Raw genomic sequence first — 144,179 nt, 5'->3', positions numbered from 1 at the left:
AAAGCAATTACAACACAATTAGATGGGAGACAACTTCAGTGAAATGTTAATTTTCCCCCCCCAAAATACTGATTTCCTTCCTTCCACATCTAAGCAGAGATTTTTTTTTTATTACCTTTTTTTTTCTCCTAGGAAAAGACAGGTCAAAGCAGTGAATTACAGCATTTCCAGACATGTAGTCCCAGAAGGAGCCACATGTTAGGCAGGTACATGCTGTCTCTCTGCCCAGTGCCACTCCTGGGATCACCCCATCTGATGAAACAAATACTTTGGATGGATTATCTTCCATCTGCTAGACTTCTTGTCTGAGTTCCAAGCAGCACTCTTCAGCTTTCATACAAGCGCAGGTGCAATGTGCTCAGCAAGCCACTTCTGCTTGCAGTATCAAATATGGCCCAATAAACTATAAACTGCAGTAACTATAGGATGTAAAGCTGCTGGTTTCTTTTGATTAGTAAAATCAGGAATTTCATAGTAAGTATGTTTCCAGGGAAATGAAGCTGATATGGTTTAAGCCTGGATATGTCTCTGAATATATTTCTCTGCTCATGTTTCTGGGGTGCACTAAGAGTGTGGCCAGCATATTGAGGGAGATTCTCCACCTGCTCTAATCTGCCCTGGTGAGACCACATCTGGAGTACTGTGTCCAGTTCTGGCTCCCCAGGCAGGGGACAGGGATACACTACAGTGAGGGTCCAACAGGGGCTACGAGGATAATGAGGGGACAAACATCTCTAATGAGGAAAAGCTGAGTGACCTGGAGCTGTTTAGCCTGGAGAAGAGAATGTTGAGAGGGAATCTTATCAATATCTATAAATATCTGAAGGTTGGATGTCAAGATGTAGAGTAGAGTAGAGTAGAGTAGAGTAGAGTAGAGTAGAGTAGAGTAGAGTAGAATAGAATAGAATAGAATAGAATGGAATAGAATAGACCAGACCAGGTTGGAAGAGACCTTCAAAATCATTGTGTCCGACCTATCGTCTAACACCACCTAATCCACACTCTTTCTGCGATGTCCTGTGATAGGACAAGGAACAATGAGTACAAGCTGGAATCCAGGAGGTTCCACCTCAAAATGAGGAGCAACTTCCTTGGTGTAAGGGTGTTCCAAATAAAGGGGTAATAAGGCAACAAATTAATAAAAATATAAATTATTTATTAATTTGGCTCCACCTGCTGCATATCTTGGGGGAGGGGCCCATGTGAATACACCAATCCACAGGCCTGGGTGGGTGATATATCTCCTCTGCCTCCCTTCATCCCAGCTTCTCTGTTTCCCCCCATGCCATCTTTGGGGGTGAGGGGTGGTGTATGTGCAGGTTTGGGTGTACTGCCACAGAGGCTGCTGAAGTCCTGGAGCAGGCTACCCAGAGATGTTACAGAGTCTCCTTCTCTGGAGACTTTGAAGGCCCTTCTGGATGCATTCCTGTGTGACCTGCCCTAGATGATCTTCCTTTGGCAGGGAGGGTTAGACTCAATGACCTCTGGAGGTCCCTTCCAACCCCTACCATTCTGTGATTCTATGTTTATAATCTTGCAACTCTATAATTTCCTATGTACGATAGACTAATATTTGTCATCATTTTGTGTGTGCTTTCACTGAAGCTTGTCTGAAATTTGCCTTCTGGGAAGCTGAAAAGCAGTATGAACAAATGATACGTTCCTGATATGTTCTTCTTCCTTTCCTGAATTTGAACACGTCAAACACAATTTATACTGGAGGTGGCTGAAGCCTGTCTCCCTAACTCAGCCACACTATTAATCACCAACTCACCCTGCTCCCCCTAAAAAGTATCTGCAGTAAAGCATGCCAGCTGTGCTCAGGTTTTTTCTGTTTGGTTTGGGTTTGGTGATGCCACCTTTCCCAGGGTTTCCAAATTTTGTTGCCTTCACAGGCTGGGTTTGTAAGGAATTAGAGCAGCTATCATTTTGAGACAGAGTAAAGCCTTCGAATGATTTTGTAGATTACTGTTAATTAGTCTGGCTGGAATCCAATCAATTCCTTAATCTCTGACTGAGTGAGCGAAGTTTGGAGCTCTATCCACAAACTCTGTCTGTGGATGTGTTTGGTAGTATTATCTTCTTTATCTCGTCCAAATTAGAACAAAAATAATCTTAACCTCTGCTAAACAAGACTAATAAATATTCTTTAAAACACAGATTTGATTTCCCCAGCTTATTCAGTGCAGAGCCTGAAGAATTTGAAATATCCATCACTGTTCAGGGCAGGTAATTGGTACAGCAAAGCAAAGATCCCTACAGGCTCATCCTGCTTAATACCTGGATGATGCACATGTGATTCTGGGCTTAGACTCCACAGCCAGCATGTGGCAGAGTGACATGAAAGAGGAGAGAAGAAGGCATTTCCAGTGACAGCTCCTTCCATGCTCATGCAAGATTCTCAGGTTTCAAGCTTTGCACAGAACCAAGCAGCATGTTATTGATCTGTTTACATTTGTTGTACCACATTCAAGTGTTTCAGCAGATGGACTTCCAAATCATGAAATAAACATAATGACCTGTTGCCAAGCTGTTCAGTCTCAGTTACTTAGCACAGGCAAGGCAGGAAGGGTCATGGGTGAGAAATGCTGTCCAAGCACAATCTATATAGAGAAATAAGAACAAAGGGGGAAAAAGGTTTCAGAAATTCGTGGACTGGTTTGGGTTGGATTGGACCTTAAAGATCATCTAGCTCAACCCTTCTGAAGTCAGGAGGGGCAGCATCTACAACTAGAACATATTGCTTGACCTTGGTGATCCTTCACCTTTCTCCTGAAGATGCCATCCATGGGATGCAATCCCTTTTTGGGCAGTTGAGGGTCACCTGTCCTGTCCAATCCTCTCCACAGGTGCCACCTCTGCCTTTCTGCCCCCCAGGGTGGGGTACAAGTTGTGACAGTGCCCTTGGTCTGCAGAAAAGCAAGTCTGAGGCAGAGCCTTTCTGCAACCCAGCCATTGGCAGGAGCTCTCCCCGTCAGCTTCTCCCTGCTAGAAGCAGCCCCTGGCTGTACAAACCTGCCCTGAACTTCAGAATGTGCCTCACTGACCAGAGACTGAGCTGGAAAGTGACAGCACTGAGCAGAATTTGTTCTGGTCTAGCTCACACCAGGACAGGGGGCAAGTTGATGAGACTTAAGTTATTAGCTACATTAATTCAGGGCATAAACAATATCGATGTCATAATTACATATAACAATTGTGGGGTTTTTTGTTTTGTTGGTTTGCCTTTAGATGTTTATATTTATTGCTCCTAGAGAAACCTGTGTATGCTTGTGTATGCTGTGTATGCTTTCTAGAAGAGCCCCATTGGATGATGAAGAAGAAGATATTCTGAGTCTTTGGAGTAAGTAGAGAAATAGCTCAGGCAGAACTCACAAGAGTGGTCTTAATAACAGCAGCAGCCCTAACGAGCGCCGGTACGGCTCCCCAAATAACACATTCATTACTGGGGGTTTCTAGTGGCTGGGGTTTGAAGTGATTGATGGAAGCTGGGATTGAGTGACATGATCTTTTAGAAATGTCACAGTGAACGTTAAGACATCTGGATTTTTGCAGGAGTGTCTGAATCTGTAGGAATAAAAAATGAATGTCTCTCAACTGGAAAATATGACCTGCCTTAGAGCTGTTGGGAGGACTACCAGGGCAGCTGTCTTTCTGAGCATTCCACAGCCAGCTCACTGATGCAAGAAGAGAAGAGACCAGACCAGACCAGGTTGGAAGAGACCTTCAAGATCATGGTGTCCAACCTGTGATCCAACACCATCTAGTAACTAAACCATGGCACCAAACACTCCATCAAGTCTCTTCCTAAACACCTCCAGTGATGGTAACTCCACCACTTTCCTGGGCAGCCCATTCCAATGGGCAATCACTCTTTCTGTGAAGAACTTCTTCCTAACATCCAGTCCGAACCTCCCCTGGTTCAGCATGAGACTGTCCTCTCGTTCTGGTGCTGGTTGCCTGGGAGAAGGGACCAGCCCCTGCCTGTCTACAACCACCCTTCAGGTAGTTGCAGAGAGCAATAAGGTCTCCCCTGAGCCTCCTCTTTTCCAGGCTAAGCAATCCCAGCTCCCTCAGCCTCTCCTCATAGGGCTTGTGTTCCAAACCCCTCACCAACTTTGTTGCCCTTCTCTGGACACGTTCCAGCAAGCAAACATTTTTCCTAAACTGACATAGGACTCAACGTGTGGCCTAACCAGTGTGGCGTACAGGGGCAGAATGACCTCCCTGCTCCTGCTGGCCACACTGTTCCTGATCCAGGCCAGGATGCCATTGGCCTTCTTGGCCACCTGCGTACACTGCAGGCTCATGTTCAGAAGCTGGCTCATTTTCTGGAGATAGAAAACCGAACCAACCTGTTTCTAGTTACATTGGTGAAAGAATATTCCAAATGAGCTTAGCAGACAGAATTACACAATTCTACTTGTTTCAATCACTCAGCTGGCAAAAAGGAGCCTTTCTATACAATTGTAGAGGAGCAAGCCCCCTGTAAGTCTGTGTTTACAGAACGTCCTGGTGAATCAAACTGGAAGTGTGCCCCAGGTCAATACGTAATTGGCAACACCAGAAGGCTGTGCATTTTAATTAACATTCTGCTCTTTCTCTTGTGCCTTTCCCCTCTGTTTCCTATCTGCTCATAATCACTAAAAGACAAAATCCTGCCCCAGTTCCATGCTCAGGAATGCTTCCTGATTTGTTTTCATTAACTTCTGCTGTGCAAACACATTTAATTATTTATCTGTGTATTTTCACAGGAAATCTACAGAGGTGTAAGCCTTGTTTGTAGGGATGACATGTCAGCAGGAGCTGGAAAATCCGGTCATCCATCATTAAGGGAACTGAGGTAATGCATTCCACAATTTTTCTACAGGTAAAGGAAGAATGCTTCAGTTTAGGTTAGAATTGGAGGGTCAGAGACATGCTGACTCAGCTGGTACCTCTTGTACAAGCTTCATGTGTTGCTATTTGAGGAGCTCTCTAAAGATTGTGCGAGAAGGATGTTGCTGTAGCACTATGGAACATAGCTGTCTGTGCTCAAGTTCATACATCATAGATGTGATTCTGTAGTGCAGTCCAGGTCCTAGTGGTTAGCGTGATGGCCTGCTTTATGTAATGACCCATGAAAAGAAATTTTCTCTCCCCAAAACAACTCACATGTTCTGTGAATGATTTTATGCCCATCTCTGCACCATTTCTGGGACAGGGAAAGGTTGTAGGGATGCTGCAGGTGGGAAGCTGTCAACCAGCACAGATGTATGGTTTGCCAACAGAAGAGTGAAGTTAATGTCTTGAGGTTTCTCCCTACCACATGATCCAGTTGAATTGAGTGGGGATTGCTGTAGCTCTGGCTATAGGCCTTAAATTCAGGCCTGAGTTCACAGAGCCACCTGGTGGCTTGGAACAACTTAATCTGTCCATCACACCATAGAATCATGGAATCAATAAGGTTGGAAAAGACCTCAGAGATCATCAAGTCCAACTTATCACCCAACACATCATGACTAACTAAACCATGGCTTCAAGTGCCACTTCCAGTCCCTTTTGAACACCTCCAGGGATGCATGTTCAGCTCTCCTCTGCCTGAGCTTTCCTGCCTAGAGGGCAACTTATCTGCCTCCAGAAAAAATGCAGAAGTCAAACCCTGAGTCTGTGGACAGTCAAGGACCTCAGGTGGGGCTGCAGGACCATGGAAGGCAGTAGTGAATTCTTCTGGCCCTGGGTCAAGCTGCAGAAGGCTGGTTTGTAAGCCTTGGTAAATGTCTCCATTTGATGCTGACAAATCACTTATCCTCTGGTATTGCTTATTATCCACTTTGTTGGGACTGATATTGGTAGAAACCAGTAGGATGCCTGTTGGTTTTGAAGCTCTGCCTGTGCTGTGTTTTTCCTCACACAAGATGTAGGAAGAGTGAGGATGAGGTGTAAATGACCCATCTTATCTTTGTATGCTCCAGAAAGAGATGAGGCAGCTCTAAGAATAATTTATAATTGTTCATGAAAATCCATTCATAAGAATGTTAAATGTCTGGGATTCAAAGCTTTGTGACAGGGACCTTTATCTAATAAATAAGACATGGAAAAAATATAGAAAGCTTCTGGCTTATCATCCCATCCCACCACGTTTCTTCATGTCCTAGTCACTGTCAGAGAAATCCTGGGTGATACCAATGAGTGTTCTGTGCTGCTCTGGCACACACTGAAACACCCTCTTCATTTTCTTTCAACTTCTCTGTATTCCTGATGTCCTGGATAACATTCATCCAAAATACACCAAGCAGGGCATAGGGACCTGGGGGTCCTGGTGGACAGAAGGATGCCCATGAGCCAGCAATGTGCCCTTGTGGACAAGAAGGCCAATGGCATCCTGGGGTGCATTAGAAGAGGTGCAGTAAGTAGGCCAAAGAGGTTCTGCTACACCTCTACTCTGCCCTGCTGAGGCCACATCTGGAATATTGTGGCCAGTTCAGGGACCCTCAGTTCAAAAAGTTCCTCAGGGACTGCTTGAAAGAGTCCAGCACAGAGCTGCAAAGATGGTGAAGGCAGTGGAACATCTCCCTGCTGAGGAAAGGCTAAGGGAGCTGGGGCTCTTTAGCTTGGAGAAAAGGAACCTGAGGGGTGACCTCATTCATGTTTATAAAGATGTGAAGGGCAATGTTGGGAGGATGGAGCAAGGCTCTGCTCAGTGATGTCCAGTGATAGGACAAGGAGCAATGGGTACAAGCTGAAGCAGAGGAGGTTTCACAGGAACATGAGGAAAAACTTTTTCACTTTGGGGGTGACAGAGTCCTGGAGCAGGCTGCCCAGAGTGGTTATGGAGTTTCCTCTGGAGACATTCCCAATCCACCTGGATGTGTTCCTGTGTGACCTGCCCAAGATGACCTTGTTCTGGCAGGGGGGTTGGACTGGATGATCTTTGAGGTCCCTTCCAGCCCCTAACATTCTGTGATTCTGTGTGCAGCACACCTGCTGCTCTTCTTCCTACCTAGACCCCTACTTCTAGTTCTGACCCAAGCCAGGATATTAAAGATGTGGATTATCACAAACAAGTTCAAGAGAGATGCTGGTCGAAGTTTCAGGTAATTATACAGGCAATGCTCTTGAAGTGCTTTATCTTAATCATATCATCAATTGTAATTACAACCTGCAGTAAGCTTTTTAATCAGATGTTGTGTTTGTATGATGAGGCTTAATTGAAGATTGCTTTCACCATTTAGAAACACAGAAAATATGGAGAGGTTCCTCAAAACTTCACTAGAGTATCATCTGTGAATTAGATCTAGGTCAGACAACCAATGCAGACAAAGCCAGTTGCACCAAACAGCCTGGAACTCAAATATTGGCATTTGAAATTAAGTGGGGAACTCACTGAGGTACATTGAAGTAAGCTGTTTAGTGATTATGGATTAGGACACACCCAGGAGGAAACTGAGTTGGTTCTTTGGAAATAAATAAGATGAAAGCAAGAAAATGAGAGTCTCGGACTACAAAGGTAATGGCCATCTATCCTGAGACCAAAATGGAACGAGAGAATGATGAGAGATTAAACTCTGCAATGTGCAGTTCTGACTTTGCATGTGTGTGTGCTGTGAACCTTTGTGAAGGCAACATCTGCTCCCATTTGTATGTTAATTTTTCTTGTCTTTCTTTTTTTTTTCTTTTTGGCATTTACAATTTGGCTTTTAAAAATCACTCCCTCTCTTTTCCCTTAGAGTGAGAAGCTGAGCATATAAAGCAGGTGCTGTACAGAGCTGTGAGAGCATCTGAGTTGAATTAGAAATAAAAACAGCTCAGAGGAATAACTTCAGTCATCACAGAGAGTGTGTCAAATGCCAAGCTAGGGCATGCTAATAAAATTTGCCCCCATGTAGCCAGATTAAGTCTTTGGGTTAATTTTGTTTATATTCTATTTTTGAGATCAGTCTGTCTTTTCCATGCTCCTTATCACATTCTGTACTCCCTCCCAAGGCAGCCATTTCAGAGGCAGAGGAAAGATCTGATTCCTCCATCCATACTGCTGATACTACCAGTACCTGGGACAAAGAGCTGGAGTGTGTAAACAGAAATTATATCAGATGGTGAGGGGTTTGGAGCACAAACCCTATGAGGAGAGGCTGAGGGAGCTGGGGTTGCTTAGCCTGGAGAAGAGGAGGCTCAGGGGAGACCTTCTTGCTGTCTACAACTACCTGAAGGGAGGTTGTATCCAGGTGGGGGCTGGTCTCTTCTCCCAGGCAACCAGCACCAGAACAAGAGGACACAGTCTCATGCTGAGCCAGGGGAAGTTTAGATGGGATGTTAGGAAGAAATTCTTCATAGAGAGACTGGCTGGCCACTGGAATGGCTGCCCAGGGAGGTGGTGGAGTTGCCATCATTGGAGGTGTTTAGGAGGAGACTTGATGGGGTGCTTGGTGCCATGGTTTAGTTGATTAGATGGTGTTGGATGATGGGTTGGACTTCATGATCTTGAAGGTCTCTTCCAACCTGGTTTATTCTATTACTATAGTCTATTAAATTTATTTTCTTGTTTTGCCTTTTTTTTTTTTTTTTTAGCTTTCTTGAAAGGGAATGTGATGCAGGATTTGTTTTCATGAGTTCATGAACTTATAAAATCATTGGAAGGGGACCCAGACAGGCTAAAGAAGTGTGTTGAGGAGAATTTCATGCAGTTCAATAAGGTAAAGCACAAGGACCTGCACCCAGGTCCAGGCAACCCTCAATATCTATCCAGGCTGGGGAATGATGAGATGGAGAGCAGCCCTGCAGAAAGGGACTTGAGGATGCTGGTGGATGAGCCAGCAATGGGCACTTGTCAACGGCAGCCTGGGCTGCATCAAAAGAAGCATGGCCAGCAGTTAGAGAGAGGTGATGCTGCCCCTCTGCTCTGTTCTGGTAAGGTTTAACCTGGAGTGCTGTGTCCAACTGTGGGACCAGTGACACAGGAGAGACATTGGCCTGCTGGAGTGGGTCCAGAGGAGGCCACAGAGATGACCAGAGGGCTGGAACACCTCTGTTATGGGGACAGGATGGGACAGTGGGGCTGTTCAGCCTGGAGAAGAGAAGGCTCTGTGCAGACATTACAGGAACATTTCAGGAATCCTACAGGAAGGCTGGGGAGTGACTGTTCAGAAGGGTCTGTGGTGATAGGATGAGGAGCAATGGTTTGAATTGGATCAGGGTAGATTTAGATTGGACATGAGGACGAAGTTCTTTACAATGAGAGCGGTGACTGTACAGAGATGTGGTTGAGGCCCCAACCCTGGAGACATTCATGGTCAAACTTGATGTGGCCCTGAGCAACCTGATCTAGTTGGAGATGTCCTTGCTCAGTGCAGGGGTGTTTGCCAGGATGACCTACGAGGATCCCTTCCAACCTGATGCATTCTGTAATAAGTGTTAAGGGAATGTTTTGAGGAGTTTGTGTGTTAGTCACAGATGCTTTTACTCCAGTGCTTTGCTGCTCCTACCAAAACCAAAAATAAATTTAAAATTACAAAATTGCAGTGTTGTCCAAAAATATCTAATGAGTGGGAAAGTGCTGAAGTATGTCATCAGCACAGTCCTGCAGAGCCCAGACTGCTGTGCTTCGTCTAGACTGTTGTGGTGCTTTAGGGCTAATGGAAAGCATCCATTAATTGTGAGATTTGCTTTATGGCTTTTTGCTCTCAAAACAGCAACTTATTTCATTTTAATTTACTTCTGCTGTTTGATCTGTTAAGACTTGCATTTTCCAACTTTCATCTGCTGCCCTGAGGGATCTAAGTCCATTTTAACCAAAAATGATGCCTGCATTTCTGACTGCAGACCACGAGGCCAAGTTTCAATTAAAAAGAAAACCATGAAGTAGCTGGAGATTATGAACAAAATCATAGGCAGCTTAGATTGTCACCTGGCAGCCCAGACTGTTACCTGGCAGTGCAGGGAGAATGGTTCCAGGGATGGCCCTGGGGCATCTTTCTCTTGGGTCTGCATGGAAAGGTTCTGGCAGCACAGGGGGCTGCAAGAGTGGCCCACGTGAGAGGAGAGCAGGACTGTCCCATGATGAACACAGCTGTTTCCAGCTGCCACCAATGGATATGGCACTGGCTAAAGCTGTGCCCTTTGGGGACACTGCGGGTATCTCTGTAATAACAGATTTAAGGAAGGATAGAAAATGCCACACAGCAGCTGTAAGAGGGAGAAGGGAGAAAATCTGAGAGAAACAGCTGTGCAGACACCAAGGTCAGTGTCAGGAAGAAGTTGCTCCAGGTGCCAGAGCAGAGATTGCCCTACAGACTATGGTCAACACTGTGGTGAGACTGTTTGTCCGTCTGCAGACTGTGGAGGACCAGAGTGAAGCTGAGATCCATACTGCAGCTTGTGGAAGACTTCATGCCAAAGCAAGAGAATGTGTCCTGAAGGAAGCTGCAGTCCACACAGGAGCAGGCCCTGTCTGGTAACTGAAGACGGCCAAGGGAGATCTGGGGAGGGACTTTTTACAAGGGCTTGTAGTGACAGGACAAGGGACAATGAATTGAAAGTAGAGGAGGGTAGATTTAGTCTGGACATCAGCTTGCCTTGAGCAATCCGGTCTAGTGGAAGGTGACCCTGCCCATGCCAGGGGGTTGGAACTAGATGATCTGTAAGGTCTCTTGCAACCTAAACCATTCTATGAATCTATGGAGAGGAGCCTGTGCAGGAGTAGCTTTAATGGCAGGACCACTGCTTTGTGAAGGACCTACACTAAAGCAGTCTGCTCCTTGAAGGACTGTATCTCATGGAAAGGACTTCATGCTGGCACAGGGAAAGAGCATGTGGAAGAGGTCTCTCTAGTAGCAATTCCTAGGGAATGTTTTTTTTAATTGAGCTAATTAATCACACAGATTTCCTAAGGATGAAAAGGCTGGTACTTACCTTTGGATGAGCCAAATTTGCTTGTTGTGGTTAAACTGACCACTGCAGAGAAGCAGTGCGCCTTCCAAATATCACAGAATCACACAGAATGGTAAGTGTTGGAAGGAACCTCTGGAGATCATCTAGTCCAACATGCCTGCTAAGGTAGGTTCACCTAGATCAGGTTGCCCAGGATCATGCCCAGGGCAAAGATGTCTTTGCCTATCAGCTGGGGGTATAAATTTTTATTTTGCTGTTTGTTTTTCATTTTCTATTTGACTTTTTTTATAAACTGGTTGCAATTCATCATGTTCTGACCTAAATAACCATTTTACTCACTGGTATGTTGCTTGTACTCCACTTTTTCCAGTCATTAGCAGATACTCTTTGAAGCTCTCTCCATCTCCATTCTCAGAGCTCTGAGTGAGACAATGGTTTTACCACCATATTGAGCAGAGTCTTGAAACTGAAGGAGGCTGCTGAGGAATCCATCAGTGGAATAGAATAGAATAGAATAGAATAGAATAGAATAGAATAGAATAGAATAGAATAGAATAGAATAGAATAGAATAGAATAGAATAGAATAGAATAGAATAGAATAAACCAGGTTGGAAGAGACCTTCAAGATCATCACGTCCAACCTATCACCCAACACCACCCAATCAACTAACCCATGTAACCAAGCACCCTGTCAAGTCTCCTCCTGAACACCTCCAGTGACGGCCACTCCACCACCTCCCCGGGCAGCCCATTCCAATGGGCAATCACTCTCTCTGTGTAAAACTTCCTCCTGACCTCCAGCCTGAACTTCCCCTGGCGCAGCCTGAGACTGTGTTCTCTTGTTCTGGTGCTGGCTGCCTGGGAGAAGAGACCAACCTCTGCCTGTTTACAACCCCCCTTCAGGTAGTTGTAGAGAGCAATAAGGTCACCCCTGAGTCTCGTCCTCTCCAGGCTAAGCAGCCCCAGCTCCCTCAGCCTCTCCTCATAGGGCTTGTGTTCCAAGCCCCTCACTAACTTCGTTGCCCTTCTCTGGACTCGTTCCAGCAAGTCAACATCCTTCCTAAACTGAGGGGCCCAGAACTGGACACAGTACTCGAGGTGTGGCCTAACCAGTGCAGTGTACAGGGGCAGAATGACCTCCCTGCTCCTGCTGGCCACACTGTTCTTAATGCAGGCCAGGATGCCATTGGCCCTCTTGGCTGCCTGGGCACACTGCAGGCTCATGTTCAGCCTACCATCAACCAGCACCCCCAGGTCCCTCTCTGCCTGGCTGCTCTCCAGCCACTCTGACCCCAGCCTGTAGCACTGCATGGGGTTGTTGTGGCCAATGTGCAGAACCCGGCGCTTGGATGTGTTAAATCTCATGCCGTTGGACTCTGCCCATCTGTCCAGCCTGTCGAGGTCTCTCTGCAAAGCCTCTCTACCCTCTAGCAGATCAACCCCTGTCCCCAACTTGGTGTCATCAGCAAATTTACTGATAGACTCAATGCCCTCATCCAGATCATCAATAAAGATGTTAAAGAGGATGGGGCCCAGCATTGATCCCTGGGGGACTCCACTACTGACTGGCCGCCAGCTGGATGTGACACCATTCACTACCACTCTCTGGGTTCGGCCATCCAGCCAGTTCCTAACCCAGCTCAGAGTGCTGCTGTCCAAGCCATGGGCTGACAGCTTGGCCAGGAGTTTGCTATGGGGGACGGTGTCAAAGGCCTTGCTGAGGTCCAGGTAGACTACATCCACAGGCCTCCCCACATCCACCAGGCGGGTCACCTGTATGCTGTCTGATGTTTTCTTCTTGCTCTCACTTATCAGCTGGTGCTCCCATTTCTCCTCTAATGTCAGTAAATGACACCATGTAGCATCCTTAACAAGTGATCTATACCTTCATCTCAAGATAGTCAAATTTATTACTTTTAAATACGTTCGCTGCTCACTCAAAAAAGCTTCTTTCTTCCCAAGCTTTTTTCTTTCCAGCAAAACAAAGAAATGAAATAGGAGAAGCAACTTTGCATTTTAATTATGTCAATAACATGCAATTTTCCTTTTTTTTCCCTCCTTCCCTGAAGTTTAATTAATTCTGAGCAAGTAATAAATTGTCATAGCTTTCCGTTCAGTTCCTAGATTCAAAATGAATACTCTGCATTTGATGAAATTAGATTTGAGCTCTGTTAGCATCTCCATGAGCTTCACTTCTTGGCTAGAAATCAAAATGCAAATATTTCAGAAGGAAAGCAGCTCAATACTTTGTGTTAACTGTGAGCAGTGTGACCTGTGAAATAGCTACAGTTGGACACTTCCTACTCCTAATACATTTTATACCATATATTTCTAATTCTGTTCCTATCATGACATTATCTTGAGTATGAGTCCTACATGTTCTTCAAAGGAACAATCCTCTCTGCTTCTTAGAATCATAGTATTGTTAGTGTTGGAATGGACCTCAAGGATCACCTAGTTCCAATTCCCATGCCATGGGCAGGGACACCTCACACTAGATCAGTTTGCTCAGAGCCACAGCCATCCTGGCCTTAAAAACCTCCAGGAATGGGCTTGTACCACTTCCCTGGGCAACCTGTTCCAGAGTCTTACTGCCCTCATTGTGAAGAACATCTTCCTAACATCCAATCTGAATCTACCCACTTGTATTTTTTTTCCGTCCCCCCTAGTCCTATCATTACCTGTCAAGTCCTATCATTACCTGACAGGTTGGACATCAAAGAATTTCACCAAAATAAGTCTTTGCCCTTCATGAATGTCTAAATGAACTAAACCATTGTGACCAGTGCAGAAGTTCTGAGGTAGGGTTGGTTTTCAAGCCAAGGCAGGTTGGTTTTTCGACCTCGGGTAGGTCTGATTTTCCACAAGAGAAGGTCACCCAGGGATAAAACACATCAGCACCAACTGGAATTTTATCTTCTCCTGCTTAAAAGCCATCCTTGTGAGCCACTTCCAGCTGCTGCAAGTGACATTGAGACTTTTCAGTAAGGAGGGACAGGTAAGAAATGACAGTGGAAGTTTCGAATAGAATTTAGAATTTTAGAATAAACCAGGTTGGAAGAGACCTTCAAGATCATCGTGTCCAACCTATCATCCAACACCACCTAATCAACTAAACCACGCAACCAAGCACCCTATCAAGTCTCCTCCTGAACACCTTCAGTGATGGTGACTCCACCACCTCCTCAGGCAGCCCATTCCAATGGGCAATCACTCTCTGTGTAGAACTTCTTCCTAACCTAAGGTATGTATGAAACAATATCCACATTATAATTAATCCTTCAAAGGCTTTTGTTTTGTATACATAACTTTGACAAAGACAGTATCATGAAAGAAATATTATGGTATTTTGAAAAGGACGTGGGTTCATGTCTAGCCAGAAATGGGCTATCAAAATAATTCAGGGTATTCTTAATGCTGCACTTCTGTTAATGTAGTTGTGAGAGGATATTCCCAGAGTCTCCCATACTTGGACAGCTATGTAATGTTGTCTCAAAGGAGTCTCTGTCACTATTTTTCGTGTCAGAAACCACTTTTGCTAGGGTTGCCTGCCACAAGCTGGAATAAGCTTCATGGGTTCAAGGTATTTATATTTCCTTTTTTATTTCTCCCAGCAAAAACTAATGAATTTACAGGATTACTTTGTATGAAATACCTGTTAGTCTTGTTTGTAGTGAAACCCCTTCCCCTCCTGTTTCCCTTCCTCCTGTTTCCATCCATACTTTGGTAATGGTTACCAGTTTCAATGGACTTGCTTTCACAGCAAAGTTTTATCTTGTGTTAGAGAGAGTGGTTGCCCATTGGAATGGGCTGCCCAGGGAGGTGGTGGAGTTGCCATCATTGGAGGTGTTTAGGAGGAGACTTGATAGGGTGCTTGGCTGCATGGTTTAGTTGACTAGGTGGTGTTGGATGATAGGTTGGATGTGATGATCTTGAAGGTCTCTGCCAATCTCGTCTTGTCTCGTCTTGTCTCGTCTCGTCTCTTCTAATAGGATAGCACAAGGAGCAATGGATTGAAGCTTGAGGAGGGCAGATTTAAACTGGAGATTAAGAAGCAATTCTTTACAGTGACACTGGTGAGACACTGGAACAGGGTGCCCAGGGAGGCTGTGGATGTTCAAGGCCAGGTTAGATGAGGCCTTGAGCAACCTGGTCTAGTGGGAGGTGTCCCTGCCCATGTCAAGATGACTGGAACTGCATGACCTTTAAGGTCCCTTCCAACCCAAACCATTTTATGAGTCTTGGAATGTCAGCACATTATTTATGTGAAAATATTAATTCTATTCATAAACTTTGTCAGAAGAAGAGATTCCTGTTGTGCGCCAGGGGAAGAATGAAGTCAGTCTTTGTCCCACAGCAGTAGAGTCACAATTGTAATAATGTGAAATATTATTGTGACCTTTTCAATATTCATCTTGGGGTTTTTTTTGAGTGGCTATACCCTTTTCTGCTAAAAACCTCTAACCATGACTGGTGCATGTGAGTCCTGGCATAGCATGGCAGATTTAATTTGTGGAGGAAATATTAACTATGTTATGAATACTGCATTACTGAGCTGTAATGGCATTGGGCCAGTATTCAGCTGTCACTCACACACAACTGCTGCTGCTTTAATTCTCAGAGCTTTTATTCCAGTTTTGGAGCCTGACCCTGTCAAGGTCTAATGATTTTTGTTCTCATCCAGCAAGAGTCTTTAGAAGGCATTTAAGTCTTTACAGGATGATAGCTGCATATGAGTTTGGCATCCATAATTTGCATTTGGTGGCCTCCTTTAAAAAAAATTTAAAGAAAATAATCTGTCTGATTCTCAAATTATCACAGAATGCCAGCATGGCAGGGGTTGGAAGGGGCCTATGGAGATCATCCAGTCCAACCCCCCTGCTAAAGCAGGGTCACCCACAGCAGCTTGCCCAGGAACACAATGGCCAGGTTGCTTTGCAATCTTTCATGAGAAGGATTCTCCGCAAACTTTTTGAGCAGCCTGCTCCAGGGCTCCAGCACCCTAACACCAAAGAAGGGTCAACTCATGTTGAGGTGGAACCTCCTGTGTTCCAGCTTGTACCCATTGTTCCTTGTCCTATCACTGGGCACCATTGAAAAGACCTTGGCCCCTTCATCTTGACACCCAACCTCAGGTATTTATAGACATTGATAAGATCTCTTCTCAGCCTTCTCTTCTCCAGACTGAGCCCCAGGTCTCTAAGCCTTTCTTTATAGGAGAGAAGTTCAAGTCCCCCAGTCATCCTGGAGAAGCTTGATGCACAGATGTCTCCCCAGCCATGTTGAATGTTGTTTTTTCACCTTACACTGCTAACGCATTTGAGCTTCTTTGGAGAAGAAATGTGCATCCTGGGTCAAACTGACAGAACAGCACACTTTCACAGGCTCAGAGAATCGGAGAATGGCTCAGGCTGGAAGGGACCTTCAAGATCATCTACTCCAGCCTCTCTGTTACAGACAGGGATGCCTCTCCGTTAGACTCAGCTCCTCAAGGCTTCATCCAACTTGGCCTTGAACACCCACAAAGAGGAGCCATCCATAACCTCCCTGGGAAACCTGTTTCAGAGTCTCACCACTCGTACTGAGGAACTTCTTCCTAAGATCCAGGCTAAACCTACTCTCCCTGAGCTTCAAACCATTCTCCCTATTCCTACTGCTAGACAGCCTCAAGAAAAGGCCCTCTCCAGCCCTCCTGTAGGATCCCTTCAGGTATTTGAAGGTAGCTCTAAGGTCCCACTGGAGTATTCTCTAGACTGAACAACCCCAGCTCCTTCAGCCTATCCTCATAATAGAGGTGCTTCAGCACCTGGATCATCTTTGTGGCCCTCCTCTGGACTCACTCCAACAACTCTGTGTCCTTCTTATCCTTGGAACACCAGAACTAGATGCAGTATTTGAGGTGAGGTCTCAGCAAAGGGGCAAAATACCCTCTTCTGCTCTGCTGGCCACACTCTTCTTGATGCAGCCTAGGATATGTGACCAACAGGTCAGGTAATTCACTTCAGCAGGGTTCCAATACTAGTTTCCCATCTTAGGATTTTACCTTCTAACTGATAATGAGGCAACTTTTAAGAACAAAATGAATACCACTGTAACCTGTCCAAGTTCTCAAAGTGGAATCAGAACTCCTTGACTGAGCAGCTGGGGTTTATACTGAAGAAAATAGATTCTGTTCAGAACATGCTGCAAAGGTGTTTTGTTCATGTTTTTGTTCTCTCACAGTAAGATGCAGGCAAACCCCAATTTCTTGCAAATGGAGTTACATGGCACGTAGGGTTTGGGTTTTTTTTTCCTCTCCCTTGCTTCTGTCATTCCTCATTTGCACCAGAAATCTTATTTCCATTTCTTTCCATCCAGCAGAACAGTGTTATTTATTATTTTGCTTCCTGACTATTATTGATTCCACTCTGCAGAATAGATTACAGTTCCAGGCTGAATTATTTCTTTTTCCTCCTGGTACAGAGAAAATCTTTATAAAAAGAAAGTGTTTACTAAGCTTATCTGCTGGGCCTTTCAGCACTGAGATTCAGGCAAGACCTAGCTGGAAATTCCAGGCTTTTCTTGCTGGGCTTTATTTTCAGTGAATGTGCTGACAGCTGAGCCAGGACTGCATCTCATCCATGAATATCTTTATGTAGCTCTCTGAAAGAATTCTGGTTTGGAGTACTTTATCCTCGGCCACAGAAGTTGCTGAGAGACTGGCACTTTCTTTTTTAACAAAGATGTCCTTCAGCATCTTCTTTGGAGCAGAGAAGTACAATTATCTCAACTTTTTGATTTTCAGGTTAAACGGTGAACTGCAGGTAAAAAGCCTTGGAAATTGTAAGTCAGGAGCCAGCTGAGCTATGTGTGTAGAGGTAGAGTATTGAGGGCAGAACTTGTGAAAAGAGGCTTGAGTATCTGAGGTTAATGCAGGATTCAGCTCAGAGTGCAGGGGCAGGTAAAAAGCTGCTATTATCAAAGATCGATATCATATATCCAGTTCTGTTGGAGCTCTCAGCTACCTGGGTGTAATTCAAATCTGGGTTATGACTCTGGTTAGGGTGAAGATTTGAAGGGAAAAAGATGTGAAAGACGCATTTTCTATTAAATTCTCCTTAGCTAACAAATAGATAAGAGGTGATCATAGGAGTCATTGCCTGCAGTTGCATTTTGCTGTAGGTGCTGCCCACGTATCTGTAATTTCAGTTTTGATTTCGTGCCCTAACCATGACTGGATGCCTCAGGGCTCTGAAATGAGTAAAAGATTCATGGAGTCTAAGCCTTGTCACATCTTTCTGTGTATGGCTGCATGATCACTGGCTGAAATAAAGGCCAGGGCTTGAGCTATGGGAAGGCTTAAGTTCCCAGCAGCTAAGGAACCCACTTCTTCCCGGGTTCCTGTGGGCTCTTTCATTAGCAAACTGCCTGATCTCAGTTGATATCCAAGTGGCTTCTTCCATTTATTTTCTTGGTGTTTCTGCTTACTGTATCAATAAAATATTGGTTAGGGTTGCAATGAGGGCAAGATGAGAGCAACTAAATACAGAAGAATTGATTTATCCTGTTGGATGCTGCATCACCATGAGGATTACAAACATATTGGATGGGAGTCAAATCCTATTTTTCACCGTACTGATGAGAATATTTGCTTTCTATTTTTTATGGCAAGGTTGCTGGAGTTTAAAGATTGAGGATCCCATGTTGTTTGTGGATTCTGCAAAATCCTCAGTGTTTGGGTAAGTCCTAACATGGATATAGGAGAAAGATCAAAAAAACTAAAGTTCTGTCTGTATTAGGATATGAGATAGTGATAAGGGTTAGGGATAGAAACTGCTTAGGGCCAGGTGATTTTTATATGCTCCTATATTCCCCAAGGTAGGAAGAGGATTAGTAGAGAAGGTAGTGATGACTCTCATATTTGATCCACATTAAAATTAGATTAAGGAAAATCAAAGACTGAAGGTTTATTTCAGCTTTCTACAAGGGCTTCAGTGTTAACGAATGTCCCGGCCCAGACAGTGATAAAGTCCTCATCCCTGGAGGGGCTTCAAAGCCTTGTAGAGGTGGTGCTTAGGCACATGGTTTAGTAGTGACCTGACAGTGCTGGGTTAACAGCTGAATTCAATTATTTTAAATGTCTTTTCCAATCTAAATGATTCTATGAACTCGAAAAGAGAAACCTCAGGAGCCCAGCTTGCTTTTGGAATCTCTCTGGGACCACAGAGGTAGAAAGCAGGCTAGTTTCTGCAGAGGCTTTATATTCCTTACTTGTTCTGTGGTTACAACATGGATTACGTTGCAGCTGGGCTTAGGAAATTAAAGCTCCAACAGCTCCGTTTATTACTTGATTTCCTACTTCCCACCCACTGACTTAGACGGAGAGCTTATGTTGGGAATGTTGGACTGAAGCCTTTGGGAAATAAGCTAAAAGAAGTGAAATTGTTCAATTTTGTTCGATTCAATTTTGTGTTGTTGCTAGAGACGGGAAGAAGCTTATTAGACCTAGTAGTGACAGAAAGCCTTACGGTGTCTTTAAATGTTACAGCCAACATGATAATTTTAATCAAAGTTAGGGTTGGGGAATTTAAGCCTAACTATTCTACAGGAGCAAAAGAATAAAGAGGGACAATAAGAGCAAGGTCTTTGTATGGTCTGGAACCCTGAAATCAGAGCACCTAGGACTGAGATTTGGGAAGAGATTTAGTCTAGGTTGTTCTTGGATTGTTCTGGTGCGATGATGAAACATAAGGTCACTTGTATTTGACCTTCCTGCAAATATTTTTGCCTTAGCTGTGGTTAGTATTAAGGGGGGGGGGGGGGGTGTTGAGGTTTTAACAACAGTTTGGTGTGAATCACCAATACAAAGCCTTGCTTTTCTTGACTGATGTTTTACATGCAGCTATCCGTCATCCATAGTGCAAGAACTTGTGACATAAGCTTGCCCCTATCATAATTTCAGTTAAAATGTCTTTCCTAGGACTTTCACCACATACAATTAGAATTAAATGAAGAGGCTGTATCTTCAAATGAAATCTTCTGGAATCTGCAACATTTGTTTAAAACCCAGGAGACATAAAAAATTATCAGGAGATTACCCTCATTCATCCACAGTGCAGATTTCCATAATATCAGTTAGCACTGTGAACGGTGTCTAGTTAGGTGGAAAGGAAAGGTCAGAAGAGTTGGGTTTATGACATCATCTATGACTATGCTATACTGAAAGCTCATACAGTAACCTGAAAACCTGATCACAAGAAGGAACCCAGAGGAAGGTCACACTGCTCAACTACTGGTATGACAGATGCCTGAATTAAAACATATATGCTGTCCAGGAGAACAAAAGAGATTATCTGGAAACTTTTTCTATTTAAAGGAGGTAAGAGCCTTGGAGCAGGCTGCCCAAAGAGGTTGTGGAGTTTCCTTCTCTGGAGATGTTCAAAACCTGCCTAGATACATTCTTGTGTGACCTGCCTTAGGTCATCCTGCTCTGGCAGGGGGATTGCACTAGATGATCCCTTCCAACCCCAACCATTCTGTGGTTCAGTGTGCTTTAGGCTTATATAATTATTGTCATAGAATCACAGAATCATTTAAATCAGAAGAGATCTCTTCAGTTCTTGTACTCATGCATCCCCCACTCCACTCAGTAGTGTCACGTAGAGCAGGTTGCCCAAGACTTCATTCAGCCATATTTTGAATATCTGCATATATAAAGACTACCCAACCTCCCTGGGCAACTTTTGAAGTAGATCTAGTTTGTCTGAAGATGGCACAAAATTAGTTTTGATGTTTGGGTGAAGGATCATGTTTGCTGCATTACTACTAATTAATTCATGTCATCTTATTTTCATGAACACAAAAATTATTCAGGATGGTTCTTTTCAAACCAAGTAGCTATGCCTGAAAACCTCCAAAATGGTGGGAGAGTGCTTTGAGGAATGCTAGCCCTATTTTCATGAGCTTCTGTAGGCATCCAGTAATGGACATTTTAAGCAGGAGCTCTGGAACAGGCTGCCCAGAGAGGTTGTGGAGTCTCCTTCTCTGGAGAGATTCCAAACCCACCTGGACATTGTGATCCTGGGCAAGCAGTTGTGAGTGACTCTGCTCTAGCAGGGGGGTTGGACTGGATGATCTCCAGAGGTTCCTTCCATCCCCCACCATGCTGGGATTCTGGGATTTGTGTTTCTGCATTCAATTGCACAGCTTTACAGGGCTTGTTATGTGGTTTACTAAACTATTTATAATGAGTTTAAATGATATAAAAGATTAGAAAACATTTTCTATTTTCAGTACATTTGACTTTTATTTACTTTGTAAGAATTGCAATGAAACAACAAAGCTACTAGAATGCAAAACCAATAATTTGAAGATTTGGTTTTCTTTTTATGCTTTTAACTTTATGACTTTTTTAGGGTATATGTTCAGAATTTCTTGTGGAACTGGGTATCTTCTATCAGACTCTGGTAGACAAGAACTGTTTTCCAAGTGAACACATTTCAATTTAAAAAGGTGTAGGGTTTTAAATCCTGTCTATAAATTGAATGCAACAAACTAGTAAATTACGTTTTCCACTTATACCTCTGGGTTTGCTGCTAACAGCTTTTCAGCTGCTAATTGCTGCTGAGCTGTGCTCAGTATATTTTAACAGTTACTGAAACAATCCCTGTAAGATCCATGTAGGAAGGACTAGTGCAGCATGCAATCACTGGAAATCACAGTGCAGAAGAGAATTAAATGAGATATTTATTGTGTCATTTGGGATGCATGGATTTATTGAATTAAATTGCCCCTTTATTTCTTTTCAAAGACCATACAGCTTTGTTGGTGGAAGGTAGATGTTTCAGAACAAATCAAGAACTTACAGATTTTTTTTCTAGTATTTTGAGCACATAAATACTCTGTCACTAGTTTGTTGTGTTTGTTTTTTTTCCCCTTCTCTGTGAGGTTGACCTGGGTCAAAATTGCCCTGTTATTTGAAAAATCCATCTAAGAAATACTGCTGCAAGAAAAGGAACCTTTTTACCTTCTACAAAGGCTTGTAGTGATAGGATGAGGAGGAATGGATTGAAGCTTGAGGAGGGCAGATTTAGACTGGGGATTAGGAAGAAACTCTTGACAGTGAGGGAGGTGAGACACTGGACAAGGCTGCCCAAGCAGGTTGTGGATGCCCACCCCCCCACCCCCCCGGAGGTGTTCAAGGCCAGGTGGGATAAGGCCTTGGGCAACCTGGTGTAGTGGAAGGTATCCCTGCCTATGGCAGCATGGCTGGAACTGGATTATCTTTAAGATCCCTTCCAACCCAAACCATTTTATGAATCCATGAATCTATAAGTAAGTGTGTTCCTGATTTAGACACAGAGAAACATGTTTCAGTTTGTGGTATTGTGTTTGACAGCTTCCAGCTTCCATGTACCCTGGTAATAAAAATCCACTGTCAAAGGATTTAATAGGGGAAAAAAAAAAAAAAAAGAAGAAGAATAAAAAAAGGGCAGGCAAATAAGTGAGATGCAATTGAGCTAAATCCTTGGGTTTATCTCAGGAATCTTTCTGCAGGATGGTCTGTCAGCTCCTCAGCACATGGAGCAAGAGTATAAGGATATAGATCAGCTCACTGGCAAAGAGCTTCAATTAGATCCTGCCATGGATTGAGGCAAGATGTTGGCCTGTGAAACCTTTTCCAAATGGTAATGGGACAGAGGGGTCAGTAAGAACAAGGATCTGGGTAGGAATGGCTGTTAAAAATGAGGTGAAGCAAGAGGAAATGTTAACGAGGCAGAAAGTGCTACCAATAGAGATGAGAACTCTGTTTTCCCTCTGGCAGAGTAGAAAGGTCCTTTCTGAGGTCCCCGAGTGTAATGAGCATGTGTTGAGGGGAGAATTGTGCTGTGAGAGAAATGAAAGGCAGTTATCCTGTTAAAAATCTTTGTGTAGTCTACAGATAGCCAAGGTTCTCACTCAGGACTGCCTTGTCAACTCAGACTGTAGATCTTTACAATACCCTTCCTGGTGTGCCATTACCTCTCTGATTATCCATTCTGTAATGGGAGGAAAAGTCTCTTCACAGCTGTTGTCTGGGAACAGCACCTGTCTGGCTGCTCTCCTGACAGGCAGGACATGAGGTGTGGCTACAGCCAAGTTCTGCATTTAAAAAGTACAATCTGTTGTGTTTACTTATTACCTCCCTTCCTTCTCAATCACTCTTCCACAGAAAAAAAGGGCAAATGTGTGCTGCAAACAGTGGGGGGACACAAAGCCCACACAAGCTGAGGTACTCTAGCCTGTCCAAAGAAGAGCAACCAAGCTGGTGAAGGGCCTTGAACACAAGTCTTGTGAGGAATGGCTGAGGGAACTGGAATTGTGTAGTCTGGAGAAGAGGAAGCTGAGGGGAGACCTCACTGATCTCCACAACTCCCTGAAAGGAGGCTGGACTCAGGTGGAGGTCAGCCTCTTCTCATGTGCAACAAGTAAAGGGACAAGAGGAAATGGCCCTAAGTTGTGCCAGAGGAGGTTCAGGTTGGATATCAGGAAAAATGTCTTCCCAGAAAGGATTCTCAGGCACTGGAACAGGCTGCACAAGAAGGTGGTGGGGTTACCATCCTTGGAGGTATTCAAAAGACATGTGATGTGATGCTGAGGGTTGTGGTTCAGTGGTAGTGGCTTAGTAATATAGGTGGGATTGTGAGCTCTAGGAGAGTGGTTGGACTTGATTCATAGAATGGTTTAGGTTGAAAGGGACTTTGGAAATCACCTAGTCACAGACAGGGACATCTTCCATTAGACCAGATTGCTTAAAGCCTGGACCTAATGATCTCAAAGGTCTCTTCTAACCTTAATAGTTCTATGGCTCAATGATTTTATGAAGTTGTCAGGCAGGGCTATAGCATAAGTAAAAAAGATTTTTTTATTATTGCAACTCCAGAATCCCCAAAAGGGAGCAGTGTGGTCATCCCTTATTTATCATTCTTCTTTAGGTTACTATATTAAACACTCAAAATTGAGGGTGTGTGCTAAAATGCTCTTTGGATTCCTTACACATCGTGGGCTGGGGAATGGGGGCTACAGAAAGGAGAGACTAAGAGAATTTCAAGAGCAGGTTTCTCTGTTTGGCTATTTGACTGGTGATGCAATTCAGTGATAGGGCTATCAGCAATTTTAAGTTGCACCTGAAGTAGACACATGTCACCCAAAAATGTCCAGAGCAGTAGAAGTGGGACACAATTAAAGCTTCCAATGGAGGCATGAAAGAGATGCTTTCAGTGAATGCTCAGAAAATCATGACTTCTCCGCAAAGATCTTGTACAGTCTGGAAGACATCTTAAAAGGCCAGGAACTCCTTCCCTTCAGCTTTAATTCACCTCCATAAGGCAGTAACAAACATGTTATGTACCTTGAAACGTGTGATTTGGGTTTCTTATCTACAAGTTATACATTTATAATTAAAATACCTATGTTTTCTAGCTTGTGGCATGTGCAGAGGTGATCTACTGCAATGTTCTTTTAAATAAGAGCTAAAGGGTAGGGGGCAACACAGTGGGGCCAGACTCTTTCCACTGGTGCCCAGTGGCAGGACAAGGAGCAATGGGGACAAGCTGGAGCCCATGAGGTTTCACTTGAACTTAAAGAGAAACTTCTTTACTTTGAGGGTGACAGGTAACTGGAGCAAGCTGCCCACAGAGGTTGTGGATCTCTTTCTCTGGAGAAATTCCAAACTCACCTGGACATTGTGATCCTGGGCAAGCTGCTGTGGGCTACTCTGCTTTAGCAGGTGGTTTAGACTGGATGATCGATAGAGGTCCTTTCCAAGGCAAACTGTGCTGGGACCTTGTGATTCTGTAACAGTAAAAGATCATGAGCAGTGCGAGACAGCAGACACGATTTTGTTTGTTTGTTGGTTGGTTTGTTTGTTTAAAAATCATGTTCTTTTAGTCTGCTCAACCCAAGCTGAAGACTGTTCATTTAGGAAAGCAGAGAGACCCTTTTTCCACCGTGTGCTAATTCACAGCAAGCTATTAAGTTGCACCACAGGCACCGTTGTGTGCTTAGACACAGATTGCTGAGAGAAAATGGTTTTAGTGCATTTCATTTCCGTGCCTTCCCTCGCAATATATTTACAATTCTGTGGACTGCGAGGCAGATGTAAATAAGTTTCCCCCTTGTATGTTAGTAAGCACTTTGTGGTGTATTTCCTTGCTGATTGAAAGTAAATGGATAGCAACATTACAGTGCTGTAAATCATGGTTTGTGCCTGGCTTCTTGGATCATCAATTTCAGAATATATCAGAAGATATTGTTACAGAATAAACAGAATGACTCCGTTTGAGGCTCTCGTGCTCCTGTGGGTGCTGAAAGTGCTGCCAAGTGCTCCAGAATTCAGTCAGGTGCTTCCCTTCAGAGGAGCTAATAAACCAAGGATCTTTCTCCCCTGTCTTTGGGATTAGGCTAAATCCAATTGCATCTTTCAAAACAAATACAGCTACTGGTTTAACATCCTTCCTGCTACATGGAGGAAGCAAGAGATGAATTCTTTGTGTCTCATCAAATCCAGTTAAGAGACTGGTGCCTTCAAGGGCTCTAATTTTATACCCTTACACGTACAGAAAACACACATAAAAGCCAGAAACCAATTTCTGACATACAATGTGGGCCTTCCCTCCTCACCTTTTTAAATGGAATCAATGTTAAGGGAAGTTCCTTTCTAGGTCATTTTAATCACTAAAGCAAGAGCAAGGAAAATTGTAATTCCATTGATCTGCCTTTGTCATCTTTTAAGTATTTGCATTACTGACTTGCTTTTCAGCTTAAGCTGAATCAAGATCATCCCTGGTCAATCTTGTTGACATACATCCCTCTGCTAATCAGATTTAATGAAAATTGCAGGGGTATCAAAACCATTTATGGGATATAGAGAAACAAAAAGCCCTTCTCACCAAGGACACAACATGAGATATCCAGGAGGCATTGACTGAGGTGTGTATTCAAAAATCACACATTTTTAAAGCTTATTTTGTCTCTTCAGGGTACATAATGCATTATCAGAATGTAAAGTATATCAGATTCAAAGAAGGACACAGGTCAATTTATTATAGCATAGCAAGTGTGCCCAGGTGGTCCAGAAGGCCAACAGCATCCTGGCTTGGATCAGCAATAGCTTGGACAGCTAGAGTAAGGCAGTGATTTTACCCAAGCACCAGTGAGGCATTACCTTGAGTACTGGGTTCAGTTTTGGGCCTCTCACTCCACAATAGACATTGAGAGGTTGGAGTGTGTCCAGAGAAGGGCAATGAAGCTGGTGAAGGGTCTGGAGAACAGGTCTAGTGAGGAGCAGCTGAGGGAGCTAGGGTTGTTTAGTGTGGGAAAAAAAAGGAGGATGCATTTAACTGAGCTGGAGAGGCGTGGGCTGGATGAGGGCATAAGGTGGGCAGAAAATGGACTGGAAAACTGATCTCAAGGACTGAAGATTTCTGGCACAAAATCCAACGAGTGATGGCTTTCAGAGATTGGTAGTCTAAATGACAGGTCAGAGTGGGCTCTCAGCAAATTTGGAAACAATTTCAAACTGGAATGCCCCCTGATATACTCTAGGCTAAAGCTACTATTCCAAGGGTCCACAGCAGTACTGAGAAATGGGCCAGAAAAAAAATATCATAATCGGGGGCAAATTCGTCCAGGTGGGCATCAAACCACACAAGAATACAAAGACAAAGTGCCAAGTAGCTGGAAAGCAGCTGTGTGGAAAAAGGCTTCAGAGTCCTGGTGCACCACATGTTGAAGCAGCAGTGTCTCCTTGCAGTACCAAAGGCCAGAGATGGTGGGAGGGATGCTCCTTCTCCATTTAATGCTTATAGTTTCATTCATAGTTTCATTCAGGGTTGGAAGGGACCACAAGGATCATCTAGTTCCAACCCCCCTGCCATGGGCAGGGACACCCCACACTAGATCAGGCTGGACAGAGCCTCATCCAGCCTGCTCTTAAACACCCCCAGGGACGGGGCCTCGACCACCTCCCTGGACAACCCATTCCAGGGTTTCACCACTCTCAAAAGACTTGCTTGCAAGTCTGTATTTGAAGTGGTGTGTTCACTTTTGGCAACTCACTGCAAGGCAGACTTAGACATACTGGAGCAAACCCAGCGACGTTTAGGGGGTTGGAAAACATGACATATAAAGACAATCTGAGGTCTTTTCAGCCTGGAGAAAAGCAGTCTTAGGGGAGACCTTAGTGTTATCCACTGTTGCCTAATGGAAGGGTGTAGAGAAAACAGAGGCAGACTCATCTCAGAGCTGCACAGCAGTAAGAAAAGGGGCAATCTGCACAAACAGAACATGGGAAATCCTGATTAGATAGAAGAAAAAATGCTTGCCATGTGGTTGGACAAATCTATTTATGTGGACATGGATTTCTTAAAAACTTTGTGGAATTTCCCTCCTTGGAGACAGCCAAAAACAGATTGGAAAAGACCCTGAACAACCTTCTGTGACTATAACTGTTTTGACTGAGAGATTGGACCAGGTGACCCTTGGAGATCCTTTCCAACCTCTAACATTACTCTCTGTCTCCAAGCTATGGCAGCACACTCCGTAAATGCTATCGTTTTTCTGGATGGAGTAGAAAAGAAAGGAGGATAGGAGAATTTGTTCTAAGCCAGATGTGTCTGGGTTACCAGTTCTTTGACATTACCTCTCAATCATTAGCCAGAGGCCATTATTTCTGCTTGTCTGAGTACCCTTGATGTGTATAGGAAAAAAAAAAAGAGAGAGAAATAAGTGTCTAAAATGTATTTCCAACGAGAAAATTTGATGATAGAATGTCTCCTCAAACTGTCCTTGCCCTGTTTTCTCTTTCCTGTGAAGTTTCTAACTTCTCTGACCTTCTGCTTTAAAATATCTCTGACTTTGTCCAGTGTGCATCTCAATTAGACAGCAGAATAAGCTGTTAATCTGTGCTATGTCAAACTATTGCAAGATCATAAGGGGAAAAAAAGAGGAAAATTGTTGCCTTTTCTCCTTTTTGTAGAATTCAGAGCAATGCAGGAACTCTTGCATAGCAACCACAGTAAGGTCATGCCTTGATGAGAGAGGTCTGAGCCCTTGGAATAGAGACCAAAACCTCAGTAACTATATCTGTATCTGGAGTAAGGGCTGAAAAAGGTATTTGGAGGAGAGGTAAGCTCATAAATATTATGCAAACTTTCTCTAAGCTTGATTGAGAACCTGGAAATGCCTAACTTCATTTAATATCCTGCCAACTTCAATCTGTCTTGGACTCTTCTAAGCAACTGCCTGTCCCAGAATCATATCCTCTGTCCTTGGCGAGTGTGTTTTAACCCTGTTAGCAGGGAAAGGGAAAGGTGCAAACTCTTCTCCCTTGATCTGCACAAACACCTTGAAAGCTGTTGACATGTTTGGATGAGAGCTAAGTCTAGAGCAGGCTAAAACTACACATCCTGCATTTTTAATGAGAGGCTTTCAGGAGACATGATTAACTCTGAATCTGTGCCTAATGGGGAGTTGATGTGCTCCCTTTTGAATGATTGCCCTCTTTAAACCTGACAGAAATGATCAAAACTCGAAGTTAGGAGAAGTTTCTACAGCTACATTTCATTCTGTTCCATGCAGGTTCCAAGGGGTGACCCTGCTTTAGCAGGGAGCTTGAACAAGGACACTTTTCTCAATGCCCCTCCTCACTCTTAATTTCTCTTCCTTCCATGCACACCACTACCTCACAGACAAAATTATTTTAGAGAGTGCATGCATCAATTACTTTGTCCTTTCTAGAAAGTATATCTAGCCATGCTTCATCTTAGGAGGCAGTAGAGAACCCTATTAAAGAGTCACACTAAAATGTAATGTAATTTTGCACAGAATAACATCTCAAAGGAATACTAAGGAAACGTGTTGGGGGGTTTCGCTTTGGTTTCATTGTTTTGTTGTTGGGGTTTTGGGGTTTTTTGGCATTTCTGTGTGAGTAACTCAGAAATTATTTCACCACCACTAACAAAAATAAAAAGAATGATAATAGAAAAGATTCTTTCTATGTTTTTCAAAATGATCAGAGCAAAACTGGAGCTGTAGGAATACAGAGATTAAAATCACAACCCCATGTTTCACAGTTGTTGACATTTTGCAGATGGGTTCTCTTTAGTTTATTTTTTTAATTTTTATTTATTTGTCATTTTTTCATAGAATTTGTATTAAAGGTTTCTCTTTTTAAAGGTTCCTGATGCTTTTCTAACCCAAAAGAATAAAGGATTGGGTCTGACTTTAAGATGTGATGATAAACATAGCAGTTACAGACAAAACCACATGTCCTTACATATCAATCAGCAAATTTTCTCCTTGCCTCCTCTGTGTGCAACCCAATACATCTTTTTTCCCTGGAACCAAGGTTTTTATAGATGCCATAAGGGACATGTGGCAAAATGCTTTGGGAACTGGGGAGAGACACCATCCAGAGGGCAGCAGTTGTCTGTCTCCACTGCAGAAGTGTTTGCAGTGCAGAAGGTAGCAATGTGTAAACACAGCTGAGGGAGCTGTGGGAGATCTCACATTGTGTTTCTGTATGTGTAGGATAAATCTGCCATCATGTGTCTGGCATCTGCAGCCCTGAAATTGAGAGGGAGTGTTAGTCTGCTGCAGGCTAGGAAGGCTCTACACAGGTATCTCAATGGACTAAGATCAGTTCAGTGCAGGTGCAGTGTGCAAGAAGGGCAATTTTGGGATTCACATCACACAGGACCCTCTTCAAAGTCAATGACCTAGCATCCTTAAGCTTGCTCAAAAAACCTCAAGACCTGTCTTAGGTGATTGCTCAGCCCCAACACATCTGTTCAGCAGCACTCTGGTGCAAAACAGAAGACCTCCCAAACACTTTGAATATATTTACCATTTTCCCCTTTCCACCACAAAGATGTGAAGGACTTCTTTTCTGACAAAACATAGCTTTCCTCCAAAGAAATCAGAGGTTCATAGATGGAAAGAAGCCATCAAATCTTGCAAAATCTAATCAAACCTGACAAACTGTTCCCAAAGTAAGAGGTGTGTTAACTGTGGCCTTCCTGTGCTAATGAGGGCTTTACCATTAAGGGCTATTAACAGGCCTTGCATTTAAGCTGTTCCTGTAATCAATTGCTCAGTGGTAGGTGATGACAATCTTATCCAATTAGAACAGCAGCAGCTATATAATTATTGTTTTTTGAAGGGGAAACAAAAAAAAAAAAAAAAAAAAAAAAACCACCACCAAAAACAACAAACCCAACCACCACCAAAAAACACCACCACAAAACAAAACCAAAACCAAAACCAAATCAAACCAAACCAACAACCAAAACACCAAAACCCTACTCTTAGTAACGATATACTAATTCAAACTTCTCAGCCTGGAGAAGAGAAGACTCCAGGGGGACCTTAGAGCTGCCTTTCCAATACCTGAAGGGAACCTACAAGAAGGCTGCAGAGGGAGGTGTTGGAGGTGTTGGAGGTGTTCAGGAGGAGACTTGATGGGGTGCTTGGTGCCATGGTTTAGTTGTTTAGGTGGGTTGGATTGGTTGATGAGTTGGACATGATGATCTTGAAGGTCTCTTCCAACCTGGTTTGGTTTATTCTAAATAAATAAAGGGACTTTTCATAAGGCATCTAGCAATAGGACAAGGAGGAATGATTTTAAGCTGAGGGACAGTAGGGCTAGACTGGATCTTAGGAAGACGGTCTTCACTATGGGTGTGGTGAGAATGAGTTGCCCAGGGTAGTTGTGGATGTCTCCTCCCTGGGGGTGTTCAAGGCCAGATTAGATGAGGCCTAGAACAACCAAGTCTAGGTGAGAGGTGTCCCTGCCATGGCAGGGAGGTTGGAGGTAGATGATCTCTGAGGTCCCATCCAGCCCACGCCATCCTATGATTTATGTATTCAAGGCTATAACTTCAGGTTTTCTTTACAGTTGTAGTATTTTCTAGATCACAGCAACTCTTTCACTCACCCCTCCCTGTTCACTTGTGATTCACTGCAGAGCAGAAAAGACTGACAATATACAGAGGGGATAAAGATCTGCAAAACAACCCAGGCTTCTGACCTATTTTAATGCATTATTCAGCAATCACAATCTTGATGTGAACTCTTTATTTTGGTTTTGTTTCCAAGGAGTTGCTATTACAACATAGAGTTGAGCTCCTTTTGCTGCATGGTGTGGACAAAGAAGTTCATAGTTATATATATCCCAGCCAGCATGGATTTAGGAAGGGCAGGTCCTGCCTGGCCAACCTGATCTCCTTCTATGATCAGGTGACTGCCTGGTGGATGTGGGGCAGACTGTGGATGTAGTCTACCTGGACATCAGCAAAGCCTTTGACACCATCTGCCACAAAAAAACTCCTGGACAAGCTGGCAGCTCTTGGCTTGGACAGATTCATTTTTAAATGGGTCAAGAACTGACTGGAGGGCTGAGCCCTGAGAGTGGTGATGAATGGTGCCACATCCAGCTGGCAGCCAGTCCCTAGTAGTGTCCACCAGGGGTCAGTGCTGGGCCCCATCCTGTTCAATATCTTTATCTGGATGAGGGGATTGAGTCCATCATCAGTAGACTTGCAGATGACATCAAGTTAGGAGCAGGTGTCAATCTGTTGGAGGGTAGGAGGGCCCTGCAGAGTGACTCGACAGGCTGGATGGGTGGACAGAGGCCAGTAGGATGAGATTTAATAAGGCTAAGTGCTGGGTGCTGCATTTTGGTGGCAACAACCCCAATCAGTGCTATAGGCTGGGGTCAGAGTGGCTGGAGGGCAGCCAGGCAGAAAGGGACTTGGGGGTGCTGGTTGATAGTAGGCTGAACATGAGCCAGCAGTGTGCCCAGGTGGCCAAGAAGGCCAAAGGCATCCTGGCCTGTATCAGGAACAGTGTGGGCAGCAGGAGCAGAGAGGTCATTCTGCACCGGTATCCAGCGCTGGTGAGGCCACACCTTGAGTTCTGTGTCCAGTTCTGGGCCACTCAGTTCAGGAAGGATGTTGACTTGCTAGAATGTGTCCAGAGGAGGGCAACAAAGCTGATGAGGGGTTTGGAGCACAAACCCTATGAGGAGAGACTGAGGGAGCTGGGGTTGCTTAGCCTGGAGAAGAGGAGGCTCAAGGGAGACCTTATTGATGTCTACAATAACTTGAAGGGAGGTTGTATCCAGGTGGGTGTCAATCTGTTCTTCCAGGCAACCAGCAATAAAATGAGGAGACGCAGTCTCAAGTTGTACCAGGGAAGGTTCAGGCTGAATATTAGGAAGAAGTTCTTCAGAGAAAGAGTGATTGCCCATTGGAATGGGCAGCCCAGGGAGGTGGTCGAGTTACCATCACTGGAGGGGTTTAGGAAGAGACTGGATGGGGCACTTAGTGCCATGGTCTAGTTGACTGGATAGGACTGGGTGATAGGTTGGACTGGGTGATCTTGGAGGTCCCTTCCAACCTGGCTGATTTGATAATATTAAAGTGCATTTGTAGTGAATTAATTTCTGCCATTGATAGAATTTTTTTTCTGCTGTGAACCCTCAATTAGATATATATTTATTTTATTATCAAGAAACTCAAATGTATTCTTGAGTGATGAAGCATTTGCAGAAATAAACTGTTCACTTGTGGAAAGAGTAATATAAGAAGGTCATTCATGCATGCTGGGGCATGTATGTTGCAAGCCCTTAATGCAGGAGCAATATTCAGTTTCTGGGACTGTTTCTTTGTTATTACTTCTTAATTCTGCTGGGTTTTGGCAGATCTGGGGTGTATCAAGAAGAGCATAGCCAGCAGATGGAGGGAGGTTCTGCTCCCCTTCTACTCTGCCCTGGTGAGGCCACATCTGAAGTACCGTGTCCAGTTCTGGGCTCCCCAGTTCAAGGACAGGGAACTGCTTGAGAGGGTACATCAAAGGGCTACATAGATGATTAGGGGACTGAAACATCTGTCTTATGAAGAATGGCTGAGGGACTTGGGGCTTTTCAGCCTGGAGAAGGAAAGACTGAGGTGGAGTCCTATCAATGCTGATCAATAACTGAAGGACGGATATCAAGAGGATGGGGGCCATCTTTCAGTGGTGCCCAGTGACAGGACAAGCGGTAATGAGCATAGGAGGTTCTGTTGGAAGATAAGGAGGAACTGCTTTGCTGAGAGGGTGCTGGAGCCCTGCAGCAGGCTGCCCGGAGAGGCTGTGGAGTCTCCTTCTCTGGAGAGATTCCAAACCCACCTGGACATTTTGATCCTGGGCAAGCTGCTGTGGGTGACCCTGATTTAGCAGAGAGTTGAACTGGATGATGTCCAGAGGTTCTTCTCAACATCTGTCATTCTGTGATTTGTTGTAAACACTTCTTTCTCTCCTTGCAACTTTCTAATTACTGCTGCTCCTTGCTGCCTTTTCATCAAATGTGATATTTCTGTTGAGACTGATAAAACAAAGGATTTTCTTCCTACCATGGGTTGTTATTTTATTTTAATGAGTGGATCCAGGTAACACAAGGAGAAAAAAAAAAGTCCTTCCTTTATTTGCTAAGTAGTTTATTTTTATTACAGCAGGAAGCCAATGAATGTTTCAAAATTACAAAATGAGCTTCATCTGGGAAGAATTCACCAGGACCTAGGAAAGAAAAAACAAACAACAAAACACTCTTCTGCACTGCATATCAAATGGCAAAGGAATAGATTTAGATGAAGGAATGGAAATAAATTAAAGATCACATCATTAGCTAGTTGTATACAGTCTCAATAATAAAGATTGCAAAGTACTAAGGCACAAAGTCACCCACTGACTCAGGAAGACACCAGTTCTGACACGTCCAGCACCAGAAGTTGCATGATATTAAACTTTTCCCTTGATTTTCTTGTAAGGGAGACAAAGAATATTCTTTTGAGCTTTGTGGTGCATTGCTTACAATCATAGTCTTTGTTGGAGGGATGAATTGCTGGTGTCTAATTTCACCACTAAAAATAAATAATGGTTTTAATTGGGCACCCTCAGAGTCTGCTTCAGAAGCTGCTTTAAGATGATAAAATTCAAAATAATAATAATTAAAAAAAAAAACCAAATAAAAAATTAAAGCTATTAAAATATAGCAATAAATAGAAATAAAAGATAAATAGAAATCTATATAAGTATAAAAAATTGATTAAATGAGACTTTCAGCTCCTGACATTAGATAAAAATCTATTTTCCTTTGCTATGACCCTAAACTAGTTTTCTCCTAAACCTTCACCTTCTGCCTTATAACTTCTGAAACTGAGCCAAAGAGGAACAAGCTCTTTCAGGAGAGCAGGAGAAATACAACATTATGACCTTGCAGTTTCCACACTCTCCTAACCCTTGAAAAATCTTGCTTTGAAGTGGATAGAGAAGATTGTGAAAAACACTGACATCCAGCATAGTACCCAGAGTCAAAATGGCCACTTCACCAGATGGCTGACCCAGATGAGGGTAAAACAAGCTCAAAAAAACCCGACCCAAACCAAATACATCTATTTTCATTTGCAATCCAAGAGCTCTTCCAACAGCTGAAGCTTATCTCATTTTCAATACTGAGTTTCTATAGGATGGAGAGAGGTGATTCTGCCCCTCAGCTCTGCTCTGGTGAGACCTCACCTGGAGTACTGCATCCAGCTCTGGAGCCCTCAATACAGGAAGGACATGGACCTCATATGGAGGGTGCAGAGGAGGGCCACAAAATTGATCAGGGGGCTGGAGCCCTCTGCTATCAGGACAGGCTGAGGGAACTAGGACTATTCAGCCTGGAGAAGAGAAGGCTCCAGGCAGACCTGATAGCCACCTTCTAGTACCTGAATGGGGGCTACAGGAAGGCTGGAGAGGGACTATTTCCAAAGGCCTGCATTGACAAGACAAGGGCAAATGGTTTGAAATAAAAGAAGAGCAGATTTAGACTGGGTGTTAGGAACAAGTTCTGCATCCTTTGGTTGCCCAGGGAGGTAGCTGAGGCTGGGGACATTCAAAGTCAGGCTTGGCAGGTCTCTGGGAAACCTGATGTAGTGGAGGACGTCCCTGCTGACTTCAGGGGGGTTGGACTAGATGACCTTTGGAGGTCACTTCCAACCCAAACCACTCTACAGTTCTAGTAAACCAGTAGTCCACCAGACCTTGAATAAGAGTTTTTACTGCAAGTACACAGATTAAGCCTCTTAGATGTTATTTTCACTGTTTCATGTTGAAGAGCCCCCTCATATATGACATTTATAGATGTGTGTACAGTGTGCCTTCCTTCAAATTAAACCCAGCAGTGAGTAATGCTAAGACACTTCTGTCAAGTGATTTAATTCCTTTCCTCATCTGATTGCTGAGCCTATTATTTAATGTCTCTTGTTTTTCCCTCTATTAATCTGTTTGCTTTACTAAATTGCATTCACTTTTTCAACTTGGAAATCGTACAACCAAGAGGGAAAGCAAAGGCTTTCAACAAAGGTAAGGCTTTTACTTGTAAGGAGTAAAAGATAGCAGAGGAAAGATCCAGATTATGGGGTACCTATAAAAAGTGGCCATCTGTAAATTAGGGAAGGGCTGGAAAAGGTCAGTGGGGTGAGAGGACTATTTATAAGATGAAGACAGACAACCACAGACTGAGCTGCAGTTGTAGCTCCTGTGGGTGTTGGGCACAAATGGCTGTGCAGGACAGCAGCTCTGGCCAGGTTTGAAGCTGATGTGTCCAGCCCAACTGGTGGGCTGGAACTGACAGAGATGAACTGCTAAAGCCAGAAAGACAAAATGCTGCACTTAACATTTTAATTTTCAGTACAGTTGTATCACCAGGCTTTTCATATGCTGTTGTAACTAATGGCACTGCAACAGAGAAAGCTCTGAAAAGCTCCCTCTCACTTTTATCTGCCTGGGTCATCCAGTTTGTGAATCATTGCTGCATTTAATACAGTGGGTTTGTTTTTCTTTTGCTTCCTTTCTCCTTTCACCCAAAGCCAAGAAGCAGAGCAGAGAGGTTATGTGGAATAAAGATGTGGTTCCTGTTCAGTCAGTGTCCTTTTGGTGTAGCTAAGGTGCTGTTGATACCACATTTGTAGAATTGTATAGTCATAGAACCATCTTGGTTGGAAAAGACCTTTAGGATCAAGTCCATCCATTAACCCAGCATTGACAGATCACCACTAAACCATGTCCCTCAGCACCACATCTACACAGCTTTTAAACCCCTCAGGGATGGTGGTTCCACCACTTCCCTGGATAGCCTATTCCAGGGGTTCACAACCCTTTCAGGGAGTAAATTGTTCCAACATAAACCTCCACTGGTGCAACCTGAGGCTGTTTCATCTCATTTTATCTTTAGTTACTTCGGACCCCACCCCACTCCAACCTCCTTTCAGGGAGTTGTAGAGAGCCAGAAGGTCTCCCCCCAGCCTCCTTCTCTCCAGGCTGAATAACCCCAGTTCCCTGAGCTGCTCCTCACCAGACCTGTTCTCCAGACCCTTCACCAGCTTCACTGCGCTTCCTGGGACACACTCTGGCACCCAGTAGTTAAGGTGTGGCCTCACCAGGGAGACAACTGCCCTGCTCCTGCTGGCCACACTATGGCTGATCCAGGCAAGGATGCTGTACACAGAATGCCAGGCTGGAAGGGACCTCAAGGATCATCTGGTCCAATCTGTTGGCATTCTTGGCCACCTGAGCACACTCTGGCTCCTGTTCAGCCAGCTGACAGCCAGCACCCCCAGGTCGCTTTACTCTGTGTGGCTTTCCAGCCACACATTGCATCAACCTGACTCAGAAATGCACCAGAATACTGATGGGGGACTGCAGAGACCTGGATGCCCATCAGACACACAGACAGCAGTTCACAGAATTCATAGAATGGTTGGAAGGTACCAACCCTCTGCCATGGGCAGGGACACTTCCCATTAGACCAGGTTGCTCAAGGTCTCATCCAACCTGGCCTTGAACATCACCACGGAGGAGGCATCCACAACCTCCTTGACCAACCTGTCCCAATGTCTCACCACCCTGACTGTAAAGAATTTCTTCCCAGTCTCCAGTCTCAATCTGCCCTCCTCAAGCTTAAAGCTGTTCCCTCTCATCCCATCACTACAAGCCCTTGTAAAAGAGGGATAAGATACTGTGCCTGGAAGTTGGCCTAGGATATTACATTAAAATCCTGGCCAGTGTGAGGAGACTTGATTGCTATGGAACTGCAGCAGAAAAGGTTTGCTCCTGTATTCCGAATACACACTGGTTTGTAAGCCTTTCCCATGACAATCAGAGTTGTTATAGCAATAAAAAAAAGTAAAATTAAAAAGTAATTTAGCAAAAAACCAACCCATCAATATTTCACAATATCTCAATAAATTAAGCCTTATTTTGCCATAATACCGATGGCTTTAATATGAAAGGGTTCATTCCATCATTCCTTGAAGTCTGTAGACAAGGAACATCCATGTGTTTGAAGTTCAGCTTGTTCCTGGCATGACTAAAATAATCCATGCAATAAGAAGGCAAAGTAATTGTTTCATTTCTGCAGATGAGTTCTGTGTTCTGGAGTGAGCTATGCTGCTGCCGAGAGGCTTGCAATATTTTGTGCATTCACAGCTTCTCTTCATCCTGATAATTGCATAAGGAGCCATTTCCAGAATGCTTTTCCCATCAGCTTAGAAAGCACCTTATGTTGTTCCATGACATAGAACATCAGTCAGCATGGACATACACTGTGAAGGGCAACAGAAATAGCATTGATCCATGCTTGGAATGCCAATAGGTGTTTTAGCAGTGCTTTAGCACTGTCTGGCTTCCTGAGGACAAACCAGCACTGCTCATGGTCTGGGCCAAAATACTGAACGAAATGGCCTGCTGACCTTTCATGTGTTGCTGTCCTGGTCTCAGCTAGGCCAGAACTGACTCTGCTCAGGATTCTATTTCCCAGCTCAGTCTCTGCTCAGTGAGGCACTTTCTGAAGTTCAGGGAAGATTTGCACAGCCAGGGGCTACTTCTAGCAGGGAGAAGCTGATGGGCAGAGCTCTTGCCAGGGGCTGGCAGGCAGAAAGGCTCTGCCTTACTTGTTCCTCTGCACACCAAGGGCACTGCCACTGCTTCTGAGTCCAGTCTGGGACTTGCCCAGTTCCTGTCCCCAGCATCAGTGGTGTCAATAGCACCATCATTGTCATCAGGGATTGGGTTGTCCCTCCTCTGGACTCTCTTCAACAGCTCTGTGTCCTTATGCTGGGGACACCAGAACTGAACCCATGTTCTCGGGAATAATAAATGTTGTTTTCAGGTCAGAAATCCTCTCATGATTAGTTGTGTGCTGTACCAAGAATTGCCTTTTCTCCCTGAGCATCATGCTGCCTGCCCTAAAATATTCATAGAATCACAGAATCAAAGAACCATTTGGTCTGGAAAAGTCCTTTAAGATTATCAAGCCCGAGCATTCTCTAAGCCTGACAAGACTAGGGTTTAACCATATCCCTCAGGCCCACAGTACTGCCTCTTTGATGCACCTTCAGGAATGGGGATTCAGGTGTGGGACAGAGTTTGTGATGTTAAAAAACAAGAAAATACCTGTCTCTGAAACAGGAGCCCTGCAACAGGGAATGGGGACATGGCACAGTCTGTTACTACTTGGGTTCCATCCAAGCAGTCTGATGCTTTCAAAGGTTTCTCTTTGCAGAATTCTCAATAGACCTCAGCTTTGCTTTAAAGACATAACTGGTTGTGTCTTGTTTGAGCTATGATCCTTTCTATATTCTTCAGAGACCATAGTTATACACTAATCTCATGTCCAGAATCAATCTTTTACGAGTAGGAGACTACATTTACATGCAAAAGCTTTTGGTTTAGGATCTTAGAACTTTCCTCAGTAAGGAAATTAAGATCAGTCCTGACTTCTAAACTTTTTTTTTCCCAGACATTTGTTATTCACTTCATGAATTTTCCTCTGGAGCATCCTCTGTTGTCCCTGATAAAATACAAGATAGTTCCTCTGGTGGCCACTAATCTGACAGAGTCATTGTTTCTTAGACATATGTTTTGTTTAGTTCTTTACTTTTTTTTGTTTTGCTCTCCTATACACAGCTTGTAAATCTTTAGCTGGAATCAGTGTGATTACAGAGAAGACAAATCTGATCTGCTGCATGCTGATGTGTGCTTTGCTTGAAAATGAAGAACCTCAGGAAATAAAGTTAGAAACTGGCTGGATGTCTTCGAACTAGAGCTACAGTAGTTTCTTCAAACTCTCTTCAGCAAAAACAAGGCACTGAATGGTTTTATCAGAGTGACAGAGGAGAGCTTATTACTGTTGGCTTCAGCCAGGAGAATGCACAACGAGAGTCTTTACCTTAGTTGAATGTGTTTGGACAGCTAATATCTCCAAAAGTCTATTATCTGTACTGACTACAACACTACAGAATGGTATAAAATTAATTATAGTCTTCATAGCGTACCAGTGGTTGCCTCATTTAGAATATAATTACCTAGCAGTGAGGTGTGCAGCCAGAAGGGCTTTCTTCAGCAGTGTACAATTTGGTTTGTCAGGCGTCATTTAAATCCCTTCCTTACTCCTCTTACAGAAGTGTGGTATGCCTGAATTTGCAACAGGTTTAAGTTGGATGTTAGCAACAATTTCTTTCCAGCAAGTAGTCAGGCAGTGGGACGGAATGCCCCAGTCAGTGGTGGAGTCACCATCCCTGGAGGTGTTCATGGAACATGTGCACATAGCACTTGGGGACATGGTTTAATGGCAATGGTAGTGTTAGGTTGATGGTTGAACTCGATGGTCTTAGAGGGCTTTTCCAACTAAAACAGTTCAATGATTCTATGAATATTTTTTTCTGCCAGGTATTTCAGGTCATTATAAACAAATCACAGATCAACACTAAAATAGCAGCCTGGCTAATGAAAGAAAAAAACACCAAATGACAGCATGTTAGGGGATGCTCTGTAATATGATGGGATAGCATGAGCAGTGTACTCCTCCTTATGATTTGAAAGCAAGATAAACTATTATTAAGAAACAAATGCTGTGATTTATCTCTTCAAAGCCTCATTCAAAAGAAACAAAAACAATAAAATTAAAAGCCTGAATATCTTTTTCATCTTTTTCCAGAGAAAATGGATTAAAGGATTTTTATTCTGGTTTGAAATTGTTGTTGATAAACACAATGCTTGTTCCTACAGACACATCAAAACCAAACCCACCAGCTCTACCCAATAAAACCCAACATTACAATGTATTGGTCAAGAAAATAATGAAGTGGTACTTGTGTTATGTCCACTGGCCAATTATCAACATCAGAGAATGCCAGCATGGTGGGGGTTGGAGGAAACCTCTGGATGTCATCTAGTCCAAAGCCCCTGCTAAAGCAGAGTCACCCACAGCAGCTTGCCCAGGATCACAATTTCTAGGTGGCTTTGGAATCTCTCCAGAAAAGGAGACTTCACAAGCTCTCTAGGCAGCCTGCCCCAGGACTCCAGCACCTTCACACTAAGGAACTTTCCCCTCCTGTTCAGATGGAACCTCCTGGGTTTCAGTTTGTGCCCACTGACCCTTGTCCTGACACAGGGCACCATCCTCTTGCCCCCCCCACCTGTTGGCTCAGTAAGAGTATTGAGATCTGTTCTTCTCCAGGCTAAACAGCCCCAGGTCTATCAGCCTTTCCTCCTCACAGAGATACTCAAGGCCCCTTAGCATCCTTGTAGCTCTCTTGGACTCTCTACAGTAGTTCCCTGTCTCTGAACTGTAGAGTTCAGAATTGGACCCAGTACTTCACATGTGGCCTCACTAGGGCAGAGAAGAAGGGTAGAAAAACCTTCCTCTATCTGCTGGTCACACTCTTCTTAATGTTCTCCAGGATACCACTGGACTTCCTGTCCATAAGAGCACATTGCTGGCCCATGGTGAACTTGTTGTACACTCGGACTCCCAGATCCTTCTCTGCAGAACTGCTTCCTAGCAAGTCAACCCCTAACCTGTGCATTTGGGTTAGTTGTCCCCAGCTGCAGGACTCTACACTTGCCCTTGGGGAACTTGAGGGGCAACACTTCCATTTTGTTCACAGGTTCCTCCCTCCTCATCCAGTGAAAAAAGGAAGTGGTAAATACTGAAGCAAGACATAGAATCCATTTTGTTGTTTTTATTTTTCTTGTAGATGCTGTTCTTTGTCCTTGACGGTATCAGAGATCATCATTCTCCAGAGCTATTAATCTGGCATGTCCATTGACAGCCTGTGATTGTAAAAGATTCCATTTAGTTCCTGCTGCCTTATAGCTCAAATAGAAAATAAATACTGAGATGCCTCAAACCTTAGGAACTAAATAAGAAGAAAGTGATGAAGTGTGATTATTGAAGTGGAAAGAGTTCAGATCCTACCTGGTCCAACCCCTCTGCTAAAGCAGGGTCACCCAGAGCAGCTTGCTCAGGATTCAAGATTCACAGATTGCATAGTGTTGGAAGGGACCCTGAAAGATCATCTTGTCCAAAACCCCTGCAGCCAGCAGGGACACCTCTAACTAGAGCAGTCTGCCCAGGGCCACATCAAGTCTGATCTTGAATGTCTACAGAGATGGGGCCTGAAGCATATACCTGGGCAACCTGTTCCAGTATTTCACCATTCACATTGTGAAGAACTTCCTCCCCATGCCCAGTTCCTCTACCCTGCTCCAGTTACAAACCATTGCTCCTCATACTATCCCCACAGGTCCTTCTAAACAGTCCTTCCCCAGCCTTCCTGTAGATCTCTTCAGGTATTAGAAGACTGGTCTAAGGTCTCTCCAGAGCTTTCTCTTCTCCATACTGAACAGCCCTAACTCTTGTCAACCTGTCCCCATAGCAGAGGTACTCCAGCCCTGCTCCAATAGGGTCCATGTCCCTCCTGTGCTGGTGGTCCCATAGCTGAATACAGTGCTCCAGGTGAGGTCTCACCAGAGCAGAGCAGAGTGGCAGAATCCCCTGTCTGGATCTGCTGATGGACTGACTGATGATGGCCTGATGTGACCGACTGATGGATCTTTAAAACTGTCAATGTGCAAACCAGATTTTGGTTGCCCTTTTTTCACATTGTTGTGGTGCTATAGACTGTCCTTTCAAATACTTTTTGCTGCATATTCAAACACTTCAGGACCTCAGCATATAAAGTCCCAAGCTGGTTATATTCTGGCACAATGTTAAGAACACCAGCCAGTGAAGAAGATACTGGCCCAGGCCAGTAACATGTGCTAAAAGTTCAGTACAGAAAGTCCAGGATCATCTTTGTAAGTAGGCAAAACAAACCATGAACTGCAGTTGTGCATTATGAAAGATTTATGGAAAATAAAGTTAGTTTAAAATCCTCTTCTTTCACCACCACCCCTTTCCCACCATATCTGCTCCATTTCCCCCCATTTCCCTCCATTTTCCCCTCAAATCCTAGAACACCTGGGCTCTGATGGAGTCTCCTCCCACCCCAGGTGTGGCCACTTTGCCCTCCCCACCCACTCCCCTTTTTAAGTGCCCCAGGAAAGACAGAAGCCCTAAGCTGAGCCCATCTGGGCTGAGGGATCCTCCTCTCATTGCTGGTGAGTTCCTATGGAGCACACTGGGTGATGGTGGTGGTGACAACAAAGGCCGGGGGGCCTGGTGGCCCCCCGGTTAGGTAGGAAGAGCATTGATGGATACTCCAATATCACAGAATCACTAAAGCACCAAATCACCAAGGTTGGAAGAGACCTCAAAGATCATCAAGTCAAACCTATCATGCATGGGTGCTGGCTGGGCTTCCTTACAGGGGCTGAGCTCTTCTGTTTGGTATCTTGGCTAGTTGAAGGTCTTGCCCCTGGCTCTGGGATGGGAGCAAAAATGGTGGTGATGGAGCAGGAGCTGTTTAGGCAGGGTGGAGGATGGTGTAGAGGGAGCAGGAGCTGCTTTGGGAAGATGAAGTCTGAGGCTGGGGAAGGTAGAGGGATTAAGCTAGATGACCTTTAGAGGCCACTTCCAACTCTGGTGATTCTATGAGTCTAGGATCTAGTTTTAACCCCCTTGCCATGGTCAGGGACACTTTCCATCAGACCAAGTCAGCATCTTTAAGGGCATATTTTTTTTTTTTCCACTGTACATAGACATCAAAACATCATATGGTAGCTATTAGAATAAACTTTATTAGAATAAACCAAACCAGGTTGGAAGAGACCTTCAAGATCATCGTGTCCAACCCATCAACCAATCCAACCCACCCAAACAGCTAACCCATGGCACCAAGCACCCCGTCAAGTCTCCTTCTGAACACCTTCAATGACGGCGACTCCACCACCTCCCCGGGCAACCCGTTCCATAGCGCAATCACTCTTTCTGTATAGAACTTCTTCCTAACATCCAACCTGAACCTCCCCTGGCGCAGCTTGAGACTGTGTCCTCTTGTTCTGGTACTGGGTGCCTGGGAGAAGAGACCATCATCAGCCTGTCTACAACCTCCCTTCAGGTAGTTGTAGAGAGTGATAAGGTCACCCCTAAGTCTCCTCTTCTCCAGGCTAAGCAGCCCCAGCTCCCTCAGCCTCTCCTCATAGGGCTTGTGTTCCAAACCCCTCACCAACTTTGTTGCTCTTCTCTGGACTCGTTCCAGCAAGTCAACATCCTTCCTAAACTGAGGGGCCCAGAACTGGACACAGTACTCGAGGTGTGGCCTAACCAGTGCAGTGTACAGGGGCAGAATGACCTCCCTGCTCCTGCTGGCCACACTGCTCTTGATGCAGGCCAGGATGCCATTGGCCCTCTTGGCTGCCTGGGCACACTGCAGGCTCATGTTAAGCCTACCATCAACCAGCACCCCCAGATCCCTCTCTGCCTGGCTGCTCTCTAGCCACTCTGACCCCAGCCTGTAGCACTGCATGGGGTTGTTGTGGCCAATGTGCAGAACCCGGCATTTGGATGTGTTAAATCTCATGCCGTTGGATTCTGCCCATCTGTCCAGCCTGTCCAGGTCTCTCTGCAGAGCCTCTCTACCCTCCAGCAGATCAACTCTTGCCCCCAGCTTGGTGTCGTCAGCAAATTTACTGATGATGGACTCAATGCCCTCATCCAGATCATCAATAAAGATGTTAAAGAGCACAGGGCCCAGCACTGATCCTTGGGGCACACCACTAGTGACTGGTTGCCAGCTGGATGTGGCACCATTCACCACCACTCTCTGGGCTCGGCCCTCCAGCCAGTTCCTAACCCATCGCAGTGTGTTCCCGTCCAAGCCATGGGCTGACAGCTTGGCCAGCAGTTTGCTATGGGGGACGGTGTCAAAGGCCTTGCTGAGGTCCAGGTAGACTACATCAACAGGCCTCCCCACATCCACCAGGCGGGTCACCTGATCATAGAAGGAGATCAGGTTGGTCAGGCAGGACCTGCCCTTCCTAAATCCATGCTGGCTAGGCCTGATCCCTTGGCCATCCTGTAAGTGTTGTGTTATTGAACTCAGGATGACCTGTTCCATGATCTTGCCTGGCACTGAGGTCAGGCTGACAGGCCTGTAATTCCCTGGTTCATCCAACCGGCCCTTCTTATGGATGGGCATCACGTTGGCCAGCTTCCAGTCCTCTGGGACCTCGCCAGTGAGCCAGGACTGCTGGAAAATTATGGAGAGTGGCTTGGCCAGCTCATCTGCCAGCTCTCTCAGCACCCTAGGATGAATCCCATCTGGTCCCATGGACTTGTGGGGATCCAAGCTGCTAAGGAGAGTTGCAACTACCGCCTCATGGAACATAGGGAAACTGTGCAGCTCCCTGGCTCCTTCTGCTAGCTCTGCAGACCAGCTGTCAGGAAGACGTTCTGCCCTTCTAGTAAAAATTGAGGCAAAGAAGGTGTTAAGTATCTCTGCCTTTTCCTTATCCTTGGTTACAATGTTCCCCTCCGTATCCACCAAGGAGTGGAGGTTTTCCTTCCCCTTCCTCTTACTATTAATGTATTTATAGAAGGACTTTTTGTTGTCCTTCACAGTAGAGGCCAGTTTAAGTTCCAAGTGTGCTTTTGCCTCCCTAATTCTCTTCCTACAAGACCTAGCAACATCCTTAAACATTCTGTGGGTTGCCTCCCCTCGCTTCCAAAGGTGATACACCCTCTTTTTTTCCCTCAGTTCCATTAAAAGTTCATGAACCATCCAGGCTGGCCGTCTGCCCCGGCGGCTCATCTTCTGGCACATTGGCACAGCCTGTCCCTGAGCCTTCAACAATTCTTCATTGAAGTAGGTCCAGCTCTCCTGGACCCCTTTGTTTTTAAGGACTTTATCCCAAGGAACCCTCTGAATTAGTTCCTTGAGTAACCCAAAGTCTGCCCTCCGGAAGTCCAGAGTGGAGGTCTTCTTGCCGCCCCTCTTGGCTTGACCAAAAACTGAGAATTCAATTATCTCGTGGTCACTGGACCCCAAACACCCTCCAACCACCACATCACCCACCAGTCCTTCCCTGTTGGTGAAGAGGAGGTCAAGCATAGCCTTGCCCCTGGTAGGCTCTCGCAGCACCTGGGATAAGAAGCTGTCCTCCATGCATTCTAAAAACCTTCTAGACTGTCTCCTCTCTGCCGTGTTGAGTTCCCAGCAGATGTCAGGCAGGTTGAAGTCACCCATGAGAACAAGGTCCGGAGATCTTGAGACAGCCCTAAGCTGCCTATAGAATGCTTCGTCAACATCTTCCTCCTGGTTGGGTGGTCTATAACAGACTCCAACCAGGGTGTCTGCCCTGCTGGTCTTCCCTCTAATTCTTATCCACAAGCATTCAACCCGATCATCCCTAATCTCCATCTCAATGGCATCTAGTGTCTTTCTGATGTACAGGGCCACCCCTCCACCCCTTCTTCCTCGCCTGTCTCTCCTGAAGAGCTTGTAACCGTCAATTGCAGCGCTCCAGTCGTGTGAGTCGTCCCACCACGTCTCTGTGATGGCAACTATATCATAATTTTCCTGCTGCATCAAGGCTTCCAGCTCCTCCTGTTTGTTACCCATGCTTCGTGCATTAGTGTACATGCACTTCAGCTGGGCTGCTGGTTTCACCTCCAACTCTAGCTTGTCGCCCCCAGACTCTTGTCTGAGAGGACTCTCTTCAGCCCCTTCCCCCTTCGAAACTAGTTTAAAGCCCTGTCTATGAGACCCGCCAATTCCCTACCCAGGATTTTTTTATCTTTGGGGGACAGTCCGTTCTCATATACAGTGATCTTTCCCCTTCTCTGGGACAGATGTACTCTATCTGTTGCCAGCTGGCCTGGTGCAGTGGAAAGTTTCCCAATATCAAAAAACCCAAAATTCTTTTGACTGCACCAGCCTCTAAGCCACTTGTTAACTATAGCTGCTGACCTGTTCCTTACTGTATTCCCTCCTGCAGTTAAAGGTATTGATGAAAAAATTATTTGTGCCCCTGACCCCTCAACCAGGTCTCCCAGGGCCCTGAAGTCATCTTTGATAGCCCTGGGAGTTCTGGTTGCAACATCATCATTCCCTAACTGCATAACTAGTAAGGGGTAGTAGTCAGAGGGCTGTACCAGTTTAGGCAGCCTACTGGTAACATCATTAACTTGGGCTCCTGGCAGACAACAGAGTTCCCTATGAGATGGGTCAGGCCGACATATAGGGCCCTCCATTCCCCTCAGAAGGGAATCACCAATAACAACTACCCTCCTCTTTTTATTGAGGGAACAGGTCCTGATGCCAGCAGAAGACTGTTTGACCTTAGGCTGCTTTGCCTTAGGCTGTTTAATCTTAGGCTGCTTAGTTTTAGGGAGAACCCCAGATGGTGTGTCCTCCGGCATCAGGACCACCTCACCCTCAATTTCCAGTGCTCCATATCTGTTTTCTAAGAGCAGTGGGGAAGGTGAGGGGAGGCAAGGAGGTTTAACTTTGCGTCTTTTGAGAGTAACCTGCGTCCATTCACCTCTGCTTTTTGAATAACCAGCCTCTGCTGGGGGAGCCTGCAGAGCCTGCTTACTCCCATTCAACTCTTTCCTCTTCTGATTCTGATTCACTTCTTTCCTCTTTTGGTCCATCTCCTTCCTCCTCTGGTTCATCTCTTTCCTCCTCTGGTTCATCTCTTTCCTACATTTCCTTACATTTCTAAGGCTAGCAAACTTATCCCTCAGTCTGGCCACCATATTAAGTAGATAGTCAACCTGCTCACACCTTATACAAGAGTTGCCCCCACTACCCTGCGTCTCAAGGGCCAGGCTCCAGCATTCTCTACAGCCAGATACCTGGACAGCTACCTGCTTCTGTTCTACCTCCGTCTGGGTCGACACTGATTTTTTAAGGGAGATTTTGCTGCGAGTTACAACCATGGCTGTCCCTGGCCACAGCACCTACTGCCAATTTAAAAACAAAAACAAAAACAAAAACAAAAAACAAAAAAAAAAAAAAAAAAAATGGGCGGCGCGTGAGCGTACAGGAGAACACGGGCTGCCCGACGAAGTGAACCCCCCGAGCCGCAGCAGAGCCTTTTAAATTCAGCCGCTCCCGCCGCTGGGACCACGAGTCTGACCACGTGAAAGAGCGGCTGCTCCTTCCCCGCGGCTAAAACTCGGCAGCAATGGCGATTCCCGCAGCCCGAAAAGGAGAGCAGCGGCTGGTCCCCGGCGGTTGCTGGTCTGGGTGCTGTCTCGAGGAAGCTGCCCGACGAAGTGAACCCCCCGAGCCGCAGCAGAGCCTTTTAAATTCAGCCGCTCCCGCCGCTGGGACCACGAGTCTATGAGTGACTATGGATTTGAAGCTACCTTATTTTGAAAATAAGGTCTTCTATATATTGACATAAGAAATGAAATAATTACATGGAATTCAAGAGTGAATAAAATTGATTGACACAAGAACCATTAAAAATCCCACTGAATTTGAGGAAAGGGTTTTGCTATTTCAATATTATTGCTCAGCAAAGTTAGTTTTTATCTGAGGTGTAGGTAGTGGAAACAAGTAGAAGTAAAGAGGTAAATTCATAGCTCAAAGACAAGTTGTCTTACCATATTAAATTATGATGTGAGCTTGCAAAGGATCAAGTTGCCATGTGCCTCTCTTCCTGTCCTTTTCTATTTTTTTGTAAGGGAGGGAAAATTTTCCATTAGGAAACCATTCTCACACAACTCAAACCTCATGAAGTTCAATAAGGGCAACTGCAGGGTCGTGCATCTGGGGAGGAATGACAACATGCACCGGTTCAGCAGGGCAACCCTTAACCTGTAAAGCAGCTCCATGGAGAAAGACCTTGGAGTCCTAGTGGACATCAAGTTCTCCATGGGACAACAATGTGCCCTTGTGGCCAAGAGAGCCAATGGTATCCTGGGGTGCATCAAGAGAAGTGCATCCAGCAGGTCTAGGGAGATTCTTCTTCCCCCTCTACTCTGCCCTGCCCTGGTGAGACCACACCTGGAATACTGTGTCCAGTCTTGGGCTCCCCCAGTTCAAGAGAGACAGACCTGCTGGAGAGAATACAACTGAGAGCCATGAGGATGATTAGAGGACTTTAGCATCTTCTCCTATGAAGAGAGACTGAGAGACCTGAGCCTGTCCTCATAGCAGAGGTGCTCCAGCTCTTGGATCATTCTTGTGGCCTCCTCTGGACTTACTCCAACAGCTTTGTGTCCTTCTTATGCTGGTCACACCAGAAGTGGATGCAGTGCTCCAGGTGGGATCTCAGCAGAACAGAGTAAAGGGGCAGGATCCCCTGCTGGCCACACTCCTCTTGATGCAGCTCAGCCTACACTCATGAATTGTTATGAGGAGATCACTCAAGTGCCTATTGCAGTTCTAAAACCATAGAATGAGAGAGCAGGTGTTAGAAATAATGACGGTATCTGAAGCTTATCACCTCAAGTCCTGGAGGCACCTTGAATGTGTAAGGTTGTCAGAGAAAAGGAGAAAAGATTAAAAAAAAAAAAAAAGGGGGAAATGAACAGAGATAAAAGATCTGGAGATGTGCTGCTGCAGCATTGTTAGTGTCAGGTGAGCTGCTGCATTCAGACTTAATACTTCCTCAGAACTAACAAAAAACCCTTTTAAGAACTCCTCACAATAAAAGGGGGGAAAAAAAAAAGAGTCATTGAATCTGGGATCAATATTTGAAAGTGGTAAGTGGAAATTGCAGCTCAGGAAGGATTTTGGCTCACACAATTTCGTTTTATTTTGTTTTCATGTGGTGCAAGTCTGTGAAAGTATCCCTAACATCGGGTTGTGGAGAGAAAAGAAGTGCTTGCACTACTTACTGTCTGCTTTATTTTAATAGGGTAACATTTATATGTCACATACCATAGTTTCTATGTGATTCATTCTCTGTACTTATAAAATAGATTTATAGTGAGATACCAGACCACTGATTCAGCTGAAATAGAACAGATCACCAGCTCAGTTGGTGCTAAGCCTTGCTTTGCCAGTTAACAAATACTAATTTCATATATGCCTTCACCAGGGCAGAGTAGAGAGGGAGGAGAACCTCTCTTGACCTGACACTTTTCTTCATGCATCCCAGGAGACTATTGGCCATAAGGGCACATTTCTGTCCAGTGGATAACTTGCTGTCCACCAGGACTCCAAGGTCCTTTTCCATGGAGCTACTTTCCATCAGATCAACCCCTATTCTGTAGTAGTGCATGGTGTTCAAGGTTGGAATTGGCATTTAAAGGTTTTCCTCTCCAAATCCCCTGCAGGGATTTTTATAGCAGGTTGCCCAGAGCCCCAACCTGATCAGGCATGGGGACATCTCCCATCTCACTGGGTAACCTGGAATGGGAGCTCATCATCTTCAGTGTAAAGAATTTCTAGTTTGATTTAAACCATCACCCCTTGTCCTATCACAACAGGCTGTGCTCAGAAGTCTGTTCCCAGCTTCCTAATCAGCCTCTTTAAGCATTGAAAGGCCCCCAGAAGGTCTCCCAGGAGCCTTCTCATCTTCAGGCTGAACAACCCCAACTCTCTGTCTGGCCTCTCCACAGAGGGTTTCCAGCACTCCAGTCATTGCTGTGGCCTCTTCTGGCATTGTTCTAACAGGTCCCTGTCTCTACTGTACCGAGGATTCCAGAGAAGGTCCCAGCACTGCATGTAGGCTCTCAGCAGAGCTGAAATGAGGGGCAGAATTGTCTCTCTAGACCTTCTTGGCCACAAATGTTAAGTAAGCAGGAATAAAAACATGGTATGGCTCTGGGGTTTTTGTTTGGTTTGGTTTTGGGGTTGTTTTTACCTCTCACAGGTCTGAAATGAAAATAAATGAAAAGCAGATTAATGGGTAGTTTGCCTCCCTTCAGCCCTGACCTCCTTTGTCCCTCAGCATAGAAATAAATGAAGGCTGTTGGTAGTATATACAACAAAGCCAGCGAGCAACTGGCTGAAGTCCAAGGGTGAAAGCATACTTTGCCCCAGCTAGAACATGTGGAGGTGTCAGAGCTGTGCCAGCACTGGAGAAATTTGCTTAATGAAAATTTTCCCCAGGCATCCAGTAACATCACCTGTGATTTCCACTGCACATTACCCATCAGTTAGCACAAATTTGCTTTTTAATTGGCCTGCTCTGCACCTGCCACATCCTGACTCCCTGCTCTCTAAAGCACTGGCAGAAGAAGGAAGGTGGATATCTGGGGGGATTTAATCTTAATACGTTACAGGAAGGGCATGCACAGCAACAATTAATGTTTAAAAGAATAATATGCACCAGCACGAAGTGATGAGGAAGAGGGAATGGGGCCTGGGGAGTAACTAATGAACAAGATTAATTAGCCATAGCAGAAAGCTCTAAGGCTCCAGTGAATTTGGTGGGAAGCTTTAATTCTGTTGACTTTTGTGAGTCCTGGGAACAACCCAAGGAGTCCAGGAGTAGAAAATCCAGCAGCAAGTCTATGTTTATGCAGGTTGATTTCTAAAAGAATGCCAGGTTTAGTGTGTGTGGAAGGGGAGTTGTAAAGACCTGGGCAAGCTATAGGGTGGCAGCATTCAGGAGGCTGACAAGAACATCACATGGCAGCCCCAAGGAGTAGCAGATGGGTAGGGAGGTAGGAGGACTCCATGTGATGACTGACCATTACTCAACAATTTTTGCTGTTTATGGTGACACTGTTGCTGGTTTGCTTTTGGGTGGAGTAAGGAGGAAGAAAAGAATTAATTTGACAAACAAAAAAACCCCACCACCACACATCTTTAATCTAGACAGGGAACGGTGTAGAGGCTTTGCCTCATGTCAGGCCTGGTGTGCTGCAAGGGTACCCAACATGCAGATACTCAGAGTAGCTGTGCAACAGGTGCATTTGCAGCTTTATCGTTGCAGTGCTGGCCTGTGCTGCAATATCTGTGATGTATTGCTGTTCCCTTTAGGTGATAACAGATTGGCTATTACAGAGGCAACATTTAATAAGGGCATGTCCATTAACGTTATGGCATCATTTCCTGGCTGCCAGACAGGAGGTATTTGGAATGTTAAACTGTGTTTGATATGTTAATGTATGATGTGAGTAGCAAATGGGGCTCTATTAACATCACCCGCTTAAACATCTCCCAAATTTCCTGTTAAATTGGAAGGGGGGTGCAGTTCAAAGTAAAACAAATGAGGAGCTGTTTGATGTGCTTTAATAGCAGCCCAGTTGTTACAGTGAGGAGCTGTCTGTGTGAAAATCAAGCAAGCAGGAGAACACATCTTGGTAATGACACCAGAACTACCACTGATGAGTCCATGCCCAGAGGCTTTCTGCCCAACAGAATAAAATGAAAGATAATCCTGATTGTGCAATCATTCAGCTTTCAGAGTCGTCATTTAGAAGTAGATGGGCTCCAAGAAGCAGCTACTCCACCTTGCCTCTGGAATTTATGCTCCCATGTTATCTGCACATGTCCTTTTTTGTGAAATGTGTACAAGGTTCTGTTTAAAGGAACCACAAACTGTTCAGGAAAACTGAGAAGCACTGCAGCTGTGTAGATCCACAGCCCAGGAGACACTTTCCACCTCTACCAGTGACCTTCATCTTGACTAGGGGCAAATGGCTTCTATTTTTCCAATGTAGTCATAGAATCCTCTCAGTTGGAAAAGACCTTTAAGATTATCAAGACCAATCCTTACCTAACTCTAACAAGTCTCCTACCAAACCACCTTGCTTAGCACCACAGCTCTGCTTCTTTTAAATGCTTCCAGGGAAGGGGATTCAGCCACCTCCCTCCTAGTTCCAGCAGAAAACTATTCAGAGTAGAGGGCAAGAAAGAAAATGCTGACACTTGGGGTGGGCACATGCGTTAAATCTCTCTGTTTAAGCATTGCTGAAATCATTCCTTGCCTTGGTGAAGAAAGGTAAAATGCTTTTGATAAACTGTTGGATATTATATCACTGATTTATTTCACTTTCAGATTGAGGAAACTCACATTAACTTCAGCCAAGTGTTTGATACACTGTCATAGTCTGAAATCATTGTGTCGGTTGAAGGTAATGGAGAATAGTCCATCAGTCACGAGGGAGGTAGAGAAAGAGCTAAGAAGTGCCCTTAATTACTGAGCTGTAAATTGCGAGAGCTCAGGGTGGATTTTGTTTGCTGTGTTCATTAACACACACACAGAATAAGGAGCACAAGCCCATGAAGCACAGTAACCAATTCTACGGCAGGGGGTGATTACTTGAGGAAGGGGTGTGTATGACAATGAATTTTTGGGAGATGACAGATCCCAAGACTTCCACAACAATGTTGGTACATTGAAATCTGTGCTACCAAGAGGTACCCAGTTGATTTGCTCATCTCTCATGCACTGGCTGGATATGTCCAGAGTTGCACAGTGCTGGTGTGAAGAACCTAATGAGGGCATGTCCATGCTCCAGCCATGTCAACCATTGTTCCTTCTGGCCAGGTTGTTGCTGATGAGCTAGCAATGACCATCAGTCCCATAGATGCTGGGTTTGCCTGGTGAGTATGGACTAGCCACTGAGGATAATATCTGGAACACAAGCCCTATGAGGAGTGACTGAAGGAGCTGGGGTGGTTTAGCCTGAAGAAGAGGAGGCTCATGGGAGACCTTATTGCTGTCTACAAATACCTGAAGGGAGATTGTAGCCAGGTAGGAGTTGGTCTTTTCTCCCAGGCAACTAGCAGAAGAACATGAGGACATAGTCTCAAGATGTGCAGGGGGAAGTTTAGGCTTAATCTTAGAATTCTTCACAGAAAGAGTGATTGGTCATTGGAATGGGCTGCCCGGGGAGGTGGTGGAGTCACCATCCCTGGAGGTCTTTAAGAAAAGACTGGATGAGGCACTTAGTGAAATGGTCTAGTTGATTAGATAGAACTGGGTGATCATTTGGACTTGATGATCTTAGAGGTCTCTTCCAGCCTGGTTGATTCTATGACTGCCAAAGGTCACCATGAATGGTTTCATGTTTGTGGACACTTGGTGGAGGTCAGGAGTTTCAGGGGTTTGGTTGTTTTCTTTCTTTTGCCTTTCCATTTTTTCCAGCTTCAGCTGAACCTGTCCACTTCCATCCTCATGGCTGTGATGAATGTTCTGTCCTTTCTCCTCAGGTCTGGTATCATGTCCAAAGAAAACTCAGTGTCTGAAGACCTGCCTTCATTGCTTTTTCTGAGCCTTCTCCCTTATTTATCAGTGTAATAAACCAGCTGCAAGATGCCTCCACAGAGATTTGTTTGTTTGTTGGGTTGAGGTTGGGTTTTTTTATAAACATGCCAGGTGATTTATTTACAAGTTTTCATATCAGGCTCACCTGACAAAACATTGCTGTAGCAATTTGCAATTTGTCTCAGTTTGTGTTCTTTTTAGCACACCCTGACAACAGAAGACCACTAATAAATAGGAGATGAGTTATATTAATCCTTTCTGCCTTTTACAGGTATGTTTATTTCCCCTCTCCACATTTCAGCTTGGTCCCTAGTCAGGTTATTCTTTATTAAGTTATAACAATGTGGAAAAAAATAAAAGAAAAAGATCTTTTTAGCACCAACAGTGGTAGTCTTTTTTTTTTTCCCTCACAGGGACACCAAACAGCTGGCTTCAAAGATAATGGCAATAATAATTATTTGCATCATAGCCCAAGTCAACATGATGGCTGGAAGCTGCTGTAATTATCTCGCAGCCTCCTAACCCTGTCCAGTGAGAGAAGTGCTCTGTGATTTTAAACTTCATGAGAAGTGTGACCTAGCACTGAAGAAAACTGCCTGCAAGGTTGCCTTTGTGCATTTGTTTTGCATGCCAGCAGGCTGGACCTACATAAATAAACCAACCCAAATGTATAGATGCTGTTTCTTAAAAGAGAATCCTAAGGAATTCCACCCCCCCCCCCCCCCCCCCAACAGAGTGTCAGCTGCTCAGAGGCTTTGCCTGCAGAGGGAAATTGCCCCCTCAGAAGAGCAGAGGTAATCATGAGTCAAGTTCTTCTTACTCATTAGCATGAGGAAGGGCTGCAGGGTGAGCAGCTCAGCGATGCAGATTATCCAAGTCATGCTTCTGCTGCTTTTTATTAGCATGATCAAACTCTGAGACATTTACTTGGTGCTAGTGGAAAGCATGCAGCTGCAAGAAGGAGATGCTACCAGCAGTCCTGGTATCCTGCTTACATAGTGGTGACCTTTAGGGCTCCACTGACCCTCTGGAGCAGCTTTCATACAGTCACAGATTCACCAGCACAGTGGGGGCTAGAAGGGACCTCTGAAGGTCATCCAGTCTAGCCCCACTGCCAGAGCAAGTTGCCCAGGACAGTATCCAAGTAGATTTGGAATGACTCCAGAAATAGACTCCATCATCTCTCAGGGTTTTACCACCCTAAATGTATAGAATCCTCAAATTTAGATAGAACTTTTGATGTCCAAGTTTGTGCCCAGTGACTGGCTCCATCCTCCTGATACACACCCTTTAGTTACTGATCAGCACTGATAACATCCCCCCCGCCCCAGCCTTCACTTCTCCAGGCTTAAAAGCCCCAGTCCCTCAGTGATTCTTCATAAGACAGATGTTCTAGTCTCTAATCATCTTTGTAGTCCTTTGCTGTTCCCTCTCTTTCTTGAACTGCAGAGCCCAGTTTTTTCCTCACTAGGGCAGAGTAAAGAGAAAGGATAACCTCTCTTGACTTGATGCATCCCAGGATACCATTAACCTTCTTGGCCACAAAGGCACGTTGCTGGCTCATCCTGTTGTTCATTAGTGTTCCAAGGGCTTTTTCAAGTCAGTCCCCAAATTCTAATGGTACAGGAGGTTATTCATCCCCCAGATGCAGGACCCTGCACATGTCCTTGTCAAACTTCCTGAGGTTCCTTCTGCCCAACTCTCCAGTTTGTCCAGGTCATGTTGAATGGCAGCACAAGCTGATGGGGTGTCAGCTGCCCTTCCAAGTTTTGTGTCTTCAGCAAACTTGCTGAGGGTCCACTCTGTCCCCTCATCAGGTTGCTGGTGAATATACTGATCAGTATTGGTCCCAGTGCTGACACCACATGTTACGGTGGTACACCTCTCCTTGTTGGTTTCTTCACCACCTGAGTCTACTAACTAGAGCAAAGAAGTATTCAGGTATGTACCAAAAAACTGACAGAGCAGGAGCACAGAGCTTAGGAGGGCAAAATGAAAGTGTAGAACTTATTTTTACATGCAAAGAGGGAATTATTGAAGTGCTCCTAATGTCTCTAGAGTGAAATTAAAGTCAGGATTCACCATGATTGCTGAAAGTATGCTAGTCAAGTGGGGAAGAAAGAAGCTCAGGACCTGTACCATACTCAAAATTTGGCCTGCTGACACCTTTGTCATAACTACTGATAAGATCTAAGTCACTCTGTCTTTGTTACACTAGAGGAAATAGGACACACTCTGAATGTTCTTCTTGCTTTGTTTCCTTATTTTGTTCTCCATCCCAGATAAAGAGGAAAAGAAAACAACAATTGGCGGCTAAAGATAGCATTAGACTTTCTGATGGAAAGGAGATCTCTGGGAGTAAGCTTTCAGGTATTTTGATCACCAGCGGTTCCTTCCAACCCTAACCATTCTGTGATTTAGTCAGATATTTCATTTAAAGTGTCTGAGACATGAAACAGACTCGGCAAAAAGAAGTTCTTTGAGGAAACATGAGGATCAGTGTGACAGCTCTGTTGTGTTTTCCACTTCCCAAACAATCTGAGCCTGGGAATGGTTTTCCTAGCCTTTGGCATGCACAGAAATAAGTGTTTCTTCTCAGAAGAAAAGCTGATAGCTGGAGCAGAAGGCTCTCTCCTTTGAGCTTACCAGGACACCTCCCTGAGTTAAACAATTTTTCTGCTGCCTCAAAGGGAGATTTATAGGCACCAGATGCAGGAAAGCAGCAAGCAACCACTTCTTCCCTGCAGGAGCTCCCACAAAGCTGAAGAGCCCAGCCCAAGCCTGGTCTCAGCACACATCAGTGCAGTGCTAGTGAAGCAGAATTCTTGTAGTGAAACTCAGCCAGGAAGATCCAGACACTCACAGCAATGACACTGCACATGCTGCCATCTGCATGAGTGCAGCTTCACAAACAAGTGGGGGGGGAGGGTCAGTTTGTTTTCTAGGTTTTCTTACCCACATCTGAACTCCTGATGGCACTTCACTGGCAGTAATAAAGTGGAGACCTGTGCAGGAGGGCCTCCTGCCAAAGTGACACAGTAAAGCTGCTGCAGAATTGTCTAACAACACTTACTTTCAAATTGCACTTTTCTTTACTGTTCACAAAACCAAGGAGTATGTTCTATTAGTCTCTAGGGCATAAGCAGAAAGATGTCAAGGAGATCCAGAAACCATAACTAGAATTGTGATGATCCACAGGAGGAGGGTAGGAAAGGTCCAAGTAGGAGGAGAGTTTTGAACAATGTTTGTGAATGATCTACAAATAAATGACCAACAAAAGCATTCTATGCTCCACATAATGCAATCAAGTCAAAGAAAAGATTCCAGTCCACGCTCTGACAAGCTGGAGGACAAAATCCTCTCTATCTGCTCAAGCTTGTTTGTGATTCCAATATGAGGGCCACTTGCATATCAAAAGCTTTGTTTTGCTTTCCTTCACTCTGTTATACAGGTTTATTTCTTACACAAGATTTTCAAAATCAAAAGCTCTAGTTGAAGATGTCCCTGCTCAGGTCCCTTCCAACCCAAATCAGGCAAACCCTATTCTATACAAGCCCTTATGAAGTACTGTGAGTTTGCTAATTTTCTTCCCTTCACATTTGAAATAAACATAGAAAGAACACATTTCTCCACAGAGAAAAGAGAAAATGATAAAATCTTTTAATTTAGTCCAAGTTAGAACTCTGATTTTAAATGTTAATAATATCAAAGACTCAAAGCAAAACAGTTTTCACAGGAAAAAGTCACAAACACAAGCCAGATGAAATGCCACTCAACACTCTAAAAAGGGGTTTCTTGTCCTTCATTACTTCTAAAATTAAACTTTGCTAATTGAAATCCCACCAAGACCAAAAGCAATGAGGAGCCAGTCTCACAGTCAGTACTCACAAAGCAGCTGATCTGGAATAATCTGCCTTCCAATACCTGAAAGGATCCTACAGGAAGGCTGCAGAGGGACTTTTCAAAAGAGTGTCTAGAGACAGGACAAGGGGGAATGGTTTGAAGCTGAAGAAGAGTAGGCTTAGACTGGATCTTAGGAAGAATTTTTTCATTATGAGGGTGGTGAGACTCTGGAATAGGCTGCCTGGGGAGGTTGTGGATGCCTTCTCCCTTAGGATGTTCAAGACCAGGCTGGATGAGGCCTTGAGCAGCTGAGTCTAGTCAAGAGGTGTCCTGGCCCATGGCGGGGGAGTTGGAGTAGATGATCTCTGAGGTCCCTTCCAACCTAAGCCATTCCAGGATTCTATGAACCACATTAGTGAACTGACCTAAGTGTGAAAGCTATTTGATTTGGTAACCTCACATGAAAAGGGATCCATAGCAAAACAGTGATGGCTTTTAAGGTATTTTTTCCTTTCCCCCCCTATATTTAGCCTTTGCTTTTCACCTCTGCAAGAGATTTATTTTCTGTTTATTGCACCCTGATACACAAGGATAGGTTGATAACTTTGGTCCATTTATTATTAAAGGAAGGATGTGTCAGGTTGCAGTGTACAGCTAGAAATGACGGCAAGAGGCAGCCTTTTCAGTTTGTTTCTTCACACTGAGGATCCCTTAGGACATTTTAAGTCCCTCTGCATCATGTTTTACTAGCTTTTTATTTTTATTATTTCTTATTGCAGCCATTTGTGCTGTACCTGGTGCTGCACCCTGCTGATTATGTGCCATTTCCCTCTGCCCAAACAGCTCCAGCACTTTGATTTCGGATTGCACCCAGGGCCATGCCCATGGGAAAAATTAATTGCCTGCCCTTTCCAAATTCAATGAGACATCTCTTCCCCAACCTCTGATTTTGTCCTCAGATGGAGGTTAATACCCTACCACAAAAAAATATACCCCCTATCACTAAGGTGGAACAGAAATGAGCAATTAACCCAAGCCATAAACTTTTAGTGCTGGGTTTCTACCATGTGATTCTCCAGATGGGCTTTGACTCGATGACAGACACATCTTTACCCTGTGTGGAGAGGAATTTTAAACTGAGCTGCAACAACTGGGAACAATAGGAGAGCTTTCTGAGAAGGTAAATGGCAGAATAAGCTGCACACCACTACCTGAAAGGCCACTGGTGCCTGTCAGCAAAAGAAAGGTTATTTAATGCCAGAGGAACTGATATTGTACTTAGGCCAGACCCAAATCTTATCCCATTGGTGAGATAACCTTCTCTTCTGTGAATTAATTTATGTATCATCTATGAAGCAGTTAGGGAATGATGATGTTGCAACCAGAACTCCCAGGGCTATCAAAGATGACTTCAGGGCCCTGGGAGACCTGGTTGAGGGGTCAGGGGCACAAATAATTTTTTCATCAATACCTTTAACTGCAGGAGGGAATACAGTAAGGAACAGGTCAGCAGCTATAGTTAACAAGTGGCTTAGAGGCTGGTGCAGTCAAAAGAATTTTGGGTTTTTTGATATTGGGAAACTTTCCACTGCACCAGGCCAGCTGGCAACAGATAGAGTACATCTGTCCCAGAGAAGGGGAAAGATCACTGTATATGAGAACGGACTGTCCCCCAAAGATAAAAAAATCCTGGGTAGGGAATTGGCAGGTCTCATAGACAGGGCTTTAAACTAGTTTCGAAGGGGGAAGGGGCTGAAGAGAGTCCTCTCAGACAAGAGTCTGGGGGCGACAAGCTAGAGTTGGAGGTGAAACCAGCAGCCCAGCTGAAGTGCATGTACACTAATGCACGAAGCATGGGTAACAAACAGGAGGAGCTGGAAGCCTTGATGCAGCAGGAAAATTATGATATAGTTGCCATCACAGAGACGTGGTGGGACGACTCACACGACTGGAGCGCTGCAATTGACGGTTACAAGCTCTTCAGGAGAGACAGGCGAGGAAGAAGGGGTGGAGGGGTGGCCCTTTACATCAGGAAGGCACTAGATGCCATTGAGATGGAGGCTAGGGATGATCGGGTTGAATGCTTGTGGATAAGAATTAGAGGGAAGACCAGCAGGGCAGACACCCTGGTTGGAGTCTGTTATAGACCACCCAACCAGGAGGAAGATGTTGACGAAGCATTCTATAGGCAGCTTAGGGCTGTCTCAAGATCTCTGGACCTTGTTCTCGTGGGTGACTTCAACCTGCCTGACATCTGCTGGGAACTCAACACGGCAGAGAGGAGACAGTCTAGAAGGTTTTTAGAATGCATGGAGGACAGCTTCTTATCCCAGGTGCTGCGAGAGCCTACCAGGGGCAAGGCTATGCTTGACCTCCTCTTCACCAACAGGGAAGGACTGGTGGGTGATGTGGTGGTTGGAGGGTGTTTGGGGTCCAGTGACCACGAGATAATTGAATTCTCAGTTTTTGGTCAAGCCAAGAGGGGCGGCAAGAAGACCTCCACTCTGGACTTCCGGAGGGCAGACTTTGGGTTACTCAAGGAACTAATTCAGAGGGTTCCTTGGGATAAAGTCCTTAAAAACAAAGGGGTCCAGGAGAGCTGGACCTACTTCAATGAAGAATTGTTGAAGGCTCAGGGACAGGCTGTGCCAATGTGCCAGAAGATGAGCCGCCGGGGCAGACGGCCAGCCTGGATGGTTCATGAACTTTTAATGGAACTGAGGGAAAAAAAGAGGGTGTATCACCTTTGGAAGCGAGGGGAGGCAACCCACAGAATGTTTAAGGATGTTGCTAGGTCTTGTAGGAAGAGAATTAGGGAGGCAAAAGCACACTTGGAACTTAAACTGGCCTCTACTGTGAAGGACAACAAAAAGTCCTTCTATAAATACATTAATAGTAAGAGGAAGGGGAAGGAAAACCTCCACTCCTTGGTGGATACGGAGGGGAACATTGTAACCAAGGATAAGGAAAAGGCAGAGATACTTAACACCTTCTTTGCCTCAATTTTTACTAGAAGGGCAGAACGTCTTCCTGACAGCTGGCCTGCAGAGCTAGCAGAAGGAGCCAGGGAGCTGCACAGTTTCCCTATGTTCCATGAGGCGGTAGTTGCAACTCTCCTTAGCAGCTTGGATCCCCACAAGTCCATGGGACCAGATGGGATTCATCCTAGGGTGCTGAGAGAGCTGGCAGATGAGCTGGCCAAGCCACTCTCCATAATTTTCCAGCAGTCCTGGCTCACTGGCGAGGTCCCAGAGGACTGGAAGCTGGCCAACGTGGTGCCCATCCATAAGAAGGGCCGGTTGGATGAGCCAGGGAATTACAGGCCTGTCAGCCTGACCTCAGTGCCAGGCAAGATCATGGAACAGGTCATCCTGAGTTCAATAACACAACACTTACAGGATGGCCAAGGGATCAGGCCTAGCCAGCATGGATTTAGGAAGGGCAGGTCCTGCCTGACCAACCTGATCTCCTTCTATGATCAGGTGACCCCCCTGGTGGATGTGGGGAGGCCTGTTGATGTAGTCTACCTGGACCTCAGCAAGGCCTTTGACACCGTCCCCCATAGCAAACTGCTGGCCAAGCTGTCAGCCCATGGCTTGGACGGGAGCACACTGCGATGGGTTAGGAACTGGCTGGATGGCTGAGCCCAGAGAGTGGTGGTGAATGGTGCCACATCCAGCTGGCAGCCAGTCACTAGTGGTGTGCCCCAAGGATCAGTGCTGGGCCCTGTGCTCTTTAACATCTTTATTGATGATCTGGATGAGGGCATTGAGTCCATCATCAGTAAATTTGCTGACGACACCAAGCTGGGGGCAAGAGTTGATCTGCTGGAGGGTAGAGAGGCTCTGCAGAGAGACCTGGACAGGCTGGACAGATGGGCAGAATCCAACGGCATGAGATTTAACACATCCAAATGCCGGGTTCTGCACATTGGCCACAACAACCCCATGCAGTGCTACAGGCTGGGGTCAGAGTGGCTAGAGAGCAGCCAGGCAGAGAGGGACCTGGGGGTGCTGGTTGATGGTAGGCTTAACATGAGCCTGCAGTGTGCCCAGGCAGCCAAGAGGGCCAATGGCATCCTGGCCTGCATCAAGAACAGTGTGGCCAGCAGGAGCAGGGAGGTCATTCTGCCCCTGTACACTGCACTGGTTAGGCCACACCTCGAGTACTGTGTCCAGTTCTGGGCCCCTCAGTTTAGGAAGGATGTTGACTTGCTGGAACGAGTCCAGAGAAGAGCAACAAAGTTGGTGAGGGGTTTGGAACACAAGCCCTATGAGGAGAGGCTGAGGGAGCTGGGGCTGCTTAGCCTGGAGAAGAGGAGACTTAGGGGTGACCTTATCACTCTCTACAACTACCTGAAGGGAGGTTGTAGACAGGCTGATGATGGTCTCTTCTCCCAGGCACCCAGTACCAGAACAAGAGGACACAGTCTCAAGCTGCGCCAGGGGAGGTTCAGGTTGGATGTTAGGAAGAAGTTCTATACAGAAAGAGTGATTGTGCTATGGAATGGGTTGCCCGGGGAGGTGGTGGAGTCGCCGTCATTGAAGGTGTTCAGAAGGAGACTTGACGGGGTGCTTGGTGCCATGGGTTAGCTGTTTGGGTGGGTTGGATTGGTTGATGGGTTGGACACGATGATCTTCAAGGTCTCTTCCAACCTGGTTTGGTTTATTCTAATAAAGGTTTATTCTAATAAAGATCCACTCTTAGGCCAGACCCAAATCTTATCCCATTGGTGAGATAACCTTCTCTTCTGTGAATTAATTTATGTATCATCTATGAAGCTGTAAAACATCTCCAATTATTTTTTAGTCAGGCATTAGCAAAAAGTTTTGCCCATAAGACGTGTCCTAGGAAGAGGAACATAGGATGATCCAGGTTACTGTTGACTTTAACTTCTGATTTTCTTATATTCAGTATGAAAGCAGATTTTAATGTATTTTGCCTCTCCAGTGCTTTCTGAGGTATCATAGGCACCACTAAGCATACATCTCAATGCATATCCTGCAGATATTACATCCAATGCTCAGATCCCTGCTGTGAACATTTTGATCCTGTCATTATCAAGGTGCTGATAAGTCAGCACCAGCCTCTAGTCTAATTTTCACTGCTAGGTGTGCCCAAGCACGATGCAAAATTATAAATGAAGATTACACTTGAAGACAAGGCTGTTAAACAAGCAGCTGTGATTGGCAGTGACAGCCTGTTCCAGAGCTGCAAAGTGCTCCTGTGGTGGGCTCAGCAATAACAATAAAACTTCATTAGTAGCTGTAGAGAACATCAATACTTCAAGAGTGACATGTGCTGCCTCAGGCTGCTGGAACTGCAGTTCACAGAATCCCAGAATCTCAGCATAGTTGGGCTGAAGAGGACCTCTGGAGATCATCCAGGCCAACACCCCTTCTAAAGCAGGGGCACCCACAGCAGCTTGGCCAGGATCACAATGTCCAGCCAGATCTGGAATCCCTCCAGAGAAGGAGAATCCACAACCTGTCTGGGTAGCCTACTCCAGGGCTCCATCACCTTCACAGCAGAGAAGTTTCTCCTCATGTTCAGATAGAGCCTCATAGGTGCCAGTTTGTGTCTATTGGGTACCACTGACAAGGATCTGGCCCCATTCTCTTGCCCCCCACCCTGTAGCTCTTTCTGAGCATTGATCAGATCCTCTCTCAGGCTGCTCTTCTCCAAGCTCAACAGCCCCAGGACTCTCAGCCTTTTCCCCTCACAGAGATGCTCCAGGCTCCTTAGCATCTTTATAGCCTCTGCTGGGCTCTCCTGTAGTTCCCTGTCTCTCTTGAACTGGGGAGATGAGAACTAGACACAATGCTGCAGATGTGACCTCACTAGGGCAGAGTAGAGGGAGAAGACAAACTCCTTCACCCTGCTGGCCACGCTTCTTTATGCACTCCAGAACACCATTGGTCTTCTTGGCCACAAGAGCACATGGCTGACTCATAGAGAACTTGTGTGCCAGCATTCCCAGGTCCTTCTCTGGGGAACAGTTTTCCAGCAGATCAACATGTACTGCTGTAGCAGGTTGTTCCTACACTTGCCCTTGCTGAACTTCACAAGGTTCCCTCTGTCCAGCACTTCAGCGTGACCAGCTCTGGCTGAATGGTAGCACAGCCTGATGGGGTGCTGAGGGCACACTCCATCCATTCATCCTGGTGAAGAGGCTGAACAACACCAGGTTCTAGTTCTTGCCCAACCTGAGCTGAAGCCCTCCTCAACCCAGCAGTGTCCAGACATCACAGCTCCTTCCACCTCTGACTGACTGAAGCTATGCCAGAGAAACATCACACTGCAGCTGCTTGCTCAAAGTGTTGAATTTGTTGGCAAGTTATGAGGAATAAAATGCACAGGGAGTAGTCAAGAGATAGAACAAGGAAGGCGGAACAAAGAGTCAACAGAAACATTCAAAAGCTCTCCACAGAAATGTTCTCCATATTTAAACCCTTTTCCAAAAGCTGCTGGAGGCAGCAAGGGTTTGCCCCCAGCATAACCTGAATGTATCAATACAAATCATAGTTGGCTGCAATTGCTTCTATCAGGCTTTAATGTGCTGGAGGAAATGATTACATCTGCGATGCTGTCTTTCCCTTCCTTTCCATGCCCACCTGGGAAATACAGAGGATGTAAAAACTCTGCTAAGATCAACTTTCCTTGGCAGAAATACTTTTATTATCCCTCTGTTCCTTAATACCCAGCACAAACATTGAGGGAAACTCATTCCACATAAAGAACCTAATTTGCCTCCTCATGGTGATGTTCACAGGGATGCATTTCAGCAGCCAGAACGAAGGAAGGGGAATATTAACATCTTTGGATAACTGTGGGCAATTATGTGAGTCTGGAATTATTGGCTGTAAAGGGAGGAGGTCTCTCCTGATGCATTGTTTGTGACTGTCCAAACACCAGTAGGCAGCTGCAATCCTTCATCAGGGCACATCACCATCAACATTCAGCACAAAGCCACTGTAGCATCTTAGATACCACTAGTCTCAATTAAGGACAATTAGCAGTGCCACTGTGGGTACGAGTGAGACAGATTATTGTGGCACCAGAGAATACACAGATCCAGAACAGGAAGCAGGATATGGCTTTAACATCCTTAAGTGTTGTTTATGGCAATCCATAAATGTTGTGCACTGTGTTTATCTGAAATTAATGATGTTCTGCAGGAAAAACGTGAAATGTGACAACATGAAAAAATGAAGCACTAAGAGAGAACAGGAGAAGCCTAGCAGCACACTGCCACTGATCCTTCTGCTTAATCAGGTTATTACAACATCTACCTGCCCAGAGAACAGATGAGACCTGATTGCAGTTATGAAAGCCAAAACACATCTGCCTTTCTCCTACTCATTAGGTACACAACAGAATCACAAAATCCCAGCATGCTGAGGGTTGGAAGGGGCCTCTGGAGATCATCTAGTGCAACACCCCTGCTAAAGCAGGGTCACTCACAACAGGTTACCCAGGATCAAAATGTCCAGGTGGGTTTGGAATCTCACCAGAGAAGGAGACTCCACAACCTCTCTGGGCAGCCTGCTCCAGGATCCCAGCACATCCACAGCAAAGAAGTTTCTCCTCATGTTTAGGTGGAACCTCCTAGGTTCCAGATTTTGCCTGTTGCCCCTTTTCCTGTCACTGGGTACCACTAACAAGAGTCTGACCCCAACCTCTTATCCCCCACCTTTTAGCTCTTGCTAAGCAGTAATCAGATTCCTTCTCAGGCTGCTCTTCTCCAGGCTCAACAGCCTCAGATCTCTCAGCCTTTACTCCTCACAGACGTGCCCCAGGCCTTTCAGCGTCTTTGTAGCCTCCACTGGCCACTCTCCTGCCTCTCTTGAACTGGAGAGCCCAGAAAAGGACACGCAATTCCTCATGTGTCCTCGCTAGGGCAGAGAGAGTGACGAGAATCTCCTTCCACTGGTTGGTCACCCTCTTCTTAATGCAAATCGAGAGACCATTGGCCTTCCTTACTGTGAGGAGACATTGGTGCCTCATGGTGAACTTATCCAGCAGCACTCCTGGATCCTTCTCCCCAGCGCTGCTCTCCAGCAGGTCCCACCTCACCTATACTGGTGCAGAGGGTTATTCTTCCCCAAAGGCAGGATCATACACATGCCCTTGTTGAACTTCATGAGGGTCCCTCTCCCCCAGCTCTCCAGCCTGTCCAGGTCTCACTGGATGGCAGCACAGCCTGATGAGGTGTCAGCCACCTCTGCCAGTTTGGTATCATCAAGAAAGCCATGTAAAAATGGCATTGAAAGCGATTTCAGACATTATGCCCTTTGAACACACCTTCCTTTAGTGGTGAGATCTTTAAAATCAGTAGTTCTGCAGAGTCAGGTTCAGATGAGGGTTCAGATTTTGGAGAAAAAAAAAGAAAAGGATTCAAGATTAATATTTCTTGCTATGTATCTTGGGGGTTACTATTTCAAAAGCATTTTTCTGTTGCTTGGACACTGTGGAGGGCCTCCTGATTTAGGGGCAAGAAAATTAAAGGCTCCAAGGCTGAGTTTCCTTCAGTATGTGGACAGTTGGAGGGCTGAGGAAAAGAGATTGGATGTTAGCTTTACATGAAGCTGAGTAGCTGATAGAAGGAGCTGTCTCCCCTAGCAACTACTTCAAGTCTGGGTTGTGTATGCTGTTGATGACAAAAAAGGAAAGGCTCTACAAAGGATCTCTGTGTTTTGTGTCAGGAGAGCTGTGATGATCTGGAAGAGAGCTGATGTTGGTTAAGCACAAAGAACGTCTTAGAGAATCCTTGACGCACTGAGTCAGAGATGGATGAAAGTCAATTTCAGAGGTCAGATAGTAAACCCAATATTATGTGTTCCTGGACCTGAGGAAGCAAAAGATGTTATTTGGTCCCAAATGCAATAATGGTATCAGTGGGAAATGTTCATCCCTAAAGGGATGAGTCTTGGATTAAGGCTGGGCTTAGCTTTAGGAAATATGACGGTGAAGAAACTGTTTGGATCAGTCTGTGTAATGTCTGGTACAGACTGGTACAGACCCTCCTCATGCCCACAGACAGATGATGGTCAGATGTCAAAGAAATACTTCATCTTGTGAGAATTCTCAGTTTGAGTAAACTCCATAGCTACTTGGGACTGCTCATCTTAGAAAAGAGTCAGCACCTGCTTCAAGTTGTTGGGGTTTATTCCTGAAGAGGGAATTAGGAACAAGGCTTTTAGCTAGGCCAAGCAGAAAGGAGCTGGGCCTGGAAAGACATCAGCTTGGGGATGGGTTTGAGGTCAGTTATGTTTGGTAATCTAACAAGAAGTTCAAGAGGTGAAACCACAGCAGTAAATTCAAAGGACTGAAGCTTTTAGGTTCGCCAGTGGTTCTACCACTGAGGATGGACACAAATTAACGCAGAGATGACACCCCTGGATCAGATTTTCTTAAGGAAATTCAGATGGAGTTGAAAATGCAGGAAAAGCTTTGCAAGAGTGTGATGCTGTGAAATAGGAGCTTGACATATGTCACTTTGATGACACCAAGCTAAGTGTTGCAGTTGACATGCCTGAGAGACAAGAGGTCATCCAGAAAGGACCTGGGCAAACTAGACAAGTGGTCCCACGTGACCCCCATGAGCTTCAACATGACCTAGTGCAATGTCCTGAACCTGGGTTGTGACAATCCTCAGTGTCAATCCAGGCTGGAGGATGAAGGGATTGAGACAAGTCCTAAGGACTTAGGGGTCTGGTGGATAAAAAACTGGACACAAACTACCAAACTGTGCTTCCAGCCCAGAGCCAACTGTGTTCTGGGCTGATCCCAGAGGGCTGCTAGAGGGAGGATATTCTGCCCTGCTCACTGCAGTGGTATTGGACTAGATGACTTTTAAGGTCTTTTTATGTGCAAAACATTCCATGACTCTGTGAGTTTGTTCAGAAGTTTCATTTTCATTTGTGGAAAGAAAGTAAGGTGCCCCAAGTAATCTTCTCTTCACATTTCCAGGTCTGAGAATGGGGTTAAAACATCATCATGGCCCTAAAGTTCCTTACTGTTTTGAGGGGCAGAGGAATGTTCCAGTTTTATGCTTCTTCATGGCTTGGAGAACAGGCTTAAGGTTAAGCAAACAATGTGTGATCAAGACAGATTTACTGCTGAATGTCTGTGGAGAAGTAAGGAGAAGGCTTCCAGGGGCAGCTTCTTTACTGGCTGTCAGTTGTCTTCTGAAACCAACTTTGGCTCAGGATCAGGCCCAGAGTCAACCATTTTGTCAAGGGGAAGGACAACTGTCACAGTTTAATGCATGTCACTGAGTATTTCACCATGGTGTCATCATGTCCTTCATGGTTTAGAGTGGAAAGCTGAAGGCTCACAAAGGGAATGTACCTCTGTTTACTACTGCCTGGGCTTACAAGGTCACAGAGACAGATGGTGTCACTTGTTCCCTGAGGACAGGAGCTTACTTTGGGTTAAAGCAGTGTCCTTGGGCATGTTTTAGGTGGGTTTTTGTGGGTCTGGTTGGCTGGTTGGTTGTTTTTTTGGGGGCTTTGTGTTGGGTTTTTGGTTGGTTGGTTTTAATATTTCCTAAACAACAATCTCTGTAATACAGAAATTATACAGCATTAAAAGCTATGCGACCAGCGGGACGAGGGAGGTGGTTTTCCCTTTGTACTCGGCTCTGGTAAGACTCCACCTGGAGCACTGCTTCCAGCTCTGCTGCCCCCTGCATACAAAGGAGCTGCTGGAATGGGTCGAGAGGAGGCCAGAAAAAAATGATCAGAAGGTTGAAGAACCTCTCCAGTGTGGACAAGCTAGGTAAGTTAGAGCTGTTCAGCCTGGAGAAGACAAGGTTCCAGGAAACCTTGGAGCAGCTTTCCAGTAGCTGGAGGGGGTTACAAGAAAGCTGGGAAGGGGCGTTTGACAAGGGCTTGTAGTGACAGGATGAGGGGAAATGGATTGAAGCTTGAGGAGGAGAGATTTAGACTGGAGATTAGGAAGAAATTCTTGAAAATTGACAGTGGTGAGACACTGGAATGGGTTGCCCAGGGCATGGGTTGCCCCCTTCCTGGAGGTGTTCAAAGCCAGGTTGGATGAGGCCTGGAGCATCCAGGTCTAGTGGAAGATGTCCCTGCTGATGGCAGGGGAGTTAACTAGATCATGGTATCACAGTATCACCAAGGTTGGAAGAGACCTCAAAGATCATCAGGTCCAACCTGTCACCACAGACCTCATGATTAAACCATGCCACCAAGTGTCACGTCCAGTCCCCCCTTGAACACCTCCAGGTATGGTGACTCCACCACCTCCCTGGGCAGCACATTCCAATGACGAATGATTCTCTCAGTGAAGAACTTTCTCCTCTCCTCAAGCCTAAACTTCCCCTGGCACAGCTTGAGACTGTGTCCTCTTGTTCTGGTGCTGGTTGCCTGGGAGAAGAGACCAACCCCCACCTGGCTACAACCACCCTTCAGGTAGTTGTAGAGAGCAATGAAGTCTCCCCTTAGCTTCCTCCTCTCCAGGCTAAAGAATCCCAGCTCCCTCAGCCTCTCCTCATAGGGCTTGTGCTCAAGGCCTCTCACCAGCCTCATTGCCCTTCTCTGGACATGTTCAAGTGTCTCAATGTCCTTCCTAAACTGAGGGGCCCAGAACTGGACACAGTACTCAAGGTGTGGCCTAACCAATGCAGAGTCCAGGGGCACAATGACTTCCCTGCTCCTGCTGGCCAGACTATTCCTAATGCAGGCCAGGATGCCATTTGCCTTCTTAGCCACCTGGGCACACTGCTGGATCTTCAAGGTCCCTTCCAACCTAAACTGGTCTATGAAATAGACTTCTGGAGCAACAATGAAGCAATCAGGATTAATTAATATTTATTGCCCCCTTGCTAAATGGGTCAGGGCACTCTGGCGTTTAAAAGGAGCTTATAATGACCTTACTATGGTGATTCCAGAATTCGGAATTCATTACGCAGCTCAGACACAAGCTCCAAGACACAATGTCCTTTGTTCCTTTTTTCTTAACAGACCTTCCAGAATTATACATTTCTTTACAAAACAGGAGTAAAACACACTCTGGATCAGAATCTGTTTTCTCTAATGCCCACATTTAGCACTGAACATCTTCCATGGACTTTGAATTCCACAGAGGTGTGACTGGGAGCACTGCAAGTAGAAATAATGATCCTCTGTAAACACATTCACTTGGAAGCAGAGCTGAAGCCTTCAGAAAAGCAATGCTCTTGTCACGTGGCAGACCAGACCCTCCATCATAGCAGTTGCTATTTCCACAGCTGTAGCTTTTATTCTGCTTTAACTGAAATACCTGCTAACTCCAACCATGAGCTGTCCTTTGTGTAATTAATGGAGAGAGAGCCAAGGGGAGTCTCAAAGGGACTCACAGAGGGTCACAGAGGGTCCTCACATGTAGAGAGTCTCAGGCAGAAGATTAGAGAGCACAGTTGTCTATCTGACAGCCCAGAGGATTACTTGTCACAACTCTGCCTTGTCTGTGTGGACAAAGTCTGGTAATTATTGCCAGACCACGATGCCTCTCTGACAGCTCATTGTTCTCAGAGCAGTTCTTTATCTGATGGCCTTTTCAGAGAGAGAGAGAGAAGTAGATTCTCCACCTGCAGCCTTTCCTGCTCCTGGCATTTTTCACTGCTGTTGACTTTGTGTAATACGTGATTCACCTCAGCCAGCATCACTGCTGGCTCTTCTAAAGCATGGCATTAAACCCTGTAAGTTACAAGTGACTTGGCATGGACGTGAGTGGGGCATCAACATGCCCAGTTAGAGGAGAGTTTGCTTTGGCTGTGCACACACACATATGTACACCATGGCATGGGGTTGTGTCCAGCACATCCAGCATGACTCAGTCTGTCCCTTTCAATGGCAGAAAAAATGAGAAGTGTCTTGTCATTGTCTGCATGACACTTTTGACAATTTTCCACAAAGACACAAGATCATAGCTTCATGGAATGGTTTGGGTTGGAAGGGAACTTGAAGATCATCCAGTTCCAACCCTCTGCCATGGGCCTCCCACCAGACCAGGTTGTTCAAGGCCTCATCCAACCTGGTCTTGAACACCTCCAGGGAGGAAGTATTCACAAACTCCATGGGCAACCTGTTCCAGTGCCTCACCACCCTCACTGTAAAGAATTTCTTCCTGGTCTCCAGTCTAAATCTGCCCTCCTTGAGCTTCAATCCATTACCCCTTTTCCTATCACTACAAGCCCTTGTAAATAGTCCCTTCCCAGCTTTCTTCTTCAGGAATTGGAAGGCTACTCTATGAGTTCCCTGGAGCCTTCTCTTCTCCAGGCCGAACTGCCCCAACTCTCTCAGCTTGTCCCTGTAGGGGAGGTTCTTCAGCCCCCTAATCATCTTTGTGACCTGCTCTGGACCCACTTCCCACATCTTCATGTTCCTCTTCTGCTGGGGACAGCAGAACTGGACACAGTGCTCCAGGTGGGGTCTTACCAAAGCAGAGCAGAGGGGGGAGTCCCCTTCCTCATCCTGATGGTCACACTGCTTTGGATGCTGTGAGATCACATCTCACCCAGCAGATATTACCACTCACTGCTTTTATTTTCTTCCTTAAAACTCTACTTTTGCTTTATTCTTCTTGGTGACTACATTCTCCATGGCACATATATTTTTATATGTATTTGAAGTGTCACCTTGGTTTCAGTAACAACATGATACATCATTTCTTCACTTCTTGCTAAAGGCCACTGTAAATCAGTAAGGCCAATTTAACTTTTCAGCTTGTCCCTTTGGGGCATTCTCATTTCATTCTGTAGATGGTTCAGGTTTTCTGCATCATCAGCTGAAGAGGGTATAGCACTTCCCAGTTCACCATTTCATACCTGAAGATCTTTCCCCATCAGAATCACAAGCATGACAGCCTTGTTGAAAGGTCTTATTCAGCATTTCTGTTTGACAGGCTTGGAGCTTTCCTACAAGCCCTCACACACAGCTCATTTGTAGTAGTTCTGTCTGAGGGGTAGATGGTAGAGAAAGCAGTCCTGAGTCTTCTCTCACATCCCTCTACTCTACATGATGATACCATATGTGTCACAATGGCACGGTACTCAGAGTTTAATGAATGGAATGATGAAGTCATGCATCATCCATTCCATGCTCTTCTCATATGCCTGAAAGGCAAAGTAAGGGTCCTATCCTAGTTCATTCCTCATTTGCACTAAGATCTGAAGAATACATAATGCCCAGACTGACCTCCAGATGAATGTCAGGGCTCAGTCACTGTCAAAGCCCAGAAAGCTAGTGACAATTTCATCCACCAGATAGGATAATTAGGCCATAGAAGCCATAATTAGTCTTCCTAGGTGCTCTCTACTACCAGTGGTAAGACATGGGCTCATGGCACTGTGTCAAGCACCCATCCATGACAACTGGTGCTTCCCTGGTGCAACTCTGGCCCAGGACAGAGAGCACCTTAGCAGATGCTGGGCAGGCTTTGTTCAATGGCAAGAGCATGGCAGCAGTTTGGTGACGGTCACTATGGTTTGAAGAGGAGGAGGAGGTTTAGGGTAGTGCAAATGGTCAGGGCTAGGCTGGCCACCAGATGAGTGCCAGAGGCTCTCTGTGAAGCCCTCTGCCTTTCAAAGAGGAGAGAAAGAGAAGAAGGGAGAGAGTCTGATGGGGGGGAAAGAAACTAAACCAGCTGGGATGGAAAGAAGAACAATCCAATGGGAGAGAGACAGAGAGACACAAACCAAGAGCAAACCCAACCCATGATGGCAATGATGGCACCATTAGCAGCACTGATTCTGGGGGCAGGCACTGGGCAAGTCCCGCACTGGGCAAGTCCCACACTGGAGAAGTCCCAGGCTGGGCTCAGCAACAGATGGGAACCAGATTCTGGAGCTGGATTCTGAAACTAGAGTCAGAAACACATGGATCAGGATCAAAAGCAGAAGAGACAGAGTCCTGCTTGGACACCAGCCAGTGAAGAAGGTGCTGGACCCTGGTGATCCCTACGATTCATCCTGACAGTACTGAACAGAACTGGTTCTGCTTTAGCTCAGGCCAGGACAGATAGGCAGTACTCAGCAGACCTGTTCTGCCTCATGACATTTCACTGGGTACATTTAGTTACATGTTGGGATGGACTAGCACCCAGGTGGCATATGCCCCTGCCTTGAACAGGAGAGGACACCTAACCTTGCAGGACTAAAATTAGCTGTTGCAAATAATGCCACTAGTATTTAATCTGAACACCAGGCAGTGACTGATCTTTTCATGTAGAGCTGCTGTGATGATGCACCACAGGAAGCAAGAATTAAAAAGAATACAGTAGAAATCCTTTTTTTTGCTAAGCTCTTCCATGTGACAAGTGTCTATTTCTGTTGCACTGCAGTGCTGGGTGAATGTATTGAGCGCCCCAGCAAGATTTCTGCATCATTGTCATCCCTTTGTCTCCTAGCTATATGTTCAGGAATTTGTCTTTCTGTTTGCTGGCAGCTCGTCGTGTCTGACACAACTGCTTTTATTGAGAGCCTTGTTATGTGTTCCCCGAACTACTGCTACTGGGCAACAACAATCCTCACTGACCATCTACATTTTACAGCTGATCTGTCTGCCTCTTGCCTGCCTGCTCACCCAGCCCCTCCTTCATCTATTACCAAACACTACATCTCTGTCTCCTTTTGCCTTATTAACTGCATGAGGCCCTGTTTTCTTATTGATTGCTGACACGTCTGAGGGGCACAGTTTTCTGCAAATCCATCTCAATCTCTCATTAACTACAAAGTCACTTTCTGTTCTATCCACCTACCTCACTCTGACGAATTGATGCTTATGCAGGAAGGAAGTTGCCAAGTCCAGTGAGTTGTGGGATTGGAAGGATCCAACCTATCATGGAATCATAGAATCATTTCATCTGGAAAAGCCCTCATTGAGTCCAACCATCCAGCCAACACAACCACGGCCACTAAACCATGTCCCAAAGTGCCACATCCAAACATTTTTTTAATACCTCCAGGGACAGTGACTCCACCACCTCCCTGGGCAGCCAGCTTCAACACCTGGCCACTCTTGCAGCAAAGAAATGTTTCCTAATCTTCAATCTATATCTCCCCTGTCACAATTTCAGGCCATTTCCTCTTGTTCTGTCACCTGATACTAGGGAAAAGAGACCAACACCCACCAGGTTCTAACCTCCTTTCAGAGAGTTGTAGAGAGCAATGAGTTCTCCCCTCAGCCTCCTCTTCTGTAAAGTAAGTAATCCCAGTTCCCTCAGTCCCGTCTCACCAGACATGCCTGGCAAGGACACCCTCACACCCAAGAGTGGGATCAACCAATGCAGTTCCTACAGAAGTAAGTCTGATAAATTGCTTCAAATTGTCTTCTCTTGCTACTTGCAGGCACACACTTTGGAAAGAAATGTAGCAGCACCTCAGGAAAAATATATGGCAACAATACCTAGGTAGATGCATATTTATATATGGAAGAGGAAATGTGGCCATACATAGAGATGCCACAGCTGTTTATAGAAGGATCTACACAGGCAGAACATTCATCTTAATCACAACCTAATGAGAGGGCAGCTCCTTTCACATCTATGAACCACTATATTCGTGGCTCTGAACCTGTGACTTGTAACAAGGAACTGGTTGGCTGCTGGCATTCAAAGGGTAGTGGTTCGGGAGAAGGGTGACAAGTGGTGTCCCTTAAGGGTCTGTAGTGACACCAGTGATAGGATGAGGAGCAGTGGTTTGAAATAAGACAAGAGGATATAGATTGGATGTTAAGAACAAGTTCTGCACCATCAGGATGCTGGAATGCTGGAACACTGAAATAAGCTGCCCAGGGAGGTAGTTGAGCCCTCATCCCTGGAGACATTCAAAGTGAGGCTGGACAAGGCTCTGAGCACCCTGATCCAGTGGAGAATGTCCCTGCTGATTGTGGGGGGTTTTGGACTAGGTAACTTTTGGAGATTCCTTCCAACCCAAACCATTTTATGATTCTATGATTACTTGATAGTGATCAAGGAATGGTTCTTGCAGATGAACTAAATGACACCTATACAGAAGCTCACACAGATGGTACTCAGACATGTCCACATGCCCACTGCACAGTAGAAGGAAACAAGTTTTTTCCATCTGAAGCGAATACCGCTCTGTTCAATACCAAAACAGACACCAGGATCTGTTGTGGGATCTGACTTCACGTCTCTTAGACACTGCATTACTCTGGTGGATCTATGCTCTGTGGCTCACAAACATAGGGTGTGTGTCTCAAAGCATGGCCTCTGCCACTCTTCTGCTCACAGCTTTATCTCCCCTATTAGTCTGGATTCTTTCAATACAGTGACATATGCCCAAATTCCAAAGAAAGAAAAAATGACATCCAACAGGCATATCTGTCTTTGCTTTTTGCCTCTGTCCTACATACCTCAGCTACTCTTATCATCCCTAGCTTTTGTCCTCTCCAAAGCTTTTCATCATATAAGCTTCCTCCAGCAAATTTCAACAGTTATTGTTCTGTCTCTAGCCTTCATCACAAACCCTGTCAGAAATGTGTGACAAGTTCTTTCCCTACCACACTTCCCCTGCAGCCCTGGATAATCTCTGTGCAAGTAACAGTTTATTTATCCTCCTTTTTTTCAGTCTGCTAGGCCCACTTAGCATAACTGGACCTCATAGAACTGCACTGCCACAAAATCTACACATATCTTTTTGTGTGTTCCCCCAACACATCTTATTGAACTCATCATGAAAGCAATAGGGGAGAAAACAGAATGCTACAGCCCAAAGTGAATTTTTAGAGATTCACAGGTTCAAAGAATGGTTTAGGGTGGAAGGGACCTCAAAGATCATCTAGTTCCAACACCTCTGCTATAGATAGGGATACCTTCTGCTAGAGCAGATTGCTCAAAGCCTTATCTAACCTGGTCTTAAATACCTACCAGGAGGTGGCATCCACAATCTGCCTGGGCAACCTGTTCCAGTGCCTCCCCACCCTAACTGTAAAGAATTCCATCTTAATATTTGTTTTAAATCTGCCCTCCTCAAGTTTCAATCCATTCCCTTTCATCTTATCACAAAAACCCCTTGTAAATCGTCCCTGCCCAGTTCTCCTTAGCTCCTTCAAGTACTGGAAAGCTGCTCTAAGGTCACCTCTCCAGAGCCTTCTCTTCTCCAGGCTGGATAGACCCAGCTCTCTCAGCCTGTCCCCATAAGGGATGTTCTCCAGCCCTCTAATGATCTTTGTGGCCTCCTCTGGACCCACTCCAGCAGCGCCATGTCCTTCTTGTGCTGTGGGCACTAGAACTGGACACACTGCTCCAGGTGGGGTCATCAGTTAAGGTGGGGTGAATAGTTCAAGTGGATATTCAACCTGATTATCTTAATGACACTTAAGAGCCTGCATTTTCCCCTAACCACCACATTACAGATCCTGTTTGTGTGCTTGCTACAGCTGTTAATGCTCCAAAACTGATACAATTCATACCCAAGCACTAGCTGTGGATTATCAGATACTAGCTGTAGCCATTAGCTATTAGCCATAGTTATTTTCTATTAGCCATAACTGTCCTTTTGCTCACTGTTGCATCCCATCTAAACAGTTAAGGCCTAAAGGCAGGTTTAATCCCAAAGTGTGTGCCATAGTGGTCGTCCTTCTAAAGTATTTTAATATGAAAAATGGAAGTCAGCCTGCCTGTATTTTATTTTTGAGAAACTGAGCAGAGTTGGCCTTGCCTAACATAAATCTGAGTGCCACTGTGGGCTATGGGAAAGGATTATTTGAGCTCTAATCTTTTTAGTAGGTTGGTGGATTTTCTTGATGTGGAGACTATGCAAGAAAGAAATAACTGATTTTGCTGCAGAAGTGTTAAAGCTTGTTTTGATCATATGCTTCATTCACTGGCTGCCTGAATGTGATGAGAAACCATCAACCAACCAGTAGCTATCTCAAGCCTTCACATCTCCTCTTTGTGGAAGAAAGACAGCAGCAGACATCTATGTCAAAACCAGCTGTGAAGAAATGCAGAAATATAGAACTAAGAGGAGCTAAGAACCCCCATGCTGAAGATCAGTAACAAATCTGAGACCTTGAGAGACCTGGTCTAGTGGAAGTTGTCCCTGCCCATGGCAGAGATTGGAACAAGATGATCGTCGAGGTCGCTTCCAACCCAAACCATTCTCTGAATCTGTGAATCAGTGAACTTTCTTAGTTTTAGGAAATGTATTATTTGCCAGAACTTCTTCAGATTCCACAATGAACTCTGAGGAGCAGCAGCTGAATTTTGCCTATTCAGAAATAATTGGAGACCAATCCTTTGTGATATCAATGTGTCTTTAATTATCCTTTTGTTCACAGTTTCCCTGTTGCTAAATAGTTAAGTCCTAAAGGGAGGTCTCTTCCCAAGCGATGTGCCATAGTGATTGTCCTTCTAAAAGTACTTCAACATAAACCATGGAAGTCAAGCTGCCTACCCTTTGCTCGGTGCCTGAATTCAGACTATCACTTTTATTTTTTAAGAAAACTATTCCAAAAGCAAATAAATCTGATTTCTGTTTTTGTCTCATGGCCTGATAATGATTTACTTTATCTTCCTTGCTTGACACTTCTTTTATCACCGTTTAGGGAATCGTGTACCATTACAGGACAGAAAAGCCCAAAGTTGTGCAAACCACCCCTGAAATGATCCAGTAACAGAAGATAGGAAATAATCTGTGATACCAGGCACTGTGAGCCAGGAGAATGTCAAAAGCATGGAAACAAGATCAGAGATATTTTTGACAAAAATCACAGGAATGAAAACAGAGCCCCCAGGTAACCTTCAGCCAAACTGATATTGATGTAAGATAGATTGAAAATGGCTCTTCAGAACAACAAAGGAAAGGAGTAAAGAAGAAGGAAGAAATGTATTATGTGTCTCTTGTCAGTGGCTACAACAACTGACTGAGATACAAATGCAACCACCATAATTACATGCAGGTATGGTGGACACGCTGGAGGGAAGGGATCCATCCAGAGGGATGTGGACAGCCTTGAGAGGTGAGCCCATGCCCAAATAGGCCAAGTGCAAGGTCCTGCACCTGGGTCAGGGCTATACCAAGCACAAATTCAGGTTGGGTGACAAGTGCCTCAAGAGCAGTCTGGAGAGGGACTTGGGGGTGTCAGTTGATCACAAACTCACCATTAGCCAGCAAAGGTCACTGGCAGCCCAGACAGCAGCTGTGTGCTGGCTGCATCCAAAGCAGTGAGAGCAGCAGGGCAGGGAGGTGATTCTGCCCCTCTGCTCTGCTGCACACTTATATCACTTATATATTTGACCTTTTGTTTTGTTTTGTTTTGTTGTCATTCTTAATTTCCCTCTGACACCTCCAGAAGAAGACAGGTAATAAAAGTGATGTAGTCCAACACAGGCATTTGCTGTGGTGTTGAGCACGTTCTTCAGAACAGTTCAGCTACAACTAAGTCACCCATGCAGAATGCTCCTGCTCCTCCATTAACTCCTCACTGTGATGCTACCAGAAGCTTTTCAGTTGTACTGAAGGAAATTGAGGCTAATGAGTTGAAAGGGTAGCAATGATTGATTCAGAATGCCTGCCCTTCTGGAGGGCAATCTTCAGTAAAGGTATTGACAACAATTGGTAAGGCTATAGGAAGAAAGGTGAAGCTTGCAGTGTGCAGCGATTCAGAGGCAGGCAGATGTGTTCTGCAAAGGGGTTTTTTCTAAGTGGCAGTGGTGGGTTGAAATTACCAGGCAAGGCCATGGAAGAAAGAGAGAGAGAGAAGTTGCAAGCAGAAACAACAGAAGAAGAGAAGAGAGAAAGAACTGTTTATGCCACCACTCTATAGCCCCATTACCAAGCCAATGAATTGTACAAACCTTATCATTATTTTTCTTTTGTGTCCAACGGTAATTACTTTCAGTCTTTGCAGTCAGGGACTAACCTAAAGTTTCCCCTTCAAACTGTAACAATGGTTAACACACACCACAGTGTCTCTTGATTTGGAAGGGGCTGGTTTGAAGAAAGAACCCACTACAGAGAAAGCTCCTTTGTATTTCTGAAAGAAAGTATTCCAGAAAGAGTCCTTTAATGAGTATTTTTAAGATCTGAAGGTTACAAGGGTGTGCCGTGCAACACATACACAAAGATGTTCTTTGGTGGCTTAGGCTTCCTTTTGCTTGTAGCAGCAACTCAAATCCATTTTCACAATCAGCTTTTCAGTAATGCAACTAGAACACCTCAGTAGCAACCATCCTGACATCTCATTGCAGAAAAATTTCTTCCCCAAAAGGGTTGTCAAACCCTGGCCCAGGCTACCCAGGGCAGTGGTGGAGTCCCCCCCATGCCTGGTAGGATTTCAAAGATGTGGTGCTGAGGGAAATAGACTAGACTAGACTAGACTAGACTAGAATAGAAAGAATAGAATTAACCAGGTTGGAAAATACCTTCGAGATCAAGTCCAACCTATCACCCAACACCATCTAATCAACTAAACGGTGACACTAAGTGCCTCATTCAGTCTCTTTTTAAACACTTCCAGTGATGGTGACTCCACCACCTCCCTGGGCAGCCCATTCTAATGTCCAATCACTCTTTCTGTGAAGAACTTCTTCCTAGCATCCAGCCTAAACCTCCCCTGGCACAGCTTGAGGCTGTGTCATCTTGTTCTGCTTATGGTTGCCTGGGAGAAGAGACCAACCCCCACCTGGCCACAACCTCCCTTCAGGTAGTTGTAGACAGCAATAAGGTCTCCCCTGAGCCTCGTCTTCTCCAGGCTAAGCAACCCCAGCTCCCTCAGCCTTTCCTCATAGGGCTTGTGCTCCAAACCCCTCACCAGCTTTGTTACTCTTCTCTGGACATGTTCAAGCAACTCAACATCTTTCCTAAACTGAGGGGCCCAGAACTGGACACAGTACTCAAGGTGTACTCAACTAGTGTTGAGTACAGGGGCACAATGACTCCCCTTCTCCTGCTGGCCACACTATTCCTAATGCAGGCCATCATGCCATTGGCCTTCCTGGCCACCTGGGTACAGTGCTGCCTCATGTTCAGCCTACTATCAACCAGCACCCCCAGGTCCCTTTCTGCCTGGCTGCTCTCCATCCACTCTGACCCCAGCCTGTAGCACTGCATGGGGTTGTTGTGGCCAATGTGTAGAACCCAGCACTTAGATGGGTTAAATCTCATGGTGTTGGACTCTGCCCATCTGTCCAGCCTGTTAAGGTCCCTCTGCAGAGAGGTTTAGTGGTGACCTGTCATTACTGAGTTAATGGTTGGACTTGATGATCTTAAAGGTCTTTTCCAACCAAAACAACTCTGTGATGTGATGCATTTGTTCATTGCTAAGAACAATGAGACGAAAGCAATCTAATCTGAGGAATATCAAGTGTCATACCACAGAAGGGATGTTAATCTCTAGACAAGGTTAATTTGCTTTCTTCATACTTCTTTAAATACCTATTAGTGCAACATCTGTTGGAGATTGCTGCTATATTACCTTCACCAGAGATGTCATTAGAAATAGGAACCTGCTAGACAAAGAGAGGCTGGGCTTGGAGGGACTCCCACAGGCTGATTCAACCCTAAATGACTGCAGCTATTACAAAGAGCATGAAGGTGTCTACTCTCCTAGAAATGTAAGTAGGGAGGATGTCAAGCAAGCCATCTCTGAGTGTAAGACAAAGAGAGGGCTAGAGCAGGGATGAATTAGGTAATTTCAATGCATATCATGGCTGAAGAATAGAAGTTCTAGTAAGAATAACAGAGTTTTTTAAAGTCAAAGACTCTCATTGCAGAGATTACTAAAAAAAAGAAAAAAAAAAAGAAAGCAGATTTTTTTTATCTTCTCTGCCTTGTACCCTCTGGAAGACAGACCATTGCTGATTTCCTTTTTGACCAGCATCTCAAAGAATGTAAAGGAAAATAAAATCAAAAAGAGTGCTCCTAATTAGTTTTTTATTCCAAAACAACAGCATATAAAATGTTCTGAGCTACAAAGTTCCTCAAACTAAATGAAACCTAGAATTCTAAAGCAGTAAAACCAGATAGTGTTTTTCAAGAGGAGGCTCAGGGGAGACCTTATTGCTGTCTACAGCTACATGAAGGGTGGTTGTAGCCAGGAGGGGATTGGTCTCCTCTCCCAGGCAACCAGCACCAGAACAAGATGACACAGTCTCAAGCTGCACCGGGGAAGTTTAGGCTTGAGGTGAGGAGAAAGTTCTTCACTGAGAGAGTTGTTAGCCATTGGAATGTGCTGCCCAGGGAGGTGGTGGAGTCACCATCCCTGGAGGTATTCAAGAGGGGATCGGACGTGGCACTCGGTGCCATGGTTTAGTCATGAGGTCTGTGGTGACAGGTTGGACTTGATGATCTTTGAGGTCTCTTCCAACCTTGGTGATTCTGTGATTCAAGTCTTAAAATATTTGTTTTATTGCAGCTGGAAGCTCAGGACCAATTCAAACAGTCAGATACCACTGCCCCATCTTCTCATCATTGCCATGAATTTAAAAAGAAGCTAATCTGGGGTGATTAGATGAAAAAAAAATCTATTTTCCTGGAAACTTCATTTTTTTTATATTGGCATGCAGTACTTTCAATCATCACCAGCATATTAAAGTACCTTCAGCTTAGTTCTGACAGCAATACCTTTTTTTATGACCTGATGTTAATTTACAGAAAGGTAAATGCAGGAAAGGTTGAGTTGACCTCCTAAATGATTGACTGTCATGGCTGGGAAATGTGTCATGAGGCTGATGATCTTTAATGGACAGCCAGTTCAGTTACTGAGAGAGGAGCAGCAGCTGAGCTGTCCATACGGTGCCTGCCCTCAGTCTGAAGTTGAACAGAAATGTTCCCAAGATTATCTCCCTGAATTGTAAGAGACAAAAGCAAATAAGAAAGAAATATGGGAGGGATCAACGAATGTGCAGACAGAACCCAACACTTCAATTCTAAACTCAGTATGCTGTGCTGCATGCTCCATTGTATGATGCATAGGATGGAAATCCATTTTTTACGAAATTCTGGTTAAAATTCTTCATGCAACTGTTATCTAAATATCAGCCAAAAGGAATACTCTGAGTCAGTAGCATAGAACCATGGAATCATTGAATGGTATGGGTTGGAAGGGACCTCCAAAGGCCACTTAGTCCAACCTCCTCTGCAGTAAGCGGGGGCATCCTGAGTTGCCCAGAGCCCTGTTGAGCTTCACCTTGACTATCTCCAGGGATGGAGCTTAGCACCTTTGCTTGATAGCATTCCTTTCCTCCTTCTAGTCCTTTTTCGGGGGGGGGGGGGGGGGAATAATCATTTTGGAACAAATAAGTTAAACCTCCAAGAAGCAACAATGACAGGTGACCACAAAACCCCCCAAACCCAAATAAGAAATCAATGTTCCCATTGCTGAGGGCCATTGTAGGTATTCCCAATTTGTTGTGTTGTGAATCTGCAGGTTTTCAGTTTCCCCAGCAATCACAAGACATCACAATACTTAGATCTAACTTTGCTATCAACAGAGTAACCCTGAATTTTATCTGACAACTTTTCATCATGCCCATACACAGTGGTCAGGGCAAGGGTGGATTTGACACCATAGTGGGGAAGATGGTCTAATTACTTACATCCTCTCTTTTTTTGGTTTTCAAGGGAGACCACTTGAAGTTCATGTCAGGCTTCTCTGACTGGACAGCATCTTATATTGTTAGAGAAAAGTAATACCACCCTTGGACAGAGCATCTGTGTATGTTATCTGCTATGTTATCTACATTATCCACTCCACTCTGCTCAGACCCCACGTGCAGTGCTGGGGTCACTCCTGGAGTCCTCAGCACAGCAGTGATAGGGATCTGTTTGAGTAGGGTCAGAGGAGGCCACAGCAGTGATTGGAGGGCTGGAAGTCCTCTTCTTCAAGGCCAGGCTGAGAGAGTTGGGCTTGTTCTGCCTGTAGAAGGCTCCAAGGAGACCTTCTGGTGGCCATTCAATGCTTTAAAAGGCTGACCAGAAATCTGGGAACAGACTTTTGAGCAGAGCCTGTTGTGACAGGACAAGCAGTGATGGTTTTAAACTAAAAGATGGAGGCTCATGCTGGATAAGAAAGAACTGTTTTACAGTGAGGATGGTAAGAGCCTGGCCCAGGTTGCCCAGAGAGGCAGCAGATGCCCCATCCCTGGAACCATTCCAGGTCAGGTTATTTGCAATTTTGAGCAACCTGCTCTAGTTGAATACATCCTTGGTTACTGCAGGGGGGTTGGACTAGGTGACCTTAAATGTCTTGTTCATCCCAACCCATTCTATGATTCTATGTCCAGAATTTGTATCCATCCTTATCATGTTTTCTGGGGCTTACAAAAGAGAAACGATGGTTTTAAACCACATGAATCTACAGTTTGCAACCCAAAAACTACAAGGAGGGTCAAAAACCAAGTTAGATTTCTTTTGTTTCTCCTTTCCTCTTGTTTTCTCTGTATTTCTTGATTTCTACCTGGACTAGATGCAAATATATGAGGTTGTGTAAGAATTTGCCCTTTGTCCTCATGGCAGCAAAACCCAACAAAATTCCAAAGGAATGTTGTGTTGTTTTTTTTAAAAACTAATTTCCCTTTCTATTTTTAATGTGCTATAAATAAAGTTTAGGAAGATTGGATGAAATTTGTACATTTGTTGGTCTCAAATCATGGGATCCACGCTGTGAACAATCAAATGATGTCAAGCAACCTTACAGCTTTTCAGTGGTCAGCTGGACTGATCTGAAACCAAAGATTTTTCCAGTTCTGAGTTTGTTTTGAGGGAGATTTTAGGATAACTAATGTTGCAAAAAAACCCATGGAGTTTGGTGCTGTTAGGAAAATAATTGTGTTTTGGGGAAAGTAAATCATCTAAGTAAAAATGGAAGCATATTTTCCATTGCTTCTCCCACTCTCCAATTTTCCAGTAAATTGTCTGTTAAGACAGTGGTTTATGGCTTTTTTTATGTGGCTTTGGTAGCATTTTCTACACTTAACTTCATCACATCTACTAATTTTATGGCAGCAACATGAAAATGTAATGAACTTATTGCCATAAAGGAAAGTATTGTCATAAATACATCATCTCACAGTCTGAAAATGTTGAAGTAGGGTGAGTAGGCCAACAGAAGAAATTTTCTTGGTACTCAGAGGCAAGGCTCAAACACAACCCAGAGGAAAAGCTAAGAGCTTATGCATGAATGACAGAAAAAATGTCAAAACTTCAAAGGACTTAACTTTATTTTTTTTCCTCTGTTCTTTTATGTACTTCCCCATTTTCCTAGAGATCCAGGACATCTATGCTTTCATCATCCCAGAATCCCAGAATCCCAGCATGATGGTGGTTGGAAGGGTCCTCTGGACATCACCCAGTCCAACCACCCTAATAAAAAAGGGGCACCCACAATGTCCAACCATGGCTGTGGAATGTCTACAGAGAAGGAGACACACAACCTCTCTAAGCAACCTGCTCCAGAGCAACAGCACCCTCACACCAAAATGTTTCTTTTCCTGTTCAGATGGAACCTCCTGGATTCAAGTTTGTGCCTGTTGCACCTTGTCCTGTCACTGGGCACCACTGACATGAGTTGGGTCCTACCCTCTTGCCCCCCACCCTTTAACTCCTGCTGAGCATTGAGATCTCCTTTTATTACTGTAACTCTCCTGTACCTTGCTAAAATCACCAACCTCGGAGTCAAAGGGACACCAGAAAGAGGAGAATGACATCAGCAAAAGAGATAAAGAAGAAATCAGATTTAACCATACAGGGATGTGAGGTTTCAGTGTTAGCTGCACTGCCACAGCACTACTAAGAACTCCCTGACAGGACTGCTAAGACTTTAATTCTTAGCTTTGCATCTGAGGTGTATTCCTTTGGGCCACATAAACTGCAACAAGCTGATGGAGAACTCCAGCAATGTGGTCTGTTAACTGGGTATAACACACTGGTAACAGACTGGCAGCAAATGTACCATTAACACAGACTGTTCAAACTGAGCACAAACTGGTAGCAGCCATAACAGACGAACTTCCAGGGTATAAATCACCTTCTCTGCAGGTTCACCACTGAAATACTTACAGCAAGAGAAATCCTGCTTCCTTCTCCACTCCAGGTAGGGAAGCAACTCCCAGGGGCAGGTTTTCTTCTTGTGAGGCCCCCTCATTGGTAAGACACTGTCCCTATCTTGTTCGGCAATAGAAAAGGTTCAGTGCAATGGTGAATTTTCCATCCATCCAATGTGGAATCTTGATGTGAGGAACCTCGTCAGTGAGACAGAGTCACCTTTGCCTCTGTGAGGACCAGTAATGAGATGATAATAATATTCTGGGCATGTTCCATTGCAACCTGCTCCAGACATACCTGGGCTAGCAGAGGAGTTGGACTGGATGGTCTCCAGAGGTCCCTTACAACTCCCACCATAGTGGGGCATTCTGTGATTCACGTCATCAGGTTATTCTCAGGTTTTTAACGTCTGTCTTTCTGTCTCTCTGACTTCACTGTCATGTATATTTGTGCCACGTTCTCTTTCATTTATCATTCGTGCCACTCTTATCAAGCAAAGGTTCTTGATCTTTTCAGTCTTGCTTCACACAAGAACTCCATATGCTCCTAATCAGTTTGAAAGATCTGAGTGACAAACAGAGAAGTTACAGGTCAGCAGAGCTAATGGTTTACTCTAAGCTGCTGCTGTGTTGTGACACAGCTGCTTTGTGAGTACCCAAGCCGTCTGCACACCAGCCCTGTGCTGAGGACACATAGGGATGATAACTTTGTCAGTCAGCCCATGTTATTCCATCTCTGTGTGTCAAGTAGGGCTCTGATTCATATCTCTAAATGTCTCTCACATCTCTTGTGTAGTTTAGAGCTAGAGAGGCCTTGACAGAATGTAGCTATCCTAGGGCAGGCATATTTTTATAGAGTTATTACAACAGTATCATCTATACCATTTCTCATCCCATGCATTAAGAAGCTGAGCATTGTATCAGACTTTTAATCACAGCTGAAAAATGAGTAGATACCTTCAGAGAAGTCTCCACAAATGACTGTCTTGATTGCTTCCTGAATATGGTCTCAGAACACATGCTTAATGTCCCGAGCTTCATATCAGAGACAATTCATCTCAGAGTAACGAGGAAATTTAGAAGATGGGAGTTACATTTTTCCTCTTCCAGGCACACCAAGGCAGCTTTGGGTGAAGACTTGAGCCATTTGATAAGGATCTCAATTACTTAAGAAGGTCTGTAGCTGATCAGTAAATACTGTTTTCTGCTGTCTGGCAATAAGTTAATTTTCCAGAAAGAAAATTCAGCTCTTCATAGAATGAAGTGTCACTAATTGGTACACACCAGAAGGGCTACACAAACTCCTGAGGGTAATTACAGCTCTCTGGTACTGACTCCAGCAGTGACCCCTGAAAAGGCAGCAGTGTTGCTCACCTGGCCTTTCTGAACTGTATATCCCTGCTGTAAAACCTGTGTGTAACAAGTGAACAGCCTGAGCAGACTCACAGAACTGCTGTGTTCTAAGGGTTAAAAATGAGCATTTTAATAAACATCACTAAATCCAGGAAGTAGCAGACTGTCATTCTTGGGCAAAGTCCAGCTCTGTTAATTTCCACCACTCCGAAAAATATTGGATTAAAATCATAGAATAATAGAATCATAGATTGGTTTGGGTTGGAAGGGATTCCAAAGGTCATGCAGTCCAAGCCCCCTGCAGTCAGCAGGGACATCCTCCACTTGTTAAGCCTCCAGCATGAGACCTCAACTACCTCCCTGGGCAACCTCTTCCAGTGCCTGAGAACCCTTTCTGGGACTAAATTCTTCCTAATATCCAACCTGAACCTCCCTTGCCACAACTGGAAGCCACTTCCTCTTGTCTTGTCACTTGTTCCATGTGAGAAGAGACAAACCCCACCTCTCTGCAACCTCCTTTCAGGAAGTTGTGGAGAGCAATGAGGTCTCACTTCAGCCTTGTCTTCTCCAGACTGAACAACCCCAGTTCCCTCACAAGCCTTTCAAGGCCCTTCCCCAGGTTGGTTGCTCTTCTTTGGACCTGCTTCAGCCCCTCAATGTCCTTCTTGGAGTGAGGGGCCCAGTATTTGAGGTGTAGCCCCCCCCCCCCCCCCCCCCCCGCAGTGCCAAACAGGGAGAACCCTTTGTTGTGAAGCCCTTGCAGAGCAATACATTCTTTCAGTAGCTTTACAATTCCATTTTAATTTGCTTTTTAAGTAGCATCCTTGCTACAATGCATCTTGAATAGTGTGATGGCAAGGTAAAAGTAATGAGAACACTTTTCAGAGTTGCACACCACTACTTCCATTTCAGAGCAGTGAGGTAAAATGATCTATGGACATAAGCTAGAAGTAAAAAGAAAATGAGTGTATATTTTAAATCAGAAAAAAACCTAGCAGTGTTCAACTACTATTCCATTAGCTTTCATCTTTCCTTCATTAAATGGCTTTGGAAAGGCACCTTAAAAAGAATGGCACTCAGAAATGCTTGCACTGCTCAGAAAAAAGGAGGACACTTCATATTTCATGATGCTAATTATTTTGTCCCTGGTTCCATTTTGTGCAGAAGGGAGCACAGGAAGCCTGTAGATGAAGTTTCAATCACTAACTTTGCCATATCTCAGGCAAGGATGTCAGAACATTATTTTTCCATGGGCTAGAAACTTCATAGCTTTGTAACTTGGATGGGGATGCAATTATCCATATTCTGTGGCATGATAATGACCGTTGTTAAAGCAACCCAGGTCATGAAGTCCTGCCAAGCATCCAACAGGCATTGTGTTTTAAGCCTTTTGAGACCTGCAGGAGGCTGCGAGTAGAAACTCACAGCAAGGTACAGACATGCAGAAAGTGCAGGGAGAGGATGAAACAAGCCATTGGAGATTACACTTAACACTGCTCCACCAGCCTGGGCCACTGTGTCTAAAGACCACTTGGAAAGTGGAAGGGAGGAAATTCAAAGAAATGAATCCATTGTTCACGGGAAGCACAGTTTTGTTTGAACAAAACCTAGGGGATGAAAACCATCCTTGTGTGGATAGGTTTAAAACTTTCCTTAGTACCTAACTCCACTCACTTTCAACAGGATAAGAAATCAGGAAAATACCTAAAGTGTTGGCTGTCATCCACAAAGTGTCACAACCCAATAAAGATATCAACCTCCTGTTCTTCTTTCTGCTGTGCCTCGTTGTCAGCATGAGGGAGGAACAGAAGAAACTTTTCCGGATTAACAGCAGCAAAGTTATTGAATTTAGTCCAACACCACAAGAAAAGCTCTCCAAGGTGCTGTGCGTGCAGGGGCCCAACACACTGAGTTTGAGCAATCATGTGCCAGGAACCTGTCTGTGGAACAAAAGTGATTAATGGAAGAACTTAACTGATTTGACTATTGGAAGATGATCAGAGTGATTCCATACAGGGCAGCAGTGCTGGTTTGCTAGCAGAGCTCCTTTGCGGAGCTGCATCAATTCATTGTCTTCGAATTCACAGCTAAGAGTTGTAATCCACTCAGGAGTGCATAACAGACTGAAACCTTCCCAAGCTATGTAATTAATATTATTGCTAATGCACCACCACATTTGATGGAGTTAGCTTCCCCTGATTTAGCCCAAAGAAAACGTGTTTTGACATAAGATTCATGAAAACCTGAACACTCAGAGCAGAGTTTGACATGTGAAAAGCAATTAGTGTGTGATTCATTAATCTTGTGCTGAGCAGTGGACGGCTCACGGCTGGGTGGAATTAAAAATAGAGAGAAGAAATTAACATGTTTATGGGTTAGCAGCATGTGCCGTGCCGCTGCTGCCCTCCTGCTTTTCCAGATGATTTGAATGTTCATATCAAGGAAACTGGGAACACTTCGGGTCTTGCAGCAGCAGCAGAAAAAAATCAGTCCAGGAAAAATCCCGATTACAAAATGTTCCCTTTCTTGCTCTTATTCTCACTTTCTATGTTAATTTGTTATATGGATTGGTGTGCTCAGGTAGCCAAGAAGGCCAGTGGCACCCTGGCTTGTGTTAGAAACACAGTGGCCAGCAGGCACAGGGAGGTGATCATCCCCCTGTGCTCAGCACTGGTCAGCCCACACCTAGCTGTGTTCAGTTCTAGATCCCTCACTACAGAAAGGACATTGAGGGGCTGGAGCATGTCCAGAGAAGAACGACAGGGCTGGTGAAGGGCCTGGAGCACATGGCCTATGAGGAGCATTTGAGGCAGCTGGGGTTCTTCAGTCGGGAGAAGAGGAGGCTGGGGGGAGACCTCGTTGCTCTTTACAGGTACCTGAAGGGAAGTTGGAGCGAGGAGGGGGCAGCCTCTTCTTAGTGACAGAAGAAGAGGAAATGGGTACAAGATGCACCAGGGGAGGTTCAGGCTGGATATTAGGAAATATTTCTTCACTGAAAGGGTTCTCAAACATTGGAACAGGCTGCCCAGGGCAGTGGTGGAGTCACCATCCCTGGAGATGTTTAAGCAGCATGTGGACCTAGTGCTTAGGGACATGGTTTAGTGCTGACCCTTCATTTCTGAGTCAGAGGTTAAAAATTGGATAATCTTGAAGGTCTTTTCCAACCAGATAGATGCTGTGATTCTGTGACTCTCAAGAGAAACAAACAAACAAATAAACAAACAAAACAATAAAATAAATGATGTGTAAAAAAACAAAATGCCTTCAGAAACTCAGATTAGCTGGAGTATTAATTTGCTTCCTCCCTCTTTCTAGAGGGTATGTGTCAGAAGAAATCAGTAGGCCAAAGTAAGTAATGAAATATTCAGGAGGATGGAGTCATATTTCACTAATGTTGATGAAAGGTGTGGACTAATGATCCTTCAGCTCAAGGAAAGGAAGCATTCTTGTCAAGTTTTTGTGTGTTTGTTTTGCTAATGTTGCTTAATTTCAGTATTCTAACAATGTCTGTTTTGCTTTTCAAACAAACTGCTGTGATGCATCCTCCATTTAGTCAGACAAAACCAAAACTTCAGACTGATGCCACCATTCTTTGTCATCAGTATAATCAAAATAAACTATCAGTTGGAAAATAAACATGGACTGAAGGCTAACATTTAGAAACAGAATGGTTCAAGGTATCAAAGTTCTCTGCCAGTGTAAATGCTCTGAGAATTTTTCACCAGTTTGCTCTGACTGAGCCCAAATTGGCCAAGAGTGAGCAAAGTATTATTGTGAATAGACTCCCCAGTGTCTTGACAGATATGAACTGAGAAGTTGCACAGCTGTCCTGATTTCAGCTAGAACGAAACTGATTCTTCTCACTGCTGTAAATTCCCAGCTCAGTCTCTGTTCACTGAGGCACTTTCTGAAGTTCAGGGCAGGTCTGCAAAGCCAGGGGCTGCTTCTAGCACAGAGAAGCTGATGAAGAGAGAACCTGCGGAGGGCTGGGCTGCAGAAAAGCTCTGCCTTAGATTTGCTCCTGGGCACACCAAAGACACTGTCACAGCTTATGCCCCACATTGGGGGACAGGAAGGAAGAGGTAGCACCTGTGGGGAGAAGCAGACAGGACAGGTAAGCCTCAACTGCCCAACAAGGGATTGCAGTCCATGGATGGCATCTTCAAGAGCAATCTAAGGGATCACCAGGGTCAAGCCTCTTCTTTACTGGCTGGTGTTCCAGCAGAACTCTGTCCCTTCTGCCTTCCATCCTGGGCAAACACTGACTAACAGTTATTAATCTTGTAGGGAATTTCTCAAACCTCAACAGAGAACAACCTGCTCTCACTGTGATCGCTGATGTATTTTGTATGCCAGTGAGATCAAGGCACAGTTCTTGTAGCCCTGAGAACCAAACTAATTGGTAAAAATGCTCATGTCTGAATTTGTACATGGCTGGGTAAGTTAAAAAATGACTCTTTGAAATCAAGAGTTAAAGAAGAGTTAAAGAAAATAAGAGAGATGAATACAGCACATCCCCCAAGGATGTGTTCAGACAAGCAGGAATATTTTTGGGTTATGTTTGCACACCACAGTCACCCTTCAGTCAAGGTCACACAAAGTCTCCTAGGTAAAACCAGCTCAGAATAATAACAATAATGTTCAGAACATCCAGAATGTATTTTAAAATAAAATAAAACAAACCCCAAAGAACAAAAAACAAGATTCCAAAATATCAAGAAAGCCTGAAGGTTAATGGGATTAGAGATGGGAGTGATAGGATTAGTGCCTGTGCCTGCTGAACAGTGTCACTCTATCAGCACAGATCATGTTCTGAAACAGAGACTCAGACACAGCCTATTCCCAAGCACCCATTCTGAGCCAAACTCTGCTCTAATTGCAGGCAGTGGGAATTCTCAGGCAGTGAGAGAGCCAAAAAGAATAGAATAATTACAACCCAGATGTAAGGTATTGGGGAAAATAGCTGCTGATTAGATAGCCAGCTTTTAGGAAGGGTCACAATATTGTTCTTGGCAGAAGAGACAACAAAGCTTTGTGTCTTGTTAGGGTTTTCACTTCCGTTCCTGACCACCTATAGTTCCTCTGGGGTTAGTGATTGGAGCTCAGAAGCACATCCCAGTAGGCACGTCAGCTCCAAAAGCAAAGGAAAGGCTGAGAGACCTAGGGCTGTTGAGTCTGGAGAAGAGAGGGAAGGCTGAGACAGGATCTTATCGATGTCTATAAATATCTGAGGGGTGGATGTCACCTCAGCATGAGGAGAAACTTTGTTGTGAGGATGCTGGAGCACTGGAACAGACTGCTCAGAGAGGTTGTAGAGTCTCCTTCACTGGGCACTGTCAAGACCCATCTGGATGTGTTCCTACGTGACCTGCTCTAGGTGATTATGCTTTGGCAGGCTGGTTGGACTAGATGATCTCCAGAGGTCCCTTCCAACCCCTAACATTCTGTGATACTATCATTCTATGAATAGCAATACAAGGAATATGCAAACCAGAAGAGGTGTGAAACCACTGCCACGATCTGGATCTGAGCTGGCACAGGTATCTATCTGCAGAAGGATGTCTTGTGTGAGCACAAAATATGGTTAAGGAAAGAAACAGATGCTCTGACCTTGCAGAAACAAAAAAAAACCAACCTTATGGTAGTACAAATTAAATACCCATACTAAAGTCTTCAGTCTAATCAATTCCTTCTGAGTGGTTGGAAGGGACTTCTGGAGATCACCCAGTCCAACCCCTCCTACTAAAGCAGGGGAATCCACAGCAGCCTGTCCAGGACCTCAATGTCCAGGTATGGGTTTGGAATCTCTCCAGAGAAAGAGACTCCACAACTTCGCTGGGTAACCTGCTCCAGGGCTCCAGCACCCTCACACCAAAGAATTTTCTCCTTCACTTCAGACGGAATTTCTTGGGTTCCAGTTTGTGCCCATTGCCCTTTGTCCTATCACTGGAAACCACTGAAAAGAGTCTGGCCTCACTTTCTTACTTCCTTTAGCTCCTGCCAAGAATTCAGATGATGCCCTGTGGGCTGAAAAGCCCCAGGGCTCTCAGTCTTTCCTCCTCACAGAGATGCTCCAGACCTCTCAGCATCTTCCCAGCCTCCACTGGACTCTCTCCAGCAGATCCCTGCCTTTCTTGAAGGGAGTAGCCCAGAAATGGACATAGTACTCTAGACGTGGCCTCACCAGGACAGAGTAGAGAGGGAGGAGAACTTCCCTTGACCTGATGATCACACCCTTTTAAATGCACCCCAGTAGACCACTGGCCTTCTCGGCCATGAGGACACACTGCTGGCTCATGGTGAGCTTGCTGTCCACCAGCCCTCCTAGGTCCTTCTCCCCAGAGCTGCTTTCCAGCATGCCACCCCTTCACCTGCAGTGTTTCAAGGGGGTTACTCCACCCCACAGCTATTGTTCGTGCCTTTTACATTCCCTAACTGCTCATGGGACAGAGCCACAGGCTTTGCTAGTAGGAAATATGAAGCCAATAAGTTGGAGGTGGTTTCCAAATCCTTTTGCAGTTCTGTAGATGTGACCACAGAGCACAGCCATGTTCTGGTGGCTGTGCTGTGTTTCAGAGGGAAGTGCTTTCCAAGTTATATAAATGGAAAGTGATGGCTACTTTGTGGTGTATCCATTATCTTCATTTGACCAGAGGGCTCTGGAAAGGGAATTGCACTGCCTACTCACTGACTACTCAGCAAGAATTCATCCTTTTTTTTTCTTTCTATTTTTTTTTTTTCCTAGAGCCTAGGATCAGATGAATCCCTTAAAAAGCATGTAATAAATGCAGCTCAGGCCTCCAGAGACTCATTCCTGCCCAGGAGTTCGAAAATAACTATCTTCAACTGAATTAAAAATGGCTCAAAATACATCATGATGTTCCAAAATATTGAGCTGGATCAGATACGCTCCTAGATTTCCTTGGCCCTGAATAACTCTTGCTGACTAAAAGGTTTCCTAAGTTTCTGGTAGGCTAATAAGCCCAACCCAGGAGTCACAGCAGCATGGATTCCCAGCATGGTGGGAATTGGAAGAGACCTGTGGAGATCATCCAGGCCAACCTCCCTGTAAAGCTGGGTCACCCACAGCAAAACATGTCAAGGTGAGTTTTGAAAGTCCTCAGAGACTCCAGAATAGAATAGAATAGAATAGAATAGAATAGAATAGAATAGAATAGAATAGAATAGAATAGAATAGAATAGACCAGATCAGACCAGACCAGACCAGACCAGGTTGGAAGAGACCTTCAAGATCATCACATCCAACCTATCATCCAACACCACCTAATCAACTAAACCATGGCACCAAGCACCCCATCAAGTCTCCTCCTAAACACCTCCAATGATGGTGACTCCACCACCTCCCCGGGCAGCCCATTCCAATGGGCAATCACTCTCTCTGTGTAGAATTTCTTCCTAACCTCCAGCCTAAACCTCCCCTGGAGCAGCTTGAGACTGTGTCCTCTTGTTCTGGTTCTGTTCTCATTAAAATATTCAAAGTATTTTTCTTATGGGAAGGGAAATGCAGAAGAGTGTCCCACTGGATGAACATGTCACCAGCATTTTGACTTTGGGAAGGGCCATGGCTAGCAAGCAGACACTGGCTGCTGTGTTGTGACAGGCACATTTTTATCAGCTGAAACCAGATACAGAGGAGGGACACAGCAGCAGCCTGATGGAGCCTTCAGAAGTAGGAGTCCATCACTGCTGTCACCCAGCTCCATGTTGTCCACCTTTCACAGAACTTCATGTAATCAAACTGCATTGAAAATGCTCCCTCATTTCTTTAGAAACCTAGAGCTTGTGCTTTACAGGATGCAGTAGAGGAGCACATGAGCATTTTTTGTGGTGCCTGAAGTACTTCAGTTCACACAGGGAAATGTGTTGGCTGAGCTCAGGCTGCCAAATTTTCCTCTATTTGGACTTCTAAGAGCAGTCTTCCAAGTGAGAGGGTTAGCTGCTAGGATCTGCAGGGAACAACCTTAGCACATCGATGTGCAGCCTCACATCACTTTTCTCCTTCTCCTACAGAGTACAAGAAGGGGCTGTCAGAAGGTAAATCTCCAGTCTGGCACTGCACTGAGCAGTGGTTTAGATTTCATTTAGTCCACAGAGTAGCACCATTCCATGGTGGGGAGCAGTCATGTGGTTAGAAGTGAGACTGTTCTGTGCCTGGCACATGGTTGCCTCATGACACCTTGATCAGAGTGACTGCTGCCAGCCATCATAACAGTGTAGGTGACAGGGTGAGATGTGTGACTTTGGGGGCTTTGGAGGCTGCTTACAAGGGTAGGATGTTTCCTGTCACCTCCTATCTTGCCTGTTAGGGGTAACCACACTGCTAATGCATCATCAGCTGCATATGCTATTGTCTTCTCTGAGATACTCAAGTGCTGGAGCATGCCCAAAGAAGAACAACGAAGCTGCCATCCCTGGAACCATTCCAGGTGAGGTTGTTTGGGGCTCTCAGCAACCTGCTCTAGTTGTAGACATCCCTGCTGACTACAGGGGAGTTGGACAAGATGAGCTTTAAAGGTCCTTTACAACCCAAGACATTCTGTTATTCTATGATTCTGTGCCACCCTCGCAATGACTAAGATATTGTCCCCAAAGCTTAGAATATACTTAAGTATGGAGATTTCCAGGGTGCAAGTCTGAAAGCTGCAATTCAGATACTCTGAGCTCATTTGAGGGGATGATGTCTGCAGGAATCAAATCATGACTTGTGTGGTGAGGTCAACATCACCCAAAGGGCTAACACAGTCTGCCAGAGGTGAGTTATGGAAAGGACATGAGAACAGTGGAAGTAGTTACTGGTGTGCTAGGAAGCCTTGCTGCTGTCAAAATGATCCTACCCCATTCTCACCACAACTTTTCAGATGCTGCCAGCAGTGAAGTGGCTAACTCATTCCCAGTTTTCTATTTAGCAGTCTCTGGGGAAGGAAGCCTGGCCACTAATAATGCCCAGACAGTGTTTGTCACACAGTGATGCTAGGTATTAAGGGTGATTCTGTGTTTATTACCCATCAACTGTAATATGAATAGGAAATTATTTGTATGGAGCACATTCAGAAGCTGAAAGAATAAAATCCTATTCTGGATGCTGTTTGGCATTGGACGCAGCAAGGCCTTCTTCGGAATGGCAGTGGGTCTGAAACCTGTCAGGAAACCATTTTGCTGATCCACTAAATTCACAAATCTGGATGCTGCCTGCTAACTTTGAAGAAAACAGTCTGTGACGTCTCTCAAGATGCTGTACAATTTTCTGGAGCACATGGAGTGACCACAGCAGTCACTGAGGTCATCACACCATGACATTGAGCCTTGCACCGCACCACAGAAACATACTGCAGATTCATAAAGAGTCAAACCATGTTTCTGTATCTGTGTGACATATTTCTCAGCAAAAATGATGCCCCCTCATGGCAACTACCCTTGGGATCACTATGTAGAAGACAACATACATTGGAATGAAGCAAGGGCTGTAAGGTTCAATAATCACCAAAAATATGAAACATATTATAAACAAAGTTCATTAGATCAATAAAGCTGAAATTAATGGATTCATCTTCCTCTGTGGCTTTTGATGCCCGGTTGCACAGACACAACAGTGAAGACTGATGATGTGAGGGGCAATCAGACCTCTTTTCTTCAATTCTTAATGAGGATTCCTAATTATAACAACTTGCTGTGAGATCCCTCTACTTGCTTTCCCCTTATTATCAGCATTCAGAAACAACATTCAACCAAATCTGATGCACTACATATATATCACAGAACCACAGGGGTTTGGAAGGGACCTCTGTAGACCATCCAGTCCTCTGCTAAAGCAGGGGCACCCACAGCAGCTTGCCTAGGATCACAATGCCCATGCAGGTTTGGAATCTCCACAACTTCTCTGGACAGCCTGTCCCAGGGCTCCATGACCATCACACCAAAGAATTTTCCTCTCCTGTTCAGATGAAACTTCCTGGATTCCAGTTTGTGCCCATTGCCCCTTGTCCTGTCACTGGACACCACTGACAAGAGTCCGGCCTAGCTTGTTGTCTCCCACACTTTAGCCCTCTCATGCTGCTCTTCTCCATGCTGAACAGCCCCAGGGCTCTCAGCCTTTCCTCCTCACAGAGATGCTCCTGGTCCTTCAGCATCTTTGCAGCCTCTGCTGGACTCTCTTCAGTAGTTCCATGTCTCTCTTGAAATGGAGAAAAATATATCTATGTCATAGATACAACCCATGTGTGCAAAGTGTATATATAACACATATACCCATCAGGGTGGATCTGTGAGCTACAGCCTGAAAACCAGTGGACTTAAATATCAATATTCAAAGACTGCTGTTGTTCCAGGAGCAGAAGATTTAAGGGTCTAACTCATACTGATATTTATTAGCAATTCTACAAATCATAATTAGGTCTTTTTTTAAAAGCCCACGCTGGAGGTTTCATTGCCCTTTATTTACAGCAGCCCTTTATAAATCATTCATCTGGAGATTTCTCTCCCATGTGTCATGAAAACATTTCTGTAAAATCCCCTTAATGGAGTCTATGAATCAGTGTGTAGGGAGTGTCACGGGGGGATCGATGGCTGCAGAACCAAGGAGGCTTTTTATAGGCAGGTGTCAAAAGCACTGACTGAATTAGAAACTTTAATCTACAGCAGTCACTGAAATTGATGCTACAAACAGGTGTTTGGAAGTCCTTTTTTTCCACTGCTGTGGATATGAAGCTCTGTCATGATCTAGGAGCAGGGCCATAGGAATGAGAATATATCCAAGCACAAGTCCAGGCTGGGTGAGGAGTGGCTAGAGAGCAGTCTGGAGGAGAAGGACTTGGGGATGTCAGTTGATGACAAACTCACCATGAGTCAACAATGGGCACTGGCAGCCCAGAAGGCAGCCGTGTGCTGGGCTGCATCAAAATTAGTGAGAGCAACAGGACTTGGAGGGGATTCTACTCCTCTGGTCTGCTGAGACTTCACCAGCAGCACTGCATCCAGTTCTGGTGCACCCAGCACAAGAACCTACTGAAGCAGGTCCAGAGAAGGCCACAAAGATGATCAGAGGGCTGCAGAACCTCCCTTTTGGGGACAGGCTGAGAAAGTTGGGACTGTTCAGCCTGGAGAAGAGAAGGCTCTCTGGAGACCTTAGGGCAGCTTTCCAGCTCCTGAAGGGGGCTACAGGAGAGCTGGGGAGGGAATTTTTACGAGGGATTGTTGTGGATTAGAGGGAATGGATTAAAGCGGGAAGAGGTGAGATTTAGACTGGAGATGAGGGGAAAATCTTAGTTAGGGTGGTGAGATGCTGGAACCAGTTGCCCAGGGAGGCCATAGATATTCAAAGACAGTTTGGATGAGGCCTTGAGCAACCTGATCTAGTGGAAGGAGTCCCTGCACATGACAGGGAGGTAGGAACTAGATGATCTTCAAGTTCCTTTCCAACCTAAACCATTCTGTGAATTCTATGAATCTATGAGAATTCTTTAGTCTAGAAATGAGAAGGCTGACAAAGTGCCAGATAAAATTATATTGGTCCTCAAATCCATAAAATACAATGGAGGAAAGAAATTTAAGAAAAGGAGGAATTCACAGTATATGGAGCTTAAAATGTGGAAAGAAATGCAGAGGTTGGTTCATTAGGAATGCTTTCTGTTAGTGAAGACTGAAATACTGGAACAGGAGATGTGAGAGTCTGTGAAACAGTCACTGCTGGGCTTTCAATCCAGTCAAATAGGGTAAAGTGAGTGTAAAATGACAAAATATAAGAGAGTAAAATGACAAAATAAAGGAACTAACCTTAAATGTGGGACAAAATATGTACTCTTTATCTAGAAGAATTTGGCATAATGGGCTGAGTGGAGAATTAAGAGCTCAGACAATGGAAATGGAAAGTGCTAGATGGGCTTAATTTGGTTGGAAGGGACCTTGAAGATCATCTACTCCAACATCCCTGCTACAGGAATCTTAGGAAGATGTAACATCACACATTTTAGGATTATTCCATGATGTCAGTTGCCTTTTTATTTTATTATTTTTCAAAGTGTCAGATGTCTTCAAATGATACCTTGTTGTTGGTCATCCTTAGCAGTATGTTATTGCCATATTCGGGATGAATGTTTGGATCCATGAGATCTTGGAAATAAGACAAATGTGAAGGTGAAGGGAAAAGAACTTCATAAGCAACCAGAAATGTGAGTGTATTTTTACTGCAGCTTTTCAGAAAAAGCACAGTATCCTCTTGTTACTCTTTTTAACTCATTAATTAAAACTAACACTTCCAACACCAGAGTTAAGTTTAACTGTGATTTAAGGGCTTATCTGTTAAGCTCATCTGTGTTAAGTTAAAGTGACTAGACACCAAACCAGCTGCTGATTTCAAGGGAAAATGAAGTTTGCACCCACCTGTCCCATGCAAAATCTCATCCTGATGCAGAAATGTTCAGATTTGTTGGTGGATAAACCCTTTACCCTCAAAACAACAATTCTGAATCAAATAGAAAGGAGTATTTTATTGGCTTCAGGGGTTTTGGTTTCTAAATTTTGTGGGGTTTGGTTTGGGGTTTTTTTCAGGTGTTGTTGGGCACTGTTTTTCACTTAAAAAAAATATTCTTTTTTACAAGGACACAAAAGATGTCCAGATGAAAAATTAAATACTATTTAGACTTAGATTACATCATAGTATAAAAACAATTACAGGATGCCTATGAGCCAGCAACGTGTCCTGGTGGCCAAGAAGGCCAATGTCATCCTGTGGTGCATTAGAAGGTGTGTGGTGAGTAGGTCACGAGAGGTTCTCCTCCCCCTCTCCGCTGCCTTGGTTAGTCCATGTTTGAAATATTGTGCCCAGGTTTGTACCCACAGTTCAAGAAGGATCTTAGGGAACTGCTTGAAAGAATCCAGCACAGAGCCACAAAGATGCCAAAGGCAGGGGAACATCTCCCTGCTGAGGAAAGGCTGAGGGAGCTGGGGCTCTTTAGCCTAGAGAAGAGGAGCCTGAGGGTGACCTCATTCATGTTTATAAAGATGTGAAGAGCAGTGTCAGGAGGATGGTGCCAGGCTCTGCTCGGTGATGTCCAGTGACAGGATAAGGGGCAATGGGTGCAAACTGGAGCAGAGGAAGTTCCACATGAACGTAAGAAAAAGGTTTTTCACTGTGAGGGTGCCAAAGCCCTGGAACAGGCTGCCCAGAGATATTATAGAGTCTCCTTCTCTGGAGACATTCAAAACCCTCTTGGATGTATCCCTATGTGACCTGCCCTAGGTGATCCTGCTCTGGCAGGGAGATTGAACTGGATGATCAGGTGACCCGCCTGGTGGATGTGGGGAGGCCTGTTGATGTAGTCTACCTGGACCTCAGCAAGGCCTTTGACACCGTCCCCCATAGCAAACTGCTGGCCAAGCTGTCAGCCCATGGCTTGGACGGGAGCACACTGCGATGGGTTAGGAACTGGCTGGAGGGCCGAGCCCAGAGAGTGGTGGTGAATGGTGCCACATCCAGCTGGCAACCAGTCACTAGTGGTGTGCCCCAAGGATCAGTGCTGGGCCCTGTGCTCTTTAACATCTTTATTGATGATCTGGATGAGGGCATTGAGTCCATCATCAGTAAATTTGCTGACGACACCAAGCTGGGGGTAAGAGTTGATCTGCTGGAGGGTAGAGAGGCTCTGCAGAGAGACCTGGACAGGCTGGACAGATGGGCAGAATCCAACGGCATGAGATTTAACACATCCAAATGCCGGGTTCTGCACATTGGCCACAACAACCCCATGCAGTGCTACAGGCTGGGGTCAGAGTGGCTAGAGAGCAGCCAGGCAGAGAGGGATCTGGGGGTGCTGGTTGATGGTAGGCTTAACATGAGCCTGCAGTGTGCCCAGGCAGCCAAGAGGGCCAATGGCATGCTGGCCTGCATCAAGAACAGTGTGGCCAGCAGGAGCAGGGAGGTCATTCTGCCCCTGTACACTGCACTGGTTAGGCCACACCTCGAGTACTGTGTCCAGTTCTGGGCCCCTCAGTTTAGGAAGGATGTTGACTTGCTGGAACGAGTCCAGAGAAGAGCAACAAAGTTGGTGAGGGGTTTGGAACACAAGCCCTATGAGGAGAGGCTGAGGGAGCTGGGGCTGCTTAGCCTGGAGAAGAGGAGACTTAGGGGTGACCTTATCACTCTCTACAGCTACCTGAAGGGAGGTTGTAGACAGGCTGATGATGGTCTCTTCTCCCAGGCACCCAGTACCAGAACAAGAGGACATAGTCTCAAGCTGCGCCAGGGGAGGTTCAGGTTGGATGTTAGGAAGAAGTTCTATACAGAAAGAGTGATTGCGCTATGGAATGGGTTGCCCGGGGAGGTGGTGGAGTCGCCGTCATTGAAGGTGTTCAGAAGGAGACTTGATGGGGTGCTTGGTGCCATGGGTTAGCTGTTTGGGTGGGTTGGATTGGTTGATGGGTTGGACACGATGATCTTGAAGGTCTCTTCCAACCTGGTTTGGTTTATTCTAATAAAGGTAAAGGTTATCTTTCAAGGTTCCTTCCAGCCCCTTAACATTCTTTGATTCTGTGCAGCAATCTAAAGATGCAGGTTACAAAACAGGTATGGGATGGGGTTTTGGTTTGTGTGGCTGTTTTTTCCCCTTCCATTAACAGATTTGAAGAAGAGTGGAAAGAGAAAAGGTTTTGAGGTTTCATTTGGGTTTTTGTATTGTTCTGTTATTTTTGTGTGTTCCACCACCTGAGAAGCAACTCCAAAAAGACACTGGGATTGTTTTCCAGGTTGATAACCCTTGTGAGCTGCACAGAAGTCTAACCCATGGCAATGAAATTGATATTTGCAGTGGTGTTTATTTTTAGGTATGCTATAACTTCTCCAAAGTGTCTTAGGAAATGAATCGTGTTGCAGTGCAGGTCTAATTTTAGCAACTGAGCAAAAGAAAAAAATAAAAAGAGTCCTTTTGCTTCAGAATCCTGCTGGGGGAGAGCAAGAAGTCATTTATGTTGAAATTGTTATATAAGTGGTTTTATGGTGGGGAAAAAAACTATGTTGAATAAAAAAGCATAACAAAACCTCTCACTACATAAAAACTGAATCATTTTTTAAATCAATCTCATTTCATATGTGTATGTTGGGACACATGATATATGCATCTCAGGCAGGGAAGGAAGAGAGAGGCATGCAAAAGGCAGAGAGACTTCTTACTAATGAAGTTTACAGTCAGCACAGCAATCAGCACAAGCATAGAGGTACTGTCAGCAGAGCTCTGACTGTCCACAGCCCTACAACAGCAGCTGCCATCAGAGGGCCCCGGCTGGAAGCCTTACAGTAAGACACTCCTACACCCCAGTGGTAAGGAAGGGACATGTCTCCAGGCAAGCCTCATTCCATCAGAGCAAGCAATACAGGCTGCTGAGCAGATTGAGGCTTGGGAATTTCCCTGAACACTGTCATTAAAGCAAAGGGATGTTTGCAAATGCATCAGTATTGCATTGCAGTATCAGGATGCTAATCAGCACTGAGGTCTTTGCAGTGAAATGGGAAAGCCTTCATTACAAAGTCAGTGTTGATATCAAAAAGGGCAAGTGCTCCATGTCTGACAGGGTGATAACACTTCAGTTGCTGTCATAATTAATGAGAGTGTCGTGGCTAAAGGCCGTCGCACCATTTGAGATGTCCTCAGGCCTAATTCGGTTCCCACTGATAACACCAGGGATCAGATCATTCAATTAACTTCAGTGGCCTTTGGATTAGACTTGAGGCTCTGCTTGGAATGAGATTAAGTTCTCCATTGAGAGACTGAGCACTTCCAGCTCCTGCTGAGTTTGGCACCTCCTTACTAAAGATGCACCAGCACAGATTAGGGACTGACCTGCTGGAAAGCAGCTTCATGAAGAAAGACCTTGCAGTCCTGGTGGACAGCAAGTTATCCATGGGACAGTAATGTGCTGTTGTGGCCAAAAAGGCCAGTAGTCTTCTGGGGTACATTGAGTATGGCCAGCAGGTCAAGGGAGGGTCTTCTCCCCCTCTAATCTGCTCTGGGGAGGCCACATCTGGAGTTCTTTTTCCAGTTCTGGGGTCCCCAGTCCAAGAGGGATATACTAGACATCCTGCTTTGGCAGGGGACTGGACTTGATGATTTCCAGAGATCCCTTCCAATCCCTACTACTCTATGATTCTATGAGTATTCAAGGAGAGGAGGAAAACCTATTTTTTCTACACATAAAATCTAATTGGGAACTTTGAAAAGATCTTAGGAGATTTTGTCACCTAGCTGAATTTGCTTTGACATTTGAAAGAACTTGAAAGAATTGAAAGGAATTGAAAATAATTTCTTTTGATACTCTTGAGTACATTATTAAGGTGAAAAAAAATAAGAAAAATAAAATCACTTCCTTTCTTCAGGTGTAAAATATTAAAGCTTATTATAGAAAGAACTGGTTTTGCATCCAGATTTTGCCTTTTTTAGCTATCACCCTGGGAAGGTTTAACTGAATGGGTTGGTTTTTTCTATGGTTACAACATTATGCAGGACAACAATACAACTACTTCACTGTTACAGCTCCAGTAAGATTTCTCAGCAGATGCAGGACAATAATACTGTCACTTAGATGTCACAATCCAAGTGCCATTGCTCAGAGGAATTACATTTTCCTGCACATTTAATGCTCATTTATAGTTATGTAGTTAGCCCTAAAAAGGGCACAACTCTGCTGTCATCTTCAGAGTACCAGAAAACACATCCACAACACTCACATCCAAAAGTCAGCAGGACAGTAACTGACAGACAGGATTATTGTGCCCTCCAGAAACATTCAGAATGAGGGATGGTGATGATGATTTCCTCATAAATCATGTCTTAAACATTAAAAAAATGAAGTGGAACTTCATTTTATGAACGTGATCTCACCAGCACTAGCAGGGGAGATTCAGTCTGGGTTGGCAATGTTGATCTGACTGACTGTCATGGCAGAATTTGCCAAAATGTGTGCAGAGGAAAAAAAAAAAAATCCAATTGAAAATGAGCAGCACAATGTATTTTACCTCTCCTGTGTTGCTGTATTACTTGTCCTGATCCTCAGTGATTGACAGAATAGCAGAGCTGCTGCCTACTATTCTTGAACAACTTACCAAGAGAGCAGTGGAGGGTTTTTGTTCATGAGGACTAGAGGATTAAAAGAAAAAGGAGAACATTTTAGGCTCTGAGAATCCAAAGTCACAATTCTGCATTTTCTCCATGCTTTCAAGAAGAAATATTTTCATTGTTTTTAATGTAAAGGAAATTTTGTATATATATTTTTGACTGAATACAGTGGAGGAGAACAAGACTTGCCTCCCCCATACTTCATCTTTTTTTTACCACTGGAAATTGGAGTTCCAATAAATTGGAGTTACAATAATTTTATATTTTTAAACATTATTATCTCCTTTATTGTACCCACATCTTCTAAAATGTTTTATTTGTTACGGAATGTGGTGTCAAGCTGACCCTACAGGTCAGAAGTGTTTGGTTTTCAGGTAACAGTTCAGGATATCTTAGCGAATAAGGCTAGAAAAGCACGTTGATGTGGCACTTTGGGACATGGTTTAATGGCCATGGTGATGTTGGGTTGACAGGAGGGGTTGATGCTCTTAGAGGTCTTTTCCAGCCTAAGTGATTTTATGATTCTGAGTTGGAACCTTGAACAGATCTCTGTGTTTGGTAGCACTAGGGTCCAAGCGGTTTCTTCAGGACCATATTTGCCTGCCACACAGCAGATTTTGTACCCTAGGTTGACTTTGGTAATGATCCTTTCAGAAGGACCACATCAAAACATAGTTTGCACTTCCATATATTCCTCCAAGACTTTTTACATTCTTTCAACGCAATGCAGCCAGAGACCTGGAGAATTTGTACAGACAGTAACAGTGGTAGATGCTAACTAACTCTTTCTGGATGGTTTTGTGGCTGAGGAGCTTGGCTGTGGTGCAGGACCATATAAGCTTCATCACCAGAGACAACATGAAAAACTTTCTCAAGATAAAGGTTACTGTGAATTTGCTGCTTTCATTAAGTAGCTGGTAAATTTGCAGCCCAGAAGGCAGCCATGTGTTGGACTGCATTCAAAGCAGTGAGAACAGCAGGACAGAGTGAGGATTCTGACCCTCTACTCTGCTCTGCTGAGACCCCACCTGCAGCACTGCATCCAGTTCTGGGACCCCCAGCACAAGAGAGACATGAAGCTGCTGGAGCAGTTCCTGAGGAGGACACAAAACTGATCAGAGAGCTGGAGAACCTCCCATACAGGGACAGCCTGGGAGACCTGAGGCTGTTCAGCCTGGAGAAGAGAAGGCTTCAGGGAGACCATAGGGAGAGCTGGAGAGGGACTTTTGACAAGGGCTTGGAGTGACAGGATGAGAGACAATGGCTTTGAGCTTGAGGAGGGGAGATTTAGACTGGAGATCAGGAAGAAATCCTGTAATTTACTGTGGGAATGGTGAGTTTGACTGTGAGACACAAGAAATTAAACCAGTACTTTCCCCACCCCCACCTCCCATCAGTCACAGAATCACAGATTGTTAGGGGTTGGAAGGGACCACAAAAGATCATCAAGTCCAAGCCCCCTGCCAAAGCAAGTTTACCTAGGGCAGGTCACACAGGAGCACATCCAGATGGGTCTTAAAAGTCTCTAGAGAATGAGACTCCACAATCTCTCTGGGCAGCCTGCTGCGGAGTTCCAGAATTCTCATAGCAAAGAAGTTTTCCTTCATGTTGAGGTAGAACTTCCAGCATTCCATTTTTTTATCCAAGGCTCTGGGCAATGTGTGACATCCCCACTAAATCATTTTCATCCTTGAGGCTCCACTGCTGGTGACCACTAGCAACGCCTCCCTCTGTCAGCATTCTCAGTGCTGAGTACCCTATTTCCCTCCAAGCCAGGGCACTGGAGAAAGTGAAGCAAAACACTTCAATGTGAGCTGCAATTTTCTTCATTGTTCTGGAAAACTCAGGTTTGATGATCTTTAGACATGCTGTGAGGAAAAGCTGTCTGTGAGGGCTTCTACACACACCACAAGATTTACAGTCTCTTGTAGGAAGAAAACTGATCTTTCTCTCAGATACTTCATCAGCATGGCAGCTCCCTGTACACTCTGACCTCAACAGAAGTGTCAGCATCTTTATGCATGCTTAGAGCTTTTATAATGTGCTCCAGCCTGTAGCTATCGCTTGTGCAATGCAATGTTTCCTGCACAATCACAGAGTAGAGCCCTGAGTAAATTGCCACTTAGTCAAATTGTAAGCAAATACTTGATGCAAAAGTAGGCAAAACACCAGTTAAATCTGTTGCGGCCTTCTTCAAATCTAATAAAACAACAGACATCAGGGCACAGAATCACAGAATTGCCTACACTGGAAAAGACATTTAAGATCATCAAATCTAGTTATTAACCTAACACAGACAAGTCCTTGATTAAACCATATCCCTCAGCACCCCATCTGCACTATCCTTAAATACCTTTAAGGACAGTGACTCCACCACTTCCCTGTTCCGGTCTCAGACAACCCTTTCAGTAAAACAATTCTTCCTAATATCCAACATAAACTTCCCTTGGAGCAACTTTGAGGGCATTTCCTCCTGTCCTATCACTTGTTACTTGGAGAAACAGACCAACTCCGCCTCCCTCCAACCTCCTTTCAGGAAGCTGTAGAGAGCAATGAGGTCTTTTCTCCAGGATGAACAACCCCAGTTCCTTCAGCTGCTCCCCACCAGACCTGTTCTGCAGACCCTTCAACATCTTTGTTGCCATTCTCTGGACCTGCTCCAGCCCCTCAGTTTCCTTCTTGTAGTGAGGGGCCCAAAACCGAACCCAATATTTGAGGGCCAGTGACAAGTGTAAGGGAAAAAGTTGCAAGTAACTGGGCTATAGAGCAACTTTTTTTTTTTCCTTTTTTAATGTGTGTATAAAAATTTCCACCAACCTAAGCAGCAGAATACAAGCCCCTTTCAGAACTGCTCTGGAAGTAAAAATTAGTTTTGCAACCCTCCAAGACAGTGTAATTTTATCTTTGAATTTAAAAGGACATCATTTCTATCTGTGATAAACTTAGCTTCTATATTTGGATTCTCCATGAATTACTTTTTCATCTTTAAGAAATCTATTAGATTCCTACAGGTATTGAACTTAATTCCAACAGATGTGTTATATAGCTTCAAAGGCTGAAATTCTGTTCATATTTCACTTTTTGAATACTTTCTCCATTTTTACTTCATTTTCCTAGAAAAGTCCATCTTTGCTGAAGCAGCTCTAGGATTCTATGATAAGTTTACTGACCAAGAAAAAGCATTAAAGTTGTCTATATTAATGCAAAAAAAAAAAAAAACTAATTCAGGGTTGGAGAATGTATAGAAGTCAACAAAATCAAAGCAGGCCAAAAGTGGACTTTGTAAGACACCATCACAGAATCACAGAATCATGGAACAGTTTGGGCTGGATGAGACCTCAATGGTCACCTAGTCCAACCTCCTGTAATCAGCAGGGACATCCTCCACAAGATCAAGTTGCTCAGAGCCTTGTCCAGCCTCACCTTGAATATCTCCAGGGATGGGGCCTCAACTACCTCCCTGGACAACCTGTTGCAGTGTTCTAGTACCTTCGTGGTGCAGAACTTGCTCCTAACATCCAATCTAAATCTGCTCCTCTCTGATTTCTAACCACTGCCCCCCATCCTATCCCTTCCAGCCTTTGGAAACAGTCCCTCTGCAGCCTTCTTGTAGGCCACTTCAGGTACTGGAAGGCTGCTATTAGGTCTGCCTGAGACTGAGCTGGGAAGTGGTGGTACTGACCTGAATCAGTTCTCCTCTAGCACACACCAGGACATTAATAAAACACTAATTTCAAGAATGCTATTCTGGTCATCACTTCTGAAACTTCTTTCTTTTCTTCCCTGATAGCCAGCAGAAAAATTTTTGCAATATTCAGAAAAAAAGTTTGGTGGGACAAAAGCCGAGGAAGAAATTCTTCACCTATATTTTCTCTCATTCCCAAATTTAAACAGGAACCTTTAACGTTCCTTTAATGTTGTTTGCGTGTGTTAATCACATCATTAATGTTATGACTGACAGAAATTAGTTCAGTGGAGAGTTCAGGGTTCTTAAATCAAGCCAGGCCTTTGGGTTCTCATGATTAATAGACCAATACCCAAGACACATATGCTCTAACTGAAAAGCAGGATGGATAATGAGTTCATGAAGGAATTTTTAAATCCATGGTGGGGTACATCAGTGATAGCACATTACACTGGGACTGATCATTCATCTGTCATGGTCTATGTTCAAAGAAAAAGTGCAAAGGCAAAGCAGGGGTAGTCACAAGTTAGACTGGAGGATATCAAATGAGGTGTACAATGAATAGAGGGGGAACAAAAGGAGAAAGGATCATAGGTTTACTTTAGAGATTCACAGAAAATTCCAGATGGGTGTTTTATGTTATGCATGAGTCCTGTGGCTTGTGCAGTGTGCACCTAACCAATAGCTGTGCAATGACACAAATGTATTTATAAGTTTTCTGCTCCTTATTTCTTCGCAATTTCTTACTCTGCCCTCATACCTGTGATGAGGACCTTTCATAGACTCGTAGAGTAGTTTAGGTTGGAAGGGACCTTAAAGATCCTCTGGTTCTAATCACCATGCTATGGACAGGGACACCTTCCACTAGACCAGGTTTCTCAAGGGCTCATTCTACGTGGCTTTGAACACCTCCAGGAAGGGGGCATCCACAATCTTCCTGGGAAACTTGTTTCAGTGTCTCATTGGAAAGAATTTCCTCCTCATCTCCAGTCTAAATATCACCTCCTTAAACTCAAAGCCATTGTCCCTTGTTCTGTCACTCCAAGCCCTTGTCAAACATCCCTCCCCATCTCTCCTGCAGCCCCTTCAGGTACTGGAAGGCTGGTCTAAGACCTCCCTGGGGCTTTCTCTTCTCCAGGCTGAACAGCCCCAACTCTTGCAGTCTGTACCACAGGACTTAATAGTAAGGATTAAGTAAAACCTGAGTAATTTAAATATATGTTTGCATGTCTAAAGCCAAAGGTAAGAACAAATTCCAGTACTTAAGAATCAAGGGAAACAAGTCAGGATAGTGCAAAGCTAGAGTCGGACTCAGAGTGAAATAGTAATAGGAAAGTATTGCCTGAATAATCTACAGACCATAATGAGTTTGGAGTTTCTCTCATTAGCAAATTACCATCCCCAGAGATGAAATTTTAATATCTAATTTTATAATTGGCATTTTATCACTGTACTCACGCAGCCCAAAAAGTAGATTTTTATTAATCTCACATGTTTTGTCAATCTGGTACATTTTGTTCCAATCCCCCCTCCCTCTCACCCCAAATAAAGGGGAGAAAATTTAAATACAAATTTGGACAGAATTTGTCTTAATTTTAGAAGCAAATATCAATGTCTAAAATATATGCCACTTTTATCTTCTTTCTTTTTCTTCTTCTCTGTTCTATTTTATTTTATTTTTTCCTTTCCCTTTCCTTTTCCTTTTCTTCTTTCTTCTGTTTCTTCTTCCTTTTTCTTATGCCTTTTTCTTTTTCTTCTTTTTCCCTTTCCCTTTCCCTTTTCTTATTATTACATTACCTGTTGACATCCTGTCCACCATTTGTTTCTTACTGGTTTCACAGTTATATAAGATAGAGCAAGATAATAATTTCAGTTTGAACTTGTGTCTTATGAATTACAGCATTCTGCTTTCTGTCTGAATGGAGTGAAAGTGTATAGAAAAAGAATAGACTAGAATAGACCAGACCAGGTTGGAAGAGACCTTCAAGATCATTGCATCCAACCCATCATCCAACACCACCTAATCAACTAAACCCTGCAATAATAATTTCCAAATAGGGTGAGTTACACTTGAGGTGTGCTTAAGTGTTTATCTGAAATCACAGAATACCAGAATGGTGAAATATCTGAAGACCATACAATCCAAGCCCCCTGTAAACGCAGGCTCACTCACAGCATCTTGCCTAGGATCGCAATGGCTAGGTGGCTTTGGAATCTCTCCAGAGGAGACTCCACAACCTCTCTGGGCAGCCTGCTTCAGCACTCCAGCACTCTCATAAGAAAGAATTTTTCTTCCTGTTCAGATGAAAGCTCCTGAGTTCCAGAATGTTCCCATTGCCCCTTGTGCTGTCACTGGGCACCACTGTCAAGGGTCTCACCTCTTCCTCTTGCCCCCCACCCTTTAGCTCTTGCTGAGCACTCAGAAGATTCTCTCTCAGACTACTTTTCTTCAGGCTCAACAACTCCAGGGCTCTCAGCCTTTCCTCCTCACAGAAATGCTCCAGGCACCTCAGCATCTTTGGAGCCTCTGCTGGACTTGCTCCAAGACTGAATTAAAGATTCAGAGATTTTAAATGTTTCCAAATGCTTAGATTGAAAACAGTGGCAGAACCAATGAGAGAGCACCTTTGATCTCCCCCCATCCCACCAGTCAGAGTCACACAGAGGGTGGTAGCAGATTGAAAGGGAAGGAAACATCGCACTTCCATATCTGCCCTTCTGTGCTGTTAGTGATCTTAAGATCCCAGAATCCCAGCATGGTGAGTATTAGAGGGGACCACTGGAAATCATCCTCCAGTCCAACTCCTCTTCTAGAGCAAGATCACTTGGACTAAATCAGCCAGGAACATATGCAGGCAGGTTTTGAATGAATTAAGAGATGAAGACTCCACTAACAAAAAATGAAAACAAGCCCAGGAGGAGCAGACACAAATGACATATTCCTATCAGTAAAAAATAAATGCCACATATATTGAAGTGGTTTTCCCCAAAAAGATGATTCACATTGCCAGGAAATATCTAGAAAACTTCAAACTTGTATCTTTGCAACACACATGGAGAACAATTACTCTTTGTACAAGGCTAGCAAAGTGTATAAACTAATTTACTGCCTCAGTGCCTATAATTAATGTTTGCCACCTCATCTCAGATCACACAGGCTACATTACACCTGTAATGTTCTCAGGGCATTGGTAAGACATCACTGCAGTGCTACTGAAAATCCGTTCACATGCTGCTTTCTTTCCGTAGAGCATAGATTACTTCTCCTGCTGGATTAAAACCCATTGCCCTGGAGTATTTCAATATCACCAGACCCATAAATTCTTTAAAGTCTGAACAGATCTGATAAACAAGCAAACTGCAGTAGAAATGGGAGAAGCAGTGGTAGAAGGAAAATAATCCATAATTTTCCTCTGTTTATATATTCATCTTCTGAATGGATCATGACAGGGAGGCTGCTTATAATCACCTAAAAGCCTGAATGAGGCCAAACATCCCTTTGACATGATCAGGGACAGACCAGAGCCAAGAATGTTCATTATCATATCATAGCATCATAGAATGGCTTAAGTAGGAAGGGACCTCAGAGCTCATCTACCCCAACCTCCCCTGTCATGGCAGGAGTTTGGAGTAGGTGATCTCTAAAGTCCCCTACAACCTCAGCCGTTTTGTGACTCTATGATTCTGAGATTTCAGTAACAATGAAACACGCCAGGAGTTGTTAGCCCCAAAGTGATGAATCTGGCTCACAAGTGATGAAACCTGTGGTACAATGACCATCACATTTGGTGATCTTCTCATGTAATGGGAAAGAAGATTCTGATGTACCTAACAAACCACTTCTACCCTCCTCATTTGACTACCATTAAATCAGGCTCGTTTGAGAAGTTGAGTCAACATGGTGACAAAGTGACAATGAAGCTGCTAAACTTGCCTGTAGTCATGATTCAAGCATGGGGCAAAGGGTCATTACTCTCAAAAAGTCAGCTCTGGGCAATACTCCAGAAGAAATTTTGGCTTGAAAGTTCTTCTGCTACCATTTGAAATCCTCTCTGCAAAAGACAGGATTTTCTTGAGCATTCTGCTCTCGACCAGTTGCCTCAACTAAATTCAATATCTGAGGTGGCTCAGGGGAAGCTTCATGATCTCTTTCATGGAACTCAGAAGAATCAGCAGGTTATTGGAACTGCTGTTGGGTTTCCAATGAAAAAGAAAAAATATTTCTCAGAAGGCTTCTTCTCTCTGACAAGTTTTAGTAACCAAAAATTCCACCTTGTTAACAGTTTTGATGGGAAGGGGGGGAAGTCATAGATGATTGCAATAAGGTGTTATTGGATAACTCACCTTCAGGGGAAGGGTTTTTGTAGCTTCTAATTGGTGATTTAGTTAAGATGGGAATCAGGAGGGTTTATATTCCTCCTGTATATTATATTTTAATTGCTTTTTCCAGGCTGGCTGAAAGTGCCACAAGGTACAGAGTTATAATTTGAAGATAGTGCAAATTGTCCTGTGGGAGGTGTGAAAAGGCAGCAGCAGTGGGGAGCACAGAGAAGGCAGTACTCCAAGGGAATCACCTCCATCCAGCCAAATGCCTCAGGGAATTGAGTGCATTGCTTCCTTCACCAGTTTTAAACTCATCCCTCTGCATCATTTGAGGTGCATTTTTACTTCTTCCTTTTTTTCCCCTTCTCTCATTTATGTTTTACACGATCAGCTGAGAGTACCTTAAGAACTGTTAAGGGCACAAATGTACCTTGGGCTTCATGTAAATGTGAATCAGGCTCTGCAAATGTGTATCAGGCTCTGCACTTTAATGACAAATGTCTGTAAGTTTTCTGCTCACTCAGGAGCAGATGTGCCAAGTCACAGAAGTGGTATGAATACCAACAGTGAATGGGCTTCAGGGACTTTGGGTCTGCATCTCCCATTCCCTAACTTTTTAGTTACTCTTTGCAGGCTCTGATATGATACAGCAGTGATGCTACCAGCTGGGGTTTGCAGAAATTACTGCAAAAGCTATAAAATTATATAGAATCACAAGTTCTTACTACAGCTAGTAAGCATCCCCTTAGTACTTCCACAGCCTGTAATAAAAATAATCATAGAATAACAGAATGTTGGGGGTTGGAAGTGACTTCAAAAGATCATCCAGTCCAATCTCCATGCCAGAGCAGGATCACCTAGGGCAGGTCACAAAGGAACACATCCAGGCAGATTTTGAAAGTCTTTGGAGAAGGAGACTCTATAATCATTCTGGGCAGCCTGCTCCAGGGCTCTGGCACCCTCACAGTGAAAAACTTATTCCTTCAGTTCATGTGGAACCTCCTCTGCTCCAGCTTGCACCCATTGCCCCTTGTCCTATCATTGGACATCACTGAGCACAGCCTGCCTCCATCCTCCCAACATTGCCTTTCACATCTTTATAAACATGAATGACATCACCCTTCAGTCTCCTCTTCTCCAAGAAGGTAAAGAGACACAAGGGAGATGTTCCACTGCCTTTAGCATCTTTGTGGCTCTCTGCAGTATTCTATTCAGCAGTTCCCTGAAGTCCTTCTTGAACTGAAGGACCCAAAACTGGACACAATATTCCACCTGTGGCCTCACTACGTCAGAGCCTACTCACCACGCCACTTCTCTAAAGCCCAGGACACCACTGGCCTTCTTGACCACAAGGGCACATTGCTAGCTCATGGTCATTCTGATGTCCACCAAGAATCTCGGTTCCATTTCCCCCATAACTGCTCTCCAACAGATCAGCCCCCAACCTGTACTGCTCCATGGGGTTGTTCTTTCCCAGATCAAAAATAAACTCTGCATGAAGTTATTCTCTGTCAAATTGTGAGACAACTTTTTATTAAAACAGCCTAGGAGCTTCCTGGAAACCCTGAACTGAAATAGTGAGATCAGCTTTAATAGCAGCCTGGCCCTGGGTAAGGTCACAGCTGTGCAGGATAACCTGGTTTACAGGCAGATGCTTTGCTGAGACAAGGAGCCTGTAATAGTGTTAGCAGCCTGTCATGTCTTCTAAGAGAGTTTGGTGTGTCTCAGCAAAAATTCATTCCAGAAGAATTCAATCAGTTCTTGGGAGAACTTTCTGATGTGAAAAAATAATTGAGTGCTTGACATCTAGCTTTATAGGTCAAGCAGTGAAAAGGCAATATCTCGGCAATAAATTGGGATGAAATTGTGGAATTTTAGTTGCGAGGGAAGTCTGTGGTTTCATGGAATAGATGGTTTGGATGAGGTGGGTTTTGGAGCGTGCTTTCCATTAGGGCAAGAGCAAACCAAAAGCAATGCATTATTGGGGAGGTTTTCCTGACCTGATACATTTTAAATTAACCACTTTCCACCAAGATGGGCACTTCAGAAGCTCGAGCTTAACTCAAGACAGGACACATCTGCTCTGGAATCAGCCCTCCTGGTCCACAGCTTTGTGTGCTTTTTCTACAGGATAAAAGAGCTATTTCTAATAAAAGAGATGATCTCCTTCTCACAGTATGGTCTATTACATACCCATGAATTACTCAAGCTAGAGCACACAGACATTTAATTGCAAGTGTTATCTGCATTCTAATTTTGCTGACACACGTCTTGATTGATGGGTTGGTAAAAAATATCTTAATAATTAGGTATTGTCCAGGATCACACTAGTGACTTTTAGACATCTGATGCTAGCATAAAAGACTTTTTCACACAAGTAAGAGGTTTAACATCTTCCTTTGACAGGTGTTTATGCTTTGCTTTACTTACTTCCTTCTTAGAAAAGAGAGCAAATCAAAGATTTATTAGTTTTTATTTACAAGCTTAAATGGGATTTCTGCCTCTACTGGCACTACCTATTTGCAAATCTAGGGAAAAAGGGGAAAAATCAAGAGGATGGAGTTGCATGGCTCTGAACGACACCTTGCATTTGTTCTTCCTCAGGGTTTGCAACACTGATAAGAAAAAATAAATAATAATCTTAAACCACATCTGTGCTTAGGAAGTATCTGAAAAAGGTTTTTTGGGTTAAAAAGCCAAATTGAACTGGAATACCTCAGGATTGATGATGACTGGGAAAATCAGTGACCTACAGCAAACCAACCTTCTCTAGTCTTTGCTCCTCCCTGTTCAAAATCCTGTCAAGGGTCAGGGCTGCAGTGGCCACCAGACAAGTGCTCTCCATGCCATCTGTCTTCCCAAAGGGAAGAGAATGGGAAGAAGGGAGAGAGACTGATGGGGTGGGAAAGAAATTACACCAGCTGGGATGGAAAGAAAAACCCAATGGAACAGAGAGGAAGAGACATAAACCAAGAGTCATACCAGCCCCTGATGACAGATGCTGGAAGCAGGCACACAACAAGTCCCAGACTGAACTTAGCAGCAGATGGTAACCAGATTCACTAGCTGGATTCTAGAATTGAATTCAGGAACACACAGATAAGGATAGAAGGCAGAAGGGACAGAGTTCTGGGTCACCAGCCACTGAAGAGGAGGCTTGACCTTGGCAGTCCCTCAGCTTGCTCCTGAAGATGCCATCCATGGGATACCTCCTACTGCTTTCACTGTGCTTGCTATGAAGCTATCATTGATCTTCACAGATGTGTAACTGTGAATTTTGACCAGACATTCACCTCATTACCTGTGTGGCGGGGGGTTTGTTTCTATTCTGCTACTTAAAGCAATGACTTTTCCTTCCTTTGAACAGCATTTGAAACAATGAAAAATAAATGTCATTTTCTTAACCTCAAGCAGAGGAGGCTGTTTATTCTCCTCTGAGAATTCAGAGTTCACACTCTGACTTTTTTTCTTGCAATTCCTATTGCAAACAGTCTAGCAGAACAATATGGAACCTTTCAATTTTATTCTTTAAGAATGCTCAGTTATTCTCCATGGCATTTCAAGAATCCTGTCATTCACCTTTCACAGATTGTTGTGTAGTGCAACCCCCAAATCTATCAGTGCAAATACTAGATCTAATTTTCCTATCACATTCAACTCAGGGAAGAAAATCAATTTATCAGAAAGTGCAAGAGTTGAAACCAGATGGCAGTGATAATCTAATAAAACCATCAATAAACAGAGGAAAATACCCTTTATCAGTGCAGCATTCAGAGTTGCCCAGTAGAGAATCATTGATTCATAAATTGTTTTGGGTTGGAAGGGACCTTTAAAGCTCATCTAGACCAACCCTCTTGCAGTCAGCAGGGACATCTGCAACAGGAGCAGGTTGCTTGACCTTGGTGATCCCTCAGCTTGCTCCTGAAGATGCCATCCATGGGATGCAATCCCTTGTTGGGCAGTTGAGGGTCACCTGTCCTGTCCAATCCTCCTCACAGGTGTCAGCACTGTCTTCCTGCGCCCCAAGGTGGGGTGCAAAGCTGTGGCAGTGCCCCTGGTGTGTGGAGAAGCAAGTCTGAGGCAGAGCCTTTCTGCAGCCAAGCCCTTGGAAGGAACTCTGCCCATTAGCTTCTCCCTGCTAGAGGTAACCCCTGGCTGTGTAAACCTGCCCTGAACTTCAGCAAGTGCCTCAGTGAGCAGAGACTGAGCTGGAAGTGACAGCACTGAACAGAATTGGTTCTGCTGTAGCCCAAACCAGGACAAATAGTTTGCCCAAAGATTTTTGGATAGCATATATGCTGGGGGCTTGCTTTGTCTGTCTCTCCAGAAGAGTCCTCAAAGGATTCAAAATTGCAAACAGTTTCTGCTCCAAGTACTTGCAGCAATTGTTGGCATCTCTTAAGAGTGTCTGGATGGAATTTATTAACATCTATAGCCAGAGCCCCATCCTCCATTGAAAAGCAATATAACACACGGTCCCTGGCAGATTAAAGCAGGCTGCGCTATAAATTGTGCAGATTGAGCCCTCTTACATGGCTTATCCTAATCATAGCTCTGCCATTTGATTCTCATGACAGGATAAAAATAAAAGTACCATAAAACTAAACTAAAATAGACAGTCTGCCATTCCTCCCTTAGAAAACATTTGTCAGATTCTCTTCAGAAATAATTGGGAAGAAAATGTGCTGAATTCCACAATCTATTGAGTCATTTTTAAAGCCCATCCAGGCATGTTAAAAGGCAGCATTCTTTATGCTCATCTCGCTTGGGAGAGGATGGATTTCACAATGTCAGAAGCCTTTCAGACTTCGGGGTTTTTTCACCCTTAAAATAAGTTTCCCCTGACTTTAAACTTAAATATTTATCCAGTGAGCAAGAAACAGTGAAACGTTTAGGTTCACTTGCTGCTCCAGTCTTCCCTGATCTAAATCATGCTTTTCTTCCTGGCTTTTTCTTACAGCTTCAACATTTATATTTTTGCCCTCTCTGCAGAACCTGCTTTAGAACTACAGCTGCTTAACAGGCACAGTGTGGAAGTCTTTTGCTGTACATGAAAAAAACCCAAACAGCTCATGGTGCATTCTTCATCCCTGTTCAAATACAACCCTTGAATGGAAGCTGGACTCAGGCTGCTGCACACTGTGTTGGCATCTTAGGGAAGGACAGTGGTTTAACCTTCTTGGTAAAGAAGTGGCCTCTGCTAAGATGGGCAAGGTCTCCACAGGACCACAGAAACACTCAAAGACTCACAGAGTGCAATAGGGTGGAAGGGACCCTCAAAGGTCATCTTGGCCAACCTCCCTACTGTCAGCAGGGACACCTCCAATTAGAGCAGGCCACATTGAGTCTGATCTTGAATGTCTCCAGTGATGGGGCCTTAACTATATCCCTGGGCAACCTGCTCATGTATTTCACTCATTGTGCATAATTTTCTTCTGACGTCCAGCCTCAATCTACCCTGCTGCAGCTTCGAACCATTGCCCCTCATCCTGTCACCACAGGCCTTTCTAAAGAGTCTCTCCTTAGTCTTCCTGTAGGCCCCCTTCAGATATTGAAATGCAGCTCTAAGATCTCCCCAGAGCCTTCTCTCCAGGTTGAACAGCCCAAGTTCTTTCAGCCTGTCCTCACAACAGAGGTGCTCCAGCCCTCTGATCAACTTTGTGGCCTCCTCTGGACCTACTCCTGCAGGTCCATGTGCCTTTTGCCTAGGGATGTTTTTGAGGCCCTATCCCTGGTGAGATTCAAGATCAGACTTGATGTGTCCCTGGGCAGCCTCATCTAGTTGGAGATGTCCCTGCTGACTGCAGGGTGGTTGGACAAGATGACCTTTGAGGGTCCCTTCCAACCTGATGCTATCTGTGAATCTGTGAATGTCTACTGGCAGCCTCCCTTAGACAGGAATATTGTGACATTGCCTTTTGCAGATGGGCCACACTGACTGATCCAGAGAAACTGAGCAGAACAGCTGATCCAAATCAGGGTCCAGATTAGTTAGAATACAGCAATTATACAAAATCAGCAAAAATAATTGAGGCAGAGAGTAATAAAGTCAGCCTTAATAGTGCTTGGCTTCACTACCATGTGTCATATCCAGTTGGATTAATGTCTCAGTCAATAGCTACAGGCAAGTCAGGTAGTTTAAAATGTGTATCAGCTGTAAGATTAAAAAGGATGCTGACTGATATGCAGGAAATATGCTGACACCCAGGAGATTCAGATCATAAATACATGGGGTCTTGTCAGCCATTAGAAATTGTGCACATTGGCCAAGGGGGAAAGCCACAGGCATGAAGGATTGCAGATTGAAGCATTTAAGACTGGGGATCTTCTCAATGTTTATCAGGACCTAAGGGTTGGAGCCTCAGGGCATAGGGCCAGACCTTTTCCAGTGGTGCAGTGGGTGCAAACTGGAACCCAGGAAGTTCTACCTGAAGACGAGGAGAAACTTCTTTGCTGTGAGGGTGCTGGAGCCCTGGAGCAAGCTATCCTAAGAGTTTGTGAAATTTCCTTCTCTGGAGAGATTCCAAAGCCATCTGGCTATTGCACTCCTGGGCAAGCTGCTGTGGGTGACCCTGCTTTAGCAGGGGGTTTGAACTGGATGGTCTCCAGAGGTCCCTTCCAACTGCAACCATGCTGAGATTCTGTGATTGGTACAAGTAAGTGCAGAGCATCTGCCACAGAGGATTGAATTTTCCCTTTGCCCTATTTCATGAGGAGCTGAGGATTTGATCTTTTCTTTTTCCATACTCTTGACAACACCAAGTCTTTCAGCCCACACATGAATACCAAAAGCAGCAAAGCTACAGCACCATAAAGCTGGTTTGCCACTCCATGTACTCCAGCTCCTCTGAGTGCCTAGCATCTGCTCACTGGTTAGGGAGCCCATCCAGCTGTGCACAGATTACATTTTAATTTCTAATTCTTGGAGGAAGCATGCACCCGAGACAGAAAAGATAAACCAAGCATATGCTTTCCTGTGAAAACAATCACAGGCAGTGTCCACTGTGGCACGCTGCTGTAGCACAGAACTTTGACCTGAACAACACACACTGTAAAGCGTGCCCATGAGTAGTCATCTCAAGCCTGTTGTCCCAGGGGAGTCTCACTGAGGCAGAAAGAGCTCAATGTGCAAGTGGATTTTAGTGCCTCCTGAGGTACCTGACACACTGAGTGGAATCCAATCTCCTGGAGTGAACATCTGAGCTGGAAAACTGCTCTGCACCTGTAGCAGAGGAGAATTACTTGGAGTTGGATTAGAAATAGCCAGCTGCCAAGGGCTGCTTGGGAATAAATGGTGTTTGTGCCCAGCTGCCAGGGGGTGTCTGGGAACGCTTAGTGGGAGCCCAGGAGCTCCTAGGTGCATGATAAGGGTAACAGATACCATGTATCTGTAGGCCCCTTTATTTATGAAACTGGGGGGGGGATAGGAATGTGCTGACATCCTGAGATGACCATGACAGACCTTAAAAAAAAAAAAAGGGATATTGCATTAAAAAGAAATAACTTGTTGCAAAGTGGACAAAGGTGTGTAAGTAGTGCATAGAGCTGTCAAGCAGCTCTTCACAATAAGCAAGTGCAGTCACTGGTGTGAATGTGCTACACCTTTAAAGAAGAAGTATGCTTTTATGTCATGCACATAATCATAGAATCATAGAATTCTTTTGGTTGGAAAATGTCTCTAAATTTATCAAGTCCAACCATCAACACAACACTGCCACAGCCACTAAACCATGTCCCCAAGTGCCATGTCCACACACTTCTTGAACACCTCCAGAGATGGTGTCTCCACCACCTCCCTGGGCAGCCTATTTCAGTGTCTGACCACTCTTGCAGCAAAGAAATTGTTCCTCATCTCCAAACTAAACCTCCCTTTGCACAATTTCAGGCCATTTCCTCTTGCTCTATCACCTGATAGTAGGGAGAAGAGACCAACCTCCACCGGGTTCCAACCTCCTTTCAGGGAGCTGTGGACGAGGTCCCCCCTCATTGAGAAATAGCACTGCTGCAAGCTAAAATATATCCATAAACAATTACAAATTGTAAATTAAAAATAATTGTGGAAAAGGTTCCAAAACGTTTGAAGATGATAATTTCATTGGTGTCTGTAACTGCAATAACTGGATTGCATTCATGGATGTTCTTAAATCACAAGGCTGTTACCACAAAGCTTGCTGGTCACAAGAAGCCCATAAAGGCTGCAGGCTTGGGGAAGAGTGAGTGGAAAGCAGACCACTGTTGACCAACACTATGGGTGTTGGTATAAAACCAGTTGAATATGAGCCAGGATGTGCTCAGTTGGCCAAAAATGTCATCAGCACCCTGACCTGGATCAGCAATAGCATGGCCAGCATGACCAGGGCAGTGGTTGTCCCCATGTACTCAGCACTGGTGAGGCTGCACCTTAAGTACTGTATTCAGTTTTGGGCCCTTGCCCCAATAAGGGCATTGAGGTGTGGGAGCACGTCCAAGGAGGCTGAGCAGAGACCTTCTGGCTCTCCACAACTCTCTGATAGGAGGTTGGAGTCAGATGGGGGTTGTTGTCTTCTCCCAAGTAACAAGAAACGGCATAAGAGGAAATGGCCTCAAGTTGTTCCAGGGGAGGTTTAGATTGGACTTAGAAGAATGCTTAAGCCCTGGAACAGACTTCCCATGGAAGTGGTGGAAGTGATCACTGAAAGTGTTCAAAAAACACAATGATGTGGTGCTGAGGGACATGGTTTAGTGGTGACTTGCAGTGTTAGGTTAATAGTTGGACTTGATCTAGGAGGTCTTTTCTAACCTAAATGGTTCTATAGCTGTATGATCCTATGCTGAGGAGCAAGCTTACCTCTACTCTTCCTGCTTTTGTTCCCTTCTAAACATCTGCTTGGTTTCCAGCAGAGGGGCAGTGCTAGATCAGTTCTTCAAGAAAATATTTCCACAGAGTTTAGGGGAAAGGGAGGACAGAGGACAGGACTGGACAAGCAATTAGTTTTGAGATACAGGTAAATAAAAGCAAATTGAGTTGCAGGTAAGAAGTAAATGAGGATGTCATGAAGACCATCTGTTGGTCACTGATCATAACAGTTTCCAGTTCTGAAGATAGGCTTGGGGGGGAAAAATTTGAAAGCCTTCCCAGGAATGACAGAGCTCAGGATTAGGGAACAATATATAAATAGAAGACAAGTGATAATAGAGAGGAGGTGAAGATAAGGCATTAAAAATGAGATAGCTGTTGTGATACAAAAACTCAGCGCTGTGTTGTTTAGACACTCAGTTTGACAGTGAAAATAAACAGTTCTTTCATCCCACCAACCTTAAAAACCCAGCCAGAGGCTGTACTGCTACTTTTCCTGCTAGTCACCCAGAGTTTTCCATCCCTGCTGCAGTTTGGTTTTGTTCCATTCCCTCTTCCCTTGGGAAGAATCAGATGCAGATACTCTTCTGTTCCACTGAGTCTACTTCAGAATTTACCACCTCACTTTGGAATTTAACATCTCTCCTTAGGAGCAGTTCTCCAATCACTTAGAAATGAGCTCAGAATCAAATATTGATCACTCCACACTTTATCCCATCATCTTCCATAGGGTTGGGAAGTTTCCAGGAATTGAGTTTTCTGCTGTGACTTCCACCATTTTCCAGCTTCAGCTGGGCTGTAGGAAAGCAAAACAACCACAATATAGGAAATACTTTCTGCAAATGTCTAGATAAAATCCAGGCTCAATCTCTTTAAGGTTTGATTGGGTGATAAATCATCCCCAAATCTCTCAGTGTTCACGGATTGTTGTGGTTTCACCCCAGGAGACAACCTCAGCCGCACACAGCTGCTCCCTCACTCTCCCCCGGTGGGATGGGGGAGAGAATCTGAAAAGTAGGAGAGAGAAAACTCATGATGTGAGCTAAAGACAGTTTAACATGGAATGCAAAACAAGGAATTCTTTCCCACTTCCCATTGCAGGAGCTGTTCAGTGTTCAGCCAGCTCCAGGAGAACAGGGCTCCTTCATACTCCATCACTTCCTCTCTCTCTCTCACCTTTACATGCTGAGCATGACATCCCATGGTCTGGAATATCCCTTTGGTCAGTTGGATTCAGCTGCCCCACCTGTGTCCCCTCACAAACGTTTGTGCACCCCCCAGCCTGCTCACTGGTGGGGTGAGGAGCAGAAAAGTTCTGGAATCTGCATCCTGGGAAAATGATGGAGTGGCTCATTCTGAAGGTCATCTCTAAGCATGTAGAAGAGAAGAAGATGATCAGGAGCAGTCAGCATGGATTTACCAAGGGGAAATCATGCTTGACTAATCTGATATCATTCTATAATGTCATAACTAAATGGGTACATGCAGGGAGACCAGTGGATGTGGTCTACCTTCACCTTAGTCAGGCTTTTGACACTGTCTGCCATAACATCCTTCTGAGTAAGCTCAGGAAGTGTGGGATAGAAGAACAGACAGCGAGATGGATTAAGAATTGGTTACAAAACAGAGTTCAAAGAGTGGTGGCAGAGAGGAACCTAATGAGGTTCAAAAAGGATAAGTGCAGAGTCCTTCATATGTTAGGAAGAAGTTCTACACAGAGAGAGTGATTGCCCATTGGAATGTGCTGCCCGGGGAGGTGGTGGAGTCACCATCATTGGAGGTGTTTAGGAGGATACTTGATAGGGTGCTTGGTGCCATGGTTTGGTTGATTAGGTAGTCTTGGATGATAGGTTGGACGCGATGATCTTGAAGGTTTCTTCCAAACTGGTCTGGTCAATTCTATTCTATTCTAGTCTAGTCTAGTCTATTTGGGAAGGAGTAATAAACTGCACCAGTACAGGTTATGAGGCAATCTGCTAGGGAGCAGCCCTGTGGAGAAGGACTTGGGAGTCCTGGTGGATAACAAGCTATGCATGAGTCAGCAATGTGTCCTTGTGGCCAAGAGGGCAAAGGGGATCCTGGGGTGCATTAAGAGGAGTGTGTCCAGCAGATCGAGGAAAGTTCTACAGTGAGTCCAGAGGGGGACTTCTTGCAATTTGGAATGGAAAACAAGAAGTCAGAGTCAGCTCCTTAAAAGACTACATGTAATTATATTTTATAATTCTCAAATTATTAACACATCAAAATAGGAGAAACTGAAGCAAATTACTAAGAACAGAGAAACACTATCTAAAATTAGAAGAAAAAGCCAAGGTACATTGAAGCCTTTTGATATTTCCCTGGGGGAGCCAGGGAGATCAGCTGCACACCATGTTTTTAATGCATCAGGCACAGTGTGCTAACTGTTAATGATTACATCTGAGGGGTTTAATGGCTTCCTATATTTTTAATGTAAGAAATAGCCATTCTAATGGGAATGTACAGAGCCTTTCCTGGGCTGGGAGCTCCCCAGTCACAGTTATAAAAAAAAGATTCAGTGCTCCTGAGGGGGACCCACAGGGTTGTAAAGGTATCAGGGTTAATTGTCTGAATTATTGGGACACATTTTTTCATGAGCTAAAGTTATTAAAATGGGATGCTTTGTGCAGTGAACTTTAGAAGCATACCTTTAGCTAAAAATACAAGCTGATTTTGGGCTAAAAGAATAGTTTTTAACATGTCTCTGATCACAGAGTTTTATAAGAGAAAAAGCATGAAAGATTAAATTTGGGATTCCTTAAGAATTCCCCACTGTAATGAAAACCTTCCAACAGGAAAGAATCCTCTGAGTGGTATCTTAAGGTATTTCTTCATTCTTGATTATTTTCCTTGTGCACACTCAATAGATTTGAGGGAAACAGAGGGAGTTGGAGAGAAAGAGGAGGAAAGGACTTGGGGGTGCTGGTGGATGAGAAGCTGGACATGAGCCATCAGTGTGTATCTGCAGTCCAGAAGACCAACTGCATCCTGGGCTGCATCAAAAGAAGTGCAGCCAGTAGACGGACAGAGGGGATTTTGCCCCTCTGCTCTGCCCTGATGAGACCTCACCTGCAGTGCTGTGTCCAGCTCTGGAGCCCTCAACATAGAAGGACATGAACCTGATGGAACAGGTCCAGAAGAGGGCCACAAAAATAATCAGAGGGCTGGAATACCTCTGCTGTGAGGACAGGCCGAGGGAGCTGGGGTTGTTCAGCCTGGAGAAGACTCCAGGGAGACCTTAGAGCAACCTTCCAGTACCTGAAGGGGCTCTGTTAAACTGAATTTTATCTGTCAGTCATAACATTAATGATGTGATTAACACATGCAAACAACATTAAAGGAATGTTAAAGGTTCTCATTTAAACTTGGGAATGAGAGATAATATAGTTGAAGGATTTCTTTGTTGGTTTTTGTCCCACCAAATTTTTTTCAGAGTATTGCAAAGATTTTACTTCTGGCTATCAGGGAGAAGAGAAAGACATTTCAGAAGTGATGAGCAGAATGGCATTCTTGAAACAAATGCTTTATTAATGTCCTGGTGTGAGCTAGAGAAGAACTGATTCTGGTCAATGCCGTCTCTTCCCAGCTCAGTCTCAGGGAGACCTAATAGCAGCCTTCCAGTGCCTGAAGTGGCCTACAAGAAGGCTGCAGAGGGACTGTTTCCAAAGGCTGGAAGGGATATCACAAGGGGCAATGGTTAGAAATTAGAGAAGAGCAAATTTAGATTGGATGTTAGGAACAAGTTCTGCTCCATGAGGGTACTAGAACACTGCAAGAGGTTGTCCAGGGAGGTAGTTGAGGCTCCATCCCTGGAGATATTCAACGTGAGGCTGGACAAGGCTCTGAGCAACCTGATCTTGTGGAGGATGTCCCTGCTGACTGCAGGGGGGCGGATGGACTAGGTCACCTTTGGAGTTCCCTTCCAGATAAAACCATTCTATGATTCTATGAAAAGAGAAGAAAATTAACTGGGGTGGGGGAGGGATTGAAGCACAAAAGTTTTAGAATATCTTCCCCACTCACAAAATAATTCCAAAGAAACACAATGTTGAACTTGGAATTTCTGATTTGGAAATGAAAATTATGGAATTCTATGGATTTTAGGATTATCTTTCATGTTCCATGGGTGACGACTTGTGTGTTTGTGCACGCATGAGAAGCCTTTAGCGTGAAATGAAAGCACTGAACTGGAAAGGGATTTCTCTACCTGTGCTCCTGGAAGATCTAGGGAAAAGAGGGAAAAAAAAAAAAAGAGGGAAAAAAAACCAGTCAAAAGCACAGCTGAATTCCTACAGGAGCCATGTGAGGAGGCACTGAGAAAAAAAACCAAACCAAGTCTGCAGAGAATACTTGTGGTGTCTCATACAGATGTAGGTAGCACTCATCCATCATCTTAAAAGAGATCTCTGTCTGCTACACAAAATTGGGAGATTTGGGGTTCGTTATTTAGAGCCAGCTAATGCATTAAGTGACTTTTGTTCTTTGCTACTCACTTATTTAAAGCTTTTCCAAACCTGTCAGGAAATATCATCCTACTCAAAGGTACAATTAGGAGGCTCTCAGAAGTAAAAAGCAAAGGTTGTAACAAGCAGAAAGGATACAGCCACCTATTATTCATTCACACACACACATTAAAAGGACATTACAGCTGTGAAGTCAAGCTCTGTAACATTAGGAAATGCTGAGGTTAAGACTGGATCACAGTCAAGCAAAAAGGTTAAACTCAGTTCAGTTGTGACAGCCCTTACCTGCTTCTCCCACTGTACACACACACTGCAGAACTCCTTACTGAAACTGTCCTCTCCAGCCTGAAAACACTGATCACCTGGGGTCCACCTTAGCTGTGCAGCTCAGACTCCTGGATGGCTTTGTCACAAGTGTGTGGTCAGCAGGATGCAGTGAGCAATGGCCATCCACATGTAGATGAAGCACCTGTACCACCCACAAAGGTGTGCAAAGAAGAGAAACCCACACAGCCAAGAGAAAGTATGGGTGCTGGTGACACACACAGTGTATTGTGTTTACACTCCCTGCCCAGCCTTCCTGTAGGTCCCTTCCAGATACTGAAATGTAATTAGAAGGTCTCCTAGGACTCTCCTCTTTTCCAGGCTGAACAGGCCCAATTGTTTCATCCTGTCCTTATAGAAGATATGCTCCAGCCCCCTCAACATCTTGGTGGCCCTCCTCAGGACCTACTCCAGTAGGTCCATGTCCTTCCTTTGTTGGGCATCCCATAGCTGGACACAGTACTCCAGGTGAGGTCTCACCAGAGCTAGTCTCTGCCCTAGTCCTTTTCTGCAGGGCTGCTCTCACTCTTATCATCACCTAGCCTGCACAGTATCAAGGGTTGCCACAACCTAGATGCAGGACCTTGCACTTTGAGTTGTTGAACTTCATGAGGTTCTCCTCAGCCCACCACTCCAGACTACCCAGGTCCCTTTGGGTGGCACCTATCTCATCCTTCAGACTTATCAGCTGCACCACACAGCTTGGTATCATATGCAAACTTGATGAGGGTGTCTCAGCCTCACTGTGTGTATCATTGATGAATATATTGAACAGCACTGGTCCCAGTAAAGCCCCTTGCAGTGACTTGCTGAAGCTTTCCACTCCTGTTCATGCCCCAAAGAAGCTTCAGTGGGACAAACAAAAGGTTACATTAGAAATTCTTCTAAGCCGCTGACTTCTGAAAGGACTGTGGTTTGTAGGTTCAGCTCAAGTTCCCTCTTTTCCATACTATACAGTCAACAGGGATGATCTGACTGAAGTCTCCTCCAGCTCTGCAGAGACCTGTGCTAGCTACATGGGAGCAAACAGCGCTGAGAGGAGCTGCTGTCCCAGGAGTTACTCTGGATGTAGCAAAAGCCCTTTGCAATCAAAGCTGCAGTTTGTGAAGAGTACAAGTTAGAACACATAGAAGTTAAAACACATAGAAGGTCTCTCAGCCTCTGGAATGACTCTGACAGATTTCAGTGGGCTTTGGGCCAGGATCACAAAGGCTTTTTGGAATGAATGAAAAAGGAGAGAAAAAAAAAACAAACACGAAAGGAACATTTGCATTGCTTTTAGGCTCTAAAGGCAGCCTGTTGGCAGAGAAAAACACACTGAGAATTCTCAGATTGCTGCTCTAACTCTCAATCCTGAAGCCTTCTTGTTTATCCTGCACTTTTGTTTACTCTGTAGGTCTATTTGATTATTGTACATTAAAATTGAGAAACTCAGGTGAATAGGGAGTTTTAAAAAAATGAAGAAAAACGTTATGGGAAAAGAGCTTCTGAGAATTCCTAGAAACAAAAGCAATTCTGGTGTAAGAGATGGGATGAATTTCTTGCTTCATGCAGAAAAATTAAAATGGAGTGGAGGATGTTCAGTTCTGGGCTCCCCAGTTTCAGACAAGGAATTACTGGAGAGAGTCCAGTGGAGGCTGGGAAGATGCTGAGGGGCCTGGGGCAACTCTGTGAGAAGGAAAGGCTGAGAGCCCTGGGGCTGTTAAGCCTGGAGAAGAGCAGCCTGATCAATGCTCAGCAAGAGCTAGGGGCAAGGGACACAAGGCTGGGGCCAGACTCTTATCAATGGTGCCCAGCGACAGGAGAAGGGGCAACAGGCACAAACCAGAGCCCATAAGAACAGGACAGAAAACTTCTTTGGTATGAGGGTGCAGGAGCCCTGGAGCAGGCTGCCCAGAGAGGTTGTGGAATCTTTGTGTTCTTCTGAGATTCTCTGGCATCCAGATTCCACAGTGAAAATCCCCATAACCAGTTCTCTGACAGAATCTTTAAATCTTGATCCTGGACAATTGCTCCAGTGATTACAATGAGTAAAGACAACATAGTCCTATTGACTGGGTGTCTCATCCCATCCAAAGGGTCCACCCAGAAGACAGGACAGAATAGATGCGGACTGGCATCCTGTTATATCATTGCAGCAAGACCAAGGGCCCTACACTGGCTGAAATGGGCCAGGAGGAGGGTCAGGAGCACAGGTAAGATTGGTCAGGGTCACAAAGGCCTACTAGTTCCGCAGAGTATTTTCAGGCCTCATTAGGAACTAATTATCCGGACATGACACCCAGATCAGTACAGGCAGGCAGAGCATCACCATTTCTGAGCTGCTACACAGATTGCCTTTCCCTGGGGGCAAATGTTTCTCTGCCTTCTTAGAGTAATTGCCATTTGCAGCATCATGAAAGACAGTAAATGAGGGGGGAGTGGTTCCAGTCTGGTTTCCCCCTCCCTCTCCTGGTAATTTGCATCTTAACAGACTGTTCCCTAGTTCCTGCCTTTGCTCTGTGTGCCACACACTGACCTGAAGCCCTGAACTCCTGTAGGCAGCCCAGCAGCAGCCTCACTGTCAGTTCATCTCTCTCCAGAGCAGACAAGAATATGCAAACCTTGTCTGGCCTGAGTTTCTGCTTCCAGCTCTAAGTCACTACCAATTAGACTCAAGCCAAGTAGAAAAGAGAGGAGGTGGCCCAATAGGTTGACTGAAAGCTTACTCAGAAGCCATGGACACAGTGAAATCACTAAACTCCACTGGTTTCGATTTGTTCACCTCTTTGAGGGGTAGAAAAGAAGAAAGGGGGGCCCCTCTCCCTTAAAATCATCAAGTCCAGCTGTTAGCCTAAAACTGCCAAGTCCACCACATTTCTAAGTGCCATAGCTACACATTTTTTTAACACTTCCATGGATGATGATTCCACCCCTTCCCTGGGCAGACTGTTCCAGAGCTTAAGCACACGTTCAGTGAAGAAATAGCTCCCAATATCCACCCTAAACCTCCCCTGGCACAACTTGAGGCCATGTCTTCTCATCCCATTTCTTGTTACTTAGGAGAGGACATCAGCCCCCATCTTGCTCTGACCCCTTTTCAGGAAGTTGTAGACAGTGAGGAGTTTTCCCCTAAAGCCTCCTTTTCTCCAGGATGAGCAAATCCAGCTTCCTCATCTGCTCCTCAGAAGACTTGTGCCACAGAGCAGCTTTGTTGTCATTCTTTGGCATCAAAGAGATGTGAATGAAATTAGTCACAAAAAAATAAACCTGGGGTAAAAATGCTACCCTTTCTCTTTTTCAAATGGAACTGACATTAGAAAACTGTTAGAATGTCTTCCAAATCTGCAACTGTTCATTCAGACATAGGAAAATTATGTATGCAATTCACATCCTAGCGAAGCCATGTATTAGCATGAAGTAATGGATGGTAAAATGGATTCTGTAGGGTATGACTGTATAATATCCAGAGGAAGTGTAAAATATTGCTTTTAAAAAATCATTTTTAAAGTGTTAAGTAGGCTTGCATATTTATGGGAAGCTATTCTTTAGCCCCCTGTCTTGTAACACATTAAATGGGCATCTCTCACAAATTTCCAACTCGACAAAAACTGTGTGTCTCCAGTACAGCACCAGCCACCACGCTCCTTCTCCTGGGCACTGTATTAATCAAACTTCAGACAGAAACAGTTCTGGTGCTTCCATTTATGCCCTTGAGAAACCAGGTTTTTGTGAGGCTTACACTTTCATTAGTCTCTGACACTCCCCTGCCACCTTGTGTCACCTTAGCTGTTCTTTACCATCCTGCTTTCTTGAGCCAGTAGACACACAGTAGTCTACAGTTTCAAGATCTAATCTCACCTGCCTCTGTTGGGCTGGTCAGGATCTGCCAGCCACCTTCCTTGCCTCATGAAATGAACATTACAAGCCCTAAAACACTTGAAGGAAGCTTTTAGCTGCACCTGAGACTAAAAGCCTGATGCAAGAACAACTTTATTACTGGCAGTTTATAGTGTGTAAATTGCTTCAGCAAGTGATGTAAACCTGAAATTATTCAACTGCTTGCAATCAACCACCTTTTTTAGTGCCACTGAGCACCTGGTTCAAACACTGGAGCAAGAGTGGTTCCTACTGGTAGAATAAGGGGCAATAGGCACAAACTAGAACCCAGAAGGTTCTATCTGACCTTAAGGAAAAACTTCTTCACTTTGAGGCTGAGAAAGCTCTGAAGCAGGCTACACTAAGAGGTTGTGGAGTCTCCTTCTCTGGAAAGATTCCAAACCTACCTGGACATTGTGATCCTGGGCAACCTGCTGTGGTTGACCCTGCTCAAGCAGGGGGTTTGGACTGGATGAACTCCTGAGGTCCCTTCCAGCGTTCACTTGTGATTCCATGATTGCTCTTCTGAAGCACTGAGAATAGCAAGGGACACAATACAAAGCCCTGACTAGCCTGCAAAAATGTGATATTTCAATCAAGCAGCAGATGTATCTTTTTGCCACTTGTCTCTCTCTCTTCTGAGAATTGAAATATGACTGGAGCTAACTTAAATTTGCAACTGTGAGAGGATGAGAGTTACTATTAGGTTGATTAATAATTGCTAAGCTATTTGTAAGGGAAGAATATGGCCATACTTATGCAGCCTTCATATTCAAAGTTCTACCTTATAGCAATGCTAGAAATGAAAAAAACTTACAATAAAAGCATGGAAACTGGAAACATCAGGAAGTAAATACACAGATGGCTCCTGGAAGGCCTGAAATCCCAGCATACATCTCTGAGGAAAGTCTCCCTAAGCTGTCTGTATGTGTAGTAACAGCCAACTTATGGAAAAGGAAGAAGAATCTCTACTCTGCTCTCATCAGGCCCTACCTGGACCACTGCACCCAGTTCTGGTACTTCCAACACAAGAAGGACATCAAACTGCAGAAGCCAGTCCAGAGGAGGCCACAAAACTCATCAGAGGGCTGGAGAACTTCCCTTTTGGGAGTCTGGAGATCTGAGGCTGCTCAGCCTGGAGAAGAGAAGGCTTCAGGGACACCTTAGAGCAGACTTCCTGTACCTGAAGGGGGCTACAGGAGAGCTGTGGAGGGACTTTTTGCAGGGGCTTGAAGGATGAGAGGAAATGGATCGAAGCTTGAGGTGGGGAGATTTAGAGTGGAGATGAGGAAGAAATTCTTTAGAGTTAGGGTGGTGAGACACTGGAACAGGGTGCCCAGGGAGGTGGTAGATGCCTTGAGCAACCTGGTCCAGTAGAAAGTGTCCCTGCCTATGACAGGGAGGTTGGAATTAGATGATCTATAAAGTCCCTTCCAACCCAAACCATTCTATGAATTTGTGGATGTGAAGGATAAATGAATAGAACTTCCTTGTCTTAGGAAAAGCTACTTTTGTTTAAAAGGAGAATAAGATCAATAGAGCAAAACTCCTTTGATCTTTACCTGGTTCTTAGAGCATTTTCATTTCTTTTTCAGATATATTTGATATTTATGCTCCTTGTGTTAATAAGGTCTTCACAGCAGGGCCTGCCTGCCTACATTTGTACAATAGCTGGCGCAGCAGAGTCACCCGAGTTCATGACTGGGGTTTGTGAGAGCAGTGGGAATACACCTCAATAAGTATTTCTAATTGATTTTATTTCAGCAGTGCCCCAGCAGCCATCACCCTGCAGACCTCAGATAAACAATGGGAACATTTTCAGTGTAACATATTGAGAAGAAAAAAAGCAGGGGAAAATATCCACACGTGCACCAATTACGGTGGCACCAAGAGAAATGAGGCGTCAGCTCAAGGACCCGCTCAGCCCATTCAGAGCTGAGATCTGCACTCAGGTTCTCCATATCCTAGCAAATGCTCATCACACCTCTGCTGTGTTGGGAAGACTGCCAGCCATTTCCACTGACACTTTCCTGCTTTCAACAGCTAATACACTCATCAGGGCTGAAAGCACACAGGGAGGCAATTTCTGGTTTTCATCAGGTGGAAGAAAGACTGAGCGAGCTCCCTGCAGGAGTGCCAATGATCACTGCAGCCATGAGCGTGGCACCAAAGTGCAGGGGACATTTATAGACTGACACCACTACTGAATATCTAAGCAAGCCTAGCCTAGAATGTGGAATCAATATGCAGTGAGAGCAGAAGCCTGATCTAAAAATTGTAAATGCACTAATCAGGAAAGAATTACTAATATTAGCTTGCATTAAATCCAAATAGAAGCCTTTTTTAATAATGTAAAGAACAACAGCATAATCAGAGGGCTGGCAGCCTTGCTGTGTGAAGAAAGGCTGAGAGAGCTGGGTTTGTTCACCTCAAGAAGAGAAGTCTTAGGAGAGACCTTGTCACCATACACCAGTACATAAAGGGTGGCTAACAGGAAGATGGAGATTCCCTTTTTACAAGGAGTCCCCTGGAAAAGATAAGGGGTGATGGGGACAAGTTATTGCTGGGAAGATTCACACTGGACTCCAGAAGAAAATGTTTCCCCATGAGAATAGTTGGACATTGGAATCAGCTCCCAAGGGAAGCAGTGGATTTCCCTACACTGGACAGTTTGAAGACTCAACTTGACAGGATGCTGGGCCAGCTCATTTCAACTACATTCTGTATTCTGTACATCATCACCTGCAAAGGTTGGAGCAGATGATCCTTGGCAGCCCTTCCAGACTGGCATTCTGTGATTCTGTGATCAAGTATCTGGTAACACTGTGACAGCACAGACAGAAACAATGCACAAGGACTTTACATAAGTGTCTGATCAACAGGACAACCAAACTGTGAATGGGCAGGGCAACACAAATGATAGACAAAAATGAATGTCAAAGTCAAACCCCAAGAAACTGACATGGGCAGAAGATGAAAACAACCTTACGGGAGGGGGAAAGCAGCACAGGATGAGTGTGGCTGGCAGGTCAGGGGAGGTTCTCTTCCTCCTCTACTATGTCTTAGTGAGAGCACATCTGGAGTGCTGGGTCCAGTTCTGGGCTTCCCAGTTCAAGGGAGACAAAAAACTACAGGAGAGAGTCCAGAAGAGGTTACAAAGATGTTGAGGGGCTTGGAGCATTTCTGTGAGGAGAAAAGGCTGAGAGACCTGGAGCTGTTGGCCATGGAAAAGAGCAGACGGGATTTTCTCAATGCTCAGCAAGAGCTAAAGGGTGAGGGGAAAGAGGAATGGGGACAGTGGTGCCCAGCAACAAGACAAGAGGCAGTGGGCACATACTGGAACACAGGAGGTTCCATCTGAACAGGAGGAGAAACTTCTTTACTATGAGGGTGTCAGAGCCCTGAGTAGGATTCCTAGAGAGACTTTGGAGTCTCCTTCTCTGGAGATATTCCAAACCAAACTGGACATTTTGATCCTGGGCAAGATGCCGTGGGTGCCCCTGTTTTAGTAGGGGAGTTGGACTGGATGATCTCCAATGCTGCCTTCCAACCCCACCATGCTGGGATTCTGTGAACACTTTACAATCCTGCCAAAAATGTTAATGAGGCTGAGAATGGCCACTAAACCATCAGAAAACCCAGGAGGTACACACATTGGTAAGAACTGAAAGGAAAGGGGAAGGAAATGTCTTTCATCTGCCATCAGGAAATCACAGACAGCAGAAGGCTTCCCTTCTAAAACACTTTATTTGCCAATCTTTACCTTCTGTTGAGTCAACTTGCATGCTTAGAGAAACCCTTCCCAAGGTGGAAATGTCTGAGAAAGGTCTATTTCAAACATAAAGGTGGCCCCTTCTTCTCTCTGTGTCCCTGCAGAGCTTTCAGCTTCCCAGACTGGCAGTGATCTGAGACTGTGAACACCTTGGTGGTCAATGTGTAACGAAAGCTCCTGGTGCAAGAGTGACTGCAGAGCTCAGATCTCATAAATTTCCCATTCTCCTCTCAGTTCACTTTAAAGACTCAAAATGCCTACATATTTACACTGACAATCTGAAGTCTGGCAGGAGGGTGGGCCATGAATATCTCTTCTGATTTGAGAAATGCAAACATTTCTAAATGTTTCTGTTTCTCATTTATTTTTTTTTCCCAGCACAGCTTGTCCCTGGCTCACAGCCCAACATACATACTGCAAAACCACCATGCCAATCACTCAGCTCCCCATACCACTCAGAAGTACTTTCAATTCAATCCAAACAATATAAAAAAGTGAAAATGAAAGCTGGTGCTACTCTTATAGTGCTGAATGAAAAAAACAAAACCAACAACAACAACAAAACCACAACCCAACAAACCCCACACCTGTGAGAGAGAAAATGTGTCAGTGTGGAACAGCTGAGGACTGCAATATGTGCTGTCAGAGAGAGAGGCTTAAACTTGCAGAGGAAACGTTCACTGAACTCACCTTGGAGTCATAAATACATCTTTCCAGACAATGTATTCTACCCTGGTGAAGCCACATTTGGAGTCCCATGTCCAGTTCTCAGAACTCCAGTTCAAAAGAGACCAGCAAATGCTGGAGAGAGAGTGCAGCAAAGGCTACAAAGATACTAAGGAACCTGGAGCATCTCTGTGAGGAGGAAAGGCTGAGTGTCCTGGGGCTGTTGAGCCTGGAGAAGAGCAGCTTGAGATGGGATCTGATCAGCACTCGGCAAGATCTAAAGGATGAGGGGCAAGAGGATGCAGCCAGATCTTTGTGGTGCCCCGTAACAGCACAAGGGGAAAAAGGCACAAACTGGAACCTAGGAGGTCTCATCTGAACTGGAGGAGAAACTTCTTTGGTGTGAGAATGCTGGAGTCCTGGAGCAGGCTGCTTGGAGAGGTTGTGGAGTCTCCTTCTCTGGAGAGATTCCAAACGCATCTGAACATTGTGATCCTGGGCAAGCTGCTGTGGGTGACCCTGCCTGAGCAGAGTTTTGGACTGGATGATCTCCAGAGGTCCCTTACAACCTTCACCATACTGGGATGCTGGGATTTTAAGGGATCTAGGATGTAGTTAGAGCAAGGAGAGTAATTCTTGAAGGAAAAAACAGATCAAACAAATTGATGTTTTGTGCTAAGTGAATATTCTTTGTCCTAATTGACACATTAGCATATCCACTTCCAGCCAAACCCACCAAGCCCACTTTCTATTTTATAAAGAAGCACTTACAATTAGAAGACTCAACACCAGTATTCTCTTTTATTAACATTAAGAATGTGACAAGTCACTTCCTTTTTTTCTCCAGAATTTAATGGTAATATGAGGCATTTGTCCTCTCATTGACTGCTGCAATGGTTTTAACTCTAACAGAATTAGCCTGCTCCAGAAGAACTCAGCAGCTGTTAATAAGAATATCTGCAAACATTGTAGAGCACACTTTAAGGGAAAGCTTTCTCCTACCTGCACTGCTGGTGATTTGCAGGGCTTATTAAAAGGAAAAGTCAGGTTCTAAGGCTGACCTTGGTACACATGCTTTCCACCACAACCCACAGGGAAGGGATTGCATTACAAAATGGCAGTTCCCCATTCCCAAACCCTGCACTGTGCATTTACCTTTCTGCCTAGGTTGAAATTCACCTCTATATAAACCACCAGCTGGTGATGAGGAACCAAGGCCCACAACAAATGCATTTCAGACAGTTTTGTCTTGAAGCAGCTTTGCTCTCATCTTGTGGGCTGAGTTAGAGATGGAATATTTCAGACTGTCTTTTCCAGTTTAGTTTGATCCAAAAGCAGTAAAATTCATCACTAAGTGATCTTCACTAAAGTACAATAAGATAAAAAAACCAAACAAAAAACAAAGTCATAAAAGAATTACTAAAATAAGTTAGAGCTCTCATAGATTCATGGAATGGTTTGGGTTGGAAGTGACCTAGGAGGTAACTCAATTACTCCCCTGCCATAAGCAGGGATGCCTCACACTAGACCAGGTAGCTCAAGGCCTCATCCAATCTGACCTTCAACAGCTTCAGGGAGGGAACATCCACAGCCTCCTTGGGCAACCTGTTCCAGTGTCTCACCACCTTCACTGTAAAGAATTTCTTCCTGGTCTCCAGTCTAAATCTGCCCTCCTTCAGCTTCAATCCATTGCCCCTCATCCTACCAATACAAGCCCTTGTAAAAAGTCCCTCCCCAGCTTTTTTGTAGTCCCTTTCAGGCACTGGAAGGTACTTTCCTTTCCAAAGTGACTGTGACTAAAACACTGACAACATTTTTAAGTGGGCTTTCTTTCTGTTCTATCTTTTACCTAAGAATATCAGATTTGGTTCATCTCATGAGAGAGATGGCTACTGAAGATGCTGTTAATTGCAGAGAAGTCAATTTTTGAAGTGGCTCTGGTCGGCATCCCTTCATGGTCAGCTATGAATTTATATTAACTGATGTTAAATGCTTCATTTCAACAGAGCAATGCCAGCCACAGTAGCTAAAGGAGTCAGTGTTTAAATGTTTGGTAATATTTTGACTCATCCTGCCCACTGCATTGATAGGCAGAGGTGTAGTTACAGGTGCTTGTGAGGGAAACCATAATGGGCAAATTTCTGTTCCCATTAATACCTTGCTTGCAGAACCCTGCAATAGATGTTTGTACACAGTCTCAAGCTGCGCCAGGGGAGGTTCAGACTCGAGGTGAGGAGGAAGTTCTTCACCGAGCGAGTCATTCGGCATTGGAACGGGTTACCCAGGGAGGTGGTTGAGTCATCGACCCTGGAGGCGTTCAAGGGGAGATTGGACGTGGCACTTGGTGCCATGGTCTAGTCATGGGGTCTGCGGTGTCAGGTTGGACTCGATGATCCTCGAGGTCCTTTCCAACCTGGGTGATACTGTGATACTGTGATACTGTGATACTGTATCTGTCATAAAGTGGTTTGCACAGGCTGGACTCCCCAAGCTTTGATTACGATAAGACAAAATCATTCCAACTGTTCAGAGTAGAAGCATTTGCTGAAATGGTGTGTAATCAGTTCACTAGAAGTGTGTTTGATTGGGTAATAAGGAGGGGAACAGCCAAGATCATGACAAATGCCCAGTCATCTCCCCTGACCTCAGTGCTGAACTTTACACATGCACACATGCACAGAGCTTTGCTGCTTGAACTGAAATTGGTGATGCTTACTCACCCAGACAGAAATGAGACCACTGATGAATACACAGCATCACACAGTACCTTCACAGAATCACAGGATCGCTTTTGTTGCAGATCATCAGGTCCAACCATTAACCCAGCACTGCCAGGTCCCCACTAAACCACGTCCCTCAGCTACACATCTGCATGGCTTTGAAATCCCTTCAGGGGTGGGCACTCCACCACTGCCCTGAGCAGCCTGTTGCAAGGCTTGACAACACTCTCACAAAAGCCATTTTTCCTAATATCCAAACTAAATCTCCCCTGGAACAACCTGAGGCTGTTTCTTCTCATCCTTCCTTGAGCTGTTGGACACCCTCTTCTTAATGCACCCCAAATAATATTTCCCTTCTTGGCATTGAGGGCACATTGCTGGCTCCCAGGAAACTTCTTGTCCACCAGGACTCCCAAGTCCTTCTCCGTGCAGCTGCTACCCAGCACGTCACCCCTCACCTGTACTGATGCAGGGAGTTGTTATTCCCCAGATGCAGGACCCCAGACTTGCTCTAATTAAACTTCATGAGGTTCAACCCTGCCCAACTCTCCAGCCTGGCTGTATGTATAGGATAATGGGAGGTAATGTGTCTCTCACATCAGGCATGTTTATCTCATCTGGATGAGCTCCCATACACAAGGGAAATATATCTAAGGGTGGTACTTCAAAGTTGTTAAAGGCTTGGGCCGCAGCACTTCTTCCTTGCCTTGCCTGAGATGAAACCAACTGCTTTCAGAACCCAAAAGTAATGCCATCAAAAATCAGAAAACAAATTTGGGAGCAGAGTTGGCTCTACAGATGAAAATCTGCAGAGTATTTGCCAGCTATAATTGCCTGTACTCAGTCATCTAAACACAAGATAGAGAGTTGCCTAAAGCTCGTCAAGGAGTTGATGGAATTTTTCCTGCACTAAGAAAGGATGGATGGCTGCTCTGCTCAGATTTATTAGAGGAATCTGCTTTGAAAATTGTGTGCAGAGATATTTTGGCTGTCCAAAAAATGTAGCTTGGGCTGCCTTCCATTTTTGGAGGAGTTTAACATAGGTTACCTTAAGGAACAGTCAAGAATCTCTTCCTGATTTCTATTCTGGATCTACCCTCTTTCCATTTAAACCATTGCCCCTTGTCCTGTTACTATACTCCCTGATCAAGAGTCACTCCTCCTCTTTCCTGTTGGTCCTCAATAAGTTCTGGAAGGCTTCTGTAAGGTCTCCCCAGAGTCTTCTCTTCTGTAGGCTGAAACACCCCAGCTCTCTCAGCCTGTCCCCACAGCAGAGGGATTCCATTCTCTCATCATTTCTGTGGCCTTCTCTGGCCCAGCTTTTACATTTCACTCCTGATCTCTATCTCTGCTGTGCTGAAGGATCCAGAGCTGGCCCCAGCTCTGCAGGGGAGTTCTCAGCAGAGCAGGGCACAATGGCAGAATCCCCTCCCTGCCCCTGATGCCCACACTGCTGGCGATCAGCCCAGGACACAGCTGGCTCTGAGCTGGGAGCACATGTTACTGCCTCATATTCAGCTTTTCACCCAACAGCCACCCAAAGTCCCCCTCCACAGGGTTTCTCTCCACTCTTTCATTCCCCAGACTGCACTGATAGCAGGGATTGCTCTGACACATGTCCAGGACTTTGCACTTGGCCACTTGCCCTTGTTTTACTTCATGAGGTTTCCATGGGCCCACCCCTGAAACTTGAGCTATAAAGTCACATAAATATCAAATCATAACAATAAATCTCAGGTCTTTTAATACCCTGATCTGTTTTCCATCTCCTGGAGAAATGGTTCCCAAGTTGCAGTCCTCTAGAACTGTGCATAGTAGGCAGCCAGTAGGAAGCTCACAGTGACATATTACAGCACTGCTTTCATCAACTCCTTGTGACTTCCACTGATGTGCTTTGGAATAAATCACAGCATCACTGAATCACAGAATCACTGCTTGGAAAAGGTCTACAAGAACATCAAGTCTAATTATTATCTAACTCTGCCAGGGCCATTACTATACCATATCCTTGAGCACCATATCTAGACAGATTTAAATACATACAGGGATGAGGATTCAACTATTATGAAAAGTTCCTCTCCATCCTTCCTGTAGGATCCTCTCAGGTATTTGAAAGCAGCTCTAAGGTCCCCTCAAAGTCTTCTGCAGGCTGAACAACTCCAGTTCCCTCAGCCTGTCCTCATAGCAGAGGTGCTCCAGCCTTGAATTATCTTTGTGGCAATTGAAACAGACTGACAAGCTGAAGGATTTGAGAAGGGTTGCACTGACCAGCAACTCCACATCTTTGCTGAGCAGACTGGGGGTGGTGTGGTGACTTTTCAGGTTGAAATTCTGGCTGCTGCTCCTTTTCAGAGAGTTCTAACATTCATTAGGGGACAATGTGCTCATTCAAGATGCTTCAGGAAGCTAAGATATATGATTCCAAAGCTCTACATTACCCAATTATATGGTACTGAAATGAAGATGTTACAAAAGAGAAAAATGTGCATTTTATAGTTTCTCTGTCATGTAAATTAGCCTGATATTCCTCCCCATTTGTATCATTCATATGCAGAGACCCTGTGCATGCTGATGTGTCATGTCCCATTTTGTATCAGTTTCATAATGAGAATAAAGGCAGAAAGTCTATATCTGTAGGGCTGCTTTTCAATCTGGGGACTAAATTGCCCACAACCCATTCATCTGTAACAGACTTAGGCATCTGCCCACTGCTCATGCCTTAGAAAATCTCTCCACATATCTTGTGGAATTGGCTTTCATAGAATCATTAAGGTTGGAAAAGACCTTGAAGATTGAGTCCAACCAGCAACCCAACACCCCCATGACCACTAAACCATGTCCCAAAGTGCCATGTCCATACATTTCTTGAACACTTCCAGGGATAGTGACTCCACCACCTCCCTGGGCAGCCTGTTCCAATCCCTGACACACTTGCAGCAAAGAAATTTTTCCTAATTTCCAACCTAAATCTCCCCTGCAACTTGAGGTTATTACCTCTTTTCCTGTCATCAGTTACTTGGGAGAAGAGGCAAACAATGGTCTCTCTCCCATCTCCTGAGGTCCTCCCATTTCCTCTCAGCCTCCTCTTCTCAGTGCTAAACAGTCCCAGCTCCCCCAAAGTTGGAAGATCAGTTTCTCTTCTTTCTTCATTTCTTTAGAAGGGTCATTCATTACTTTTTGCTGCTGCCAGGTGTATGTGAAAACACAACAGAATTACACCTCTGCCCATGATTTGTTGGCATGTCTCCTATGGCATTCCTACTGACCTAGGAGGACCTTTTCATCAGGACATCTTGCATTTAGTTATGCATTACAGTAAATCTGTCATCACTCCCTAACTAGATGTTATTTGTCGTCCTTAGCTCATCTGCTGGATAACTGAATTGCCTGAGCACCAAAGACTCAAAATGCAGTGACTTGAAACATTACCAGGTTACATCACCCCCATTAAGCAAAAGGAAATGGTATCTTCTCCAAAGCCTGAGTGTAGGCTGATGATGCATTTATCCACAAAATCTTCATGCCTACTGAATCTGTAAGAACAGCTTGAGCCAGGAATGTTTCCCTCAGCTTAAGAACAAGGGAGACTCCTGGTTTACGGTAACCCAAAAATTTCGTGCAGCAAAGTAAAGAAACTTTCCGGGAGCTCAAAATGCATTCCCTGTTTCTCCCTTGTTTCCCCAAATGCACTGAAAAGTCCAAAAGTGTCCCTTTTTCTTCCTTCTTGTCATGAGACTCTGCCTGCTTTTCTAGTTCCAGCTGAGCAAATCTTCCAGCAAGAGTCACTGCAGAAGCTTCATAGTTACTGAGGCAGGCTGGTGATAAGTGGGTTCTTCCCCTCCAACTCGTTACCATGGAGCAGTACCCTTCTACCAGTTGTCTCCTCAGGTGTCTGCAGCATCTCTCACACTCTTACGCTCTGCATATTTCTCTCTCTGTTTTCCTGACTCTCTTTCTTCATTTCTGACAGCTCCAGACATATCCTCTTGTGATTCTGGGCACCCACCTCTATTTTGCATCTAAAGTAGTTATACCTTGGGCTCAGTCAGCATGAGATTGTGAAAGGCATGTGCTGCCTGAATACCTTCATCTCCTTCTGTGTGCAGGTTTGTGTGCCTCAGTACAGGAAGGACATCAAACCAGAGAATGGTGTCCAAAATGTTGAAAGGTCTTGAGGGCAAGACTTATGAGGTATGGCTAAGGTCACTTGGCTTGTTCAGACTGGAGAAGACAAGGCTAAGGCATGACCTCATTGAAATCTACAGCTTCCTTAAAGGAGGCAGCAGAGGGGGAGGCGATGCTCTCCTCTCTCTTGTGGCAAGGGATAGGACATAAGAAATGGAACTAAGCTTTATCAGGTGAAGTTCAGATTAGGAAAGAGTTCTTCATTGAGATGGTGCTTGTTCACTGGAACAGGCTCACAGGGTAGTGGTCATGGCACCAAACTTTTCAGAGTTCAAAACACATCAGGAAAATGCTCTTAGACACATGGTTTAGTTTTAGGTAGTTGTGCAAAGAGCAGGCAGTTAGATTCCAGCATCCTTATGATTCCCTTCCAACTGCAGACACTCTATGATTCTTCCTCTCCCCTTACAGGTAGGGGTAATTATAGTGAGGGGAAGTGAAATTCTCTTTCTTACACTGAGACTGCCTGGACATTGTTTTGTGGTCAGCTCCAGCTAGTCTTTCTTGAGTACATTCAGGTTGTGCCACCAATAGTGTCAGACTGCAAGCTATGCCTGAGCCTTTATCTGCTCCTCACATACCTCAGACAGAACCTGAGCTGGGCTCCAACACGGAGTTATGTTCAAGTTCATGACTCATGCATGGTCAGGTGCAGCACTCTCTGATGAAATCTCAGGTTAAACTTTCTGAAATAGTCGAGTTTTCAACATGAGTTGGTTTGTTTGTTTGTTTTCCCAAGATGGATTTGTTTTTTTCAATACTCTAGAAGGAAAAATTAGGTAGATTTCAGATGCGTTTTGGCCCAGAGAGGGATGCAGGATTAGGAAAGATCAAAAGGAAACCTTGATCTGCTCTACCGGTGGTGAGGAGTACTGCCATCTGGTGGAAGCATTCAGGAATTGCAACGTGAGGTTCGAGGGCTGCGGTGAGACAGAACTCGCCCAGGTATTTGAACCTTTCTACACTGTGATGTCTAAATGGGCTTGGAATCTCATTGCATCGATATATGGTATGATCTTATGTCTTAAAAGATCTAATTCCAGACACTGACTTCTCCACTTTTTGAGCATCTTTTCTTCTGCATTAGGATAAGTTTTGGAGCAGCTCTTTGCTTAAATTCCTGTTATATACCAGCTAGAAGACTAAAAAAAAAAAAAGTGAAACTATTTTTAATGTACAGACTACTAGTAAATAAAAAGGGTACAGATAATTTTTGCATATGACTAAGAAGCAGCTTCTCAAAGCAGTTTTTGTAATTTTGTCATGCTTCTAAACTGAAAGGATCTCAGTGATGGGCCGCTCAGGTTTAAACAGAGCAGCTTTCTTTTACACTGAGCTACATTAGTGTCCTGGTGTGAGCCAGAGCAGAAACAATTCTGGTCAGTGCTGTCATTTGTATGCTCAGTAAGGCACTTTCTGAAGTTCAGGGCAGGTTTGCACAGCCAGGGGATGCTTCTAGCAGAAAGAAGTTGAGTTCCTTCCAAAGGGCTGGACTGCAGAAAGGTTCTGCCTCAAACTTGCTTCTCTGTGTACCAAGGGCACTGCCGCAGCTTGTGCCCCACCTTGGGGGACAGGAAGGCAGAGGTGGCACCTTCAGGGAGGAGCAGATAGGATGAGTGAGCCTCAACTGCCCAACAAGGGATTGCATCCCATGCATGGCATCTTCAGGAGCAAGCTGAGGGATCACCAGGGTCAAGCCTCTTCTTCACTGGCTGATGTCCCAGCAGGACTCTGTCCTTTCTGCCTTCCATCCTGATCCATGTGTTCCTGAATCCAGTTCCAGAATCCACTTCCTGAATCTAGTTCCCATCTGCTGCTAAGTCTGGGACTTGCCCAGTGTCTGTCCCCAGCATCAGTGGTGCCATCATTGCCATCAGGGGTTGTTTTGGCTCTTGGTTTGTATCTCTCTGTCTCTATTCCATGGCATTTATCTTCTTTCCACTCTAGCTGGTTGTTTCTTTTCCACCCCATCAGTCTCTCTCCGTTCTTCCTTTTCTCTTCTCTTCTCTTTATATAGCAGAGGGCTTCATGAAGGTCCTCTGGCACTCATCTGGTGGGCACTCCAGTCTTGACCCTTGGCAACTGGGCAGCCAGAATCCAGTCAGATGGAGCATACTGATTCATCAGTATGTGCATTCCACATGTTCTAGCCCTGCTTTTGAATTGAGCTCCCTGACAACACTCTAGTTGGAGATATTACAAGGTCCTGGGTAATCCAGCAAAAAGTTCAGCTTTCAGTAAATCCCTCTAGAACAACTTGTTGTCTTTAAAATAATGTTCCCCTTCAAACAACATGCACAGCTCTGCAGGGATAATAATTTTAGAGAAGGTTGTTTATGTGGAACAGGAATAGAGCCCTATTGGATTACCTTATTATTGCGTTAATATACCAGCTTGATTCTGTCAGTAGCTGAACAGATGTTTCAGAGAAAGGTGCATGGATATCTTTTGGCAGCTTAGCCAGCTACCTTAAAGAATCCTTCTTTGCATAAACAGAAAATTACTACTGGTTATCCCTTTGCAAAATAAAGCAAGCCCTACAGCTAAATTTATTATGTTTTCCCCTGGTTCTGCTGCATAAGCTCAAAGATTCTAAGAAGTGGTCACTAGCAATTTATCTGCTATGGCATGAGATGATAAATAACATTTGGAGCCTTATTTAGTGCATTACAGCCTATTTATCTTAGTGCAAACCCCACCATGTTCCAGACTGCACAAAGAGAATATTGCAGTGTAGCAGAGAAGCTTAAGACACTTCACAATTAAAGATGTCTTGCTGTGGTAGTTAAGCAGACAAGCCAGGTCCCTCTAGTTTTGCTGGGTTTCAAGTAACATGAGGAGCAAACTTCTGTGGTGAAAACCTGCTCCCACAACCTGCTGATCACCCTCTTCTTAATGCACTCCAGAAAACCATTGGCCTTCTTGGCCATGAAGGCACATGGCTGGCTCAAGGTGAATCTGTTTTCTCCCACCACTCCTAAGTCCTACTCAGCAGGTCACCCCTCACCCATTCTGGTGCAGGGGGTTGTTCCTCCCCAGGTGCAGCGCCCTACACTTTCCCTTTGTGAAGTTCCTCTACCCCAGCTCTCCATCCTCTCCAAATCACAATGAATGGCAGCACAGCAACCCCTGGGAAACCCCACTGACTACAGTTCTCCAGCTAGACTCAGCGGTTGATCAGAGCCCTCTCAGCTCTGTAGTTCAGGTAGTTAATGCACTTCAAAAAGGAGCTTGTTACCTGTGTAGTAAGTAACTGACAATGAACTGCATGTGAAATATGCACCATCAAAAACCTGGCACCTTTCCTCAGGAATATCACATGGCTTTGAATGTAGAGCCCTGGCCATTCAACACCACCTCTGGTGGTCACAGAGCTTCTGCTGTGCATTGTTAAGTAGCTTGCATTAGGTTACAGATTTCACTATGGAAGGACACCCAAGCTTGGAAGGAAGAGCAGATGGCTAAGTTAACAGAGCAGAACACATTGCTATACTAAGCAGTAATTAATTCAGCTGCAAACTATTGCTTAGGCAGTGGCTGCTCTCCAAAAAGGAGAACTGGTAGACCTGGGAGCATGCACTGATGTCCTGACAAGTGACAATGTGAACTACTTGTCTGTTGCCACTCATAAACACTCCTCATTGAAGAGAACTCACTGAGAAATGATCCAGACTTCATCTACAGAGAGCATGCACGTACAACAAGCTCTAAACTCCAGGGGAGGCAGATGGTTTGATCCAGGAAAGATGCCATAGGCCGACTGGCATGAACTTCTGTAACAGCCTGGTGTCCTGAGTCCACCCTGGGCAGTGGGGAGGGGTGGTGCTGTGCTAAGATTCAAAAATTGCCTTGCAGTAAATAAAAGCAAACACCAAACAGCTGCTCAGCTGGGTTTGTCAGAGTCAGGGAAAACTCCCAGGAATAGACCAGAGCAGAGGGAAAATGGGAAGAAAAAGGAGAGGAAAGAGAGAGAGAAGTGATGACTTCACAGGAATAGTCCAAGTTCTTATGCTGGGTGTACATTCCAGCAGGGTCTTCTGTGGTAACTCTGGAAGTTGTGGTCTATTTATACCCTTTTGGGGTGTGAGGGGATGAAGGGAGGTGTCACCAAATCACAGAGACATCTGCAGAGTGAGGAGTGCTCTCCAATGCATTATTTCCACTGGCTTTCAGTAGCCCTGTTGCAGTGGTTTTAAAAAGGGAATTCCCACCTCCCCTCAGAAATTCTCTCCTTTCTTTATCAAGACATCTGCCCATCCAGAAGCTCTCTGCCAGAGCTATTAAGGCCATCATCCTGTCTACTCAAGACTAGGTATTGTTACACAACAGGACAAAAGGAAATGGTACCAGGCTGCACCAGGGGAGGTTCAGGCTGGATGTTAGGAAATATTTCTTCACTGAGAGGGTTCTCAAATATTGGAACAGGCTGCCCAGGGCAGCGGTGGAGTCACCATCACTGAGGGTGTGTAAGCAGCATGTGGGCCTGGCCCTTAGGGACATGGTTTAGCGTTGATCCTCCAGTGCTCAGTCAAGGGTTGGACTGGATGATCTTGGAGGTCTCTTCCAACCTGATATACTCTGTGACTCTGAGATAACAGAGTCAATATGGGCTCCTAGCCCCTGTCCCACCTGCATTGTTTTGAGACAAGAGAGGAGAGGACTGGGCTATCACAGCTTCTCC

This window comes from Melanerpes formicivorus, unplaced genomic scaffold, assembly GCF_026170545.1.
Source record: "Melanerpes formicivorus ecotype bairdi unplaced genomic scaffold, bMelFor1.0.p_v2 SCAF_7, whole genome shotgun sequence".
NCBI classification, from domain to species: Eukaryota; Metazoa; Chordata; class Aves; order Piciformes; family Picidae; genus Melanerpes; species Melanerpes formicivorus.
Note: the sequence above shows the minus strand (reverse complement) of the source record.